Genomic DNA, 133,087 nt, shown 5'->3' on the forward strand with positions numbered 1-133,087 from the left:
TCTATTTCTCAAACTAGAGACTCTGATGTACTTATCCTCTTGTTTAGTTGTACATCTGGCCTTCCACATCTCTTTCTGTCCTTGTTAGAGCCAGTTGTCCTTTGTCTTTGAAGACTGTAGTGTACACCTTTGTATGAAATCTTCAGTTTTATGGCATTTTCAAGCATTGTATAGCCTTCATTCCTCAAAACAATGATTGACTGATGAGTTTCTAGAGAAAGCTGACCTTAAGACATGCCAGTCTATTGCATACTGTGGTAGAGTGGTGGTGGTGTAGTGGGCTAAAGCACCTAACTGGTAATCAGATGGTTGCTGGTTCAATCCCCACAGCCACCACCAGTGTGTCCTTGAGCCAGGCACTTAACTCCAGGTTGCTCTGGGGGTATTGTCCCTATAATAAGTGCACTGTAAGTTACTTTGGATAAAAGCATCTGCCAAAATGCATAAAGAAAATGTTAAACTTCATTTAACAAACCAAATAGCTTTCAACTGTGTCTGATATAATGGCAAGTGATTTTCTAGTAGCAAATTAGCAATTTAGCATGATTATTCAAGGATAAGGTGTTGGAGTGATGGCTGCTGTCTAGATTTGATCAAAAATGACTTTTTTCAAATAGTGATGGTGCTGTTTTTTTACTTCAGTAATGTCCTGACTATACTTTGTGATCAGCTGAATGCCACTTTGGTGAATTAAATTACCAATTTCCTTCCAAAACAGCAAAATCTGTACATTATTCCAAACTTTTGGCCACCAGTGTATGTGTAGTATATATATATATATGGGTGTGTGTGTGTGTGTGTGTATAACGGCCTTTTTAGTATATAGGAAGGAGGAAGCAGGAGTCGGCTTCATTAAACCATGTGAGTTTATTTACACTGAATGTAATAACAAAAATTGCACTTTCCAGCATCTTATGAAACTGCTGCTTTTCAGCTTAGCACACACACACTGCACTCTATGTGCCTCCTCTCCTCTGGCATCTTGCTCCTTCTTATACCCCTGAGGCTCTCACTGCAAAATAGGAAACAGCTGTTAGACATAATTCACCCCATCCGTCTGTCCATCCGTCCGTCTGTCTGTCTGTATACAGAAAGGCAATTTTAAAATGTCTATTTTTTCAGTACATTTATAGTTAATTATTTAAAATACCAATTACAAATATAAATTTCAATATAAAATCAAAATCGTGTGCTAAATATTAATAAATTTACTGCATTAAAAATATCTTTCCTATTTATTTTATAGTATATTCAGAATTGGTGTCATAAAGCTTACATTTTAGAAGTATTTCCACCAATGGCCTGTAGATGGAACTCTGTTTATATGAAGTGTGGACTGTAAGATTAAAGTCATTCAAATGTATTACTTAAATTAGTTTTTAAGGCATATGATTCATCATCAGTTTACCTTTCTGCACCTTTCTCACCATTATAAAGCAACACCAAAGAATATTCTGACACTTTATGACTCACAAGCAATAAATCTGTCTTTGGCATTATATTTTTAACCTCAAAAGGAAGGCAGCAGTAGGAGGAAAACTTTAACGGTTCATGACACATCATGCACTTTCATAGAAGCACAGGGACTGAACGCTTGAAGAATATATATCCACAAAGATGATTTTAAATTGGACAAAGACGCTTATATTTCTCATCTTCTTTGAAAATGTAAAAGGGTGGAATTCTTATTCAGGTCAGATATAACTCAGATTAAATGAACCTTCTTAGATTTATTGGTCATACTTTACAGTATTCATGTTACACTGTAATCATTTTGTGGAGCTGCTTGTAAGCACACGTTGTTGGTATTATCACTATTGTAATTGGGTAGTTGAAGCATAACATGTCCATTATGTTTTTTTTTTTATACATCAACATCAAGGGATTTAGATTAAAGGACATCTTTTTTTTTCTTCTTCTTCAAGATTTCTCATAATTTTTAATCAACTTTTTGCCTTCACAAGTTAATTTGGATTTCAAATGGTCTTAAGGTGTGACAAATGAAGTTTTAAAAGTTGGCCTACAAATATTCATGTAATTAATTACAAAATGAATATGTAATTTGTAAAACATGGAGACTGTAATGTACATTATAGTGCTACTAATTAGTTTTCTCTCCCAAGAGGATTTTAACTTTGAATTTCACATGTAAATTATTTACCATAGATAACGCCACTGTGGTGAGCATTATTAAACTTCAGGCGTTGGACATGTGGAGACTAGAGATAGTGTGGAGTATGAATCAGAGTGGAATACAGAGAAATCAGATGTATGAAATACAAGTTGGACGCACCAAAAACATGGATATTATCGACAAAGTGAGTGCAACATATTTTCTAAGCTCCAAATGCATTATGACTATGAATATTGTGTTTATACTAATTGTTTTCTGTCTTTCAACAGATAAATGTAAGCAGGGTTTCACTGGAAGCCGAGTTTTCAGTTCACACATTGGTTTGGACATCACAACTACCGCTGAACTGTGTAGATCATTTGGTTAGAATAAGACACATCTCTAATCCTTTATTATACAGCTCTTGGAGTTCATGGAAAACCAACTATGGTAGGACATTTAAAGTTAATTTAATCTGTGAATGATCAAGCAAATCTTAAATGCATAAAAAAGTTTGCCATGGTTTCAATAACTGATATATGCTGAAAATAACATACAGTGTGCTAAAAAATCTGGTTTCAGTTTTTTTTAATGAAATTTAAAATGAAGAAATGTTTTGATGTAAAATTGATAAGAAATATTTAACATTCTGTGTAACTCCTTTGTACAAAATAACATGGATCATCAGGTTTTGCACAAACTTGTGAAGTCCATGCCAGCCCGAGTGCATGCTGTCATTAAAGCAAAAAGGGGACATACTAAGAGATTCAGAAGTTTGTTTGTTTTTTCACTTAAATTATGCTCATAATGTACACTCAAAAAACTGTTTTAGATTATTTTTAAGATTTATGCATTTAATATAATACAATTCCATCAAACTGAACTGAGTAATCTTTAACAAAATTAAATTAATAAATATTTAAGTTTTTATTAATCTTATATTTAACACTTTAAGCTCTGAATGTGTTTTTAAAGATGTCCTGTTTCAGTGGCATAAAGGCTTATAACTTGACAAAAAACTTGACCAAAAAAAACAAAGAGGGTCAAGTGTTTGGTATCACTGTAAAAAACTTTTCAGATTTTTTAATGATATAGATCATGATAAATTCTGAGACTCAAAAAAAAAAATCACACAAAAAAATGTACTACCAAAAATTTACTTTTTTCTTATTTTTCTGATTTGACATTATATATCTCTGGGTGTAAATGAAGTGGCTCTGAAAAACTGCTTTTCTTTTGTTTCCAATCATGTCAACTGTTTCTGAGAAAAAGCAATCAAAAGTTATAGCATTACAAATATAATTTATCCTAGTGTCTAAAAGTTTCTCCAAACAAATAAAACATAATATTTGTACATAAGAACTAATTGCACATGCAAACACAACAACTAAAGGTTTGCATAGCATGCAGACATGATTTTAGATAGATTTTACATTTCACAGAATGAGTTTCATTCTGTGCCATTTGAGTCATTATTGAGTCTGTGTAATTTACTTGGCGCCATCTCCTGGTGGCGGTATGTAACATTGTGCTTCATGTGGATTATCTAATGATCTATGAATCTGATTACCCTGTTTGTGGGCACATTTGAAAGATAATCGCCTCCTCTAAGTAATGGTATGTGATATTTTATGTTCTGTATTTTTGATGAAGTTATAAGCGAGTAATGAACTGCCTGTTCATTTTTTTATTCCATCTATATTTTTATTCCACACACTTTATAAAACGGTCATTTATTTGTATACATTTTCTAGTGTATATTTTCAGTAGTATTACTATCATGTAGTATTACTATCACTTTTAATTTTGATGCCTCAAACTGCATTATGACATGAACTTCCTCTTTTTACCCCTAACTTTGAACATCCCTGCTGTGCACCTCCCAACTGTCACTAATGAGTTTGCACTTTATCTGAGAGCGTGTTGGTCAACTAACAAGCCTCGCCAGCTGTCCAACACCAGACCAGCACTAAAGTAAATAGTGGTCTAAGCTAGGGTTGCCACCCACCCAGGATTTTCTAGGATCGTCCTGGTTTTTGTCCGTCTGTCCTGGAAAAATGTAATTCCATATTATTTTCCAGACACGTTTACCCATATTAGCACTTGTTTATATGCACACTATACAAGGAGAAGAATCTGATCAGACACACTCTCCTAAACCGCTCTTTCATACGTATCATTAGAAAGTCAGATTCATTTGAGTGAATTGGTTCATTTGCACGATTCATGTATATTTTGTTCTCCTAAACTGTCCTCTCTCTGTCTTATATGAATCATTTGGAAGTCTATTCATTTAGTGAAATGGTTTGTTTGGTTGATTCATGTAAATGAATTTTAAAGGACGATTCATTCATTTTCAGAAAAAAAGGTACTGTTTAAAAGGTGCAGCATGTAAGATTCAGAAACCCTTGTTATTAATGACATCTGTGGCCGTTAAGTGAACTGCAGCCAGCTACCTTTTGCTCGTGCTGGCGCTCGTGCACACACTCTATAGGAACGCGAGCGAGCGAGCATCGACCAAAACAATGGCGTAATGTACAAAGAGACTGAACGTGATCCACCGACATCATGCTGACAGATGAGGTAGCATGATTAAAATTACACAGTTATGATTGTTTTACTACAAACTTTAAGACTAAACTAAAACTACTAGCATTTTGGTAAAACTGACTCAGAACCTCTTTATTGTATCGCAACCCTGCTTGACCCAAGATATAAAGATCACTACTTTGATACGGACAAAAAGCAGGGAGCTCGCATGATGCTGCAAGCACAGCTGGATGTGAGCGAAGAAAGTGGTGAAAAAGATGCGGTGCGCCACCCAGAGAACAATCTGCTAGCCAAAAGGGCACGCAAGGAAAATGACCAGGCATCCAATCTGTTTGATATGTTCGACAAAGTTCTGGAGGAAAATATATCACATGAACTTAGGGTTACCCCCACCATGTAACAAATTGATGCATACCTCGTAGAAATCCCAATTGAAAGAAACGGGAATCCTCTTGAATACTGGCTTGTCAATCAAGGTCGCTTTCCTGCTCTCACACAAACATAAGGCAAGTATTTGTGTGCACCATGCACGAGCACCGACAGCGACCGATTATTGACCGATTGGACAATAAAAGAAACAGAATGCAGTGTGAAAATGCAGACAAGCTTCTTTTTCTGAAGTAGCAAACTTTATACTTGATTATGACGAGGAGGAGGGCGTGGCCGGGCCGTGAGGATGCACGCCCGGCGCTGAGTTACCTAATCAGTGGGAGGGAGATAAGGGAAGAGCCATAGATGCCAGAGAGAGAGAGAGAGAGACACACGGCTGCTCTGTGTGTGTGTGTGTGTGTGTGTGTGTGTGTGTGTGTGTGTGTGTGTGTGTGTTGCTGTGTTTTCAGTTTGATGTTCTGTTTGATTAAAGTTTTGTTGTTTACTTCTCTGGTTCCTGCATCCTCCTTTCCCAAACGGTTAAATTGATATATAAAGCAACTGAACTGGAAGTATTTGTTAATGAGTTAATAAAATAAATGTGTAATGTTCTATCATAATAAGTCAAATATGAGTTCTATTGTTTATAAGAAATATTTGATTGAAAAATAACCTCTGAAGGATGTCATGTTGTCATATTTGTATTTAGTTTTTTATCTTTCATTGTGCCTCTCTTATAATGTTGGCCTGTTCAATGAAAATGATTTGATGATGCAACAATAAACTAGCTAATGTACCTTTTTGCATATTTGAACTTTGCTAATTTAAAGGATGAGTTCAAAGCAAAACAGTGATCTAATGACAAAAGTTAAAATAAATGAGCAAGTGGCAAATATCGGTATTGGCCAATAGTTGTTTTTATCGGCCCAAAAAATCATATCTGTGCATCCCTAGCTGCTAAGTAATATTTATGAGATACTAAGACATAATTTTAAGATAAAGAGTCATTATTATAAGAAAAAGTCAACATTTTGAGAAAAAAAGTCATCTCATAATTATGATTTAGTAACTCAAATTTGATTTAGTATCTCAAAATTCTGACTTTGTATCTCATAATTTTGATTTGCCAAAGCACTTCTTTTTTTTTTATGTGGCAGAAATGGGCTTTCTTAATATGAAGACGATGTGCACAGAAGCTGACTGGTCGTGTGTCTAGAAAAACTACGGATAAAACACGCGGATAGTTCACGCGAACTGTACTGACGAAATTTTCATCACGCACACTGGCCGTGAGACATAGCGGCATGCAGAAAAGCATAGTATTTTTGGCCTTAAGTATAAAACTTCAGAGCGACTTTTTCCACACAGTTAGTGCTACAGACATGAATGATACCTCAAATCATGCAGCTTGTTCATGAGAGGTTTGCTAACTTTCTTAAACAATCTAACTTGGAATCTGAATTTTTGCGTGGCGGATAATAAAATAGGCGAAAGAAATCCCATAGACTTTGATTGAAGGAGGGACTCGAGCCATATCTAGGGACCAGAATATAATAGAGACTTGCTGTTTGGTACTTTTGACTTGGACCAGTAAGAAAGCAACCACCTAGTAAAAATTCAAACACCTTTGCAATCACATAGCAACATCCTGGCAACCACCCACAACACTAGCATCGTGGTTGTAAGTTTTGCAGGAGCAAGCATTACTTTAGAAAATGTAAAAATCTACTCCCTTGTCCCTAAAATGAATTTGTAGAGTGGCTGGATAGTTTTCCCTTCTATTTATTCATTTGTTTTTTCTTGTAGGGGATGTGAACTTGGCTCACGATAAAATCAAGATGTACCCAAATAACCAGGTGCTAAAAGAGGGCTCTACAGTGTTCTTCTGCTGTGTTTATTCCAAAGACGTCCATGTCACCTCGATGTTCTTTGGCAACACAGCTTACAAAGTCATCAACATAAGCCCGCAAGTCAAAGCCATTCGAGTGGAAAACATCAAAGCCACAAAATTGCCTGGTGTAAATTTCTACTGTGATGAGAACAGTGACGTTGCTTTAAACTTTGTCACCTGTGAGTTCTAGAGTAATTCTAACCCCACCTGCTTGTCTCTGTAAATATTTGACATGAAAGTAATATGAAATGACAATTGAAGTGCATTCCTTTACTATATTCAGTTGCCCTAAAATGCAACATTGGCTTAAATTGGTTTGTTTGTCCAGTGCAAGATGGAATCAATTATAAATAGAAATGTTTTCTTCTAAGCAGTTTAAATGATGCAAAATGTTCTGCTAAACCTTACTCAGTCCCTCCAGAAAAACCCCAGGACTTTAGATGTGAGACCAAAGACATGAGATACGTCTCTTGCTCCTGGAAATCAGGCAGAGCTTCTAACTTAGTTGGCAGACATGAAAGGAAGTACACATTACTCATCAGGTTAGTCTCATTTCATCACAACTAAAGAACACAGATTTGCAGAAACTCCAGGTTATCTGGTGGTTTTCAGCAGAACTTAACAAATGGCGTAAGATTTCAAAGCATATTTGATATACTTTGAAAAGTACCAGGTCACACAAGTAATTTTTTTTTTTTTTTTTTTTTTTGTATACTTCAGGGTTTGGGCATATTTTTAAAGGGATAGTTCACCCAAAAATGAAAATTCTCTCATCATTTACTCACCCTCATGCCATCCCAGATGTATATGACTTTCTTTCTTCTGCTGAATACAAGTGAATATTTCAGCTCTGTAGGTTCATTCAATGCAAGTGAATGGTGGCCAGAACTTTGAAGGTCAAAAAAGCAGCATAAAAGTAATCAATTTGACTCCAGTGGTTAAATCCATGTCTTCAGAAGCTATATGATAGGTGTGGGTGAGAAATAGATCAATATTTAAGTCCTTTTTTAATATAAATCTCCACTTTTTACTTTCATTTCCACATTCTTCTTTTGTTTTTAATGATTCACATTCTTCGTGCATATCGCCACCTACTGGGCAGGGAGGAGAATTTAATATTTAAATATTTATCTTTTTCTCACCCACACCTATCGTATCACTTCTGAAGATATTAACCACTGGAGTCTTATGGATTACTTTTATGCTGCCTTTATATACTTTTTGGACCTTCAAAGTTCTGGTCACCATTCACTTGCATTGTATGGAACTATAGATCTGAAATATTCTTCTAAAAATCTTCATTTGGGTTAAGAAGAAGAAAGAAAGTAACACATCTGGGATGGCATGTGGGTGATTAAATAATAAGAGAATTTTCATTTTTAAATGAACTATCTCTTTAAGATAAAAGACATAAAGAAAGGGGAGCTGACAATTCACAGTCATGAATTTGATTGCTACAATGATTGTTGTTATTATACTTATTTTAGAATTTACTTGACAGTTGATTTGTTTATAACTCACTTTGACTTCGTTTTCTTCTGTTGATCAGGGACTCCGAGTCTGTCAGTTGTAGTCTGGATAGAAAAACCTGTGGTTTTCGAGTTAACCCAGAGCAGACCAATTACAACATCACCTTGTGTGTGACCAATAGTTTGGGGGAAGCGAAAGAGAGCTACATATTCAATATCATAGACAGAGGTGAATGTGTACCACTAAAAGTTGAAAAAGTCAAAGTTTGTTCTAAAGTTGTTTGAATAATATTATAAGACCATCATGGACTAGTATACATCTTTAGGATAAAATACAGATTGGCTTAATGTTATGTGAATAAAAACAGAGTTTACAGCATTGGTGTGTTTAAGATCTGGGCTATTAACCAAAAGGTTGTAGATTCAAACAATGAATATACCGTTGTGACCATGTGTAAGACACTCAAGGCTCATTTACACCAACAGCAAATGAAAAAGCAAAACAAATCGCCAACGAAAGGTCTATGTACATCAAGAGCACTCCAGCCATTTACGTGCATTAATGCAAAATATTCCTTTAGGTTACTGTCCTAGTAATGAGAGTACTTTAAGATAATTTGTCATTATGCCTATATTAAATGACTTAGTTCAGTATTTGGAGGCAGCATGGTGTCAGCATCTTGCAATGTACCACTTTTGTTGTATGCCTTTATACTCTGCAGGCCTGAAGTGTGTTATTTTTTACCCATCCCAGTTTTCCCAGTTTCGGAGCATATTGAAGTGACTGCCGGTGTGCTGGAAGCTGTGGTGGTTCTACAGTTGAATGGGAGTTTCACAGGACTTCCATTAATTTGTCAGACTGAACTGGATCCGGGAGGAACAATACAGGTTTTACATATATATTTATATTGGGTGCATATTAGCTCAGTTGAGCTGCTTTGCTGTTGACTGCCTACATAGGTAGCTGCCTTCTAAGGGGCCATTCACACTGCATTTTTTGTCAGTCTGTGCCCTTTTTCCATTATTTTTCTATGTAAACGTGTCTTTGACCATTGCGTGGCATCCAGCTGTTTTTTCTGCATTTCGCATAGGAGCGCCCTGTTTTTAGATGCCATGTCAGGTACAAAAAAAGAATGTCAACTTTAAAAAGCTTGTCTCAAGACACCTGCTTTCTGTACATAACTTTGTAGATGATAGGGAGGGAATATATTTTCTGAATTATTTTAGCATTCCCTCACAAATGTTTGGAGTCCCCTCACAATAAATCAACAATGGTTTTACAGTAACCCTAGTTTAACTATGGTATTTGTAGTAAATCTATATTAAACACAAAATCTATCATGGCTTTACTATAGTAACTATAGTTCAACTTTAATATTTGTGGTAAAACCATAACCACAAAATTACTAAAGTTTTACTACATTGACCATATTTTAACCATGATTTTCATAATGAAACAATAGTAAAAATACAGGAAAACTATGGTAATAAAAATAATAATATTGTGGGTACTAAGGTATAGTTAAACTATGGTTATTGTAGTAAAACCATGGTTAATTGTATCCAAATTATGGTTTTCCACCAAAACATGGTTTTCACCAAAAAACAAAACAAAACTTAATTCCTACAGTCATGGTTACAACTATCATTTTTTATGCATTTTCTTTTCTTTTATCATACAATTTATTATTTGTATTCTTTTAATTATAATTTATTCTCTTTTTTTATTTTGAAGGCAAGGTAAGGCAAGTTTATTTATATAGCACATTTCATACACAATGACAATTCAAAGTGCTTTACATAAAAGGATAAAGAAAATACAAGATACAGTTCATTTTAAAACCAATTAAGAACTAAATAATAAGAAAAAAAAGTAATAAAATAAATTTATAAAGTACAAATTATTAAAATGAATAATAATTAAAAAAAAAATAATAATACAGAAATAAAATGATGCAGTGCAATCAGTTAGTGCTGCACAGTGCTCAGTGAATAAATGCACAGCTAAACAGATGTGTTTTCAGTCTACACTTTAGTATGTGACTACTGTAGGAGTACACCTGACCTCTTCTGGAAGCTGGTTCCAGCTGCGGGTGGCATAATAGCTAAACGCTGTCTCACCTTGTTTGGAGTAAACCTTCTGTATGTCTAACTGACTTGATCCTAATGATCTGAGAGGTCTGTTAGGTTTATATTCAACAAGCATATGTGAAATGTATTTAAGTCCTAGGCCATTGAGTGATTTATAAAAGAGTACTTTAAAATAAATTCTAAATGTAACTGTAAGCCAGTGTAGATACATGTGGACTGGAGTAATATGCTCTCTGGTGAGAATCCTGGCAGCAGCATTCTGAATGAGCTGCAGGTGTCTAATGTTTTTTTTTTTGGAAAGACCAGTGTGGAGTCCATTGCAGTAGTCCACCCTAATGCTGACAAATGCATGAACCAGTTTCTCTAAGTCTTGACTGGATACAAAACATCTAATTCTTGCTATATTTTTTAGATGATAGTAGGCTGATTTAGTTATTGCTTTGATGTGACTACTGAAACTAAGGTCTGACTCCAAAATGACACCAAGATTCCTTACTTTATTTTTAGTCTTTAGGCCCTTGGAGTCAAGGTATGTGTTCACCTTGGGAATTTCACCTTTGTTGCCAAATACAATTACTTCTGTCTTGTTGTTGTTTAACTGAAGGAAGTTTTGGCACATCCAACAGTTAATTTCATCAATGCACTGGCACAGAGAGTCTATGGGGCTGTAGACATTTGGCGACAGGGCTAGGTAAATCTGGATGTCGTCTGCATAGCTATGGTACGCAATTTGGTTCTTTTTCATAATTTGGCTGAGTGGGAGCATATACAGGTTGAACAGGAGCGGTGCAAGAGTTGAGCCTTGTGGGACTCCACACGTCATGGATGTCCACTCAGATTCATAGTTGCCTATTTTCACATAGTAACCCCTCCCTTCAAGATATGACCTGAACCAGCTGAGGACCAACCCAGACAGCCCTACACAGTTTTCCAATCTGTCTAGGAGAATGTTGTGGTCAACAGTGTCAAATTTTTTAATTCTAGAATTTCTAAATTCTATTTTTTTTATGTTTTTTTAAAATAGAATTTAGTTGTATTTTATTGTATGTCTGTGAATGTAACAGGTTCGTAAATTGAGCAATGGTGGAGTCATGAGGCAGCAAACTGTCAACATAAGTATTTTATTACTCTTCAGCGTCACTCAAAAAACAAACAGAAAGGGCTCTCAGTAGCTACGTAAACACACAAATGTGTCATACTACTACAGATGCAGGAACAGTCTCTCTTTTCTCTCTCTCTCTCTCTCTGCCTACTGCCACGTCCGTAGGCTTTTTAGGTCTTCCTCTGCCATCACTATAACAAGACACAGGTGTTAGAGATAATGACAGCCTAGGTGACGAGCCTTACAGCTCTCCCTCTCCTGCAGACAGATACACATCCATGCCTCCATTCCCACAGTGAACATCTATAAAGAAGTTTTAAAAGCTGCTATATAAATAAAGCTTTACTTACTTACTAAAAAAAAATAAAAATAAAAAAAAAAACAACATTGTTACTACAATGATGGTTACTACAATGTTATTATAGAAAAACCATGGCTAACTGTATCCAAACCATGTTTTCCACCAAAACAACAACATGTGTACAATATTACTATAGTAAAACCATGGTTAATTTAAAAATTGTGAGGGATTGCACAATTTTGCTAGGGGACACAAAACATGTTGCATACTCTACATACTACATAGCCCCTTCGAGGACAGGTAGGACATTTATTTTCTTAAATAGTTTTATTTTCCTTCACAATAGTTTTAAGTTTCCTCACAAAAAGTTTTGGTTTCCCTCGCAATACCTTAATCCATCCATTATGAAAATTAACCATAGTTTTACTACAGCAAACATAGTTTAACTATTTATAGTAGAATCACAAGAACCACAAAACTGACCATGTTTTTACTATAGTAACCATATTTTAACTATGATATTCTTAGAAATTAAGAAAAACTAAACCTACAGGAAAAAAAAAATCATAAGCATTCTCTCAGAGAACTCGATAATATGGAATAACATGGGTTAGTTATAGATTAGTTTCCCTTGGTGTAAGCCCCATCCTACGGTTCAGCATCAGGATACTTGCTCGAACCATCAGATCCTGCCGGAAGGCGATGACGGCAGGGGAGAGGAGCTTACACCAAAAAGGAAATTAGACCTAATTTAGATTTATAATCCCCAAAAGAAATTAGAACCTAATTAAAACTTATATCCCCCCCAATGGAGAACTACTAATAGTTCAATTTAGAATGATTAATTCTCAATGTGAATGAACCTGAAAGAAGCAGAATATTTGTAAATTGCATTAATATAACTGTATATGACACAAAAATGAAACCCTTACAAAGTGCGTGAATAGTGCCATACCCTGCCAAAAGATGACTAGCTTTGTGAAATAGCATTGCTTGCGATATGTCTGTGCGGACAGACTGGTCATGAATTCGTTGCGATGTGTCTGTGCGAACTGACTGGTCGTGAATTCGTTGCAATGTGTCTGTGCGGACAGACTGGTCGTGAATTGGTTGCGATGCGTCTGTGCGGACAGACTGGTCGTGAATTTGTTGCGATGCGTCTGTGCGGACAGACTGGTCGTGAATTGGTTGCGATGCGTCTGTGCGGACAGACTGGTCGTGAATTGGTTGCGATGTGTCTGTGCGAACTGACTGGCCGTGAATTGGTTGCGATGCGTCTGTGCGGACAGACTTGTCGTGAATTGGTTGCGATGCGTCTGTGGAACTGACTGGCCGTGAATTGGTTGCGATGCGTCTGTGCGGACAGACTGGTCGTGAATTCGTTGCGATGTGTCTGTGCGGACAGACTGGTCGTGAATTCGTTGCGATGCGTCTGTGGAACTGACTGGCCGTGAATTGGTTGCGATGTGTCTGTGCGGACAGACTTGTCGTGAATTGGTTGCGATGCGTCTGTGCGGACAGACTGGTCGTGAATTGGTTGCGATGCGTCTGTGCGAACTGACTGGTCGTGAATTGGTTGCGATGTGTCTGTGCGGACAGACTGGTCGTGAATTGGTTGCGATGTGTCTGTGCGGACAGACTTGTCGTGAATTGGTTGCGATGCGTCTGTGCGGACAGACTGGTCGTGAATTGGTTGCGATGCGTCTGTGCGGACAGACTGGTCGTGAATTGGTTGCGATGTGTCTGTGCGGACAGACTGGTCGTGAATTGGTTGCGATGCGTCTGTGCGAACTGACTGGTCGTGAATTGGTTGCGATGTGTCTGTGCGGACAGACTGGTCGTGAATTGGTTGCGATGTGTCTGTGCGGACAGACTTGTCGTGAATTGGTTGCGATGCGTCTGTGCGGACAGACTGGTCGTGAATTGGTTGCGATGCGTCTGTGCGGACAGACTGGTCGTGAATTGGTTGCGATGCGTCTGTGCGGACAGACTGGTCGTGAATTGGTTGCGATGCATCTGTGCGAACTGACTGGTCGTGAATTTGTTGCGATGCGTCTGTGCGGACAGACTGGCCGTGAATTGGTCGATGAACAGTGAGGCACAATTTTGAGAGGGTTTAAAGGCAGAAATTTGAAGCTTATAATTTTATAAAAGCACTTACATTAATTTCTGTTTAAAATTGTTTATTATTTGAGCTGTTAAGTTGATTAAATTGTCATTTTTACAGTTGTTTTAGTGTTTCGGTGTTTACAGTGTAAATTGGATAATACTTTACACAGAAAAGGTTATAAAGCATTTTTATCACACTAAAATCATGTTAACTTGCATAATGTTTACGTCCTGTGGCTATACTTTTGTAAATGTTTATGAATTGGCCCCATTCACTTCCATAAGTGCCTTACTGGAACCCAGATTTTTTCCTTTTTTTTTTTTTTTAAAGAAAAGGAGGAACAAGTCTAAACTAATTTTTGTCATATTCACAATTATGCCACAGTTGCTTTTGATTGAGCTTAACTTGTACTGAACCGGGAATATTCCTTTAAGGCAGAACCTCAGAGCCCTTTTGTGATTTCTGCGAATCATGTGAAAGCATCAAAATTATGACAGGAGGGAGTTTCGTTTCATTACCGTGTAAAAACTTTACAGAGCTGTTTGCACCTTTCGTTTTTGTACATTTGTAACAATGCTGAGACACTTCCTGTTTGAGGTCCCATACTGTGCTCTTGTTACAGGAGTTACAAAAGAAGGGTGCTGACTCAGTGCAACATTACACATTCAAACTGCAGCAACTGCAGCCCAGCACACAATACTCCATTAGGGGGCGCTGTGCTGTTCAAGGAAATGACTGGGGCCGATGGACACTACTAAGGCCATTTGTTACAGGTAAGCTAGGGGTCAGAGAAACATTGTTACCACCATAATGTGTACTGTATGTTCTCTATGACACATGCATTCTGAATGAAGCTGTAGAGAAAAGAGATTCCAAGTTGTCTGTTTTTTATTTATTTTTCTCTGCAGAGCCTTTGGTGACACTGGATCTGTGGAGACGAATCAGTGAATCAGTGCATCCCAATCGCACTGTCACACTTCTGTGGAACACTGTAAGCTTCCCTTTGCAACATTTTGTCCAAGGAATAGTTCACCCAAAAATGAAAATTCTGTCATTATTTAATCACCCTTGTGTTGTTCAAAACCTGTATTCTTTTATTTTATCTGTAGAGCACAAAAGGAGAATTTCTGAACAAGTTTTCTTTTCATAACATCTGTCAAAAAAAAAGAAAAAAAAAGAAGAAAAATAAAAAGGGCAAAAATACAATAAAAGCATCATAAAAGAAGTTCAAATGACTTGTGCATATCCCAAGTCTTCTGAAGAATTTTTTTTTTGAAGATCTCTGCTGCAGCGCTCAAATCAAATATAGTGCTGTTAGACACACTGAGACAAGTTTGATGTCAATCATATTTGGACTCTTGAGACATGCAAGAACACATGAGGCGCCATATTTAATTTGAAAGCTACGGAGGATTATTACAAAGTAATTAAAGGGATAGTTCACCCAAAAATGAAAATTCTCTCATCATGTACTCACCCTCATGCCATCCCAGATGTGTATGACTTTCTTTCTTCTGCTGAACACAAACAAAGATTTTTAGAAAATATCTCGGCTCTGTAGGACCATACAATGCAAGGGAATGATGACCAGAATTTTGATGCTCCAAGCAGAGTGCTAGATGGCACTAGGAAGTGTAATCGAGCTTGAATTCATCAAGGACACTACAAATGTCAAGATTTATAGTGACATTTTTTTTTTATATTTTCATCAGTTCAAACCCAAAACTGACCGGATTGCTGCAGAAGACATGGATTTAATCACTGAAGTCATATAGATTACTTTTATGCTGCCTTTATGTGATTTTTGGAGCTTCAAAGTTTTGGTCACCATTCACCTGCATTATATGGATTATAAGTAAATGATGAGAGAAATTTCATTTTTGGGTGAACTATTCTTTTAATGACTAGAATTGTTAGCGTTCACATACTTGCGTAGAGCATGTTTACATTAAAAATTGTTCCAATTCATGACCAGATTTCAGATTTTGTCTGTGCATTGTATCGTTAAGTACAGAATCGTAATAAAACTGAATTATGGACAGAGCAAAAATGTATACTGCTACCACTAATACATCTAAAATTTTTACATAATCTGCACATTGATTGGTTTGTTAAATCAACAGGACTGAAGATGACAACACAGTTCAACTCTATTTTATTTCCTTCTTTTTTAGGTCAACACTGATTCAGAGTCAAATATCGAAGTCTATGAGGTGTGTATGAGCCACAGAGATCCACCGAAGAGTGTGTGCACGAACTTCACACATTCACCGGTGGATTTAACCATTGATGTCCATATGTGTGACATCACCGTGAAGGCTGTCACTCAAATGGGCTTATCTGTACCATCGCACATCACTATACCGTCAGCATATACAGGTAAAAGAGGTTTATCTCGTGCAACCAAACTTGTCTTTTACCGTCTTATTTACAAACCACCCGCAATCCAGTCTAACCAGGCACTTAATGTGCAGGTTTAGTGCTGCTGTGTCATTAATAGTCAAATTAGGTCAATGTCATTCTTTACAGAGCAAACACGCCTCCATTCTATGTAAATTAGGCTTACTGCACGGTATTCACAAAACTCAGAACTATATGCCTGGCGCAATTAACATCACGTTAATACTGGAATTTTGTTTAAAAAATGACACTTATTCGTTCGTAAAAGTTTGATCAAATGTGTCGGCAGTCGAGCACACTTTCAGCACTTTATTGCAGTGATTAAGTGATTTTGTACATTCCCAAATAGGGATGGAAATGTAAGGAATTAATTGATTATGGTTCCTTAACAGTTCCATTATTTATTATTTTAGTACTTTTGTTGAAGAAATATTTGGAAATAAAAAATGCATTTCTTATTGGATTTACTGCCTTTACCAGCCTGTTACCAAATGATCCGGGGCAGTATTCGCAAAACATTTTATCTTACCACTAAGAGTTCTCCTAAATAGCAGTAAAAGTTCTTAGGTAAGAGTTTCCTCTATTTGTTGGTGAAGTGACTGCATCCCTGACTAGCTCTACTACACTCATAATACCCTCGCGATTAAGGCGATACCTTTTTAAAAGCTCATTATCGTGAAAAGTTTCTAAAATGTTTACGTTCCGAGGCGGATTGCCGGCAACAGCCATTTTAAGATTGTTTGTGATTTGGTCTTAGTGACTTAGGAGTCCTCTTGACTACCCCTAACTTTTCACAGATTTAGGAGCTGGTTTTAGCACTAAAACACTTTGTGAAATACTCTTAGAGCAAAAATTTAGGAGTCCTAAAATTAGGACTGACACGGCCAATATTTTTAAGAGTTTCTCCTAAATCGGCAAGTTAGGAGCTACTTTTAGCCTTAAGATGTTTTGTGAATACGGCCCCAGATCATTTCATATTTTCATATCATTACTGTATTTATTACGCTGCTGATTTAGTAGTGATGTTGCTGTGCCGCTGAATGGCAGGGCAGGAAACACTGTATATTTTAGCACGCTGTCCTGTCAGCATCGGTAAAATAATGCACGTTCAAGAACCAATAACGGAATAAAAAGTCATGAAAATCATTTGCTTCTGATATTTTTTTAAATAATAGAATGGTTTCTCAGTTTTCAACCTTAATCCCAGACACGACGTCTGATCACAAAATGATCAGAATAACTGTGTCACTAAATAACTTTAGTCCGTTAACAAAACATGACAAGTAGGCCTAACGTCACGCAGCATACGTGTACGACTGAGATGGTGAAAATGTGAGATAAATGTTATCTCTGTGAGTTAACAGGCTCTTTTACTGCTGCAGGGGGCATGATGAAGGAGAAGAGGATTATGGGTAATGCAAAGGAATTCCAGCTTTTGTGGTCAGAGGACTCTGCCACCACGTGCGACTACATTATTGAATGGTGCATGTTGGGTAGTGCGCTCCCCTGCACCTTAAAGTGGAAAAGTGTCCCTGCTAATCAGACATCCTTATCCCTCAAAGCAGGTTATAAATCTATCTATTTCCCTTTTCTTTCTTGGTTTTTTCCCTTATTTTTTTTATCTTTATTTTCTTGCTTTCTTTCCTTTTCCTTTCCTCTTTCTTTCATTTTTTTCCTCTTTTTCTTTCTTTCCTTTTTTCTTTCTTTTTCCTGTTACTTTTTCTTTCCTTTCTTTCTTTCTTTCTTTTTCCTTTTTTCTTTTCTTTTTTCTTTTTTCTTTTTCTTTCCTTTTCTTCTTTTTCTTTTTCCTTTTTCTTTCCTTTCTTTTTTCTTTTCTTCTTTCTCTTTCCTTTTCTTCTTTCTTTCTTTCTTTCTTTCTTTCCTTATTTCTTTTATTTTTCCCTCTTTCTTTTCTTTCCTTTCTTTTTCCTTTTTCTTTCCTTTTCTTCTTTCTTTCTTTCCTTATTTCTTTTATTTTTCCCTCTTTCTTTTCTTTCCTTTCTTTCTTTTTTCTTTCCTTTTCTTCTTTCTTTCTTTCTTTCTTTCTTTCTTTCTTTCTTTCTTTCCTTATTTCTTTTATTTTTCCCTCTTTCTTTTCTTTCCTTTCTTTCTTTTTTCTTTCCTTTTCTTCTTTCTTTCTTTCTTTCTTTCTTTCCTTATTTCTTTTATTTTTCCCCTCTTTCTTTTCTTTTCTTTCCTTTCTTTTTCCTTTTTCTTTCCTTTTCTTCTTTCTTTCTTTCTTTCTTTCTTTCCTTATTTCTTTTATTTTTCCCTCTTTCTTTTCTTTCCTTTCTTTTTCCTTTTTCTTTCCTTTTCTTCTTTCTTTCTTTCCTTATTTCTTTTATTTTTCCCTCTTTCTTTTCTTTCCTTTCTTTCTTTTTTCTTTCCTTTTCTTCTTTCTTTCTTTCTTTCTTTCTTTCTTTCTTTCCTTCCTTATTTCTTTTATTTTTCCCCTCTTTCTTTTCTTTTCTTTCCTTTCTTTTTCCTTTTTCTTTCCTTTTCTTCTTTCTTTCTTTCTTTCTTTCTTTCCTTATTTCTTTTATTTTTCCCCTCTTTCTTTTCTTTTCTTTCCTTTCTTTTTCCTTTTTCTTTCCTTTTCTTCTTTCTTTCTTTCTTTCTTTCTTTCTTTCTTTCTTTCCTTATTTCTTTTATTTTTCCCTCTTTCTTTTCTTTCCTTTCTTTTTCCTTTTTCTTTCCTTTTCTTCTTTCTTTCTTTCCTTATTTCTTTTATTTTTCCCTCTTTCTTTTCTTTTCTTTCTTTTTCCTTTTTCTTTCTTTTTCCTGTTTCTTTTTCTTTCCTTTCTTTTTCCTTTTTCTTTCCTTTCTTTTTCCTTTTTCTTTCCTTTTCTTCTTTCTTTTTCCTTTTTCTTTCTTTCTTTTTCCTGTTCCTTTTTCTTTTTCTTTCTTTTTCCTGTTCCTTTTTCTTTCATTTTCTTCTTCCTTTTCCTCTTTTTCTTTCTTACTTTCTTTCCTTTTTTCGTTCTTTTTCTTTCTTTTTTCTTTCTTTCTTTCCTTCTTTCTTTTCTTCTTCCTTTCTTCTTTTTTCATTTTTCTTTCTTTTTCCATCCTTTTTCCTTACTTCTTTTCTTTATCCTTTCTTATCAGTAAAATTAGATTAAACACTGGTTTTTGCAGGAGATTTCAAAACGGGTGTTAGATACACTTTCATTATCTACGGATGTACCATTGAGGGACACAGACCTCATGAGAAACAGATTGGATATTTGGAAGAACAAAGTGAGAGAACACACAATCTTTCTTAAAACTTTCAATTCAAACGAATCACATTGGCATTAAAGTATTAATTCACATTTGTCCACATATGAACAAGATTTGTCTGTCTGTACTCTAAAGAACCCACCCAGTTGCCTACACTGGACCTTAATCCAAGTGTAACTTGTTCTTCTATAAACCTGAAATGGAGTTTCAATGAAGATGACCTGAATAACACTGGATTCATCACAGGATATATGATTACGGTACAGAGAGATTCAGACAGCGTCTCCGCTCTTAGTAAGTGTTACATTGCTCTAAATTAGAATTAACATCTCTTCAGTTTCTCTAACAGAATTGAGATAAAAAATGCACATTTCTAATATAGGTTCTTTAATATGTATATAGAAATCTGTGTTGAGGAGAAACTATTTAAAGTAGAACGTTTTTCAGTAGCTTGATAGTAACTAAATAGTAAACTAAAGTTTATGTAATTTGTCTAGTTAACAGTTACTTTTGCCAAGAATTACTGTAGCATTGTAGTGTGACAAAATGCTTCATCGTTGTTTTTTATGTCACGGTATGTGCACATAGCCTTACAACCAAGCAAGCTGATACAATAATTAAATGCACTTTTCTAACATGTCTTTCAGTCTATCTCAAATCTGGTTCACACTGGCCTGTATCATGTACCATTTAAAAGATTTTGCACCCTCCTTTATATTACTTTACATAACTAAACATAAATAGTTGGATACTTTTTTATTTAAAGCTTGTAGTATAGCTAACTAAACTAATGAAAATGTTAGCTCAAATGTATTTTAAACACAACAGTTTAGCCACTAATCTTTAGTAGCTTGATGTTTGGACAATTTCAATATTATATGCCATTTCTTAACTCCCTTTGATATGCACCACTTAGTATCTGAGCTGTTTTATACTTATATCATGTTTACCTTCCCGTCTGTTATTGCAGGTTCCTATAGACAGTCAATAGACGACCCTCATATCAAGTCTTTTACATTCAGTGATCTACAGGAGGACCAGCCATATACATTTCGCCTGGCAGTTTGTACATCTGTGGGCTGTGGACTGGAGACCATCGGAACCTTCAGAACCGGAAAAAACTGTGAGCTCGGATCTCATAGGTCCTGATTAATATATAGTGCTAAAATCAGATTTACTATTAAGAAATAGTTTAAGGTTAAAACATGGTATTTCTATGTGGATATCAAGGTTTTGAGTAGTATTTTATTATGGAAGGCCTATTCACACTAAATGCAAAAAGCAAAACAAATCGCAGATAAATTGTGTATTCACACTGAGTGTGAAACAAATATTCACTGGGGTAATAGAAAAAGCAGATGAACTCCAGTACGAGAGGTTGCACTGATTTGCTCTTTTACATGCTGGCCTGCTTATCACAGAGGAGAAAACGATGTACGCCGAAGAGCTCATGATTTGGATTTTTGCAAACTTATAATACACCCTCAAACTTCATTCTGTCGACTGATATTTTTTTTATCCCAAGATGTGAATATCTCCATAGGAATGCATTGTTTCCATTTAAAATCTTGTTCACACTGAATGTATTTGGTGAATATGCACGTTTGGTATGAATAGGCCTTTATCCATTTCATAAAGTGGAATTATAATGGCAAATGGAAACATTTTCTCCACAGCTTATCTGCTAATGGCCAGGATTTTCATTCCCCTCATGGTATTGGTCGGTTGTTGCTTTTGTCTGTGTGCTTATAGAAAAATGTAAGTTGCTAATCTTATTAAAGAATATAATTTGCTGTCAGGTGATAGAATACAGTTCTTACCTGTTGCAAGAGTGACAACTCTTTCTTCTTCTTCATTTTGACTCATTTCCAGCATCATTCCTGAGGAAGCAATCGGTTTTCTGCACATAAAAGCGCTGGACCTGGATGAGGATCTTTATGAAGTAATTTATTATAATTTATTATATCTACTTACTGTTAGGGCTGTCAATCCCTAATGTTTTTAATCAAATTAGTTAGAGGACGTTTTTTTTTGTTTTTTTGTTTTTTGGACAGATAAAATGAAAAGTTGTCTTCCCTTAACAGATTTTAAAGGAATACTCTATGTTCAATACAAGTTAGGCTGAATCAACAACAGCATTTGGGGCATAATATTGATTATCACAAAAATGTATTTTGACTTGCCCCTCCTTTAAACAAATCTGTGTTACAGTGAGGCACTTACAATGGAAGTCAATGGGGCCAACCTGTAAATGTTACAATTCTCACTAAAGTATAGCCACAAGACCTAAACAATATGCGTGTTAACATGATTTAAGTGTGATAAAATCACATACTAACCTTTTCTGTGTAAAGTGTACTTAGTTGCCATGACGATGTTATGTCAACAAACCCTAAAATTACTGTTAAAATGACGATATAAACAACTTTACAGCTCAAATAATGCACAAGTTTTAACAGAGGAATTAATGCAAAATCTTTTATAAAATTATAAGCTTTAGATTTCTGCCTTTAAACCCTCCAAAAATTGGCCATTTGGCCACATACACATTTGAGTGATTTTGAGAACAAAGAGTTCAGTTTACCCAAATTGTAAATTAAAAAATAACTAATTCTCTCCACAAATGTCATTTCAACAATATTCAACCCCCAAAGTCAATCATATGTGGAGCATCCTTTATCTTTAATAACAGCAAATACATATTTCAGTTAAGTGTTCTCAGGCGTCGGACACTTCCTTGAAATCCCAACAAAGGTTTGCAATGGGATTTTAATGATGGACTGAAAGGGCCATTTAAGGACATTCCACGACCTATCCCTGAACCAGATTTTGGACAACTTGGATGTATCCTTGGTGTTATTGTCTTGCTGGAAAGTCCAGTGATCACCGAGCTTCAATTTACACACTGAAGGCATCACATTTTTCATGCCAAAATGGCCTGATACCTGAAAGAATCCACGGTGTCAGTCACATAGTCAGGATAGCCGTTTCCTGCAGCCGCAAAACACCCCATAACAGGACTGACCCACCTCCGTGCTTGACTGTGGGGATGGTGTCGTTCTTGTCATCACCTTGTCATCTTACTCCAGATGTACTGCTGACCCATGGGTCTAAAACTCATTTTCAGTTTAGTGTCATACGTCTATAAAACCTTCTTCCAGGACTCCACAGGTCTTTACTAATTACTTCTTGAATATTCAAGTCAACATTTCCCTTGGTGAAGTTTTGCTTTCTTACACACCCCAAGAAGGTTGCTGTTGTACCATATTTAAAAAATGTATGAATGGTGCTGCCAACTTTGTCTATTGGAGATTGAAGTGCCTTGGTAATGCACTTTTAGTCATGACCTTTCTTGTGTAATGAAATAATCTCCTCTATTAGCTTTTGAGACATCTTATTTTGAATTGCATTTTTTGCATAGAAATACATTTTTCTTACAACGCTAAACTTAAATTTTCAAACTTAAATAAGTGCCATTGCAGATTGATGAATTAATTTTGTTTTAAAATAATTACTTGTGTAGCCTTACATATTTAAGAAACAGCTACATGCAGTAGGGGTTGAATGATTATGACATGGCTGTATTTTAAAAAAATCCTGCTATTTAGAAATATTAGGTTAAATATTCACACTATGACTTTGAATGTGTCACTCAACTGATATAGAAAGTTAAAAAATTCTGGGTCATCAGAAAAGCTTACCTTTGTAAATCCTTACTGTCTTGGGGGGGTTGAATAATTTCGATTTCAACTGTATGTGGGATTAATGTCAAATAATCTTTTACTGTTTTAAAAATTGTCATTCTTCATGACCAGTTGAAAAGCTCCAATAAATATTTCACATAATTAATTGGATAACTTGATCTATACATCAAACTTCAGCGCTGGATCGCTACTCATTCTAACACACAAACGAAATGGAAACTCCTGCAGTAAGTGTCTAATGCAGAAGAAACTGGAGATGTTTCTTCTGCATTAGACACTTACCTGACGAAAGCTATATCAAAAAATTGGCAAATGCAAAAAGCGGAAGGGACATGTCCCACCCGTCCCACACATAAATGACGTCTCTGCTCCCTATAACCTTGATTTTTGCTTCTTCTTTTTTTAAGAAAAGGAGGGACAGGTCAAATCATTTTTTGTTGTAATTATGCCACAAATGCAGTCAATTGAGCTTAACTTGTATTGAACCCAGAACATTCCTTTAACATTCTAAAGCCCTTACAGAATAAATCTGTGTAGGTCAAGATGGTCAACTTTTGGATGTTACACTTTTATAATTAATAACAAAATTATCAGAAATTTGTCAACAAATTATTAATAAATATAATAATTCAGATTTAAAGATATTGCATAATTGTGGCAGACGAGTAAAGCATTGATTAGACAATATGAAAAGTAATACAAAAAGTGGCTTTAGGAGTCAATATGTTTGTTTTATTCCCATATCATTTAACATAAGCCTACAGTCAACAGCAATCCATTTTGCAATCGTGTCAGTCTATCCTGTTCTCGCAGGAGGACTCGCTCTTGCGTTCTGTCCGCGCTATTTTTAATTGTTGTTTATGTGGTCAGACGGACACTTTTGTAGCATCTTACTGGTTTTTATCATCATAAATGCCACATTTTTAGGATGCTATGTTTAGTTAAAAGCAGTTGAAACGTTGAAAAACCTGTCTTGAGATCCCTGCATGCCGTGCTGCTTGTGAGGTTTGAACTGCTTCAGCTCAGCTATATTCTTAGGATGTCTGGTGTGAACAGGTTCCAGTAATTTTTTCAAGTATTTAGCTGTCACTATAGTGTTATTTTTTTAATCTCATTAAGCGCTCTGCAGTGTGCCCTTTGAGTCATCTTGGCTGGATGGCCACTTCTAGGGAGAGTAGCCACAGTACTACATAATGTCCATTTATAGACAATTTGTCTTTAGGCGGTTTTACATGGGATGCGGTGGGCGGCAGACTTAGCTTGCAATCTTGCCGTGTAAAGCACGCCAGCGCAAGCACACTGATGCCCCCTACTGTTTCACTTCAGACAATGCTAGCGAGCGCTAAGATGCTGTGTCTTTGAGGAGATTACTGTAAATATTGTATTCCGTGTCTCAGGGGAGTTCTACATTTACTTTAACAAGTGGTTAAAAAAATAGACTTATAAAACCTCTTTGTAGTCTTTTATAAAATTGTTATAACTGACTCCGCCTTGGGAGTAGCATACACCCCCCTAGAGCGGCAGATACTCTGGAAGTGGTGATTGCTGCTTTTGGGAAGGGTCATGAGGCATCAGTGTGTTACTCCCCGTTAATTCAGAGTCTGGGGGATGGAGCTTTAAATTCTCTCAAAAGATTATGGGAGGAAGATTTAAATTTGTTATTGGAGGAGGGAGTGTGGGCAAGGATTCTTCGTTCTGCCCCAGACTCTGTATTTTGGGAGATAGGGAGGTCATGGATTTGGAGGATAAGTACATGAAGGACTGGGTTTTGACCAGTGTGATGATTGGTAGGCAGGTTATTTTGAGGAGTTGGAAGTCGGATGGAGCACCCTCGTTCCCGGAGTGGTGCGCAGAGATGGGGAGGGTGGCTGCCTTCGAGGAGGGGTCGAGCATAAGGATGGGGGTTAGGGAATCTTACAATAAGAAATGGGGAAATTATTTAGCATTTTTGAGGGAATCTTGTGGAGGGGCGGTGGAGGGAGTAATTTAGAGTTTAGTTTTTTTTTTATTATACTTGATTATTGTATGTTATTTTATGTTGTTGTTTTAGTTTTGTGGGTTTTTTTCTGTGTGTGTGTCTATATTGTATTGACCACAGGAGTGTTCGCTGGGGGGGTCAGAGTGGGTTGAGAGTTTGGTAGGGGGAGGGGATATAGTGGGGGTTTAATGTTTAAAGTGTTTGATTCATTATATATATGTTGTTGTATTTTTTGTGTTAATTTATGAATCAATAAAAATGTTAATAACAAAAAAATAAATAACTGACTCCACCTTACTTTTTGGATGATGTTACGATTCCCTCTTAATATTTAACCTCTTTCCTCCAACCACCTTCCTCCATTCTGGTATGGTATTTTAAATAATATAATCAAGTCCCACCCTACATTCTATTTCCTGCAGAAAGATTACACATGTCAATTGGATTGCAAATGTGAACAGCACTTCATGTGTACTTGGATACTCAGTTTCATTCTTTTGTTTTTCTATTCAAGGCAAGTGAAAAAATCCACACACTGAGGATAGAGGAGTGTAACTGGTGTGATGTCGAGATTTCAGACATGCGGACCACCATGGCAGGGAAAACCTGGCTGACGAGTGTAGAGGATCCAAGTTGTTCATTCATTAGCCCTAAAGTCACAATTCCCTCATCCCTGATGGTACCCTACCAGCTTACCGCAAACATGTGGGATGGGCAGGTGTATGGGACAGCCACAAGTCTCACCAACTTCACTTACGTGTCCGCTGTGCAACAGGATTTGCCTGCTGAAATGTTTAAGACCCCCGATAAAGAGGGAACAAAGAAAGTGCCAGAAAACCCTAGGTGTATGAGTGACTATGACCTCAGTAGTCATCTGAGTGCTCAAAACTCAATTTTGCCTCAGTAAACACACTCAGAGCAGTGTTGAAAATCAAGTGGTGTGATCTTATTGCAAAGATGTTCAGTGAGATCACAACATCCTCATGTCACTTAAAGGCACAGCATGTTTCTAAGGGGCCCCATGCTTTCCGGCCACTCTCTTCCTTCTGCAAAGCAGGCTTTAAAGACAAGAAGTGTTGCAAAATGTGATATTGCGATATTTGAGACGTGAGATTTTGCCATTTCTGTCAGATTCTATATCTTTGTTTTTTCCATTGTTTTTATAAGCTAGACCTGTCTGGTCACTAAAAAAGTTCTCTCTTTGTAGGTAAAAAAACCCCCTATCAACATTCTGGTCTATATTATAAGATTTCTGTATTCTGATTTTCTTCTCGTTTTATAACTTAAGAAAAAAGTTATATTTTGTATCCCTGAAAAGACATCTTAAAGTAATGTTCCAGGTTCAATCGACAGCATTTGTAGTAAAATGCTGATTACCACAGAAAATATTTCCAACTCGTCCTTTATTTATTAAAAAAAAAAGAAGAAGCAAATACATGGTTACAGTAATGCATTTACAATGGAAGTGAATGGGGCCAATCCAAAAACATTAAACTACACACTGTTTCAAAAGTATAACCACAAGACATAAACATTATTCCTGTAACATGTTTTTAGTGTAATACAAATTTCAGTTCTACATGATCTTAGTGTGATAAAATTGCTTAATTAACTAGTGTTGTGTCATCATGGCAAAAAAGTTATAATATTTACATTACATTTATGCATTTGGCAGACGCTTTTATCCAAAGTGACTTACAGTGCACTTATTACAGGGACAATCCCCCTGGCGCAACCTGGAGTTAAGTGCCTTGCTCAAGGACACAATGGTGGTGGCTGTGAGGATTAAACCAACAACCTTCTGCTTACCAGTTCAGTGCTTTAGTCCACTACGCCACCACCACTCCAATATCAGATGTAACTACACAGATAAGGTTAGTAAGTGATTGTATCACATTAAAATCATGTTAACATGTAATGTTCACATCTTGTTGCTATGCTATAACAGTGTGTATTTTAATGTTTACGGATTGGCCCCATTCACTTCCTTTGTAAGCGCCTTGCTGTAACCACAATTTGTTCTTTTTTTTGTTTTGTTTTGTTTTTTTGTTTTTTTTATGAACGACTGACAAATTGAATAGGGAAAAAATGTGATCTCAGTGATTTCGATGTGGCATGATTGTTGGTGCCAGATGGGCTGGTTTGAGTATTTCTGTAACTGCTGATCTCCTGGGACCTACACAATATTAGGCAGGTGGTTTTAATGTTGTGGCTGATCGGTGTATATACAGCATATATACACACACACACACACACACACACACACACACACACACACACACACACACACACACACACACACACACTGGCAGCCAAAATTTGGAATAATGTACAGATTTTGCTCTTATGGAAAGAAATTGGTACTTTTATTCACCAAAGTGGCATTAAGCTGATCACAATGTATAGTCAGGACATTAATAACATGAAAAATTACTATTACAGTTTGAAAAAAATTTTCAGAACTTCTTAAACTACTTCAAAGAGTTCTCATCAAAAAATCATCCACGTGCAGCAATGACAGCTTTGCAGATCCTTGGCATTCTAGCTGTCAGTTTGTCCAGATACTCAGGTGACATTTCACCCCACACTTCCTGTAGCACTTGCCATAGATGTGGCTGTCTTGTCGGGCACCTCTCACGCACCTTACAGTCTAGCTGATCCCACAAAAGCTCAATGGGGTTAAGATCCATAACACTCTTTTCCAATTATCTGTTGTCCAATGTCTGTGTTTCTTTGCCCACTCTAACCTTTTCTTTTTGTTTTTCTGTTTCAAAAGTGGCTTTTTCTTTGCAATTCTTCCCATAAGGCCTGCACCCCTGAGTCTTCTCTTTACTGTTGTACATGAAACTGGTGTTGAGCGGGTAGAATTCAATGAAGCTGTCAGCTGAGGACATGTGAGGCGTCTATTTCTCAAACTAGAGACTCTGATGTACTTATCCTCTTGTTTAGTTGTACATCTGGCCTTCCACATCTCTTTCTGTCCTTGTGAGAGTCAGTTGTCTTTTGTCTTTGAAGACTGTAGTGTACACCTTTGTATGAAATCTTCAGTTTTTTGGCAATTTCAAGCATTGTATAGCCTTCATTCCTCAAAACAACGATTGACTGATGAGTTTCTAGAGAAATCTGTTTCTTTTTTTGCCATTTTTGACCTAATATTGACCTTAAGACATGCCAGTCTATTGCATACTGTGGCAACTCAAAAACAAACACAAAGACAATGTTAAGCTTCATTTAATAAACCAAATAGCTTTCAGCTGTGTTTGATATAATGGCAAGTGATTTTCTAGTACCAAATGATCAATTTAGCATGATTACTCAAGGATAAGATGTTGGAGTGATGGCTGCTGTCTAGATTTGATCAAAAATGACTTTTTTTCAAATAGTGATGGTGCTGTATTTTACATCAGTAATGTCCTGACTATACTTTGTGATCAGTTGAATGCCACTTTGGTGAATTAAAGTACCAATTTCCTTCTGAAACAGCAAAATCTGTACATTATTCCAAACCATAATGTACATAATGGTCGCCAGTGTATATATATATATATATATATATATATATATATTGTAATCAATACTATGCCAGAAATGCTGTCGATTGAGCTTACCTTGTATTGACCCCAGAGCATTCCTTTAAAAATGTTCTTACCTTTTTTTCTGAAACTATCAATGTTTATAGCTAAACATCATCTTACCAACTTCTTATAATATTTATCTTAAGAATTTTGTAAGATTTTGTGAATTCAGCCTCTTTTCTGTATTATTATAAACTATATGGTTCATGTCAATACACATTTGAGTATACAGTGTCAAAAAGAGTTTATTTCACATTTGAAATAAATGAATGTTTCTATAAAGTCCTCAAGACATTCTAAAAAATGTCTTTCTGAACAAAATGTAAGTGGTGGTGCTTATCCATGCAAAAGTCGCTGCCATGATGTCAGTTGTCTGAGTGGTTTTTAGCATGTCACTATCTGGTTGCTAGGGTGTTACTAGGTGGTAACTCACTGGTCCAAGTCAAAAAGCACACCTGCAAGATTTTTTAGACCCTACACTTTAGGTACCGCTGAGCCATTGAATTAGCCACGCCCCCTCATTCCAAAACCCAGCACTCCAAAGATACCAAATTATCTTTAGTGAGACCGACATCAAGAATAACGGTTGTCAAAAACAAGAGCAGAAAAATAGCGCCCTCAACTGACAACTGTTATGAACAGCATGGCATAAAAATGGCATTAAGCTTCAATAATTTGCTGCAACTACAATACTATGAGAACACGCAAAATGATTGACAGGCAGAAAGCGTGAGAGACCACGGTCCGCAGACACATTTTTGTTTGTTGTTTAGACAGGTGAGAAATCTCACGACACATTTCATTAATAGGGTACAACGGGGCTAAAGTCTCCTTTGATTTGATTTTCTCCCAAAACACTAAATAACAACAAAAACTACCACAACACTTTCCTAAACACCTGTTTGTCTCTATGTACCGCAAAATTTTCTGATACATGAGATCATTGCGTGTGGTGTCTAAAGGTTCATTTTGAGGCAATTTGATCACATTTTTTATATTTCTTTAAATTGTGCAAATTTACTCAGCTAATGAAAATCCCTAATGAGACAAAATACTTATCATTTTCAGTTTTGTTCAAGGTCATTAAATCAAAAGTTTTTTAATAACTGTCCAGTAAGTGAAAGGATGGTATTTGGGGTAAAAAGCCCCCCTGTTGCAGGGACTAAACACATTGTTATTTTTAAAGTGGGGGTAATAGATTTATTATGAAAAATGTTCAAAGTGGGCTAGCATTGACTGACCCATTCACAATGGATATTAATTTGTTTATAGAATACTTACGATGTTAAAAAAATGCCAAATGTGACTGAAATGAACAGGAAATCTTGCACCCTTTTGAGTAAGCATATCTTAATTTGTCACTCAAAAAAAGTCTTGCTATCTCAAAATTGTTTGCATTAGTTGACCAATTTTGAATTATAACTATTGTCCCTATATCTACACATCCATAAGGTGTGTTTTAAGCCCCGTTGTACCCTTTCTTTCATGGATTATGACATTTGTTTTGCATACCTTTCCATGAAAAAAATTGCAGTACAAAGCCCTCACTCCATGGTACCCTTAAAGAGACAAAAATATGTGTCTTTAAAGGTACACAATAGGTCCTTAGGGTACAATTATGTACGCAAAACGAGTAATACATTTTAACTAGAGGTACAAAAAGGTCCCCTTGAAGGTACCACCCCAGTGACGGTCCTTGTACCTTTAATGGTACAAGTCTGCAAGCCTATGGAATTTTTTTACATTTTATCGTCCTCCAGGCGAAACTCTTAAATCTAATCGCTTTTAGTAATAGCTCTCCTCAACAAGCCCCCACCCTCTGGGACGTCCCATAATTTGGCCAAGATAAAAACGTCCAGACTGTCTCATATTTAAGCGGCTAACACAAATTAACATTTAATTTCATGATAACTACTGTATAGCTAAAAAAGAAGAAGCGAAGCACCAAATATTCATATGGTCTTTTATATCACACAGAAAAAGATGCAATTGCACGCCATGAGTTCTTATCTTTAATTATATATCCCTTTGATAAGACTAAGATTTTTAAAACACAGTGTGCACACTTTGCAAGGGAAACAAAAACTCAGGCAAAACAAGAACACTAAATTACATTGTCTCATCATCTTTTAGGAAAAATATAAATATATATGTTTTTCTTTTCCCGTCTCACGCCACTATGGCACAGATCCATAGCATAGACAATACTTAAAAGCCATGGCACTCTCTTCAGCCAATCAAATCGCAGTCAGTTCAAGGCAGTAGCAGCAGCACTGAGACATAAACAGTTCTGTTGATACACACATATTAACAAAAGGTCTTGCAGTAAATAAATAAGCAACTGGATTTGAGTGTCACTTCAGCATGCAATCTAATAAACATCATTTTAGGAGAATATGACCATAGGAAACATTAACCGGATCAGTGCTTTGTGTGAACATATGGAACACTTCGAGAACAGCAATAAACAAGATGGAGGCAAAAATCATGGCTTACTACAAAATTGATAATACATCAATATTAAGATGCCCGTTTAGATATGTTACACCTCTCTGCCAGTGTTTCAACATATGTAAAACAATTCAGTGCAGGTTTCAGTTGTTCAGAGTTTGAAGTGATAAACCAGGTACACATTCAAAGTAACACACCAAACTACACTGGGATTAAAATCATGTAAAAGAAAGCACCAATAAAGACAACAGGTGAAGCAAACATTGGTTTAAAGCTACCTAAATCAGTGCTTTGGCAGCTTAAAGGAATTTTCCAGGTTCAATACAATTTAAACATGCTGTTAGTTAAAACAAATTCCTTTTGGCTTGTACTTAAATTGTAAAAAAAAAAAAAAAAAAAGGTAAAATATTTGGGTGGACCTCAAGCAAAAACCTTTAGGCAAACTTGAATTAAATATAAGGAATTATATTTTGCATAAAGAAATGGAAGCTTATTTTAGGACGATTACAATTTTGAGCATTGTGACATTTTTGTGACAATTATGTAGTTTGGCTGCTTTTTGAGTTTTTTTTATTTCCATTTATTCTCATTATTGTAATATAGTAATATTTTGTACTGCATTATTTTATTTCATTTCATTTAAATAAGCATAAAGACAATGCAACAAACACTACCATTAGGTATATATACTTATAAAATTATATATTTTTTTCTGCATTACAGCAATAAGAATGAGATTCTTGATGGTCATGTTCTTGATGGTTTTTGAGAGATTCACCCGTGTACAGCAATGCATTTACAACTGAATTCAATGGGTCAACCTTTGTATGTTTACTTGCCCCACATACTTCCATAGTAAGTACCAAAGCTCAACACAATTTTTGTTTGCTTTTACAAATTAAAGTACAGGTCAAAATTACTTTCTTTGTTAATCAACAGCATTCCACACATGTTGTCTACACACCTTTACTTGTATATTCCATTAAGGGTACTTGGATCACTTTTATTACAAAAACAAAATGATACTATGCAAGAGAATGCTTATCCTGTTTCTTTTCCTGTCAGTCAGAACTGAAACTAACCACCACTGTATCTCTGATCAGGACCATCATATTGAAGTATCATGATCAAGCCACAGCACAGAACGAGTACTTTTATGGGAGACTTAAGGTTGCAAACATAGTTTTAAAGCATACTCTATCTCAGCTTACTAACCACAGTTCATCCAATCCAACTGAAACTAGTTATCTGACTGCCAATAGTGTGGACAATGGTCAAATAACTAGTTTCAAATAACTAGTTTCACTGTGCACATGCATACTCCTAAAATCTCCATTAGGTCTGGGAATGTGTGTATTGTTACTTTGGTTGTTTTGCTGTCTATGTGTTTTGCCTTTGTGCTGCTTATAAATGGATGATGAATCCTACAAAACTGCTGAAGAACATTTCATATTTCACCCTAAAAACCAAAAGAAATATAATGTATTGTTTTGCATTGTAAATTTTTTTTTTTCTTCATGAAAATTAAGATACTCCCCACCACCACCATTTACAATTATTTCAATGGTTAAGTATTTATACATCATATAATTTTTTTTTTTTTTGTACCGGCTTTAATTCATGCTAATGTAAATAATAATAATAATAAAAAAAACGTAATGAGAATCACATCTGAACACATTACGGCAATCACATTTTGGGATAAAGTGGCATAAAAATGTCACAATGCAAAAACTCTTCATGGTAAAAAAAAAAAACAAACATTATGCAATATACAGTATATATATATATACACACCGATCAGCCACAACATTTAAACCACCTGCCTAATATTGTGTAGGTCCCCCTCGTGCCACAAAAACAACGCCAACCCGCATCTCAGAATAACATTCTGAGATTCTATTCTTCTCAACACAGTTGTACAGAGTGGTTATCTGAGTTACCGTAGACTTTGTCAGTTTGAACCAGTCTGGCCATTCTCTGTTGACCTCTCTCATCAAATCAGGTGGTTTTAATGTTATGGCTGATCGGTGTATATATTTCCTTTTCATTCTGGGTGAAAGAAATGTTTTTGTGAGATTTACAATATGTTTCATAAGACAAATTTCCTGTGAGAATTATAAACCAATGACCGATTTCCAACAAAAGATATGTGACGATAAGAGTTTGAATGTTCCACACTAATTGTTTGATTGTCTGGAGGTCATAAAAATCCATACACACATACAAATAAAGAAAAGAATAAATAGTATAAATGCAATCGATGTTTGCCCAGTTTTTTTGATGGAAGTCCTAAATTCATAGTTACCGCTCAGTCATTTCTGCCGATTCCAAAGCAGTCCACTGATTTTTTTTTGTTTTTGTTGTTGTAGTGTTTACGTGACAATATAATCTGAAACATCAAGATGTGGTATATGTACACACACCAGATCATAGAATCTTTTATCTCATCTACACATCCGGTGCATTTAAAGTGTAAACAACATTTACATTTTTTTTCCACTAAAGTCACCCTAATATTTGTAATTGCAAAACACTCTGGTGTAGTTGTCAGTCTAAAGCATTCTGGTTTGTCTCGCTGTCTGTAGACACAATTTGGTAAACTGCTCACCATTCCCCAAACATAGTCTCAAGCCCAGGAGCATGTTAAGTTCCTCACTATTTCTATTCCAGTAAGTGCCTCTTTTACAGTAAAGCAGAGTGATTTTCTCCCTTGCTTTCTGTCCTCCAATCTGCCAAATCCACTCCAGGTTCTCTTGCTTTCTCTGTCCTCCATTTTCAATTTCTCCATGTGTATGGGAGAATGGAAGGTGAGATGGAGGGATGATAGTTAACAGTGATGAGGTGTTTAGGAAGTTGACGTAGGTATCAAGACTCTGTTGTCTCCACTGGAACAGGTTTTGGTGGCTTAGCCAACACAGCTTCAGCTTCATCATAGAGCTGGAGACACACAGTTAAGACAGAAACACAATAAACACTGTCAGAGAAATACAAAATAAACACCATAAGAAGGAAAACAGAATAAACAAAGAAAAACACAAACAGCATCAGAGAGAAACACACACACCATCAGCGAGAAACAAACACAGTCAAAAAGAAACACAAACACTGAAAGAAACACAATTAACTCTGTGAGAGAGAAGCACAAACAGTGTCAGAGAGAAACAAACACAGTCAGAGAAACACAATAAACCCCGTCAGAGAGAAACACACACACACACCATCAGAGAGAAACAAACAGTCAAAAAGAAACATTCACTGTCAAAGAGAAACACAAACACTGAGAGAAACACAAACTCTGCCAGAAAGAAACAAACACTGACAGAGAAAAACAAATTCTGTCAGAGAGAAGCATAAACACCATCAGAAGGAAAACAATAAACACCAGAGAAAAACAAACAGTTAGAGAGAAACAAAGACTGACAGAAAAAAAAACTGTCAGAGAGAAGCACAAATACCATAACAAACACCATAAGAAAGAAACAAACACCTTCAGAGAGAAACAAACACCATCAGAGAGAAACACAATAGACACAGTCAGAGAGAAACAAAATAAACACCATCAGAGAGAAACACAAACTGTCAGAGAGTAACAAACACCATCAGAGAGAAACAAACACTATCAGAGAGAAACACAATAAACACTGACAGAGAAACACTGTCAGACAGAAACACAAATCTGTCAGAGAGAAACAAACACAGTCAGAGAGAAACAAACACCATCAGAGAGAAACAAACACCATCAGAGAGAAACACAATAGACACTGTCAAAGAAAAAAACACTGTAAGAAAGAAACAAACACCTTCAGAGAGAAACACAAACACTGACAGATACAAACACAACAGACACAGTCAGAGAGAAGCAAAATTAACTGTCAGAGAGAAACAAACATTGTCAGAGAGAAAAACAAATACTGTAAGAGAAAAACAAATACTGTAAGAGAAAAACACAAACACTGTCAGAGAAAAACACAAACACTGTCAGAGAAAAACACCGTCACTGAAACAAACACTGTCAGAGAAACACAAAAACTGTCAGAGAGAAACACACACACACTGTCAGAGAAAAATAAACACTGTCAGAAAGAAATAAACACTGTCAGAGAGAAAAACAAACTCCATCAGAGAGAAACACAGTAGAACAGTGGTTCTCAACCCTGTTCCTGAAGGCCCCCCAACACAGCGTATTTTGTTTATCTCCCTTTTCTGACACACCCAATTCAGGCCTTGGAGTCTCCAGTAACAAGCTGATGAGTTGAATCAGGTGTGTTTGATTTGGGATCCATCCAAAATGTGTAGTGTTGGGGGGTATCCAGGAACAGGGTTGAGAACCACTGCAGTAGACACAGTCAGAGAGAAACAAAATAAACACTGTTAGAAAGCACAAACACTGTCTGAGAGTAAGACATGAAACACTGTCAGAGAGACAAACAAGAAACACCATCAGGAAGAAACACAATAAACACAGAAAGAATCACAATAAACAGTCAGAGAGAAACGCAGCAAACACCATCAGAGAAGACACAATAAACACAGTCAGAGAGAAACAATAAACACTGTTAAAGAGAAGCACAAAACACTTTCAGAAGGAATCAGAGAGAAACACAAGCAGTTGAGCAACAATTAGACAGAAACAAACACCATAAAAATAAATAAACTTATACCATCAGACATTACAAATACTACATATTCATTTGTGTTTTTCCAGTTCTCATCCAAACAACTGTGGCAGGTATGAGAGAACTCAGAATACTGTTATTCAGATACTATAAGATGTGTTTAGGAGAGAATCTGTACCGGAATGAACTGCACATCCTGGAAGAGCTCTTGAATAAAGCGACGTGAAGCCAAACGAAACATGCAGTTTGCCAGCAGGAAGGAGACTTCAGAGTACAGGCAGATGTCATCAAATGCATATGGAAACTTCTCCTTTATCCTGCAGATGGCAGCAGGGTGTTATAGAGGTATGGAATGAGCTACTTGAACATTCACAAAAACAAACCAAAGACACACATTTACACAGTATTTCTCAAGCTCAATCTTACGTAAGCAGTCCCGTTTCGTGTCCTTTGGTCCCGACTGATGAGCTGAGATTGATGACCAGTCGCAAAACCTCTTTCCTTAACAGAACTCTACAGGCAGGTCCATCCTCAGATATCGCCTTACCACCTACATACACCCACAAACAGACAATTATTTTCCTATTTAGTCCCTATAATGATGGTAAACCCATTGTTTACTCTGTTTCTAAATGGGGATGCAGGATGTATTCATCTGCGTTTGTAATATTAGTATTTGTTTGCATGTTTTGATATTGGAAACAGATGGTAAGATGGCCTTTTTATTTTTTATTTAAACTGTTTACACGTTACCCAGACCAGATTTCAATAGAAACCTTAACCAGAGTAGACGGCATATTCAATTTGACATTACAGCCTGTTTTCAGACGTTACCTTAAGGCTGTATGATACACTGAAGTATACTGAAGACAGTAGTTTGTCAAATGGTTTCTGTTTATCAGCATGAGGTTTGTGCAAGGTCTGAAATTATCAATGCGTGTTAGCTTTTAAAAGTAACGTAACACGTTCCAGTTTTGTTCTAAGGATAGTAGTTTCCAGTTCGATGACCTCAGCTGTAAATCTCGAAGCATGAAGACGACAATATCCAGGACCATTCACGCCATCGGGAAGAATGGAAGAGCACTCTCAGATTTCGAGTAATTCTCTGGTAATGACTGCATTAAAACAATGGGACTGAATGATTTTCAAGACATCTGTTTTCGTTAACGGTTCCTGAAAGTGCATTGCGGCGATGGGCACTGCAAACCGTACTAAAGTAGCCTACTCTGACAGTGTTTCCTGCACTACAATTCAGCAGTGCTGTAACCTCATTACTGAATCTACAGCACAACAAGTGCAGTCCGATTCCCAAGTAAATGACTCTTTGAGCCAGTTCTTTTTAGTGAATCAACAACAGCCTGAACAGTTTTGTCCAGTTCCCGAAAGAATGACTCTTTTGTAAGAAATCTGACTGGGTGGTTAGTATTGGACTCTGGGTTTGTAATTTCAGAAGAAGTAGAGTTGTGTGCATTCATGGAATCTGGTTTCATTCTCACCCAGTATGAGCTCTGTGCTGGGAGTGCTGCTGGCTGAGTCTTGACTCACAGTCGCATCGCTGCACCCAGAGATCCCAGAAAACTTCGACTGGGCGACCACCTCCAGGTGATTATGAGACGGCTGGCTGTGCCACTGAGAGAACCCATCCGACAGATCTGCCATAGAGAGAGTATGATAATAAAAAAAAACTCTAATTTCCTAATAATTCTGCAGATAATTTGATCCAAAGGTTCCAACATTTGGACACTGCAGGACAAGTGTGACGTGTTGAATGAAATTTAGTATCTAGCCCTGAAATTGATTCACAATAATGTCATATTAATTACTAATTTATAATTTTAGATAGCTACAACCTTTGAGCTGTCTAAATGAACAGCCTAGAAGCTAGGCTCATCCCTGTGCTTGGTTTAAGTTGATGGGTTTTGACCATTTCTGATGGATTAGTACTATATGGTGGATGTGTTGTTAAGGTATGTGTGTGTTCTCACCTGTACGATTGTGTGTGTTGTTCAGGTGGCTGTGTGTGTGCGAGCCGAGGGCAGTGAGTGCGCTGCAGTAGAGGCAGTTCTCCTCTGTGTGCTCCTGTAAACCTGTAGTTTCATCTGCCCCCAGAAGGTGGTGCTGTTCTGAACGACTGCTGTTTAACAGCTCCGTTATGCTAACCTGCGGCTTCAACAGAGGCCCGCGACATGAGTCTAAAAAACCTAAATGTGCAAACACACCAACACACAAACGTTCAGAAGCAGCAATGTTAATGGTTCACCAAGCAATTTTTGCTGTTGCTTCTTTTCGTTTGGATTAGCACAATCACAGTATAACGTAAAAGCAAATGTTTTAGTTAGCAATAACATTGTAAAAATAGTGTATCTGCAAGTTTATTTGTCACCCATGCTTATGCCACAATCGAAAATTTCCAATAATAGGGACGTTAATTAATTATAATCACAACATGTATGCATTTGTGCTGTCAGTCAATTAAAATATTTAATTGCGATTAATGGTATGATTTTTCATAGTAAATCGCAGATTTTGAAAGTACTGATATTTGACTATGTAAATACTTTCCTGACAAAATGCATTAAGTTCCTTTTTAGAAAAGAAAGCAAAATAATATGTAACAATGATGTTTTATGAGCATTTTCCAAAAGCATTTCCATAGTATAAAGACAGAAATGCACTAAAATAGCACCAATTCAAGTAACATTCAATGTTTCCTTAATTGAAAGAACTTGTCCCTGTAGGTTGAATATTCATTGCAATGGGCATTAAATCTCCACAATATTAATCGTGGCTATTCACTTTGCTACAGCAATTATTAAACTCCAAATGCTTGTTTTGCTTTTAGCACTAGAACTTTCCAAGTAATGAAACTTCATCCAAATTGTTTGGTTAGACGGAAGCACAACGCAACACCGGGAATATGCTGATGCTTTACTCCAGCGAGTTATGTGAATGCAGCTTGTCACGTCTCTTCTTGGGTTGTTTTGTACGCCCTATTCCAACCAGTATTTAGAACTCACACGGAGCTGAATAAAATGTCAGAATTGAAATGCGTAAATCGCGTTAAAATTTTTAAATGAATCGCATGCAGTAACGCAGTAATTTCAGCCGCTCTAGTATGTATACATTTTAAACATTTTTCAAAAGTACTTTTCTGTTAGGTGTAAAACTTAAGAAAAATAAGATAACACATCTTTGAAGTTAATTTTTATAACACTACATAAATATTGAGGGTGATGTTGCAAGCATGATGTTGTTAAGCTTTACCATCTGAATCTCCAAAAATAAATTTGGATGATTTTTCTCCAGCAGGGGGGCTTGTTCTCTTCTGGAAATAGGAAGTTTCTTTAATCTGAAAAAAAAAAAAAAAAACAGATAATATATTAGGTTAACTTGCATTATAACTCGACTTAAATCAAATAACACTTGTAGTTTGTTTATTTTAATAAAAATCTCATGAGCCACAATGATATACACAATTGTAATTAAAAGTGCTCTACACAGAGATAAGACGACAAGTGTCCATTTTAAAATCATTTAGATTTTTTTAAAAATGAGAAACAAAAGAACAAAGAGCATCAAAAAAGTAACATTAACTCAAGTTTTAAAATTAAAAGATTAAAATTAATAAACGGGAAGAAAAATATGCAATAAAAAAAAATAGACAATATGTGAACAGCAATAACATTATTCAGTGCAATCAGTCAATGAATTACTTGATAAACATGAGAGAAGCATATATGTACTGTAAGTGTAGACACTAAAATTGACCTGGAACATGTTGTTGATGTCCATGGGCAGTGCCAGGCCGATATAGTCCTCGCTGCAGCCAAAGGTGGCGCTAGAGACCATGGAGCGCAGTGACGAGGATCGTTGTAGTGTGGAGTGATTTATCGGACTCAGCAAGTCCTCCTTATCAAGAGATGCAAAACTCAGAGCTTTCAGAAACCTGAGTACAGAGCAAAAATAAACACACAAAGCATTAGCCGTTCTATCCCATTATCTCTTCTGGTAAACTTTACCTTTATTAAAAATGGTTTTGGAATATTCAACAGTTTTATAGAGCTAAAAAAGCTAAAACTTGTCCAGTAAATGACTTCACAAGCAGCATTTTGCATATGAAGGCACCTCGTAAGGACGTTGGTTTCAGACTGGCTTCCAAGTGATTGTCAGATCATGTCTAATGATTAGAGGTAGACCGATATATCAGGTTTACAGACTAATCTGTGCCGATAGTTGCTGATAGTTGTTTTTTATTCCACTGTGGACAGTGCTGGAGGATTCTACAGTATAACAGCGGCCTCTAGAGGTGAAATAAAAACATCCACTGACAAAATTCAGCCATATTTTTTTCCTCACTTCAATGCAAATGTCCTTAATCTGGTGAATATATAGGCTATAAAAAGCTTAATTTGGTAAGTAGTTAAATATAGAGTATTATAACGGAGCCATGTCGCCATCATTTCAAAATAAGAGTCCCGAAATAAGTGTATTTCATAGACCTGCGTTATGCTCCAAATCTTTTTTCAGGTTATTACTGGGATTTTTGTGTCACAATAAGTAAGGAAACGCTAAGAAAGTTTTTTTTTTTTTTTTAAACTTTCTATAAATCAATAAAAAAAAATTACAAAACTAATCGACCACCTGGGTAGCTCAGTGGTAAAATACGCTGGCTACCACCCCTGGAGTTCGCTAGTTCGCTAGTTTGAATCCCAGGGCATGCTGAGTGACTCCAGCCAGGTCTCCTAAGCAAACAAAATTGGCCCAGTTGCTAGGGAGGGTAGAGTCACATGGGGTAACCTCCTCGTGGTCGCTATAATGTGGTTTGTTCTCGGTGGGGCGCGTGGTGAATTGAGCGCGGATGCCGCGGTGGATGGCGTGAAGCCTCCACACGCGCTATGTCTCCGTGGCAACGCGCTCAACAAGCCACGTGATAAGATGCGCGGGTTGACTGTCTCAGACACGGAGGCAACTGGGATTCGTCCTCCGCCACCCGGATTGAGGCGAATCACTATGCGACCACGAGGACTTAGAGCGCATTGGGAATTGGGCATTCCAAATTGGGAGAAAAAGGGGAAAAATCCCAAAAAAACAAAAAACTAATCGACCGATTAATAGGTTATCGGTCCTTTCACCACCATACTTATCTGTAACGGCAAAATCCACTATCAATATCGATTATTGCAACGATTAATCATTAGCTCTTAACCAACTTATTCAGTTTGTGCCTCGACTTAAAAGGTTGTGTTAAACATGCTTACTAACAATAAAGAGAACAAAATCATCTTTTAAAAATACCTCTCAATGACATTTATTGAGTTACAAGGAACAAAAATACTTGATTTGTTTCAAGTTTAATTCATTAAAACATTCACTGCAAAAAAATCGTATTATCATCAAGTGTTTTTGATCTAAAAATCTAAATGATCTAAAAATCCTTAAAACAAGATACATTTACTTGAGAAGCAACATATAAGATATTTAGATTTCAGAGAGTGTATCGAATATAAGTGTATTTTGTATGTGTGTATTGTTTCACTTGTTCATACTTCTGTCAGTGCAGTAAAGAAAAATATACTCATACACAAGATCTATTCTCTAAAAGCAAGTCTAAATATCTTATATGTTGCTTCTCAGGTACATGTATCTTGTTTTAAGGATTTTTCGAAATTTTAAAATATTCAAATATATAAAATATTATATTCAACATTTTCCGATAACAATTTCTTCTTCTGCAGTATAGCTCCTAAAGTAAATATACGTAGGGAGTTTTGACACACCATGACACATATTTTATGAATCACTAGGTCGTGAGCCATCACGTTATAATCTAGCTGTAGGAAACGCAAGGGTCTCCACGCCAGAGTGTGCATCAGCCGGGAGAAATTTGAAACGACATCACTTTTTAGGCTGTTTGGAAAGTTTGGAGTGCGTCTGGACTGTGAGCTGTGTTTTTTTCCTCTCTTCAACCAGGTGCAAGCTGCAGTGCTGCTCTCATACAACATCATATAGAGTTTTATATGATCTCATGTTACATGAGATCTAACGACAATTCGACAACAGAAATTTTTGTTGTCAATTTTTTGTAACGTTGACTAATCGTTTCAGCCCTACTATCAGTCGACCTCTACTAATAATGTAAAACAAACTGACGTGAGCGTTAGACACAGCTAAGAAAATATTTTGTTTAAGTACTATGCGGACTGCTCGGTAGAAATGTAGTAATAAGATGAAGAATTATTTTATTTTTTTTGACATTTTTTAACTAATTACTACTTTCTACCCACTCTACTTTCTAATTGCTATTTTCTTCTTTCAATAAACCTGCAAACACATTTGTGGTACATAGAGGTAGTACCACTATATCGGTTTTATGATTAATCGGTGCTGATAGTTGGTTTTTGGAACTCGCTGGACTCGTAGGATCATTTGGATAGTTTTTTTTTTTTTTTTATGACCATGTGGGGATTTGCTGTATCAAAATAATTCATCATTTAAAATATTCATTCATATTTGTATGCATACATACATTCATAAGTGCTACTGTGTTTTTCAAATTAATTTACCTTAATTTGGAAAATGTAACTGAGCCTAGTCTACATCATTTCAAAATAAAACTGAGCTTCTTTACAGTTAAAAGTCCCACATTCTGCACCAAATATCATTTTTTTTTCTGGTAATTATTGGGATTTTGGCTGAACAATAAACTGCATCTGGGAATTTATTCATTTCGGACTCTTGCAGCCTCTGTGTCTGTGTTCGTCACATTTTACATTCTATGAATCGATTTTAAAAATCTATCGGCTGTTTAATAGATTTTGGACCTTTTACACCACCTAAGTTAGTGGTTTCAGCAACATCCACTACTGGTCAACCTCTAGTGGTACATTGGTGACATAGAAGGACATATCAATGCTTTCACAAATTTACCAGATAAAGGCATCTCAGTATAAAGGATGCGATGCAAACATTGGATTTGGACAGGCCTCGAGGCCCTTCTACCTCCGTATACAGCACGTGAAGCAGGTTTTGTTTAGCTTTAGTACAGGTATGTTAGAGACTGGAACTAAACTTTGCAGGAATGTGGATCTACTAAAGTACTATTGTTTTACATGTTACTAGGTTGCAGTTTTCAAAAGAACTGTTTCAACAAGGATGTGACAGAGTCTTTGAGGTGTATTAGTATCCGGTCACTCAACTCTTCATATAAAGTGAAGGGTGAGAGAAAAATGTACAGATTTGGGGACTAAGAACCTCATTTCCAAAGGACAGGTTGTTGCCTTGAACTCTACACTGTTCTACAATGGAAAATCTACATTGGGTCTAAGCTAATGAGGACTGTTCTCTATAGTTGCCCTACCCACCATGGCTTGACAGTTCTGGACACTCTGCGATGGGAGTTGAATGGTCCAGAATACCTGAACCTTTTATGAGAACAATTGAGGACCAGCAAAAAATACCCTGAACTTGAAAGACAGATTAATGTAACCAACCAATTTTTATTATTTTATATATGGATGAATCTCATGAAACCTGTCAAGAACATGTTCAGGTTATATTGCAACTTAGGATAAAAAATAAATATATACAGTATATGTCACAAAATGAAGCCTGTTTTTAGAACCATAAAGATTTCTACACAATCTTCACAGCTATTTTCCCAAAAAAGGTAACACAAGTAATTGTTTTAAAACAAAATTAAGTCATCAATCTGCAATGGCACTTAGTTAAGTTTTAAAATTTAAGTTTAGTGTTGTAAGCAAAAGTTTATTTCTATGCAAAAATTAAAAATAAGATGTCTCAAAAGCTAATAGAGGAGATTATTTCATTACACAAGAAAGGTCATGACTAAAAGTACATTTCCAAGGCACTTCAATTTCCAATAGACAAAGTTGGCAGCACCATTCATACATTTTTTAAATATGGTACAACAGCAACCTTCTTGGGGTGTGGAAGAAAGCAAAACTTCACCAAGGGAAATGTTGACTTGAATATTCAAGAAGTAATTAGGAAAGACCTGTGGAGTCCTGGAAGAAGGTTTTATAGACATATGACACTAAACTGAAAATGAGTTTCAGACCCATGGGTCAGCAGTACGTCTGGAGTAAGATGACAAAGTGATGACAAGAACGACACCATCCCCACAGTCAAGCACGGAGGTGGGTCAGTCCTGTTATGGGGGTGTTTTGCGGCTGCACGAAACTGCTATCCTGACTGACACCATGGATTCTTTCAGGTATCAGGCCATTTTGGCATGGCATTTTGGTAGTGTGGTACTGGAATAAGCAACAAGGTGATATCATACTGTTTTATATTTTTAGGTATTGCAATATTACCGTGCAACCCTAACCTGGACATGTTCTTGACACCTTTCATGAGATTCACCCACATATCAAACAGCTCAATATAAAGGTGCAATGAGTTCAGAGAGAGAAAAAAGTACAATATAGTAGAAGAGGGTAGAAATGAAGAGTGCAAGGGTACCTGCGTGGGGTGAGCCGCGATTCGAGGCTGTGCGTTTTCATGGTGATTGTGTCGGTAAACAGCACATCTTTAGCAGGAGAAGCCAATGCTTCACTGTGGGACAATGAAGGGTGTATCCTTTGCTGCTGTAGTCGTTTTAACGTTGCGTAGCCCAGTGCGTCACGAGGGCTCGTGTAGATATAGCTACAGTCCACTAAACTTTTGATGGTAGCCACGGAGGGCGATTTCAGTGACTGCGCCCTGCGTGGAAGTGTATGCGCCGAGCCGGGAGGAACCAGCGAGGTGGAATTGGACTTGGACAAGGGGATGTGGTTGTGGTGGGCTTGTGGGCGGAGAGAGTCTTGCATTTTTACCGTTTTGGCACTGACCACTGTGTTGAGGCTGGCGCAGTCCGTATCCATAACGACGGTGGAGGCCGGCTCTCGGGAGGGGGAGGAGCTCATTGAACTGATGCCGCTGGTGGTGGTGTCCGTGTTAAAGCTTTGACTGCGACTCTTAAATGTACAGCCTCCCGGCAATACAGAGGTGCCGTCACATGTCAAACGTTCCCTGCTGCTTCGCTCCCGCGGGCCGTGGCCAGGGATCACAGCCTTATGGTGAACTTTTATCTCCGAATCAGAGCTTCCGTCAGTCAAGTATGGCTCTGCTAGTGCTTTTATGCCCACAAATGATGTCTCCAGGCTTACCGTCGGGCTGCGGGGCATGCGACTACCGTTAAAGAAAACTTCACACTGCCCCGAGTGGCCAGGAGAGTAGTTTGAGGGTTCCGTTATAGTACGGTTCCGCCGCACGAGCCAGAGTTCCTCTGGCAATTTTACGGCATTGCTCGTGCCTTTAGAGTCACTTATGCTCCGCCCTTTCTTACTAGGGAGAGAGAGGGAGTTCAGAAAGCGATTTCTGAGGTGTGAAGGGGTCAGAATGTTGAAGGGGCTTCTGTCCTTTGAGGGCTTCATGTGTGAGCAGAAGGAAGAGTCCTCGTACATGTCCAACCTCTCACGATCATCTTCCATAAAATACAAACCTGAGAGCACACACATTCAGTATTACAATGGTCGTAATAAGCAACAGCAGCTTGTACTGCATACATTTAGAGATGAACCGATATGAACATTTTTGGCCGATAACCGATTTTAACAAAAACTATAGGCTGAAACCGATATTTTCCCGATATCTCTTATTTTGTCATCAGATCACCATTTTACTTCAGAACGCTTAAAAAAAATTATAAAGAGGTGCAAAAGCTTTTTTACTGTTCTAACAATAAATAATTTCCAATATATTTAATTTCTAGTATATATAATTTCTGATATCTCCGATGTCAAAGTCTGCAGGTTTCAAAGTGTTTTTATTTTTTGGATTTTTTCCCCTTTTTCACCCAATTTGGAATGCCCAATTCCCAGTGTGCTACTAAGTCCTCGTGGTCGCGTAGTGATTTGCCTCAACCCAGGTGGCGGAGGACAAATCCCAGTTGCCTCCGCGTCTGAGACCATCAACCCGCGCATCTTATCACATGGCTTGTTGAGCGCGTTGCCACGGAGACATAACGCGTGTGGAGGCTTCACACCATCTACCGCGGCATCTGCGCTCAACTCACCACGCGCCCCACCGAGAACAAACAACATTATAGCGACCACGAGGAGGTTACCCCATGTGACTCTACCCTCCCTAACAACCGGGCCAATTTGGTTGGTTAGGAGACCTGGCTGGAGTCACTCAGCACGCCCTGGGATTCGAACTAGCGAACTCCAGGGGTGGTAGCCCCTGAGCTACCCAGGCCGCCCGTTTCAAAGTGTTTTTGATAGTCTATAGGTAAGTCTGCTTTCACAACTGTCACGTCCGTTTATCCCGTTGTATCCACATTTCATTCGCAACGTGAGAACAAAAAAAGAATAAAAATTAAATATTACATGTTCATAGGAGTGCCAACCCTTCTACATTTTGTGGCTATTACTATTTCTGGATTCTGAGTTTTTACAAAGTGTTACTAATTTTGTCGGTTTTTCATATCAGTGTTTTCATGCTTATTACCGATAGTTTTCATTTGGTCAATAATTTGTCGATAAATATCAGCAGCCGATACATCGGTGCATCCCTATATACATTTATGCATACATTCTTTTTCGTACATGCATGAACTGATAAAGTCAACATGAAACAGCATTTGCAACCCATTTTACTTCTTTGACGTGACGTTTTTCAGAGTGAAACAGGACGTAAGAAAAAATGTGTAGGGCGGGACTAGATTTTATCCATCAGAATTGACTGAATCGTGAAAAGTGTCCGTTACATACTAGAATGGAGACGAAGGGATTGAAAGTTGTTTCAGATGTGGATGAAGTTATTAAATTTGAATGATATTACAAAGACAAACAAATGTTTTTAATTGGAATAATGTGCACCGATAAATTGTGCACAATAAGACCAGGAATCTGCATTAAGAAAGTACATATACAGTGAAAAAATAAAAATTCTAAATCAGTGATTTTCTTTTGTTTTCCAGAAAAATATCTAGGTAAACATCATTAAAACAAGCTAAATTTGCTTGCAAAGCAAAATTGTGTTGATAATGGTATACAAACTAAATTAAGTTTATTTTTCTTATTCAATTGGAAAACTTGTTTTCGTACTTGTACTCTTAGAAAAAATCTTAGCAAAATTTTTTATTTAGATGCCAAAGAAGAAAAAAGTGCAAAAAAGTGAAAGTTGTCAAAATATTTTCGGGGCAATAAATGTTTTGTTTCTTCTTGTTTTAAGCATTAAAACATGAATATGAACACACACACACACACACACACACACATATATATATATATATATATATATATATATATATATATATATATATATATATATGTATTTTTTATTTCTTTTTTTATTAAATCATATGTTGGCACAATTATATTTTTGTCTACAAAACTTATTTCAAACATTTAAGCATACACACTCAGATCAAAAGATTTTTAAGATCATGAGAAACATTTCAGTCAAGTGACCCCATACTTTTGAAGGGCAGTGTATATATTTGCCAATGGGGTAAGAAAACTAAATTTAATTTTAGTCTTATTCAGTTTTGCTTCTCAGGTAAATTCATCTTGTTTAGGGATGCTTAGATATACTACAGGAAACAAGACTGATAAAGAAAGTACATTTTTGCAGTGTAGGATTAATTTTAAATTGATGTTGACTTTAGTTTAACCATGTGTATCGACTCACTGGGTTGACTTTCGCTCTCGCTGTTGTGCCGTGAGCTGGTGGACTCCGAGTTGAGGCTGAGCGTGCTGGGCACAGATGAGAGTTCGCTGGGCAGCGGAGCGTCCACCTCATCGGGAACGACGGGCCACTGCTGCCTACGGCTGTGACGTACAGAGTCCCATCCTAAAGACTTCAGCACGTCACTGCCCTGCCGTGTACGGCTGATTACGCCCAGCACATACACACATGTACTGCACACAAAAAGCTGTCTGTTACTTCCTGAGAAGTTGCATTTCACACAGTTTTGATTTGGCACATTTTTTTCTTGTCCAGAGCTAAGCTGCTAAGGATTTGGAAATACAAATGCATGCACCACACGGAAACTGAAACTGTCCATAAAGTGCAAAACAAAAAAAACAAAAAACTGTTCAGAAGAGCTAAAATGAGCTAAAATGTAATATGTAAAGTAAATTATGGTCAGTGGATTAAAGAAATATTCCAAATACAACTTAAATGATGTGCCGCATGTTGCAGGTTCCTACAGAAAATATTTTCATCTCGTTTCTCTGTTTGTAAAAACTGATGTAAAACACCTGTACAGAAATGCACTTACAATAGAAGTTTATGGGGCATCATACAGATGGGTTTCAAAACAAATGTAAAGCTTGCATTTTTGTTAAAGCATTTACATGACTTTTTCAGCAAAAAGTTTGCTATTTGAGCTGTTAAGTTGTTTAAATCATTCTTTTAAGGTGGGAGTGTATTTCTAGGTGGTTATACATTACAGATGTGATTCAGATGTAATACATTATACGAATTGTCACGTCATGTCCCTTCCTGGTATCCTTGAGCAAATTCCAAGCAAAAATATTCGTGTTTACTTTTTTTTTTTGCTGGACGTCAAAGAATGGTCACCTTAATTGGTGCACAGACAAGCAATTTGATCGCACCAGTCTCATGCTAACATGTTATCTTGCCACGTATGTTTTCTATTGCAAATCACTGAGATTATTTCTATCAAACGGTGATATGAGGCAGTCTTACCCACGTATGGACAGAACCTCACAGTGCTGAGCCAGAGATATTATATCTGGAATCACATTCTCTTCCTGGAGCAGGTTCAGACCCCAGTTTGAGCTTCCAATGTTGCCCTGAAAATGGTAAATGTATTTAAAAAAAATAAAAGGTATACACCACCCCAAAACCATTTACTTCCCTAATGTTGCTGCCGTATGACTTCTCTTCAGTGAAACAAAAAAAAGGAGATGTTAGGCAGAATGTAAGCCTCAGTCACTATTCACTTACACTGCACTGCATTTTTTCCACACAATGAAAGTGAATGGTAACCGAGGCTAACATTCTACCTAACATCTCCTTTCGTGTTCCACTAAAGACAGAAAGTCACACAGGTTTGGAACAACATCAGGGTAAATCATGACAGAACCACAAAAATTGAATGCAATCATTAAATACTGGCGAGAAAATGCACAGCGCAAGAATCAAAACCATAACTGACCAGAGCCCATAGCGCTGCCTTTAGCTGTTTAATGCCTTCCCATTTATCCAGAACTGGAGAACGAACAGTGTAGCTGAGATCCGGGATAACACCCTAACAAACACACAGGGTTACAACCACTACAAATACACAAATGCCAGAAACATGCTGTACAACAACTAGCAAGCATCTTGTACCTGAGCTTCCAATAAGAGGCAGCCCGTCTTATCATGGACCAACTGCCCATACAAATGAACAGGGAGAAAAACATTTGGCCTCTGTAACCTACAACATGAGAGAGAGAGAGAAATAGTTTGAAACAATGCACTTCAATATTTTTGAAAACTGTCAACATTTACACACCCTCATGTTGTTCCAAACCTATGTGACTTTCATTCTTCCAGTGTGAAATGTTCACCTACCATCTACTTTTGTGTTCAATGGAAGACAGAAATATGGTTTTGGAACAACATGAGGATCAGTAAGTGATGACCGAATGTTTATTTTTGCGTGAACTATCCCTAAACCTTTGGTTGCTGCGCCGAACATAGTTGTCTCCGTCAACAGGTTTGCGATATGTTGTCAGAGCTTCATTCAACTGCTCTTCAATCATGTCCACATACTTCAGATTATACTCCTGCAAAGACAGAAACGGCTCAATATACCATCTTCATTAAAGAGGAACAAGATCAAGATGGATGTAAAAGAGCCAATGGATTGATCAGCTTACCTTCTGCCATTTTTCTAGTTGTTTGTTGACGTAGCCTCTTTCGTTGAGGTAAGAGAACCCCTTTGGAATGGACAGGAACCTACAGAGGAGAATGTAGAATATATTTACAGCAGAGCTGTCAGTCGATTAAAATGTTAAAATTGCGATTAATCGCAAAACATTTTTTAGTTAATCGCGATTAATCAGATTTTAAAAGTGCCGAAATTTGACACTTCTTGTCAAAATTCATTTAACTCCATCTTAGGAAAGAAAACAAAACAATATGTAGCAATATAATGCTTTATTAACATTTTCCAAACAAAGTCCTCCACAATATAAAGACAATGCACTAAAACATCACCAATTCAAGTAACATTAAACGTTTCCCAAAGTCTAAGTGTGAGTTTGACTAATTGAAAGAACTAGTTCCCCACATAGGATGCATTCATTGCAATGCGCATTAAATCTCTTAAACTCTCATCCTTCACAATATTAATTTGCCGGTAGACTGTAGCTACCCGCATTGTTACAGCAATCGTGAAGCTGCGTTTATGATTTGCGTTACCACACCAGTGTTTATGGAGGACGAGAACTGCTGTTATTAAAAATAAATATATTTGCAAATAAATGCAAAAAATTAAAAAAAGTGTACATATAAATACATAAATCTTAAAATCAAACAAACATAAGCATTTATACTTTTATTTCCTTATTTATGTACAATTGTATTAATTTATTTCCACATTAATTTATTTCCACATTTATTTATTCCCTTAATTATTTATTTCTACATTTATAAAAAATTTTCATATATTTATTTCTACATTTATTTCTTCATGTATATATTTCAATATTTATTATTTCCACATTTATTTATTTCTACATTTCTTTGTCCGCATGGAAATGAGGGGGGCGTGCTTTATCCCTGAGGCATTGCAGTCGAACTCGGAGTGCTCCAGAGTGGAGCTTGGAGGCCACAGCGACATCTTCTGGTTGACAAATTAAATACAATTGAAACAGTCACAGATGGGTGTGGGCGTGCATTAAGAGACTGTAAAATATACCTGGCTGTGAGTTGAGCGAGTTTAATGGGAAATGAATATCTGTATTGAATGAATGACTTAGAGGTCTTATCAAAATCTTATATCACTACTGTTTAACAAAATGTATATCTATGTACAGACTCTTTAAAAAAATCCCTGCAGGGATTTTTAAAATGCCCAGGACTCTGCTGAAAATTTTGGCTGACAATCCGAACAAAAACTGCGACTCCAACAGATCTGATAACAGACACATTTTACATTGTCAAAAGCAGGGTGTGCATGTGAAATGATCCAGTATCATAAAGTAAAGCTGAACTAGGCAACTCAGCAAGGGTGGCAAAAGGGCGGGGGAGAGAGAGTGACACATGGCTATTCATTTGGAATTATCACTGCTAGATCAATATGTTATTATTAACCTATTGTAACCAAACTACTCTCCTTCGGTCTACCTGCCCTCTCCCTCCAATCTATAGTAGGTGTCCACTGGCGTGGAAGAGAAATCCCGCTCAATGCCCATGCACAAAGTTACACCGCTGCGCTACTTTGAGGCGCGTCTGTAACATGTACAGCAAGTGTGTATTGTCTACCACATCGCTTTCCGTATACTACACGGTCAATAAAATCATCATGTATATCCACAATTATGGGAAAAATTGTCAATATATTTAAACGGGAATGACAGGAATGAACGTATCACGTGCTGTTAAGTAGCGCACAGCTGATATTCAACCAGATGTGCAATGCGTCCGCCAAGGACGCACACCGTTAAGGGCATTACGTGGCATACATGGCACAAAGTAACCGAGAGTCCCAATTCATTTTCAATTGGAGAGGCGATAGGAGGCAAAACAATTAAAATGCTTAAAATACAATACGTATTTATATTTGACAATATTCTAAAGGCGATGTGATAGTAAAGTGTTTTTTTTTCTTTTCTTTTTTTTCTCAATGATAAATACTTTCTTCTAGGAATGCACCTATACCATTTCTTTCTCTCCTGATCCAATACTTGAACTCTCAGTATCAGCCGATAACAATCCCGATTCGATACCGGTGTTTCTTAATCAGTTTATAATATCTATACCTCACTGTGTGGAACAGCTTAGGGGCATTCTTTTACATGTAAAGGAACATGTAAACAATAGAGAAAACAAAAAATTATTACATCAAAAATGTGTAAGAATAACATTATTTTTAAATAGTCTACTAGATAATGCAGCAGCAAAATGAACAGTAATTCCAGTGAAAATCTTCCACATTTTTCAACTTGTATCTAGACTTAAAGCTGAAGTTAAAATACTTTCTCCTATCCCGGCTTAATATGCAGAGACAGCCATAAGTTTTCTTGAAAACAGTAAACATTGTGTCTCTGTGGCGATATGAAAATTCCTCTGTTTTGAGCAACCTGTCTCAAGAGAGACAATAACATTTACTCGACCAATGGTGTGAATTGGGAGCAGGACTTTCTGTTTGTTCAATCAATGGCAGAAGGGGGGCGTATTCAGAAAGCTATTTTGAAAACAATGTTTATTTTTGCAATCCTGTTTGGTGGTGCAGATATTACTTACTTTAGCTTTAAATGGATTCAGACCTCTTTTTTTGTTCACTTCAGCTGTAATCCGTCCACTTTTAATCACAGGGTTATTTTGTTTTGGAACCCAGTCAAGTTAAATATTATTGTAATTTAATGTAAAAATATTAATAAATAATAATAAAATAATAATCATTATTATTATTATTATTATTAATAATAATAATAATAATAATAATAATGAATCATATTGTTAATAATAATGTTAGAATTTTACAATACAATAGTAATGTATTTCAGTTGTCAAGTCATTTTTATTTATATCGTGCTTTTTACAACACACATCATTTCAAAGCAGCTTTACAGAAAATTATGCTTTAACAGAAAAATAAGCTGTATTATATGTAATGTCATAATTGTGCGGTTTGATAAATAACGTGATTGTAAATTATGCCCTAACATAAGTAATTAAATAAATAAGTAAATAATATTTGTATTTAGACCCTCCGTGAGCAGGCTAAAGGCAAGTTGTAATTTAACTTTAAAACCTTTTGAGATTTACAAAGCTATCATATTTTCTTTTTTTCTCCCCTTTACTCCCCAATTTGGAATACCCACTTCCCAATGCGCTCCAAGTCCTCGTGGTGGCGTAGTGACTCGTCTCAATTCGGTGGCGGAAAACAAATCTCAGTTGCCTCCGCGTCTGAGACTGTCAATCCGCGCATCTTATCACGTGGCATGTTGAGCACGTTACCACGGAGACATAGCGCATGTGGAGGCCCACGCTATTCTCCGCGGCAACCACGCACAACTCACCACGCACCCCACCGAGAGCGAGAACCACATTATAGTCACTACGAGGAGGTTAACCCAATGTGACTCTACCCACCCTAGCAACCAGACCAATTGGTTGCTTAGGAAGCCTGACTGGAGTCACTCAGCCCGCCCTGGATTCGAACTTGCAACTCCAAGTGTGGTAGTCAGTGTCTTTACTCACTGAGCTACCCAGGCCCCCATGTCTTCGAGACTTTAAATAAAATGCACAAGTCATATGGACTAATTTAATGATGGTTTTATGGTTCTTTTATGTCATTTACGGAGCTTTACGGAAGAAACCAGGACTGACACACAGTATCAGATTTGGATTGGGCGTGTTGGACTGATACCCGATCCGGTTAAAAAACGTCAGTATCTGAGCCGATATCGAACCAGGAATTGAATTGTTGCATCCCTACTTTCTTCTATCCCAGCTTAATATGCAGAGAAATAAGCCATTCGTAGGTTGATTTTCCTGAAAAGTGACGCTATCAAAACATTGCTTGGTTTGTTTCAGGTTGCGACCAGCCTGACAAAGCAACATTGGTGGGACAACACTGACTATCTGTTTGCCCAACTATTGTGCCACTGGCAAGAATCTTGTACTGAGTGCAGTATGATACACTTATGTGGCAAGCATAATGTAACTGAATGCAATGTTTAACTTTAACATAATGTTCTACCTTAACAGCAGCAGAACTCCTTTATCTCCCAGGTGAGACAGAGCTGGTTTCATGTGGATCAGAGTGTGCAGGTTAGCCTAGAGTGATCACAACAAATCAGAGATAAAAACAAAAAAATCAGTGATTTCAGTGGGACCACACATTTAACTGATACAAACAAATCAGCATCCTAGGTGAAACTTTATAACAACTTGCACTGATAACATCATTATGCAGTCTATGTTAATTTTAAGTTAAATCTTAACCCTACAACGCAGTGTGTACCAAATATGATATACAACGTTTGACGGCTCCTGTTTCACTCTCTGTTCAAGCTGACGAGCCAAACAACCTATAGTATTTAAGTTACACAAGTTTATGGCACCATCTAGTGGCTATTTGTGAAAAAAGAAAAGTGGTGTCAATGTTTATATCGATCTATTTAAAATGGCGGCGGACTTGCGTGAAAAGTGACTTATGTTGGGATAAATGACAGCTTATTTTAATAAAGTAAAATTGACAGTAAATATTATATTGTTACTGATATTTTAAAATTAGTATTTGCTGAATATAAGCAACTTGTGCTTGGTTACATTTTTTAATATTATTTTATTGAAAACCTCCCTTTGAAATCTATGTATCAAATATGATCTAACAGGCTTTTGAGGTACATCTCTCAATCACCATTACACTCCATTCATGCCCAAATACAAAACAAAACAAAAAAATTCTGACATATACATTTTGTAAGATATGTTTAAAGTGTGAACTAATATTTCTCTGTATTTTCATAAATGCAGACTGCTCTATCATTCAGGGTTGCTGTAGAGTTTTTAAAATCAAATTTAAGACTTTAAGACCTTTTTCAAGACATGAACAAATAAAATTAATACCGTATCCCCATACCAAAACAAACCCACACAATCTCTAAATTATGCATCACAGACTCTTACTTAAACGGGCCTACCCAACTTTTAAAGTGCCTTTAAAGTTCACTTTGAAATACACCGGGGACTCTTATTTTGAAATGCTTGCGCTTCACTACTTCCAGCTGCTCATTCAAACATAAAAGGGAAATAAAATGTGCACTCCTAAAATAATCTACAATGTATTACAATATAAACAATTAAAAGTAAACATTGTCATATTTCATCAACACTATATCATCATCAACAGTTGATCAGTAGTGATCGCTCGTCATAAATTTCCGATAGAGCTTACCGATTGTGAACTGCTCTGCAACAGCTGAAAACAACAAGCCCTGCATGCTTGAAGAAATACAACAGTGCTGCATTTTCACTCTGAAGGATGCAGCGAATGCACTTATATAATAAATCTTATTCTTTTGAAGTTTGATACTCTCATATTAGGTCATATCAAGATTCCTGTCTTTCCGCCCCCAAATTTAAGACCTCTTTAAATAACAATTAAGACTTTTGTTGTATCATTTAAGACTTTTTATTACCTTAAATTTTGGAAAACTGAATTTAAGACATTTTAAGACTTTTAAGGATCCGCGGGATCTCTGTCATTATAAAGATCTCATTATTTTACATTACAAGCTATTATGATGACATCTTACTATAATTTCCTGAGACCCAGCAAAAAAAGTTTTACAATTTCCCTTCTTTTTTTTTTTAATGTCAATTGATTATTCTTCTCACCACAATTGTACAGAGCGGTTATGAGTTATCGTAGACTTTGTCAGTTCGAACCAGTCTGGCCATTTTCTGTTGACCTCTCTCATCAACAAGGCATTTCCTTCCACAGAACTGCCGCTCACTGGATGTTTTTGGCACCATTCTGAGTAAATTCTAGAGACTGTTGTGTGTGAAAATCCCAGGAGATCAGCAGTTACAGAAATACTCAAACCAGCCCATCTGGCACGAGAATGGTGCCAAAAACAAAAAACATCCAGTGAGGGGCAGTTCTGTGGACAGAAATCCATATTTATTGACCAAGGAGAGTTTCTCTGAAAGGCCCAGGTATCAAATATGCTACATAAAAAAAAAAGAAACGTGCAACATTTTTTACGATTTCTTTTTATAGTTTGTCTAATGGTACTAAAAACAGTTTAAATGTCAAAAAATTTGAATTTTCAAACTTTACAGGGTTAATAGGCAAATCTTAATAGAAATGTCATGACATTTTTAAATCACATATTTATATTGAAGTAAATGAACTAATCTGCATTACAATGTTTGCTAATTACTTATTATTAGCAGGGTTTCAATCCACGTATTTTTAGGAGCATTTTGGGATATCGCAACTAAACTGTATGTGATTTAATACATTTAATAACAGAGCCACATTGGCTTCCCCAGTGGCTACAATTTCCATTTCTGTTTTCCAGACAAATTTCCAGATTTTGTTCTCTACTTTGTGGAAATGTCCCCCCCAAAATGGGATGGAAATGCTGCTTTATTCACAAATTTCTTGCATAAATTAAATTCACAACTTCCTGTAGCTGTGATACTCTCTTGTGATCCTAAAAGCGTGATTACCTTGTCTTCGCAGGCTTCATCCAGGATGTCCAACGCCTCCATGGATATGGTTTTGTTGTGGTCATGGAGCTGTGTGACCAGCAACTCCATCCCCCAGTTACTGAAGAACTCCACATTAGCACGCAGCAGCACACGCAGGTGTTTGGTGGCGTACAGACGACAGTTCTGTAATCGGATAAATAGGGAAATTTTTTGTTTCTTATAATCTTATGTATTTTTCAATGTAGAAATGTAGGAACGCCCTCAGAAACAGAGCAACTGGACTCAGAGAGAAGATCTTACATCAGTAGCCGCTGTGAGGATCTTGGAGAGAATGACTCGAGCAAGACCATCTCTGCTGTAGTCCAGTGTTGAGACCGTTAGCTTCAGCAGATGATCCTGGTTTTTCATTGAACACATGCTCAACAGACTACAAAAAAACAAAAGCATAGTTAAATCACGCTATTCACTTACTACTAGTATGGTCACTAACAAAGAAGTAGTATGGTATTACCATGTTTTTGTACATGGTACCATGGTAATACCATTTGTTGCAAACACTACTCATTTGTGGCACTCATACTGCTAATTTGTGTTTGCCAGATGTTTTTTTTATTTTTTGGACATGGTGATGCTAAGGTAATGAATGTATTTTTTTTCATATTTACTGTACACTACAGTATTCTCTGAACTACAGTACCATGGAGTTCCATGTAAATAATATAGTGTGCATATATATATATATATATATATATTTGTATGATGTAATCATTCAGTACTATGATACATCCAAAGGTGTTGCTTCAACTTCAGGCACTTCATGTCATATTAAAATGAGCAGATTTCAACTTTTTTCTTTTTGTTATATAAAAGTCACATTAAAACTGACTTGGAAACTTTTTACCAGGCCTTCATCATTCCTTTTTGTTACTTTTCAAATGCCTCTTATGTATACATTTTACTGTTTTAGCCTTGTCCCAGACCCAGACTTTCAATATTAAACTATGAAAATCCATTATAAAAATACAAATTATTACATGTTTAAAACTACAATAATCTAAACAGAGTGAAATACACATTAACAACTTTAATATTCATTTATTTTGGGGGCCTGAGTAGCTCAGCGAGTATTGACGCTGACTACCTCCCCTGGAGTCATGAGTTTGAATCCAGGGCGTGCTGAGTGACTCCAGCCAGGTCTCCTAAGCAACCAAATTGGCACGGTTGCTAGGGAGGGTAGAGTCACTTGGGGTAACTTCCTCGTGGTTGCGATTAGAGGTTCTCGCTCTCAGTGGGGCACGTGGTAAGTTGTGCGTGGATCGCGGAGGGTAGCATGAGCCTCCACATGCTGGGAGTCTCTGTGGTGTCATGCACAAGGAGCCACGTGATAAGATGCACGCATTGGTGGTCTCAGAAGCACCACCTCTGCCACCCGGATTGAGGTGAGTAACCACACCACCAGGAGGACGTACTAAGTAGTGGGAATTGGCCATTCCAAATTGGGAGAAAAGGGTATAAAAAAAAAAAAATCATGTAATTGTTTTTAAATTATGGTTGTCCCACAGTTGTGGCTTCATTTCCACCACATAAAAGAAGTTTGCCCCTTAAAACGATAATTTATTTTTTTTCAAAAAGATAGTGTCTTTGTTAAATCGACAAAAGTGTTAGTGAGGAGCATACGAGGAGAAAGGAGACCATTATTTTATTTTCATCACCATCATTTCCACAACTGAATTCTTTTAAACGCAACACAGAATTTTAGATGTGGTTGAAATGACACTGTGGACTTTCAGAAAAAAAGACAATAATTACTTGTGATGCACGTGGTAAGTGTGAACGATGTCTTAAAGAGAAATCCACAGAGCTAAAAGTGCCTCAAGTTGAAAAAATCTATCCAAGTATCATGGTATTATCATCTGATATCACTGTTGTACTATGGTACTGCCACAGTACTTTTTTAAGGGGTATTTTACCTTTTCATCCTTCTATAAACAGCATAATAAAGTATATCAGGACACTACACTAATTAAATTGTAATCTTTTGTATGCGTGCGTGTTCTCACCACTGAAACACGCCACACTTTTCCAGCATTTTCACTCCAGATGGTTGTGAAGACAGAGTTCCCAGTAACAGGAAGTAGTGCTGACTGAGGGTGCTGAGGAGGCCGTTACTATGGAGACTGCGTTCAGGTTTAAGCCCACAGGACAAACTGAGCCACTGGACAATGTCTTTCACCAAATCCTCCAAATACACCTGACCATCCTAAAAACAGACACATGAGAGATAGAAAAAGAGAATTATTAATTGGATAATGTACAGTTAAGGGCTGTTCAGACTGAACATATTCTTGTGTTTAAAAAAAAAAAAAAAAAAAAAAAAAAGGCAAAACACAGCACAATAAATAGAAGAGATCGCAAGTGTCTCAAAATGTATTTCTTTTTTACCTGACACGGCTTCTAAAAAAAAGTGTTAAAAAAAAGAGGCTGAAAAAACTGCAAGACGTCGCATAACGTTCAAAGATGTCCATCTAGTGCATGTTTACAAAGGATACAATTTTAAAAACAGCGCAGACAGACTCAAAAACACATTAGTTGTGAATGCTCCTTGGTCGCTCATTGCAAAAAGGCTCTCTACAATACCTGACTCTGATTGGCAAATCGTGACATTTGGTGGTTAAATATATCTGAATAATGGCAGTTCTCCTTAACTGACAGCTCAGCTGGAAAAAGTATGGTTCTTACACTGCTATGCCTGTGTTCTGTCCCTCTGCGGTCTCTACAAGTAACTCAAATCACTATTTCTTGTTCATTTATTTATTTATTTTAGGGACGCACCGATATGAACATTTTTGGCCGATAACGATTTTAATCATAAAAAAAAACCTATAGGCCGATACTGATTTATTTGCCACTTATCTTATATTGTCATCACATTTTATTTTGGAATTATGCTTTAAAAATGTACAAAAAGGTACAAAAGCTTTTTTACTGTTCTAACAATAGATAATTTCCACTGAACATGGACTGGATCTGTTGAACACATGACAGGCATTTTAAAGAGAGCCACAGTGAAAGATAAATAGAAGAAAAAAAACAACAAAAAAGATACAAAAATAACTAAATATGATAACATGATGACTGATATGAAAAAAGGTTATTTTGTACTTCTAAAGCATTTTTAAACTTTTGTTTTTGCAGTTTAATAGAACAGAACATTACAACCAAAACAGAACATTACAAATTCATACTACGCATATGTTGGCCAATTCCAGGGAAATATCAACCACATCATAGAAAAATAAAAAACATTTTAACCAAAGGAACAAAACCCCATTTTAAATTCTGTATTATAGTGCTATAATACAGTACATAATAGATAATGCTGTGCCCCGGCCCCATCTGTCGGCAGTTCATCCCCGTCTTCCTGGATCTGGGAGGGGATAAGGAGAGGGAAACAACAATAAAAAAATAAAAAAACACGGTACTTACACACTGTGACAGTGATAATACCAACTAAAAACACAATAATAATATTTAAAGAGAGGGAAAGGCCAACGCGGTGCGGCAGCGGCAGAGAGAGAGAGAGAATTTTTTTTTAATAATAATTTACTCGCCGGTTCTCCGATACGCCGTAGCCTGGTCCTCCGCCACTCCTCCACCCTCTAGTGGACGACAGCCGTGCCTCCCTGGAAGGATTGTAGGCAGTCCTCCGGCCCCTGGTGGACGGAACGCCCCGCTGCTTTTTCCGGTGGACAGAAGGGGTCTCCCCCGCCCCTGGCAGCAGTCCTCCCGCTCCAGGAGATCGGCCAGGAGCCCCTCCCCGCTTGCAGTCGGCGGTTCTATGACCACGCCGTGTTTTAGCGGCTGGTAGGTGTCTCCTCCACCCCTGGCAGGCGGTCGGCTAGGAGCTCCTCCTACCCTCGCGGTTGGCGGCTGATCACACTCTCAGGCATTTGGGCTCTGCCGTTCCCGGCCACGGCTGCTCCGTTAGGGTGGATGGTAGTGGCGAGGACTCTACTACGGTGCATCCCTCCTCCTTCCCGGGTTGCGGCACCAGTGTAACACAGTTCAATGGAAAGGAGGCGGCGAGAACCGGTTTAACAATATAAATAATATTTTAATAATAAACTTAAGCAAAAAGACAAACACACACAGGTGTCAGGCAGCTGCCCGTAACTCTCTCTCTCTGTCGCACTGCCGTCTCTGGTCGGCTTTATCCCTCTCGGGCTTAATCAGCCTAATTAGGGGCCGGGTGTGTGGAATCACGGCCCACCCCCGCCCTCCACCCTGCCACACATACCCATGTCTCAAAAGTTTTCTACATATTATGGCTATTATTATTTCTGGATTGTGCATTTGAATTCACAAAGTTTTTACTACATGTGTTAATTAGTTATACACCGATCATCCAGTTAAGGGCAGTTCTGTGGACAGAAACGCCTTGTTGATGAGAGAGGTCAACAGAGAATGGCCAGACTGGTTTGAACTTAAAGTCTACGGTAACTCAGATAACCACTCTGTCCAATTGTGGTGAGAAGAATATCATCATATCAGAATGCTATTCTGAGATGTGGGTTGGCGCTGTTTTGGCATCACGAGGGGGACCTACACAATATTAGGCAGGTGATTTTAATGTTGTGGCTGATCGGTGTATATAAACCATCTGTTTTTCAAATCTGCGTTTTCATGCATATAACAGATATGCCAATGGTTTTATTTTGGTAAATAATTAACCAATAAATATCAGCAGCTGATACATCGGTGCAAACTGTACCTAATTTATTTGATAAGCAGCCCTGTAATAGACAGTTATTATTATGTTGGCTTGACAAAGCCAACATACTGTTACTATTCTACAGACTTGGTTTAGGGTTGTAACTCCTCCCAGAGCTTTCAAGTTACATCCTCCAAGCTCGGCACAGACCTTCAGACTGTTCTGACTCGGGTTCCTATGACTTTTCTAACTGATCGAACTAACGGCTTTCGAACAACGGACGATCAAAATGTAGAAAAATCCCACAGACTTACATTGAGGAATGTTCAAATTGGCCAAGACCTGTCAAAAAACTCAAATGTAAACAAACACACACACAGCCTTTAATCTGCTCTAATTTGCTCTCTCGCATTCTCTCTTGCATTTCAAGCTAGCTAGCTAGTTGGCTGTTTGTTTTAAGATCAGTAAAACCTTTAAACCCCAAGCTCTGAAAACAACCTTTTTCATTTTAGGCCAGGCTTTGTCAAGCCAACATCAGAGCTTGTCTTGACAAACTTTACCTATCTAGTTGCAAAATAAACCCCTTCAGGGTGATATAATCAACATGACCACCCTCTCAGAGTTTATTTAGCAATAATGACCAGCTGACTTTACATTATCCCTTACATAAACAGGTTGATTAGGACCCTGATGTGAAGTAAAGGGCTCTTAGATCACTCTGAATGGGTTTATTTAGAATAACTGACATCTGACTGTACATTTTCATGCTTATTACATAGATACCAAATAAATGGACGAGAAATATGAATTGAAGTTATGTGAAAAAAAAAAAAAGAGATTGCAGAGTGATACATGAGACATGAAACTAGCAATGCTGTATATGTAGGAAACCATTTGCAGGGACACCAGTCGATTATACAGTTTAACAGTCAGAAATAACTGACAGCAGAATTTAACACAGAGTCTTAGAAATGCAACACACACTCTCTCTCTCACCTCATCTGAATCCAGGAGGAACTGGATGAACTGGCATCCTGCTACTGTCAGCTGTCTGGCTTTAGCGTGATCCAACTCCAGAGCAGAGTACAGCTTACTGCTGGGCTTATAGAAATACAGCAATCTCCTAACAAACCTACATACACACACAAAAAAAAACAAACATTAGGGATGTGGTTTGCTACTAGAGCTCAGACGTTAAACAGAACACACATCTGAAATCACGATGCAAATGCGATTATGGGTCACACAGATTGCTGGTCTTACTTGTGCATCTGCTCATCCCTGTTGTATCTGAGGTTCACATTTGGCCACTGGAAAGGAGAAATATCACACAAAGCAGCCAGTTACAAAAACAGTATGTAACACATATCGTATGTATATACGTGTCTAGAAAACCTGGGCTATACAGTATACTATAATACTGTGCTGATGGAAAATTTGCATCACACGCACTGTGCGAGTAATAGCGTAATGCAGAAAACAGCAGTAAACTTTAGCCTTTAAGCTCTTTCTTGACTACTTATTTGATCAGACTGCCAAAATTTTAGATTTTTATCTATTTATTTTTTTTTTAAGCAAAATTGGATTAAAAATGCAAAACAACTGTATTTCTAGAATGATATATGGACGCCACACGCAGAATTAAACATGGAATGTAGTGAGGTCACAGTAAGCATAATACTGTTTAGAACGTTTGCCGTTGCATTCTGCATACTGTGTCTCTGTATCTATTTCAAAATATTGCAGTTTAAAGTACTTGCTATGCAGCATGCTAGTTTTACATTCCGAACATGGTCAATGTGTATGTACAAGAGATAGACCATTATAGGAACTAGAAGGAGAGAGCTAGTCCTTTATCTGGGGGTTTTACCTTCAGTATAGTGATAATAAGAACCCAGTTCCAGACCAGATTTTGTTTGTGGTTGAGGATTTGACTGTCCCTCAAGTTCATCATTAGCGCCTCTTCAGTGTCCTACACAAACACACAAACATAAAACCACTCAGAAACCAAGCGTTTTAAACAAGAATTTTAGCGTATCAATTAAGGCTATACTTTACTGTATTCAATGGGTAAATCTACGAAAACATGTCCAGGTCAAATTCAATTTTAGGACCATTAAGATTTGCTTTGTGAAATTGTTTAATTACAATTAAGCATATTTACCTCTTTCTTTGATTCTTAAAATTACTGTAATACTTACTACAGAAAAAATACTTGTTTCTTTTTTTTCACATAAATCAGGCTAAAGGCCATAAAACAAATACTACCATTATATTTAAATGCTTAATTACTACAAATATATATATATATATATATATATATATATATATATATATATATATATATATATATATATATATATATATTATACACACACACACACAGTTGAAGTCAGAAGTTTACATACACCTTAGCCAAATACATTTAACCAAATACGTTTTTCACAATTCCTGACATTTTATCGTAGAAAACATTCCCTGTCTTAGGTCAGTTAGGATCACTACTTTATTTTAAGAATGTGAAATGTCAGAATAATAGTAGAAAGAATGATTTATTTCAGCTTTTATTTCTTCATCACATTCCCAGTGGGTCAGAAGTTTACATACACTTTGTTAGTATTTGGTAGCATTGCCTTTAAATGGTTTAACTTGGTTCAAACGTTTTGGGTAGCCTTCCACATGCTTCTCACAATAAGTTGCTGGAATTCTGGCCCATTCCTCCAGACAGAACTGGTGTAACTGAGTCAGGTTTGTAGGCCTCCTTGCTCGCACATGCTTTTTCAGTTCTGTCCAAAATTCTGATTGAGGTCAGGGCTTTGTGATGGCCACTCCAATACCTTGACTTTGTTGTCCTTAAGCCATTTTGCCACAACTTTGGAGGCATGTTTGGGGTCAACTTCCTGGCTGATATCTTGAGATGTTGCTTCAATATATCCACACATTTTCCTTCCTCATGATGCCATCTATTTTGTGAAGTGCACCAGTCCCTCCTGCAGCAAAGCACCCCCAAAACATGATGCTGCCACCCCCATGTTTCACTGTTGAGATGGTGTTCTTCAGCTTGCAAGCCTCACCATTTTACCTCCAAACATAACGATGGTCGTTATGGCCAAACAGTTCAATTTTTGTTTCATTAGACCAGGACATTTCTCCAAAAAGTAAGATCTTTGTCCCCATGTGCACTTGCAATCTGTAGTCTGGCTTTTTTATGGCGGTTTTGGAGCAGTGGCTTCTTCCTTGCTGAGCAGCCTTTCAGGTTATATCGATATAGGACTCGTTTTACTGTAGATATAGATACTTTTCTACCTGTTTCCTCCAGCATCTTCACAAGGTCCTTTGCTGTTGTTCTGGGATTGATTTGCACTTTTCACACCAAACTACATTCATCTCTAAGAGACAGAATGTGTCTCCTTCCTGAGCATTATGATGGCTGCGTGGTCCCATGATGTTCATACTTGCACACTATTGTTTGTACAGATGAACGTGGTACCTTCAGGCGTTTGGAAATTGCTCCCAAGGATGAACCAGACTTTTTTCTGAGGTCTTGGCTCATTTCTTTAGATTTTACCATGATATCAAGCAAAGATGCACTAAGTTTGAAGGTAGGCATTAAAATACATCCACATGTACACTTCCATTTCAGTACACCTCCTATCAGAAGCTAATTGGCTAATTGTCTAAAAGCTTGACATCATTTTCTGGAATTTTCCAAGCTGCTTAAAGGCACAGTTAACTTAGTGTATGTAAACTTGTGACCCACTGGAATTGTGATATAGTCAATTAAAAGTGAAACAATCTGTCTGTAAATAATCGTTGGAAAAATTACTCGTGTCATGCACAAAATAGATGTCCTAAACGACTTGCCAAAACTATAGTCTGCTAATATGAAATCTATGGAGTGGTTACAAAATGAATTTCTGACTTCAACCTAACTGTATCTTCGGACTTCAACTGTGTGTGTGTGTATATATATATGCCGATTTAACAAGTTAATTCAGTGCAATAATTATATATAAAATAACATGTTAAAAAAATTAACACTATCATGTCCCCAGACCGTAATAACGAATATTCCTTCCATCTGAGCAATTCAAGCTTGGAGGCAACGTGCAGATTATCCAGAAAACAAACCATACTCGCTGACAGCAGACAGCACAACATACACGTTCTTGCGTTCAAACACAACTTGATGTAGCACAAATCCGAATGCATGGATCTCAAGACGTGTTTTTCTACGTTTCAATCTACGCTTAGCTTGACACAGCAACCTAAAAACGGTATGTTTATGACGCAACCGAAATGCTCCAAAAGCTTCCGTCTGACAAAGATGTACATTGATGCACCTTTATAATAAATCTCAGATTGATTGACAAATTCAATTGCAAAATGGATTGCTGTGAACTGTAGGTCAACGATAGGCTTTTGTTCATTAATACGGAAATAAACAATATATTGCATTCTAAAGCCTCTATAATAAGCATTCTATAATTTATATATTTCAATATATTGAATTATTGTTATTTACATGCGATTAATTTGATTAATTGGCATACTATGCAAATATTCAAATAAAAATATGAATCAATTGACAGCCCTAATATATATATATATATATATATATATATATATATATATATATATATATATATATATATATATGCTTTCGAGAGGGTTTAGGTAACTAGTCTTGATTTACTGATGTATAAAACAGCAATAAGTCATAAGGAACACAGTTCTCAGCTTGTTTGGATGTGTAGCCAAAATAAATAATATGGCATGCAATTGATCCACCCCAAATTATTATTTGAATTTAAATTCTATTAATCAAAATTAATTGCAATACCAAGGGAAATAATCAACAATTTAGATTTTTGTCATAATCGTGCAGCCTTAATATATAATATATACAGTATATATTACTTTTGATTTTGGCTTGAAATATGACCAGACATTTTCTTGACAGGTGAGATTTGTGAGATTCACCCCAATACAAGTCATGCAAGTTGTAGGTGCAGAAATGGTATAGCGTGAGTACCTTCATAATATAGATGTCTTTGTGTGAGCGCTGGTGCTGGTCTATTTTATGTGTGGATGTGGACGTCCTGCAGATGATGTGATCAAGGTAAAGACTGTAAGGTTTGGGGCCACACCGTTTCTTTTCATGGAAACGCTTTAGGTGATTCACAGCTGCACTGGCACGCCTGGAAGAATACCAACAAACAAAGATCAATCGCTCGGCTTGATACCAGAGAATCACTGATTGATTTTTTTTTGTGTGGTTGCTTTGTTGCACTTACAGCCGTTTCTCCTGGGAGATGTCGAAGGAAGCAGCCATGTTGATTAGCGTGGGCAGACAGTGCAGATGATGACTGTGAGAGTGAGGAAGAATCGTATTGGCCTGAAAGAGAGAAATTAATGGGGTCATGAAATGTTTCTTTTTTTAATTTATTTTTTAATGATTTTTATTATCTTCCCAGAGGTGAGGTCCACTGATAATGTTAGTAAAGTTTTTTTGTTAGCATTAAAACAGTCATAATTTAGTAATAAATGATCATTTTTTACCCTGTTTTTGGCCCTCTGTCTGAAATGCTCAGTTTTGGCATAAGCGCCTCAACTTAAACACCCACTGTTCTGATTGTCCAGCCCCTCGAATAGAGCCATTTTTGAAACTCAGTCGGAAGAGAATAAACCAGCTCAACAACATTATAAAACTAAATGTCAGGATTTACACACAACACACATCCAAAAGCAATAGAACCCATTATAATCGCTGGTGCTGAATCACGCATAAACTGTGACGTCAATGCAAATATGAGGTAATAATATAGAATCTGTAAACACATTCATTCCTTTTTTAAATATTTATGTAATGTGCTGATACAACATATTAATAAACCTGGTGTTATGTATTAATGTGCATTATTTAATGTGTATATTACTGCGCCTGTTATATTATCCTGGCATTAAAAATGCAGTGAGAGTCAGCAATTTGTTTGGACTAAGCTCATAGTAAAATACTGCATAAAAAGACTCTTTACATGCAATAATTTACTAAGAGTATAGACAACCAAATTGCCGAACCGCACAGTTATTTTTATTGCAAGGATAATGCAACACAAAGTATTCCTGTAATGGTGCTCTCCTTCTCACCACGCACAAGAAACCCTGAATTCAATACAAATATGCAATAATTAAAGAAAATACCATGAGGCTGTCTCTTCTTTTATATTAGCAAAATATAAATGCATTTGTAGCAAAATGCATGCATAAACATAAAGACATTTGCAAATAATGTAAATATGTAAATATTAATATTCTAAATATGTCTCTCTTTTTGGTTAACCTTACATTTACTGTTGTTTCTGGAACCCCGAATATTATATAATGCAATACTATTATATTTCTGTCCTTAATTCTTCACTTTCATACATACACCTACAAGTCCTTATTTGGCGTGAAGAACTTTGAGATTCTGTGTGTATTTGAAAATATGTTCATTCGTTCATCTCCACAGAAATAAGAGTAAGCGGGCGCCTCATCCTCTACGTCACTTTGTGTATGAACCCACAATGACCAAGAACATTTGCCATTACATCAGAGTTAATTTTGAGTGCTCACACAATGCAATAACACTGGAAAATGAGACACAAAAACGCATAATTCGTAGCATTTCTATATTTGCTTAAAATTAACTTATTAGTACAGCAAAATGTGAATAAACTGTACAATAATCGCGATTACCTTAAATAAATGTGGTTAGATCAAATAATCGTGATCAGGTGGTTATGTAATAATCGTCAGGCCTAGTTTAGGCTATGGTCGAAACACATTTTCTTAATGCAACAGCCATTGGAAGAAAAATTTACATATAGACCCTGTTTACAGGTCTGTTGTAATGCAGTACCACACCATTTGCAGCAGTTCTCCCAGCAGTATTGTGGCTCTGACTGATATCTTTTCATCACTGCTGGTCACCACCTCTACTAGACCCTGTACAAACAAACAAATAATATCACCAGACCCATTCCGTTAATGTTAAAGAAAAAAAATCCATAGAGTGATCTTCTCTTTCCATACCTCCAGTAGTCCACTGTTGATAAAGGCAGACAGTAGCAGTGCCAGGTAATTGTCCATGAGGTCTGGTCTGGAGTGAAAAACAGAAGAGCAATAATACCAGCAAACATTCAAGAAAGAAGTCTATTTTTTAACTTTACTCCCTTACTGCATTCAGGTACAGTTTGGATAATTGTTTTTTTTGTTGCATCAGGTTAAGAATGTCTCTCACCTGGATCGTGCTCTATGAGGCAATATGACTTTGGCCTCTGCAGCTACAAACCCATCAGATAACCTCCAGCTGTCCTGGAATCTGCTGGGGTCTGAGGGGCACAAAAATCGGCAAGTCACGCACACAACCCGGAAAGACAGAACAACATCCTAACCAAAAAACAGAACTAACCACCCAGATAGCAAAGGATGTTACAGCCTGTTTTAAACAGATTGGTGTGTTATTAAAGGTGTTTCTTACCCACACTGTGCAGGGCTTCCTCAAAATCTCCCGTCACTAAGGGAACGGGCAATCTGAAGATCTCATACATTACTTCTAATAAGGCTTTCTGCAGAAATACAGAGGAACCAAAACATTAGATTACAAAATGGATAGAACTGGCTTTAAAAATCCATTTGTCTTTTTTAGTATTGTCTGTCTGATTGAACCAGTTTAACACACTGATTCAACGTTTTATTTGCGTCATCATTCAAATTTCACAGATGCCACTGCGCCAAATTTTACATGTTCTACAATAGATTTTATTAAGTTTCATGCACCATAGTAAAAAGGAAAGTCTGATGATATAATATGATATTATTATGTTTCTACTCTGAACAGCTGCTGAGAGAATCATTTAAGGGTGTTCCTTCAACTTCAAGCAATTTTAGCACTTCTAGAAAGTAAGTTCTTGTTAAAATATTTTCACACTCTTACTAGTTTATTTTAATTTGTCTACTAACAATGTCCAAAAGTGTACGTATATACATGCACCATAGGAGATTTATATCATTTTTGTCATTTTTTTTTCTTTTTCTGAAAGTCATGAAAATTCCCACCATAGTGTCATTTCCAGCACATCTAAAATTCTGCACTATTTAATAGAATTCTGTGCAAGAAATGACGGTGATGGAAAGATTTAAAAAAAAAAATCTTTGTATTACTAAAGCTAATTTCAAAGCTAACATTTTATTTATCCTAAAAACACAATTTTCACACTTTTTGCATAATTTGGCAAAATTACAGCTTGATTGGAAATGATGCCCATAAAAATACTCTGCTCATAAGTTATATTTACCCCAATGTTTTTTATATAGACACTACTTGTCTCATATTTCATCTGAAGCTCTTCACTGACACTTTTGCCGACTTAAAGTGACAGTGAAGTACACCAACTTTAAAAAAAAAAAAAAGTTTTTAAATGTTATTAGGTCCAAAATGGTTTGGAGTGGTGGAAATGACAGCAGAAATGTTGGACAGAAAGCATTTTCACACAATAAATATATTTTTTTTTATATAAGTGGTATATGTTTATTTCACTCTTTGTTTAGATTATCATAGTTTTAAACATGTAATCATTTGTATTTTTAGCATGGATTTTCATAGATAAATATTCAAAGTCTGTATCTGGCTAAAACAATAAATCTACACATAAAAGGCATTTGGAAAGTATCAAAAATAAAAACATCAGTTTAAACTGAGGTGTGCATTTTCAAGAGTATTTAGTAGTTCTCAGTTTGCTGAATAACAGCACAGTTCGAGAGGGAAATAAACTGCAAAAGAATGTAACTAATGAAATAAAGAATATCTGAGCATAGCTGAAGTTACATGAAAGCAGCGGTCTTGTTGAATAAGTAAAACCAAACCATGAGAAAATTGATCTGTTACACCCCTACTTTATAGTAGGGATGGGCGAATATGGCAAAACAATTAAATCTACATTTTTATCAAACTTATGGACGATTCACAATTCTATTATTTTCAACTTTTAAATGTACTCAACATGATTCAAATGGCATGTACTTTATTATAATGCAAAGCAACCTGGTTAGAGAAATCCAACTTCTTTTCATTACAGGAAACAAAGGTGTAAGAAAAATGCACAAAAAAGTGCACCACAGGGGGATGTTGTCAACATAGTGTAAATGTAAATTAAATTAAAATCTAATAATCCCAGATGTTCAAAAATAACAGAATCAAATAAGAAAACTTCAAAATACTTCTTAGCCAGTGTAGGTATTCATTTGATCAAAAACAAATATATCTAGAGTTATCTAGACATCAATATCTATACATTATCAAGTTTATCTATAAAGTACTCATTGTATATCAAACAATTTGTGTGTATATTCATAAACCCCTGCAGATAGAGATGCGCTCTCTAGCGGTTAACGCTGAGCAGCGCAGCAATATGAAATAATTTATCATTACAACTCACAAAATTTGTCAGAATGATCGCTTGCCAATGTTGGCTATAGATGCAGTACACTTGAAGCACGTCACAAAAAAAGCAATAATTAGCGATCTATCTGAATCATCATGGTAAATGGAGCGGTAGATGTTTGATTCTCCCAAATATAGCCTATCCAAATTATTTGATAGTATTTAAAACTTTTTTATGGGTCAAAGAAAGGAGACGTTCATCAACGTGCACGCCGAGGCCAGTTATGGTCTTAAGCCTGTGTATACCTGCATGATGCACGAAGCTGAGCTACAATATTACCGCTGTCTTTTATATCAGTCTCTGTGCTGTTAAACTGTCACATTCATCTGATCAGAGCGGGAGCAGCATTAAGACAAGCATTTGGTGGATTTACAACGTATCTAACACTAGCATTTGCAATGCTGTTATGCAAAATCTCGATTTCTCGATGATTAAAAAAAAAAAAAAAAACGTGTCAAAACGCAAATTCAAATTAATCGAAAAAAATCTGAAAATCCATGCAGCCCTAATTTATAGGCTATATAATGTATGAAATAATTACTGTAAAATTATTTAATTATTACTATAAGAAATGTTTACTATAAAAATGAATTACACACACACACAACAAATATTTTATAATTATAATTATAAAATAAATTCTTAGAAAAACGAAGCGTGTGGCCCTCGAGGCTATAGGGACCCAGCTTTATGGCCCCTGAGCTTTCTGAAGTTGAGTAGCCCCGGTCTAAATAAACACAAGCATTAAAGACTCACCCTGACTTCCATGTTTGGTATACAGAGTAGACCAATCAGAGACTGAACCCCCGAGTTGCCAGCTTTACAAAGGTTTATGATACCTGCAGAAGAAAAAAACAAAACAAAAGCAGAAGAGAAGGATGAGAGGAGGAAGTGCCCTGCACTCCAGTTCCTGTTTTCTACTACAGTATCTGAAGAAAAGTTCAGTGACTCACATACCTGACCAAGAGCGAAACGCTGCCACAATGGCCATTTTACTGGCTAAAAAACGAGCTTCTCTGTCCTCTCTGTGTAACAGAACCAATCAGAAAACAGTTACTCTTGAAAATTCACATATATTAAAATATACTGCAAGCATAAGGAAATAGTACAAGTGATAGTTCACCAAAAAAATTCAATTCTGTCATCATTTACTCGCCCTCATGTTGTTCCGAATCTGTCTGACTTACTTTCTTCTATGGAACAATAAGAGAGATGTTAGGCATAATATTAGCTTCAGTCATGGTTCACTTTTATTGTTGATCTTTTTTCTATACAACTATAGTGAGGCTAACATTCTGCCCATCATCTCTCTTATTGTTCCATAGAAGAAAGAAAGTCATGCAGGTTTGGAACAACATAAGCAAAGGGTAAATGACAGAATTTTCATCTCAGGAGAACAATTCCAAGTCAAAGTCAAATTGAAAAGCACACACTACTCACTTGATTTGTGCCTCTGCTGTTTCAGGGTTGTGTCTGTAGTGAAAGTCTGTGTAAGGTGCAAGGATTTGCTGGAAAAAAACAAAACAAGAACATACGGCTATCAGATAATATATTAATATAGTGTGTACCTGCTAGGGATGTGCAAATTACCTATTGTCCCAAATACACACAATTTTCACACTTTTTGCACAATTTGGCAAAATTAAAGCTTGAATAGAAATGACGCCCACTAAAAATACTCTGCTTAGATGTTATATTTACCCCAATGTTTGTTTTCTTCAAACATCACTTCTCTCATATTTCATCTCAAGCATGCTCTTCACTGACACTTTTGTCCACTTGGTTAACAAATACAATAACTTTAATGGACTATAAGCAGAGCACTTCAATAACGTAACAGACAAATATTCAACAAATAAATAGGCTAGATAACTATAACCTTCTGTTGCACAAAACAATCATAGTCCACACAGAAAACAGATACCTATGAATCATGCATGGTACTGGGAACATTGCTCACAGCAGGCCATTTGAAGCCCAACATATCGGCGCATATCGGTAAAATATACGCCGATACCGATATATCGGTGAAAGGCTAATATCGGCCGATAATATCGTCTGACCGATATATCGGTCGGGCACTAGTGTGTACCTCTAGTTCGACATCAGCACGCATATACTGGCGTGTATGGGGGTGATTGAGCAGGTGCAGTATGGTTGTGACCAGGGCCTCGTTGATGCGGCTCAGCTGACAGTCGATGACATTCTTCAGGATGGTGCTCAGACCCCCCCGCTGCGCCACCACCTCTGGGTTCCTCAACGCTGTAAGACAACAGAGATTCCAACCATAAACACCCTCTTCATTAGAGAGCAGCTCACAGAGTATACTGAGCAAATAAAAATAGAGAAGACCACACATTTTCATGTACACCTCTTTTTTAAAAATCTATTCCTGCATTAAACAGCCAATTAAAGGCTTTTAAGCTCAATTTTAAAAGTAAAACAATTAAAGGTGCTGTAAACAATTTTAGCCATTCTAGAATTTCCCCCAAGCAGAGCCGCTGGATTAGCCACGCCCCCTCTTTCCAAAACCCAGCACTCCAATGATACCAAATAAGCTTTATTGCTTTAGACCGACACAAGCAGTTGTCAAAAACAACAGCAGCAAAATAGCGCCCTCAACTGACAACTGTTATTAGCAACATGGCATAAAAATGGCAGAAAGCCTCAATAATTCACTTCAACTACAATACTATAAGAACGCACAAAGTGATTGACAGGCAGAAAGCGTCATTGTCCGCCGTCACATTTTTGTTTGCTGTTTACAGAGTCTAGAGCAGTCACAGAGACAGGTGAAATATCTCAGGACACTTACTTCATTAATATCTTTCAGGAAGTAGTAAAGTTTTTTGCATACATTTCCATACTTACAGCACCTTTAAGAGGCACAAAATGATTAATGAAAGGAGAAAAGGTAACGAACAAAAACATCAAAACATTCTTTTGGCCAACAAATATTGTAAATGATCAGTAATAACATACCCCGACCTGACCTGGAACATACCTTAGTCATAAGAACATATTTAAACCTTTCAGTATAAATCTATATTTATTGAAGTTGACCCTTGTATTAATGTATGCCAGTGTGGTTTGCTTATGAAGAGCTATAACCAAAATATAATGATAGTGAAAATTTACTTTGGAGGGTAGAATTTAACAAAATATTCTAATTTAAGAGGGTTTTGAATTTGAACTAGGTTTTTGAAACCAACATACAAAATATCTGCAAAAGAAAACACTCATTTGCACAGTTGGACTTTTGACTCCAAATCTTAACATTAGTCCTTGCACAGAATTCAAATCTTAACATTAGCTATATAGAATAGCGGTGACAGAGGTGGCTAATGCAAAGTTTCAACAGTTTTCTTGTAACTATCGTCAGTTATTTTAAGGGTGAACCAGCTTTTGTCTTGCATCAAGAAAAAGTCTCACCAAGTTCACATATGATGGCAATACAGGATCGCACCATACGATCTCTCTCCTGGAGCCCGTCGTTGCCCACTGCGATCAAGGAGTTCGTCAGGGAGCTGGGAAAGAGCTGTGCATTCACCGTTATCATCTGATCAGAAAAACATTGATAACATAAAAAGATCAAAGTTAGTCAACACAGACAAAATATGCAGATTAGGAAATGAAAATGAATGTAAGGTTGGAGGTTGTACCTTCCTGACCAGTCTGAGGGCTTGAGTTCTCTCCACCTCATTACTCTGCTGAATGTCAATACACCTGAACACAAATCATTACAGCATTTAAAGAACAGCACCAAATCACGCATGTGAGATTTCTGCACATCCAAGATATCAGACAACAAACTGTTTATCTTCTGCTTTTTAGTGGAGAATAAAACACCAACACACAAACACACAACAGGGTCCTCCCAATTCAAGGCAACTTTCACAGTTCTCGATTTCATACTAGATACCACAGCAAACTATATTTAATTGAACAAATCTATTTAAAAAGTTCAATTTTTTTTAAAACAAACACATTCAGTTAAAAAAATGGCATGAAGCCTTTTAGTAGTTCTCAGTAATACCATGTCCTAACAAGCTGTGGCAAGTAACAGAACATGATGTCAAAACTTGGTTTCTATTTCTGGGATGTCGCACTTGGTAGCTCTGACCATAGTGAAATCTCATTGGTCATGCAGAAGTTTTGCATTCAGTGTTGACAGAAAAATAGTTTGTCCCTGGAAACTTGTTGTATTGCGCCTGGTTAGGACACACTGTACAGTAAATATTCCTTAAACTCCTTTATTATTCTAAACAGTAAAATGCAGCATTGCTTATTATTATGTAGATTTCAGAAGTATTCACAATTCCTTCTCCGTGTTTACAACAGACTGATGTGTGTAGGAAAGCCTAAGTTTCTTGCTAGAAAAAAAAACAGGCTAATTCTGAAGACTGAAGTACATCTTAATTTAGGCTTGGGAACCAAGAACAGGTTAATGTTCAGAACTGGTTCAATTTAGAAAAAGACAAAAACCGGATGATTTATGACTTTTGGTTCCGTTACTGTCCCTTTTCTCCAATCTGGAATGCCCAATTCCCACTACTTAGTAGGTCCTCGTGGTGGCGCGGTTACTCACCTCAATTCGGGTGGCGGAGGACAAGTTTCAGTTGCGTCCACTTCTGAGACAGTCAATCTGCGCATCTGATCACGTGGCTCGTTGTGCGTGACACCACGGAGACTCACAGCATGTGGAGGCTCATACTACTCTCCGTGATCCACGCACAACTTACCACGCGCCCCACTGAAAGCGAGAACCACTAATCATGACCACAAGGAGCTTACCCCATGTGACTCTAGCAATTGGGCCAATTTGGTTGCTTAGGAGACCTGGCTGGAGTCACTCAGCACACCCTGGATTCGAACTCGTGACTCCAGGGGTGGTATTCAGAGTCAATACTCGCTGAGCTACCCAGGCCCCCCGTTATTGTTCTTGAACGTGCATTCTTCCACCGATGCAGACGAGACACTGTGCTAAAATACTCTGACAGTGTTTTCTGTGCTACCATTCAGCCGCACTGCAACACCACTATTGAATAAGAAGCAGTAGTCTGATTCCCGAATGAATGACTCTCGAGTCATTCTTTTCATTGAATGAAAAACTTACTGAAATGCAATCGAAACAAAATGAATTATGAATTCAGAATAAATTATTGGATGGTTGTTTATATGACAATGTGTAGTAAGATACACATCATGAGTTGTGTAATTCATGGTATTACATAAAAAAATGGATGAATTAATAAAATATCTCAATTAAGAAGTTTGTGTAAACGTATCATTTCCAAGAATCTGTTTTGTTAAAAGATGACATTATCTCATCATCTGGTAACAAGCTGCTAAGGGCAGTAATTCTAATAAGAATTGCATTTCTTCTTTCCAAATATTTCTTACTCAAAACTACTAAGAATTGTTCATGGAATCGTTAAGAGGAATCAGAATCAGAACTGGAATTGTTAAATCCCTAAAGATCCCCATCCCTACTGAAGATGCAAAGTGGGTGTGCAAGCTCACCTGGAGATCAGGTAATCCACCTGAAGTTGAAGAACTTTCTGGAGGATGCTGCAGTCTCGAATCAGATACCGAAGTACTCTCAAACCTGCAGCCCGAACCTCCTTAACCTCATTCAGCAACGCAACACGCAGACTGAGACGACAACAAAAAAAAAAAAATGAGAGGAATGGAATTTACAGTCATGTTATTTTATACAGATTGATAGCAACAAATAACAAAAGTAATGATCTTAAATATAAATTCAATGTATCTTTGTACTTTATAGGACACAAATCTACAGCCAGCATTATTTTTCAGGTAGTGACCCATTGATTCGACATACAGAAAATTTGAATGTTTCCCCAACCATAGCACTTACCAAATGATGATTTCCTCAAATGTAAATCCTAATTTCTCTTCACAGTGACCTACACTGTTCAGGAGCTGAGAGAAAAAAAAGAGAGAGAAAATGATTCATCACATCTTTCTACTGTCTTTACTTATAAACCTACAAATCTCTGGTCAATGCATATAGCAATATGCCACTCAAGGTTATGAGTTACAGTGATTCTACTATGGTAAAGGTGTTGTTAGTCATGATGTGAAAGGGTGCAATAAAATCACTGTTACACAACAGCACTATGATATTATATGCATATATTAGGGCTGTGAATTTGAAGTGTTAATTTAGTGCAATTAACTATATTAAAAATACAGCATTCAAAAGATTTATGTAATCAATCATGCTCTCGACCTGTCCGTCAGTTCCATAAAATAAGTAACGTTCCTGCCATCGGAGCAATTCAAGCTTAACAGCGCTTACGACTACAGACACTGGAAACCAGTGAGACATGACGCAACCAAAGTAAGACGCTCCAAAAGCGTCCACCTGACGCAGGCGTACATACACCAACAATTAAACAAAAGCACAGAGGGAAGTTGGCCAATAATAGAACTGTGTTCGATGATATGGAAATAAAATAATCAAATATTTTGTTTGTCTTAATGTATGTTGCCACAATATATGTATATGATTTAATGTATTTTAATTATCTGAATTATATATAATTATTTTAAATAGTATATCCAATATTAACATTATTTGGGGGCCTAAGTAAATATTAATTTGTGATTAATTTTATCGATTATAATTGAATTTAATAGATTTTATAAAATATTTTAAATCGATTGACAGCCCTAATATATACACAATTAAATAAATTTAAATAAAATAATACTGAACGCAATTCTTGCACCAAGTATTTTAACAATATAGCCACTGTGTATTGTTAGGTAAGACACATTGACTGCAATACCTTCAGCTGTGACTATATTCACAAATTTACTCGAGTGCCGTATAGCTTTTATAAGATGTTTACGACAAAAATATGAGGGACACAAATGTATCATTAATAAATTTAACATTATAAAATTTCCTTTCCATTTGCTAGAAAAAAATACTCCTTGACATATAAACTATGGTTAATATTTGGCCTTTATGGGTGCTGTAGTTAAAGTAGCTGCACAGTTAAATACATATTTTGTAAAAAAATAACCGAGGAAGTATAGCATCACCTGGTAACCATGAGACACATGAACTGAATGAACCCGGAACCAAACTTTCAGACTGGCACGTCCACACAACTGATCAAAGATTAAAATTAGTGCAGTATACCTACCAAACATGTTTGACTGTGTGTTACTGCAGAGCGTAATGACCTTAACAGGCTGTGTATGCATGTGTGTGTTTGTGATGATATCAGAGCTCAGGCAGCTAGAGGAGGCCATGTGACACTCTGAGAGGATTAGATCTCCTCTATATCAGCATCCTTAAAAGGCCACACACACACACACACACACACACACACACACACACACACACACACACACACACACACACACACACACACACACACACACACACACACACACAATTTATGCATGAACATTCACACCATCTATGCACACACACCACTTAAAACGCACAATTAAAGTAGTTCATAAGTTTTGCATGCTATATTCCAAGCCATATCATAGCTTTGTGTGAGAAACAGAGAGAAATAGAAGTTATCCTTCACTCTCAAATTTCAGGTTTTTTTCCTCACATAAAGCTATGAAATGGCTTCAGAAGACTAGGAATATAGCAAACAAGTAGTATGGACTAGTTTTATGACTCTTAGTTTGTTTTGTGCTTTTAGGCACTTAGACATGGACATTATATTTAGTTATATGGATAAGACCGGCATGGAAATTCTTCAAAATATCTCGGTGTTCCAAAATAAAAACAACAGCATAATGGAGTAAACGACTCAAGTAAAACTGCACACTATGATTTACAAATGGTCACAAGTTTTAACCTCAGTTCCACTGAGACAAAACTCTTACACACAAGTGGAACACACACACACAAACTTTCTCAGACTGAAACTGAAAGTGAGAGTAGAGCGCCCACTGAGATAAACAACCCAAGAACACGCACACACTGACATTGCCTGCTGCTGTTTACCATGTTACAGATCTGTTTAGAGGAGACTGTAAAAAACATCATATAATTTCTATAAGATTCTTTTGCATATTTTATGTGAATATGCTTGATGTTGAGTTGCTTAAATGATAATAAATAAATATTTTGGCAAACTTTTGATGTTCTGTGCTGAAAAAGAAATCATCAAATCAATTAATAACTACACCTCCCTTGGCGAACACTAAATGGGTGTCTTTTTAAAGACTTTACAATACAGGGCTTGACAATAAGGACTGCCCGATGGCCCGGAGCCAGTGTGAGAGAGATTCAGGCCAGTTGCTAGAACTGTCACTTGCAGGATCGGGCCAGTGCTGCATTTATAACATTAGTGCAAGCAAACAACAAGCGAAAGAGCACAAAAATTACACGAAGCGAACAAAGTCTTCTAACCGAGGAGCGAGCGCAAGTATATTTATCTCGCAAAGACGCGCAAATGCATAATATACTGGACGCGCCAAGGCACAGTCGCGTGCAGACGCCGAGCGCACTCTCCTAGCACTGTCCTCGCTCTTTTCCAAGTGTCTTAGCAGCAGCTATTACCAATGTGTAGAAAATAGCAGGAAAAAAACCCACTTAATGAATTTCGTAGTGGGATTTAACATCTTGTGCATCACTTTAAGTATCCCCGCACATTCCGTGTTCACAGTGCGCGACATTCCCAAAAATTAGTAATCCACACACTGGAACACAAGAAATCAACAGTTTCTTTCTATAGGACTGAAAATCCATGTCTCTCCGTGCATATGTCTCATCATCATCATCTCTCTCCGTGCAGCGTAGACTGTTTAACATGCATGTGCTCTTGTCAAGGGACAGAGCACTAGTTTTATTCCCACTGTAAAAAAACAAACACATTTTCTCTCATTAATTCGCCTTTAGAGATGAAGCGCCGAATGAGATGTAATAAACTTTGTTAAACCCCAGTTATACACGTGTCTGGAAATCACGAGCTGCTCACTATCCAAAATGTAAGTATACATTTAATTAGGTGATGTTTCAAAACGTAAACATTAATTCGACATGATAATGCCATTTAATATGAAAAGAAGCAAGATCACTATGGCTATTAGGCTATTATTATCAGAGCTGTTCAGCTGCAGGGTGAAGATGAATATTTGAAACAGTCTACTTCATATCATCCTCATGAAACACCTGTTACATGTCTCATTTCTGGACCGTACAGGTATTTTTGTATTTGTGCATCAGTCAGTGTTGGTATTTAGGTTGTCTGATTTCATGTTATATACACATTGTTAATTCACAGATTAGGCCTAATATCTACCTAATGTATATTACACGTCACAACCGATTTGGTAGCAAGTCTCTTCTCAGGGATTCATATGTTTATTACATTAAGACAATAATCACATCTTTAACTCCTGTGTGTGAATACACTACACATGGCCAAAAGTTGCATGACTAAACGGGTGACCGAAAACCCAACATCTGCACAACAGAACTCATGTGTAATTGGCAGGACGGCTGAGGTTAATACGATGTATTTATGAATTTATATCTGTAAAGCGCTTATATGGGATTACATAAGGCATAAATCATATCTTGCAAATTATAAATGTGATTCAATTTGGGGGGACATTGTCTTAAAAACATAATATATGTCAAAAATAATTATCTTCGGACACATTTTTAAAGCCATGACGGTAAAAACAGCTATTTATCATTTTTGTGTTGGGGCCAGTGAAAATTTTGGCAGGGCCAGTAAAAATCTGAAGCACTGGCCCGACCGGGCCAGTAGAAAAAATCCTTAGCGTTGAGCCCTGCAATACATATAGGCAATATAACCAACTCTAACCAGGTGCTTTTTAATTTGCTGACAAATTAGAGGTGTTCCATTCCTATAACTTATTAAATATGATTATTTTCTGTACACAATACTGTCAAACATACGGTCAAATCATAGCGCATATCGGAAAGTTTGCGAATTGAATACAACACATATTAGTCCACTCACATATTAGGTAATATCAAGTAAAAGCTGAGAATTTTTTTTGTGGAGTTTATAAGCTGTAAACATATCTTTTGTCGCGTTTCGCTTGTAACTTTATGAAAAACAAACAGAACATAAAAACAGCAGATGCTCCCGATTGAGACAATTGCTTTAATGGTCCCGAGTCCTAATACAATGTGATATAATGCATAGATAATCTAGTTCAAATGTGATGCTACCTCAGATATCGTTGTTATCATCCTGGGGGCGGTCTCTGGTTACAAAGTGCACCAATCACAGCTGTTGTGGTCTGCATTAATGCGTCACGCAGTTATATTTTTGAAGAGGTGCTCATCATGCTACGCTGTAAATTACACCATAACCACAGTAGCTACGCATAGCCTACGGAGTAGGTTTGACGCAGAAGTATACATGGGCCTTTAACTCTAAGTATGAGCAAAAGTGATTAGGGGTGGGAACCTAGAACATGTTCCATTTTTTTTTTTAAATAGCAGAACTGAAGGATTTTCATGACTTTCAGTTCAGTTAATGGTTCTCGAAGGACAACTCATGCGCCTATAGAGGGGGCATTGCCCACCTAGATTTTCCTTGTGCCCCCCTCAGTCAAGACAGCAAAACGACCAAGGGGGACCCGTCCCGGTCAGACCAAGAGAGAACCTATTGCCCACCCTAAAGGCCAAAATGCCCCCCCCCCAAAGATCACATCCTAGTACCGCCCTGCTAGGCAGACTGAACATTTACCAATAACAGTTACTCGGAATGACTTATTTTTAAGTCATGTTTATTTTCAATTCTATTTGGAACGAGCTTACAGCATAGCTATCACGATTGTTCTCGCTTCAAAGTTCCCTCCAAAAGCATCATTTATGCTGTTTGGAACACAGGGAATCTTTGCCCACAGAACTGGAAAATTCCACATATTCCTGCCCCCTTGATTTTTAGTTTAGTAAGTATTTAGGCCAACTTGCCTATGTTTTCAGCTATAAATGAAAGTACAGTGCTATTTTTTAACACATTTTACGATGTTTAAAGATTTTTCCCCCCTTTCAGTGCAGAAAATGTAAAGTCTGTAGAGTCCATCTGGGCCTAATTCGGAACTTCTCTCATTGATGAAAACGTATGCAAGCATAGTGTAGACCCGTCATTGAAGGGATAATTTAACCCCCCACCCCCACACATGCACCCAACAAAACATATTTTATTTTGCCCCCCATACAATGAAAGTGAATGGTGACTGAGGATGTCATTCTGCTCAACATCTCCTTTTGTGCCCCAGAAAAGAAAGTCATCCGGGTTTGGATCAACAAGAGGGTGAATTTTATTATTTGGGGAAACTATCCCTGAAAGACAAACCAGCATTAATAAAAGTTGTACTACCTTAACAAAGTTGTTCAGATGGCCGAGCTTCCTCATGTTGGAAACCCCCTGAGGTTTGGCAATGTTCTGAAGGATCTCTCGCATGTTATCTGAAGGTTCTGGGTAAAAAAAAAAACACCAACCAAAAAGTTAAAATCCGAGCCAAATGAGATCCAAAACAAGTAGGCAATATCACTAGCACAAAGTTTATCATCTCCAAAGACACCACGAATAATAATTTCCCTTGTGCAGATCAGAAATAAAACCAGAAATCAGAAGATTGTGTCAGAGTACGGTTAGCACATTTGTGATATATACCCTATATTCTGCAATCGCAATTACACTCTTCCCCTACTCAAGCCTGTATTTAGTCCATCACTCAAGAGGCATCTCAAATACAGAGATCAGGTTCTGGAAAGATATTCTGTATCATTAAAGAATCAGATTAGATGAATCAGACAGGCTAAGGCTGTCCAACACCTGCACAATGCTACCCTATAAGGCAGTATCTGGGGGTAGGAAGGTTTCAAGGCTCCTTCAGCTGTCTGTTAAGGCATTGATTGACTAGGGAGCAAGGCCTTAAGCTTTAGACACTAAGCTGCAGGTATTCTGCTGACATGCAGATGTTCACTAGAGAACACAAACTGCTGCTAGCTGTGTCTCAAACCCCAGTCAGCTGCCTAGCTAGGCAACATTTTGGAGGCATCATAGTCCAAAAATGCTGTCTATATAGGAAGCTCAACTGATTTTGAGACACCATCTCCGCCAACATCTCATTCACCCTTGCAGCGGCGTAGCAATCATTACAAAAGTGAGGGGGACAGAACAATTAGCGCAAGGCAACAATAAATATATAAGATATATTTTTAAGGCTCTCAACCGATTAAAATTTGTTATTAAATTAATTACATGATTGACCAGTGAATTTTAACTGTTGTATGTACACATTTAGACATTTGCTGCATGAAAGACAGAGCGTAAACACATTTGCCCTATGAAAAAGTGCAGGGGACGAACTTTGGTTTATTGAAAGTGAGGGCGACACGTCCCCCACATCCCCCGCGTATTCTACGCCCCTGCACCCTTGTTTTCTTCTCTGCAGGCCACAGAGATAGAGACAGAGGAATGGAAATTACGAAAGGCAATGGAAGACTGCCCCTGTCTTCTGAATTTTGGGTGGAATTTGATCTATACTGGAATATTAAAGAAGCAACATTGTAAAAGTGAGCATTATGATGTTTACGGTGACTCACCTCGCGTTAAATCCAGCGGCACATTCTCCTCCCCGCTGTCATTCCGACCTAGCCAACACACAATAAAGGCACCGTAAGCTTTTAACCGAGACTTAGTGAAAAACACACAAGCGAAGGTTTATTAAAAGCGTCGGTGGTGAATGGTGGTGGGCGTGTGGGTGGTGTTAACTTACCTCTCATCCGTACACTCCGGGTCGGACGGCCGCGGATGCTGACCGCCATGTTGGCAGGGACGTTCATCGTCACAACACCGGAACTCTCGTGAACTCTCGCGATGTTTTCGAGATCATTTTCTTTGAGAGGGTCCTTGATCTCCAGTGAAGTTTTACAACAACAGCAACAACAACAAAAGCTCACCTTCTTCTTATTCAATAATATAAAATATAATAATTCTATAGATATCATAATACAATTAAATATAATATTATATGCATTGTATCATATTATATAAATGTCGGAAATTAAACTTAAATATAAAAAAATATAAAATAATCCTATATTAATATACTTATTATTAAAAACTACAACTTTGGGTCTGCATGGTAAAACGTTGCCAAACGTAATAATTTTTGGCTAAATGTATTAATCTCACTTGTGGGATGGATTTAGAGCTGTGTTGCTCAGGACATGGAGTTAATAGTAAGCTTTCATTATTCTTTGGGATATTTGAATATTTTATACTGTTAACATAATATTGATTACCACAAAAATTTATTTAGACTCATCCAAAAATATGGGTTCCAGTGAGACACTTACATTGGAAGCGAATGGGGGACAATTCGTAAATGTTAAAATACTCACTTCAAAAAGTATAGCAACAAGACGTAAACAATATGCGTGATAACATGATTTTAGTGTGATAAAACTGACTAACCTTTTCTGTGTAAAGTTATATACAATTTTACCACTTCGTTGTCATGAGAATGTAATTTCAATAAACCCTAAAACCCAAAAATGTTGATTTAAACAACTTTACAGCTCAAATAATACACAAGTTTTAACAGAAGAATTAATGTAAGTGCATTTATAAAATTATAAGCTTCACATTTCTGTCTTTAAACACTCCAGAAATTGGCCCCATTCACTTCCATTGTAAGTGCATCACTGGAACCAAGATTTTTGCGTTTTTGAAAGAAAAGGAGGGACGAGTCAAAAAAGTGTTTTGTGGTAATCAACAATACACCACAAATGCTGTCCATTGAGCTTAACAAAGGGTTAACCATCATTCATCACATCCAGCCTAGTATCCCATTTTAAAAACAATATGGTCATAACAAAAAATAGCAGGGGTAAAAAGAGTGCCAAGAGATTGTGCCCGCGAGAGTTCACCATTAGTGTTATAATGGTGGCATGCTTCAGGTCACTTCAGTTATATACAAAAACACTTTTCTTCCATTTGAACTAACAAAACTTTAATTTAATAAATTCTGTCTGTTAATTAACTGCTAATGTATTAATTTTATGAAAGCAGGTAGATAAGACAGGACGATAAAAAAGAACTGTGGTGGTGTAAATTTTCTCAGGTAACGACACTCATTGCCACACCATGTTTTCTTGTTTATATACATTTACATTTATGCATTTTGGCAGACACTTTTATCCATAGCGACTTTCAGTGCATTTGTCACTCCCCTGGCCTCAAGAGGTGCACTAGTGACTGACGCTAGAGGCTGTAGCCTTTAGCCTCCATGTTAGCGTGCCGCCTCCCATGCTGGTTCGAATCCCGCTCAGAGTGGGTTGAGCAGGACCGTTTACAGTGGTGCCGTGACCCGGATGGGAGTGAGGTTTGGGGGGTGAGTGTAACGGTAGCCAGCTGGTAGGTAGCTGTGCAGTGTGTAAACCTCACTCCCCTGGCCTCAAGAGGCTAATATTGTTGACAATTAAAGGAATATTTAGTGTTCAATACAAGTTAAGCTCAAGAGGCGAGGGGAGTGAGGTTTACACACTGCACAGCTACCTTCCATCTGGCTACCGTTACACACTCAAGGTATTTTATCAGTTTGTGTGTTCCCTGGGAATCGAACCCATCGACCTACAGGAACATTTATACAGATTTACTAGAGTTATTTCAATATATTGATACCATTTTGTGAGGTAACGTCACTTCAGTTATCAGTTCTGTCTGCTAATTTATTAGGCTAATTGGCATTTTTCTGTGGTAAATAAATTATTGAAGCCACTTCAGGTGATTTGTAACAATGGTGTCATAAAGTGGCATCATTTGACTGATGTTCATGTATTCTCGCACTGTTGGTGTGGTGAAAAAAGCTCAAAGATGAGTTCATCCAAACAGGTGAGGATTTATAAAAATAATAATAATAATAATAATAAATGATGTTTGATTTCCAAGAATCTGTTTTGTTAAAAGATGAAATTATCTCATCATTTGGTAAATGTTCATGTATACTTGCACTGTTGGTGTGGTGAAAAAAGCTAAAAGATGAGTTCATCCAAAAAGGTGAGGATTTATAAAATAATAATAATAATTAAAAAAAGAATGACGTTTGATTTTGTCTCCAACAGTAAAAGAAAAAAATTCCCCCCACTATATGATCACTATGATTGGTGTAGGCCTGTATTTTCTAATTGCAGGCCTAAATAATTTGGTGATTGTTCCCTCACAGGTATTTAATTTTTGATTATTATATATATATATATATATATATATATATATATATATATATATATATATATATATATATATATATATGATATTTTATATTCATTGCAGTCGTATCTTGTGCATCTCAGGAAAAACTAAATCTGACCTTATTTTTCAAAAATAATTAGTGGGAACAACTGAAGTGTCAGAAAGTTCGCTATATATATATATATAGAAAACGTTCCCCTCATTATTCCTTTATAAAGGAGCATGGTTGAATATGTTTAATTTTAAGCATAGGCATTATTTTGGGTCCAACACTCAGAATTTAGCAATTGGAAAGTTAAACGGTGATAATCATTCATGTAATTCACACACATTCTATTTAGGATTGAATTCCATTGTGCCTGCTTTTTATGAGCAGAGGTAAAGCCAGGCGAGCAGCGCCCCTGTTGACAGCAGCGAGTCAGAAGAGTGGACGCAAGAACAACACAGAAGGCCTTCAATGAGCACTCAGTAATTTTTCTCATATTAAAAAGATTAACTCCTATAGAAATTAAGTTTAATTTTGAAACATATGTATAAAATCATGACCACTCACATAAGATGAAGACTCAGGTCATATCAGTAACCTTATAAAAGCTGATTTAATCAACAGAGAATTTACTCATTGGGGCTGCCATATTAGAATCACATGACCAGCCGAATACTTGACGATCTCAGACGTGGAGGCAACTTGGATTCGTCCTCTGCCACCCAAAAAAAAAAAAAAAGAATTTACTTCTAAAGGGGGCCTGGGTAGCTCAGCGAGTATTGACGCTGACTACCACCCCTGGAGTCGCGAGTTCGAATCCAGGGTGTGCTGAGTGACTCCAGCCAGGTCTCCTATGCAAACAAATTGGCCCAGTTGCTAGGGAGGGTAGAGTTACATGGGGTAACCTCCTCGTGGTTGCTATAATGTGGTTCTCGCTCTCAATGGAGCGTGTGGTATGTTGTGCGTGGATCGCAGAGAGTAGCATGAGCCTCCACATGCTGTGAGTCTCTGCGGTGTCATGCACAACGAGCCACATGATAAAATGCACAGATTGACTGTCTCAGAAGCGGAGGCAACCCAGATTGAGGTGAGTAACCGCGCAACCACGAGGACCTGCTAAGTAGTGGGAATTGGGCATTCCAAATTGGGAGAAAAGGGGATAAAAAAAAAAACATATGTTTCATAAAAAAAAAATCTTGGAATAACTCTGTTTAATATGTTTCAATTAAATTATATAGACAAAATGTAAAGATAAAAACTAAATAAAATAATAATAAAAATGGTAAAAGTGTTTGCCTAAATTAAGCTGTCAGAAAGGGATTGCTAGTTTTGGACCAAATGTTGATTTTGTAGTTATTGAAAAACGAATATTTAATAATAATAAAAAAAGTTATTGAAATATCTTGAGTAACAGGGTTGCACATACCCGTCTTCCCGCTTCTACAGAAACGGTGTTTCTTCTTGTGTGTCGCAATTTTAAAGAATGTAACAAATTTTGTCAAAGGGGAAAAATTATGCAATAACAGGGTTGGGTGCCAAAAAATGTGGGACATGTTGAATTATGTATTTGGTTATTAAAATCAGTTAATAGTCAAATAATTTTTACTACAATTTATTGAATATCAGTACTATCGCATTATACACTATGTTGACTTTTTTTGTAGGATACAGTCGAGAGGGTCAAGACCTCTGCGGTGGTAAAGGTCACAGCTCCAATTGATGTTTTAAAAACTGGCTTCTTTTCATGCTAGGTTAATTGTATGTTTGACTGTAGTTTCTCACTACAAAAACATGGTATTTGTGCCTCTATTGTTTAAAAAAAAAAATTCATGGGACACCAGAATGTATCGTATTTGTGAAATGTGCCATGCAATAATGCATTTGCACAGCATTAGTGCGTAATATATTATTTATATCTCACATTTGCCTTTGCTGTTTTGGCTGATGAGTTTGTCACAAACTGGACAAGCTATTACATCTATGATCTCTATTACCAAACTTCTTTATAGACAGTGATGGTAGAATTGTACTTTGATAGAGCATTCTGATCTCTCCATTATACTGCAAGGAAAGAGAATGAAGGTTAGAATATGCAGCCATCTCACTGACCACTCTTAGTCACTCTAATAGTATGCGTCTTGAGAGAACTTACTTTAAACATCTTCCTAAACTCTTTCTCCTCAAACATTTTCTTTGTCTTCGGGTCCATCTCCTCCATCTTGCCTGTTGAGCTGAACTTTCGAATGCATAGGAGAACAAGAGACAGAAGAAGGGAATAAGTGAATTTTACATTTACCGAAGAAAATGTGAGTGGTGCTTGTCCATGCAAAACTCGCTGCCATAATGTTGAAGTTGGAAGTTTACAGTTTTCCAACAGCTTCCCAGTATTTTCTAAGGGTTTTGGGTGGATGCTAGGGCTTTGCTAGGTGGTTGCTAGCTTGCTTTGGGTGATTGCTAGGACATTTCTGGAAGTTTACGTATAGAGATAGGTCCTCTAGATATGTTTTGCCCCTTTTCATCACCTACCAGGCAAAAATCATAAGTCTTGTTGCTTAGAACAATAATACACACCTTTCCTCGATAAGCCAATCGCTGATTTGAGGTACCATTCATGTTCGTAGCATAACTAATAACATAAATTTCAGTCTTTCTGACACAAAAGAAACTTGGAATATAGCCCATGAGTCGTATGGTCCCCTTTTATGATATATTTTCATCCTTTTTTGATGTGTGAAAGCTTCAGTTCCGATGCATTGTAATTGCATGGAAAAGTTAGACCAGCACATTTTTTTTTAAATCGAGAAATCAAGATTTTGAAAAAATATTGCAAATGCTATAGTTAGATACGTTGTAAATCCACCAAAGGCTGAATAAGGAAGAGAAAAAGAATTCATAGCACTTGTCTTAATGCTGCACCCGACAGGGACGGATTAACCACCAGGCCGATTGGGCCGTTGCCCAGGGGCCTCTAAACCCAAAGGGCCCTGAGCTCTAAATAAATAATTTCTTTTGAGATATCTATTATAAATTCATGTAAATTACATCCTTATGTGAAATACCATTTGTTCGGCCAAATGCGTGCTGGACTACAGGGAATCTGCGTCTCACAGGTGCAGCTTTCAAACACAAAGATAAGGTGCAGTTTACGCTGACTGTGTACAAAGATGATGGTTTAAATTGATATAAGCAACAGAATTCATGCAACAGTATGGAGGACTTTAAAATGTTTAAGTCGTGCATGCATTTCATGTTTAATGATAAAGAGAAAGATGCTTTAATACCCTAAATATGTGCACGGTAACCTTTTGCAATATTTGGTTAACCGCGAGAGTTCACGAACGATTATTCTGTTATTTGTTGGAACTCGAGAATAAAGAACGTTTATTGCCATGGATGCACCAAACACAATCTCAGATTAGCAGGGAATAAAGTGCACAGTGAGCTATGTGCCTAAATAGCACAATACATAGATCTTCAAAAGATAAAACCACATTAAAGTCGAACAAAAATAATCTCTGTCACTGCCTGCAATGTAGTAGTCCTTTCTTAATCACTGGAAAATGTGTAATTCTGCGAACGCTATGGTTTATAAACCTCTTCGGGATGCTTTGGTTTTAAATGATTCAGCATTTAACTTGTGTAATTAATGCACACCAGAGCAAAAGTGGGAAATAAACAGTGGCTCACCATTTATCAAGCGCTAAATTTTTGCCAGGTGAAAAACAATCTGGAATCATCTGTAACAGTCACATTAAGTCCTCTTTGCAAAACCTTATCAGAATGTCGATTTGTGACACCAGCACTGAAAAAGCTTGATGCAGTGCAACAAACGATGAAACAGAACACAGGTGTCTCTAGATGCGTATATAATTATTGGAGTTCTTTTTAAGATAACAGTGTCTAAAAAATGAGACAATCCTGCACAACGAATTGTAAACAGGTGTCTTGAAATGCGTTTATAAATATTAAAGTTCTTTTAAACTTTACACAGTGTCTAAAAAATGCGACTGTCCTGCATGGTATGCTGAAAAAAGTAAGTTGTGGCCAACACACTCTCACGGCGAAATCGTCAGGATTCGTACTACTTTTCTAAATTTGGCTAATTCGTATGATATCGTGCGACTGCACTCGTTTGAATTCCTACGACTTTCACTACAGCCAATGACGTCGCTGACATCGTTTCCATCTAATACGTGACAATTACTTGCTTCTGTCACACACAACAGCTTCCTATCATGTTTACACACTCTACTGATTGGTTAAGTTTAGATAAGGTGTTTGGGTAAGGGCATAATATTAATAAGTATGTCCTTAACACCTCGTGCGCGGAACTCACGCTTATTTCCGCATTAGACATCCGGGAATTTGCACGTGATGAAGTCGTACGAGTTTATGCGAACAACATCGTTCGAGACCTTATGAGATAGCCAACTAGTAAATGATTTACAAATTTTCATGAGATCGGGTTGGTTGTGGCACAACAATCAAAGACGTCCGTCCAGTGCATGTTTACATGGCCTCGAAAAATAATGGAAAAACAGAGCAGACGCACATGTGAACAGCCCCCGAACTTGGTCCAAAACCTGTAGGTTTGTCAGGTACCATCGATCTCAGATCGTGTTGAAGAACTCTAAACACATGCAGAATAACCGAATAGTGATTTTGGTATTTGAATACCGTGCATATCCCTATTAATAACGCATGATTTTGGAACGGTTCATAATTATGAATAACTATGAGTTGTTCATAAAAACTCACAAATTACAGGACTCCTACCCCCAGCCCTGTGGTGGACCAACAACTGGCTGATGACCTGAATGTGTTCTACTGTAGATTTGAAAGGTCCAATCTCACACCCCACACCCACTCTGACCTTCACTTCACACAAACACCAACACCTCCTGCAACCCCCCTCCTGCTACTCAACCTGCACTTAAGATCTGTGAAGATGATGTGAGCCGCGTCTTTCGGAAACAAAAGACAAGGAAAACTTTAGGCCAAGATGGCATCTCACCAGCGTGTCTTTGATCCTGTGCTAACCAGCTGGCCCCCATCTTCACACAGATCTTCAATAGATCACTGGAGCAGTGTGAAGTCCCATGATGCTTCAAATGCTCAATCATTATTCCTGTCCCAAAGAAACCAAAAATCACAGGACTTTATGACTACAGACCTGTCGCCCTGACGTCTGTGGTCATGAAATAATTTGAGAGACTGGTGTTGGCCCACCTGAAGAACATCACTGGATCCTTTCTGGATCCCCTTCAATTTGCTTATCGAGCAAACAGGTCTGTGGATGATGCAGTCAACATGGGATTGCATCATATCTTGCAACATCTGGACAGACCAGGGACATATGCAAGATCCTTTTTGTGGACTTCAGTTCGACTTTCAACACCATCATCCCAGCTATTCTCCGCACTAAATTACACCAACTCTCTGTTCCCATGTCTATCTGTCAGTGGATTACCAGCTTTCTGACAGACAGGCAGCAGCTTGTGAGACAGGGGAAACTCACTTCCAGCACCTGTACAATCAGCACTGGTGCCCCCCAGGGATGTGTGCTCTCCCCACTACTCCTCTCCCTCTACACCAATGACTGCATCGACAAGGACCCCTCTGTCAAGCTCCTGAAGTTTGCAGACGACACCACTGTCATCGGCCTCATCCGAGATGACGATGAGTCTGCATACAGAAGGGAGGTTAAACAGCTGGCTGTCTGGTGCAGTCAAAACAACCTTGAGCTGAACACGCTCAAAACGGTGGAGATGATTGTGGACTTTAGGAGGAACACCCCAACACTGACCCCCCTCACCATTCTAAACAGCACTGTGGCAGCAGTGGAGTCATTCAGGTTCCTGGGCACTACCATCTCACAGGACCTGAAGTGGGAGACCCACATTGACTCCAGTGTGAAAAAGGCCCAGCAGAGGTTGTACTTCCTTCGCCAGTTGAGGAAGTTCAGCTTGCCACAGGCTCTGCTGATACAGTTCTATTCAGCAGTCATTGAGTCTGTCCTCTGCACTTCAATAACTGTCTGGTTTGGTTCAGCTACGAAATCAGACATCAGAAGACTACAAAGGACAGTTCGGACTGCTGAGAGGATTATTGGTAGCCCCCTGCCCACCCTTCAATAATTATACACTTCCAGAGTGAGGAAAAAGGCTGGAAAAATCACTCTGGACCCCACTCACCCTGCCCATTACCTTTTTGAACTGTTGCCTTCTGGCCGACGCTTCAGAGCTCTGAGCACCAGAACCGTCAGGCACAGGAACAGTCTTTTCCCTCAGGCTATCCATCTCATGAACAGTTAAATTGCCCCATTGAGCAGTAACTATGTGCAGTACACAGTTTAGTCTTTTTTTTATATTTATCCAACACATCCAACCTCTTCTGCCATTTCATTCCTCTGAAAAAAATAATATATATATATATAAAATATTTGCTTTGTACATAACAAATTTGTATTTGCACTGTACATAACAGATTTGTATTAGACTGCACTACGTATGTGTATGTGTGTATGTATGTATATGTGTGTCTGTGTGTGTATGTACGTATGTGAATAACTATTTTTTATTTTTTATTATTATCTATGTCTTGCTGCTGTTTTTGTATTGTTGTACACTGGAAGCTCCTGTCACCAAGACAAATTCCTTGTATGTGAAAGCATACTTGGCAATAAAGCCGATTCTGATTCTGATTCTAATCATTAAAAAGAAGGCTACATATAATTGGCCATGTCAGACACTGCTCCAGACTTTTCTTCTGTCAAATTGAAAAATCCAACCAAATCTGCCAAGTGACTTGTAGTGCATAAAGGTGAACCTAGTCACATCATGGGGGCATCCATGGTGTACCGGCCCATGGGCCTCTCAGTTCTTAATCCATCCTTGGCTCCCGATCTGATCAGCTGCATGTGTGTGGTGCTCCAAATGAACATGACAATTTAACAACACGGAGACTAATATAAAAGACAGCGGTAATATTCCCAATACGATTGTACACAATGTGATTGTAGCTCAGCTTCGTCCATCAAGCAGGTATACACCGGCTTAAGACCATAACTGGCCTCGGCGTGCGCATGTTGATGAACGGTCTCCTGTCTTTACACCCATAAAAAAGCCTTAGTTACATGACCGTTATGGGCACTTCATTTCAAATCATGAAGAGGCTACATGGGAGAATCAAACATCCGTCATTCCTTTTACCATGATGATTCAGATAGATCGCTATTTATTGCTTTGTTCTGTGACGTGTTTCAAGTGTACTGCATCTATAGCCAACATTGGCAAGCGATCATTCTGACAAACTTTGCTAGTTGAATTGTAATGATAAATTATTTCATATTGCTGCACTGCTCAGCGTTAACCGCTAGAGGGTGCGTCTCTATCTGCAGGGGTTTATGAATATACACACAAATTGTTTGATATACAATGAGTACTTTATAGATAAACTTGATAACCATTAAACCAAAAACATGAAGCAATTTTTATTTTTTTAAAAGCTTTCATGTGCCACACCACTCTTCAAATTATTCTTATGCCCCTTCTTATATTTAATCAGTATTTTACTATTACAAAGTTGCTGTACAGTAGTTTTACTCACCTCCACCATTAGATTCAAGCTGAGCTGGAGGAGGTGGATGGGGGAAGCTGCAAAATTATGGTAAAGTTACAGTAGATGGTAGTAAATTCCTTCAACTATGTATGCTGCACACGGGTTAAAAGATAGTTCACCCAAAATTTTAAATTCTTCCATCATTAACTCACCCTCATGTTATTTCAAACCTGTATTCATTTCTTTCATCTGTGGAACCCAAAAATAGATGTAACGCAATATTTAAATCACTGTGACCTTTCGCTTTCGTTGCATCTTTTTTTTTTCCATACTATGACAATCAATGGTGACTGGGGCTGTCATTGTGCCTAACATCTCAGAGAAAAAGTAAGTCATACAGGTTTGGAACAACATGAGGGTGAGTACAGAAAATAATGACACAAATTTAATTTTTGGGTGAACTATCCCTTTAAAGGTGGACTAAGTAATTTTGTTGCTGACTGATACAGCAGCTTTTAGTAGACCACTGTAAAAAGTATGTCAACCCCAAGGCTAATAACGTCAACAAAAGCTAATTAGAATCAGGAGTTGGCAAACCTGGCATCCAATTTACGAAACGAGATTGGAGGTGTGGGTTAGAGCTACTTTGACTTATGAAGAGCACTCAAACATTCTGAGTTTGCTTTTCACAAGAAGCATCTGCTGACGTAGACCATGCCTCGAAAAAAGAGATCTCAGAAAACCTACGATCAAGAATTGTTGCTTTGCATAAAGCTGGAAAGGGTTACAAAGTTATCTTGAAGAGCTTAGATATTCATGTGTCCACAGTTAGACAAATTGTCTATAAATGGAGACAATTTAGTACTGTGGATACTCTCCCTAGAAGTGGCTGCCCAGCCAAGATGACTCAAAGGGCACACCACAGAATGCTCAATGAGGTAAAAAAGAGCCCTTGAGTGACAGCTAAAGACTTGAAGGAATCATTGGAACTGGTTAACATCTCTGTTCACGAGTCTACTATACAGAAAACATTTAACAGGCATGGTGTTCATGGCAGGACACCATGAAGGAAGCCACTGATGTCCAACAAAAACATTGCTGCACGCCTGAAATTTGCCAAAGACCATCTAGACACTCCACAGCGCTACTGGGAAAATGTTTTGTGTACTAATGAAACTAAGGTTGAATTGTTTAGGAAGAACATGCAGCACTATGTATGACGTAAAAAGGGACAAGGATATCATCATATTTGGGGGTCCTTGGCGTCAAAAATTTGAAAACCCCTGACTTAGTGCATGTAACAGTATAAAGATGGGCAAGAAGGCGGCGGGAACCGGCTGAACAGTCAACATAAAATTTTAATGCAAAACTCAACATAAAACAAACATAAACCATAACAAAACAGACAGACATACAACTTGGCCGCATGCGTCTCTCTCTCTCCGGCGTCTCCGGCCGCCCCTTTATCTCGCTCTCTCGCTGATCAGCTGATTCAGCGCCGGCCGTGCTCCATCACGGCCCGGCCACGCCCTCCTCCTCGTCACAGTGCACCTTAAATACGGTATTTAAATTTCATATTTAATAATTAAGATAATATTTAAACTGAAATCACTTGGTGAATCTTCTGGATAGTCATACTGTAAATATCAGCATTGCTTTCCGTAGCTGTCACAAATAAAAAATATGAAAATAGTCAGAAAAAAAAAATGCTTTTGCTACTTTCAGATGATACACTGTAAAGTAATGGAATATCATTCTCATTCCCGTAATGTGAATAATAATACTCATGTATATTTATTAAATGTATAATGCTGGAAGACTGAAAGAAAGAGATGTTTTTCATTGAAAATATCAAAGGATCATTTAAAAATTAAATGGATAGTTCACACAAAAATTAAAAAAAATAATTAGTTTTTTGTTCAAAACCCGTATGACTTTCTGTCCTCCATTGAATGCTAAAGAATATAGGTAGACTGTTAGGGAGTGAACTGAGACTATCATTCTGCCTAAGATTTCTAACTCCTTTTATGCAAGAAATTAAGTCATATAGGTTTGGAACGACATGAGGGTGAGTAAATTCATGTCATTTTTGGATGAACTATCCCTTTAACAATCTAAATAAGTGTCTTAACCATCATACTTGATGTCTTTATCATCTGCCCCGACATCATCATACCTGTCCTGTACATCCTGTGTGTGTATCACGCCACCACACTCAACAACTACTGTGTCATGCGTCACAAAACCATTTATATGAAATTAAATTTAGCATAAAGAAGTAAAGGCCTACATATAGGACCATTAAGAATTTTGCTCTGATTATTTTCAGGACACTTAGCACATTTTACTACCCAATTCTTTTTACTGTAACACATCTAAACGTTTTACTTTTACTATTCCCCTGGTTTTCAATTATGATTTTCATTACCATAACATATACATTTTTTTAATGTATTACAGCAACAAAGATGCTGTTGTACAATATTTTATTAAAAGTCTGCGAAAATAAATGGAAATAGAGTAATACTATGATGTATTAACAGATCATTTAAATAATATAATGTATCATAAATAATAATATAAAATTGTATTATGTCACAATGCAAAATATCTTAATGGCCCTAAAATAGGCTTAATTTTCTATATGCTAAATATAATTTAATTTTTGTTTCTTTGTGTTTTTGGAGTGAAATAGGACCAGGACATTTTTTAAATGCAGTATTGGTAATATTTTGTAAGTGCTGTGACATTGCGTATAACATTAATAACTTACAGTGGCAAGAAAAAGTATGTCAAACCTTTGAAATTAGCTGGTTTTAAAATGTGATCTCATCTTCATCAAAGTTACACGTATAGACAAACACAATGTGCCAACAACACACAAATAATAATCTTTAATGTCTTCATTAAACACATCCAATTAAACATTCATAGTGCTGTGGAAAAAGTAAGTAAACCCTTGGATTTAATAAATGGTCGATCCACCATTGGCAGCAATAACTTCAACCAAGCGTTTCCAAGCTGCGGATTAGACCTGCACAAAGTTCAGAAGGAATTTTGGACCATTCTTCCTAACAGAAGTGCTTTAGGGGGGCTTGGGTAGCTCAGCGAGCAATGACACAGGCTACCACCCCTGGAGTCACGAGTTTGAATCCAGGGTGTGCCGAGTGACTCCAGCCAGGCCTTCCAAGCAACTAAATCGACCTGGTTTCTAGAGAGGATAGAGTCACATGGCTTACCCTCCTTGTGGTCATGATATAGTGGTTCTTGCTCTCAATGGGGCTCTTGGTAAGGTGTGCGTGGAGATTGCGGGAAATAGCATGATTGCCTCCACACTCGCTAAGTCTCCGCAGTAACGTGGCCCGCAAGCCACTTGATAAGATGCATAGGCTAACCTCCGCCACCCGGATTGAGGTGAGCAACTGCACCACCACGAGTATCTAGTGAGCATTGGGCATGCCAATTGGGGAGAAAAGGGAGTTATTCATATTCTTAGGATATCTGGTGTGAACGGCTCTCTTGAGGTCATTCCACAGCATCTCTATTGGGTTAAGGTCTAGGTTCTGACTGGGCCACTCCAAAAGGTGGATTTTCTTTTTTGGAAGGCAATCTGTAGTGGATTTACTTCAATGTTTAGGGTAATTGTCCTGCTACATCACTCAACTTCTACTGAGCTTCAGCTGGTGCACAGCCACCCTGACATAATCCTGTAGGATATCTTGATAAACTTGGGAATTCATTTTCCCTCGATGGTGGCAAGTGGTCCAGGCCCCGAAGCAAAAAAGCAGCCCCAAATCACGATGCTCCCTCCACCGTTGGGATGATGTTTTCATGTTGGTATGTAGTGCCCACAAAACATTTTCCCAGTAGCATTGTGGAGTGTCAAGAGAGAAAAAAAAAAGCTACACTACACCGTTAACTTTATTGCTCAGCAGCTAATTGCAACAAACCCCTTAAGATAAGAAAACCGTACACTATAGTGTTCGGTTGAGCATCACAAAAAGGTCAGTCTTCTAATTTAGAAACAGAAGCGTTTCACAAATATCAGTGTTAAAGCAAGCAATTTATACTTAGCATAATGATATGTGCTGGAACAACTATCACAAAGTTATTTGCCGCTTTGTGGATTTGATTCCCACGAGTGGCACCAAAAGTACAGGGAGAACTGATGACTAAAACTCTGGCCACAGCCTTTTTTCTTCCTCTTAAAAGGCTTTAACTTTTGACCAGTAACACCAAGTTAAAGTAATGAGTGAGAAACATTTATTTTTGGTGCAAACAGAAATTCAATAATTTAATAAGTACATTCAATTAACACCAGATATCAAGTTTTATAATTAAAACACTTAAAATGGCACTCAACGGTGATAATGTAGAAGACAGACATATCTCCGTTTGGATGAAAGGACTGACATCATTGACGTCGTGTTCAGTGTGTCATAACTGAACTCGACGTATATGTTTGAATATGCGTGACGATAGAAAGATTTGAGAGCTGCAGTGGAGAGCAGGATGTTCAGTGAATAACGACCTTTGGTCTTTATTTCAACAAAGCTATCAAATGACATCAGAAGACTTGGAATACAGTGCAGGAGTCATATGGATTTCTTTTATGGCTCCTGTTTGAAGCTTGACAGCTGTGGTCACTATGAATTCCACAGTATGGAAAAGAGCTGCATGAAGATTCTACTAAAGTTCTTTCGTGTTCCATGGAAAAAATAACAGCATATGGGTTTGGAATGACATGAGGGTGAGTAAATAATGACAGAATCATCATTCTTAAGTATTCCTTTAATTAGACGCACATGAAAGCAAGGCTGTGAGGAATAAAAATTATAGTCCATTCAATCAGTTTTTTTTAATTTATTATTATTTTGTACTTTTGCATTGATAAAATATGACTTTCTGAAAAAGTTACAAGTATTTATTAATTTGATAAATTAGTAATATATTTTTTTCATTCATGTCAAATTAAATATGTCATCTGACTACGTTCCATATTTAAAAAAAAATAAAAAAAATAAAAATAAAAAAAAATTTGTATCAAATAATAAACCTGTTTGTTTTCAGTATATGCACATGGGTCTCCATTAAGACAGTCTATGGTCTCTCTGATAGAAGTGTGTTTATGTCCTGTATGGCTTTAGATGTCTTCTGAAGAGCCTCAGAAATACAGTTATCAGTGAGTGGGTGATGAGAGTGATCAGAAGAATGCTCACAGCTCAAAGATTTTCCTGTGGAACGCAGGACAGGGCTGTTCTCCAACAAAACTGGTTTGTTTGTATTAAAGAAAAAACACACACATAGGCATTATATTCTCAATGCACATATACACTACCAGTCAAAAGATTGGACACAATTGCCTGAAGTATTTTAGGAACGCATGTTCTTATTTATCTAAAGGTTTATGCTTAAAAGTTTGAAATCAGTTTTGCCGCCAAGTACATGTTTATGCACAAATGTATTTACAAAACTAAAACTATAATCAATTAAAACATTTCTTTAAATGGATTAGTTCGCTACTTTAAAAAAGCATTAATTTGGTCACTACATTCTTCTTATACTTCCACTGGTAACACTTTACAATAAGGTTCCATTCGTTAACATGATCTAACAATGAACAATACTTTTATAGCATTTATTAATCTTGTTTATTGTTAATTTCAATGTAAACTTATACATTTTTTAAATTTAAAGCTGTATACAACTGATAAGCCAAAACATTATGACCACTCACAGGTGAAGTGAATAACATTGATCATCTACTAACAAGGTCACATGTCAAGTTCTGGGTAGATTAGATGGTAAGCAGACAATCAGTTCTTTTAGTCAGCATGTTGAATGCAGGAGAAATGGGCAGGAGTAAAGACCTGAGCAACTTTGACAAGGGCCAAATTGTTATGGCCAGACAGGGTCAGAGCATCTCTGAAACGACAAGGCTTGTGGGGTGCTCCCGGTCAGCAGTGGCGAGTACCTACCGACAGTGGTCCGAGGAGGGACAAACCACAAACCGGTGACAGGGTGTTGGGCACCCAAGGCTCATTAATGCACGAGGGTAATGAAGGCTATCCTGTCTGGTCTAAACTGACAGAAGGTCTACTGTGGCACGAGTCAAATTTTAATGATGGTTACGGGAGGAATGTGTCACAACACACGGTGCATCGCACCCTGCTGTGTATGGGGCTGTGTAGCCGCAGACCGGTCAGAGTACCCATGAAGGTCGCCTGGTCCGATGAGTCCTGTTTTCTTTTACATCACGTGGACGGCCATGTACGTGTGCGTTGTTTAACTGGGGAAGTGATGGCATCAGGATGCACTATGGGAAGGGAGTGTGATGCTCTAGGCAATGTTCTGCTGGGAATGTCAATGTGGATGTCAATTTGACACGTGCCACCTACCTAAACATCGTTGCAGACCAGGTACACCCCTTCATGGCAATGGTATTTCCTGATGGCAGTGGCCTCTTTCAGCAGGATAATGTGCCAACACTGCAACACTGCACACATTGTTCGGGAATAGTTTGAGGAACATGATGAAGAGTTCAAGGTGTTGCCCTGGCCTCCAAATTCTCCAGATCTCAATCTGATAACCAACAAGTCCGATCCACAGCGGATCCACCTCGCAACTTACAGGACTTGAAGGAGCTGCTGCAAATGTCTTGGTGCCAGATACCACAGGACACCTTCAGGGATCAAGTAAAGTCCATGCCTTGGCGGATCGGCGCTGTTTTGTCAGCACGTGGAGGTCCAACAGCATATTAGGCAGCTTGTCAATGTTTTGGCTCATCGGTGTATGTTAACATTGTTAGTTCATAATGCATTAATCAACAATTACATTTTACTAACTAACATTAACAAATATTCATAAATGCTGTAAAAAAAATTGTTCATGATACCTAATGCATTAACTAATGTTAACAAATGGAACCTTATTGTAAAGTGTTACCCTTCAATTTGTGCAATTTCAGTTGAGGGCTTTACTATTATTCTAAAACGTTGAAAATAGTACATTTAATCTCCCATGAAAAGGATACAGTTAAACCTTTTGATCTTTTCCAGCTCTGAAACAACAGATCTGTTGAGGCGAAAGTAATCAGAACATGTAAGAATGAGTGATATGCTTTCTCTTACTCTTCTTATCAAGACAAAAGCCAAATATATGATTTGATAAAAAATGATGCAGGGAATAGGAGTTCCATAAAACCTGCAGGTTATTGGCTGATGCATGTTAGAATGGGCAGAGTTTGAGAGAACCACACCCTCTGCGCTTGTGCTTTGTTCTGTCTGCTTTATCCAATCACACCACTCCACTACTGCCGACACATACCTGAGTGAGAGACAGAGAAAACAGCTGAATAAAACAACTCTCCTCTAAACCTACAATCACTGTAATATAGCTCAACTTGATTATAGTTAGAACAATTTAATTATTATGGTTTGATTTCTAACTGAAAATACATCAATAAGCATATTTCAGTGTTCTAACCAGACATAAAAAAAACCATCTCTTCCATGTCAATCATTTCCTAACCAATGAGCAACAGGACATTTTGTCGGTTGCTTGGTTTCTATTTTTGTGGCATCACGCTGGAAAGCTCCACCCACAGTGAAATCTTTTTGTTCCAAAATCCTGCATAGTCCACATAACTGTATATTAACCTATTAAACTGGGATGGGCCAGTGAGAGAATTTTATTTCCTCCAAATATTAACAACTAGTCTTGACCAACACAAAATAGTTATCGTTTGAAAACTTAGAAGCTCTACTTCCCAATGCATGCAGGCATTGACCAAAACTGAACAAGTGCTTTGAAATTTGCAGACAAATCAGAAGTGTTCAAAAAAAAACTGCACTGTACATATTTTTGCAATCAGTAAAAAAAAAATCAAACTCGTCAAATAGCCATGTGTCGTATGTTGTTGGAATACTCTCTAAGAGTAGAATACAACCAGCCTATTTGTTTTACTCACAGACAAAAATATAGCGAGTAATAGCTAAGTATATATCTTGGACAATTGTGTTGGTGTTGCTTATATGCCAGGTTTTTGCTTATAACTTCACAAAATATAAATGGAACATGAAATATCACATACCAAGACTTAGAGGAGGTGATTATCTTTCAAATGTGCCCACACACAAGGTAATCAGATGCATAGATCATTAGATAATCCACATGAAGCACAATGTGACATATGGCCACCAGAAGACGGCGCTATGTAAATGACACGAACTCGATCCAAAATGGCCCTTGTTCTGTGAAATCTCATTACTAAAATCATGTCTGCATGCTATGAAAACCTTTAGTCATTGTTGTGTTTGCATTGTTGTTGTACTATAATTAAGTTTTATTTGTTTGAAGAGGCTTTTGGACACATAGATTTGTTTTTGGACACTATGATCAATTATTTTTGTAATGCTATAACTTTTGATTGCTTTGTCTTATCAACACAACATTTTTCTCAGATACAGTTGACATGATTGGGAACAAAATAAAAGCCACCTTATTTACACCCAGAGATATATAATGTCAAATTAGAAAGAAATAAGTAAAAACGTTTTTTTTTTTTTTGTTATTGTTGTTATTTTTCAGCAGTTTCTTAGGCTGAGAGTCTCAGAATGAATCATAATCTATATCATTGAAAAATCTGAGAAGTTCTTTAAAATCCTACCAAACTCTTGACACTTGTTTTTTTTTTTTTTTTCGAGTTATAAGCCTTTAATTTTGGGTATGCCACAGAAACAGGAAATCTTTAAAAGGGTTAAATATCAAATATATTCTGAGATATCAAGTATATTATTCTGTGTGGCGTCATGCAGCATTTTTGCTTTCAGTGTGGACAGAAAAATTACTTGTTGCTGGATTTTAGTTAATATAACCGATTATTAAATTCCACAATCAATGCATTTAATTTTCATTGTCAAATTGATGCATCACAATGCACTGCATTTACAACCCTACTCTTGTTTTATCTTTACCTTTGATAAGTTTTGTCTGTCTCCACTTGAACAAGAGTCTGGTGTCCATCAGGCAAATTGAGCTGGCACCATCTTTGAGATGGCCTGGCTTCTGCCATGTGTCTCTGCTCCATTATGCAGTGATAGCTCTGTCATCACAGATAATTAGAAAAAGAATAAATTCATTCATCTATCCACAACCTTTAAAAAAAATACAGGATTCTAAGCAATTAGACCTGCTGACAGGATTAAAGTTGTTTAATGAATATTCCGGGTTTAACACAAGTTAAACTCAATCGACAGCATTTGTGGCATTATGTTGATAATGACAAACATTTATTTCGACCTGTCCCTACCTTTCTTTAAAAAAAGCAAAAATTGAGGTTACAGTGAAGCTCTTATAATGGAAGTGAATGGGGCCAGTTTTTGGAGGGTTTAAAAGGCAGAAATGTGAACCTTATATTTTTACGAGTATTTTTTATGAGTGATTATTTTAACGTTTACAGATTGTCCCCATTCACTTCTATTGTAAGTGCCTCACTGTTACACTGATTTTAAGTAAGGTAGGGACAAGTCAAAATACATTTTTGTGGTAATAAATATTGTTGAATATTGATTATTCCTTTAATGTAGCTCACTCATCTTGGCAGGGCATGGTGCTAGCAACGCCAAGGCCATAGGCTTGCTTCCCAAAGAAAACACCGATAAACATGCTGATAGAACGTTTTGGATAAAATTTCTGTTCTATTAACAGCTTCTGTGGCATGCTGACTGAGTACCACAGAAAATAATACTAACCCATTTCTTAGCTTGTAGATACAAACAGCAAATAAAATGGATTGACAGAAATCCACTTACAATAGAAGTGTATTGGATTTTTGTCAACACATTTCCACTAATTAATTCCTTTAATCAATAAACAGTTTAGTAATGCACCCCTGTGTTGAAGTGTACAGTTGTACATTTAATGAAATACATACGTGCTGTACCTGTACAGGTGTACACATGTTAGATTTCCATGTCATTTGCGCCCTCACTCCATCCAGAAACAAGACCTCAGCAGTCCCGTCTGAGAGAGCTTTAAAATATCCTGTGCCTGCCACTGTCACCTCCTGAACTACACTCACACTTTCACACACTGCAGCCTGCTGGAGACACAACAGTAAAACTTCAATACAAGAAGCTGTTTTAATAATACACACCCATACAATGCACACTGGACACACTCACCTCTTTCCAACAGTAAAAAGAGACAGGAGCTCTCAGAGACGTTTTGGCCTGGATGTAGCATTTCAGAATCCTAATGAAACAAACAAAAATGTATATAATGTTTCAACTGAACAATGCATTTTTATCTTAAAGGATTAGTTCACCCAAAAATGAAAATGTAGTCACTGTTTACTCACCCCTGTGTTATAACCCTATATGACTATCTTTCTTTTTTTTCCTTATACAAAGTGAGAAATTGTGAAAAAATTGAGCACAGTGATGTCATTCAATGGCAGTTTATGGTGACTACCTCTTCAAAGCTTCAAAACAATGCAAAAGTATAATTCAAAAGTCTAATAAATTACTCCATGAGACTCATGATTGTTATTAAAGCATACAATAAGGTTTAGTGAGAAACAAACCAAAATCTAATGTATTATTTAGTGAAAATGTTCACTGACTGTTGATCTCCTGTGTGCGTGCGTTCATGATAGGGCACGAGAGCAACAGTTCATGCAGCCCCCTCGCGACATTGGCGCGTTCAAGCGAAAACTTGTGTTGTTTATCTAAAAACAGGTCCGGCACAGCGACAGCGACAGCGACAAAAGAACGCAACACAGCTGCACATAAAACCAGGGAACAGAACTTACTAAACATATCTGAGGAGTTTGTAGTTGAATTGATGCATTTCTATGCCCAGCCTTATTTTTTTTCTTGGAGTTCTCGGAAATCAAACAGAAACATAAATGAGGCAACAGGCAGCCACAGTCACACTGTGTCCTAAACTGACGGCAAACGACACACAATAAAAGGTATATTTTCTATGGTAATCAGAGTTTTTGTCCTAACCAGCTGTGACGAGTGACGGTACTTTCTGTCGATCACTTGTTTTCTATTTTCGGCATCACGAGGGTAACTAAGTACACTGTGAACTGGCACTGGTCCAAAAACTTTAAAAAAAATAAGGCTGGGCATAGAAATGCATAACTTCTTCGACTACAAACTCTTCAGGCATGTTTAGTAAGTTCTGTTCTCTGTTTTGTGTGCAGCTGTGTTGTGTTCTGTATTCACAATCGCTGTGAAGGACCTGTTTTTAGATAAACAAAATAAGTTTTCACTTGAACACCCAAATTTTGTGAGGGGGCTGCATCAACCATTGTTCTCATGCCCCATCATGAACGTGCACAGGAGATCAACGGTCAGTGAACATTTTTACTAAATAATACATTAGATTTTGGTTTGTTTCTCACTAAACCTTATTGTATGCTTTAATAACAATCATGAGTCTCATGGGATAATTTATTAGACTTTTGAATTATACTTGTGTTCTTTTGAAGCTTGAAGCAGTAGTAACCAAAAACTGCCATTTTATAACATAACTGAGCACAATTTGTTTTCACAATATCTCCCTTTGGGTTAAGAAAAAGAAAGATAGTCATATAGGTTTATAACAACACAGGGGTGAGTAAACAATGACTGAATTTTTAATTTTATCCCTTTAACCCTTCCTTGGTGTTGCGGGACATTTTTGACCTGTTTTTAGAATGGTTCTAAATGGGTCTAAAAGTTCCACAAGGCCAAGGAAGGGTTAATTAGTAAGAAATTAGTCATACCTTTGTCGAGCTTGTATAATTAATGAAATCTATGTTGCTTTGGAAAATAGTAACTAATTAATGTCAAGTAACTTCTAAATAAAGTAACTAGATAATCACGGTTCCCAAGAAATTGTGGGCATCCTTCAATGCCTGTTTATGGGCTTTTTAAAGTCTAAAGCCTCTTGTCTCACCTACTGGCTCGAGTGATGACTGATCTGACAGAATACATCTGCCCTGATATGTCAGGTGGAAGCCCACATAGATAATACACACACTCCACCGCCTGAAAACATACAACAAAACATACATTATGTATATAAACATTCATGTAATGGACTCATGAAAATCATGTGTATCAGTACATGTGCCTTTAATCCACTGGACATGAAAGTGAATCAAGTCCACTTGATTGTGAGTAAGCTTTAAAGTGTATTCTTACATCTCTCTGAGCAGCTCCAGCTTTGTAATGTGTGAAGTAATTGGCTAAGACACCACTGGATCGGATGACAGAACCATCACCAGGAGAAATCTCTACTACTGCTATCACACCATCAATTATCCTGAAGAAGAGACAACATAAGAAAGCATCCTCTTCATTTTTTATATCAAAAAGACGCTCTTTTGAGTCCATAGAGAGAGAACTAACAACCCTAGTCATAAAAATCTTAAGAGTACAAATGTGTACAGAGCTCTGATGGGAATTTCTATCATATTTTGGCAGCAATTCTACAAGAAGTGATGGTATCTGGTAATGTTGGTGATGTATCAATAATCACCGGTATATGATGCCTTTGCACCAGACCACTTTCACCAGCTCTGCTGTGACTCTCTCCATCTGCTCCAGCAGATCAGGATTCACATCATCATATCTCCATCTGAACAACATATCAACCACTGTTATGAGTGTGAACTACACACTGAAAGCATTCAAATCAGAAATTACTGTGTATTAAGTAGCACAAGCAAAACAAATGGCTTTTTGCACTGTGATTTTTTTTACATGGCAATCACGTACCCCCCAATTCATACTGTATTACCACGTTAGATATCATTAGTTTACACATAGATTAGATTACACTAATGATAATTGGGGGAAATGTCCTGAAAAAAAAGTGTCACAATACAGAAAACGTTAATGGTCCTGAATATAAGCTTCATTTTCTTTAAGATAATATATTTATAATATATATCTTGACAGGTTTATTGAGATTCACCTAGATAGAAAGAAAAAAATCAAGCTTATTGTAACTGCAGTACATGGAATGTACCAGTACACTGGTTGTATGTTGTGTTTGTTCACACCTGTGCTGATGAGGTGAGGGACATTTTAGAGGCAAAGGATCAGGAAGCTTGTGAGATTTTTTGTCTTCTCCGTCTATATTCCTTATTTTGTTTTGTCCAGTGACAGCATTTATTTGAATTTTGTGTGATTCCCAATACCTGACAGCTAATGACAGAGGATAGTGCCAAGTTTGTGGGTAAAGTGCTCGTGAATACTGCTGGATCACTCTGGTGTACTGGTGCAACTTTCTGGACACTGTACTGGTTGATTCCACTGTGTCTGGGGATTTTACATCTGTTCCAAGAAGGTCTACCTGAGCACCTGCTGATGCTTTAGAGAAGTTTATATCCTTAGCCAGGGAGGATTTTGATGATGGGCTACTCAGTAAACGTGTGTTTTTTTGTTGGTTTCCTTGAGGCTGCAGATATTGTGAGACTGCTTGACTTTGGCTGGACCTACAGATAAACTCTATAGTGAACTCCTCCCCAGAAGAAGACAGAATGAGTTTAGCATGTCCATCTACAGAGCAAACGGTGATCTCGCCGTGCGGCCCACATGTGACACTACAAGAGTCTGACGCAGGCCACTTCACCTCTGTGACAGCATCAGTGAAAGCCTGAAAATGAGAATTTGATGAAGCAAATAAGCTGAATTACCATATATTAGTAGTGAAAACACAATTTATCTACAATTTTAATAAAAGGCTAACCTTTGTGAATTCCACGGTTATGAGCTCTTCTGGCAAATATGGATGAGTTGCATACTTGTTTCTGAACTCCAAGGCATTAAATACCAATACCTAAGAGGAAACAAAATATATAATTCATATATATATATATATATATATATATATCATACAGCAGTCTTTAAACATACAGGAAGACAGATTTTATATGGAAAGATAGACAGACAGTTAGTTAGGAAGATAGACAGTTAATTAGACAAAGTCAGACAGGCAGCTAGTTAAATGGACAGAAAGTTAATTAGACAGAAAGACAAACAGATTGTTAGACAGACGGATAGAAAACAGGCAGATCAGATGGTTAGAAAGACAGACAGACACTTAGTTAAACAGAAAATGGACAACTAGTTACTGTAGAGAGACAGTTATTTAGACAGAGAGACACTGTTAGATAGATAGAAAAAACAATAGTTAGAAGGACGGACAGACAGACAGACAGACAGACAGAAAAACAGAAAATGGAAAGGTAGTTAGACAGGCAGACAGACATTTAGTTATACAGACAGACAGTAAGTCACAGACATACAGTTAACTGGACAAACAGACAGGCAGTTAAGAAAGACAGTTAGACAGGCAGCTAGTTAAATGGACAGACAGTTAAGAAAGACAGACAGTTAATTAGACAGACAAAAAAGGGGCAGCAAGAGAGATGGACAGACAATAGAAAAACAGATAGCTGGAAAGACAGACAGACAAACAAACGAATAGTTGGACAGACAGACAGAAAATGGACAGCTAGTTAGACAGACAGAGAGTTAGAAAGACAGACAGTTAATTAGACAGACAGAAAACAGGCAGCTTGTTAGACAGACAGAAAACAGGCTGCTAGATAGACAGAGAACATGAAGCTTGTTAGACAGACAGACATCTAGAAAGACAGACAGAAAACAGGCAGCTAGTTAGACAGACAGACATTTAGAAAGGCAGACAGAAAACAGGCAGCTAGTTAGACAGACAGACATTTAGAAAGGCAGACAGAAAACAGGCAGCTTGTTAGACAGACAGACATCTAGAAAGACAGACAGAAAACAGGCAGCTTGTTAAACAGACTGACATCTAGAAAGACAGACAGAAAACAGGCAGCTAGTTAGACAGACATCTAGAAAGACAGACAGAAAACAGGCAGTTTGTTAGACAGACAGAGATCTAGAAAGACAGACAGAAAACAGGCAGCTTGTTAGACAGACAGAGATCTAGAAAGACAGACAGAAAACAGGCAGCTTGTTAGACAGACAGACATCTAGAAAGACAGACAGACATTTAGAAAGACAGAAAACAGGCAGCTTGTTAAACAGACAGACATCTAGAAAGACAGACAGAAAACAGGCAGCTTGTTAAACAGACAGACATTTAGAAAGACAGACAGAAAACAGGCAGCTTGTTAAACAGACAGACAGAAAGTAAGTGATACAGACAGGCAGACGGTTAGAAAGACAGTTAGACAGACGAACAGAAAACGGACAGCTAATGAGACAGAGAGTTAGACATGCAGGTTTATAAATTAGGGAGAGAAAAAAGATGTCCCACAGTTCAACAGCAGTCAGACACAATCTACACAGCACACAGTATACACACAGACATTTATTTGACTTCACAGACACATTTTAGTAACATACTGTTATGCATGATACATCTGTTACCTTATACTCACTGATGGCGAATCTGGTCCTCTGTCTGACTCTCTCTCGGGCCTGCAGCGGGTGTGCGGTGGGTGAAATGTGTTTCTCTATGATGAATTCAGAGCCGCACGGTGAGAGCTGCAGTCTGCGTCCGTCTGTATAATACACATCCACAGAATCATCCACATACATCACTATAAACCTGACTGCACACATCACTGACGTTTTAACATGTCACAGAAAACTCTTCAGTTATTATTCAAACCATCTGCTTATAGATTTGACAGTGATAATTAAATGTAAACCCTAAAATGTCACAAAAACAATCCTAAACAATTGCTGTTGCTGTGGTGTAAATTTTCGCGGCTGATGATGAGAATGACGCTGATTGGATGAATCTCTTCCTCTACAGAAATCATCTGTGTGTGCACGTGTACTGCCCCCTACAGGCATGGATGACCCCGTCACTACTAGAAATATATGGGAAAACTGAAAAAAATAAACTACAAAAATAACAACCTTCTTCTAATGAGTAAAATAAAAGATTCTTGGACTTAATAATTATATTTATTTATCACACATTTGCACATATACAGTGAAATTCTTTTTTTCACATATCCCAGCTAAGCTGGGGTCAGAGTGCAGGGTCAGCCATGATACAGCGCCCATGGAGCAGATAGGGTCAAGGGCCTTGCTCAAGGGCCCAACAGTGGCAACTTGGCAGTGCTGGGGCTTGAACCCCCGACCTTCTGATCAGTAACCCAGAGCCTTAGCCGCTGAGCCACCACTGCTCCAAAAAGACTTGTTGTTTTATTCTGAACAATAATGAAAAACCGGTTTACCTCAATCAATCGGCTAAATCAGGGGCGTAGATTCCGGGGGGATGGGGGGGATTAACCCCTTCTCCCCAATGTTCAAGTCAAATCTATGTTCTTGAGCTAAAGAGTTTTATGGAATATTCCAGATGATTATTAAGGGTCAGAAAATGACATTTCTAATCTTTTGACACTTTGCTTTAAACTATGCTCTTCTAATTTACTCAGAAAAGGGTTAATATAAACAGAGATCAAGGTCTATTATTTTTGGGTGAATCTCACAAAAATATAGATTGGTATTGGTAACACTTTACAGTAAGGTTTCATTCGTTAACATGAGTTAATGCATTAGGTATAATGAGCTAATAATAAACAATATTTTTTTTTACAGCATTCATCTTTGTTAATGTTAGTTTACAAAAATAAAGTTGTTCATTGTTAGTTCATAGAGCATTAACTAATAATGATACATACAATTTTTGATTTAAATGTTAACATTAACATCAATCAAGATTAATAAATACTGTAAAAGTATTTTTCATTGTAAATATATATATATATATATTTACAATTGTGGCATTATTTTCATAATTTAGCAACAAACAAAAAAAATATTGTTCATTGAATCAAGACATTATGATTTTCATCTCAAATTATGTGATTTTTCTTTTTGTGTTACTATAATAAGATTGTGGGGGAAAATGTGCTTGATTGAAAATAACGTCACGATACAAAAAAAAAAAAGTCTTTATGTAGAATATACTTTCTTGTTTATTTCTTTTGATTTTGAGGTGAACTATGACCTGGATATTTCTTAATGAGTCACCCTTTAATTGCATAATTAAAGTTATTGAAGTGTTAAGGCTGTGGTACCACTGATAAAATTAATAATCTGGTATTTTTAAGAATACCACACAAAAATACACATTTCATTTTGTCTATCAGAGAGTGTATTTAGTCTACAATTGTGGCCACTTTCACAAAAGCAACAGAATTCAGGATAATTTTTTATTTGGTAGTATAATACATAATGTGTATAAGAGGTTACCTCATATAACTAAATTGCCTTAAATCAAACAGTCCACAAATGGTGACGGCATGCATAAAAGGATTAATCGATTGCAGAACAAGTTGGATAGCGACTCATCTAAAAGTTCATCTAACACCTTCACAAAATAAAGCCTTCTGTAAAACAAACTGGAAAAATAAAAACAGTTCTGCATCACAGTAGCTGTAATTACAGTCTTTGCATTTTAGCACAAACATAATGATCTAATTCAAACGGACACTGTTTTTATAAAGATTTATTGCAGGCAAACAATGCAGTAAATAATATTTACAACTATACTGATATACATATTCGTTTCTATGGGATCCGTTAGATGTTGGTCATCAGAACAGTTCTGAAAATCTCAGTAGAAATGAATCCGTGAACTCCCAAAACCGTGCAAAGATTTTCCTCGCCTTTTTGACACACTTCTCATATCTGGAAACCCTCCAAGTAACAAACCGACTAAAAAGTGGCAGATCCTTTTTTCCTCTACCATGTGCATAAAAAGAAAACTCTAAAAGGGTTCGTGGAGAATCTGAGAAAGGAAGAACACTTAAAACAATACATTTCTAAACTTTACTGTCTTTCTCCCTGTGTTATGTCAAGAAACGGCAAAGCCTTGAGAAGTGAGAATGCCACCTGATATTGTGTTTCTCCTACAATTACTTTGATACTGAGCGGTTAGTTTGCAAACAAATCACACACATACACTTAATGCACCTCTTCGGCTCATCTTAAAATCTCACTGCAAACCTTTTCTTTTTTTTGGATGTTTGACAAATCAGAACACGCATAAAATGATGAACCTCACAACCCAAATGTCAAACCCATGGCTACTGACGACTCAAAGGCCTGACGGACTCGCCAATTGTCATGTGTTACAATTAAACAGAGATCCCATCCATACAATCCAGTGACACTAGCCAGGAAGTGCTTTTTAAGAAATGAAACAAAAATCAAGCAAAATATTTGGTTCCGCCCACTTTGAAACATTCCAGCGGTCTGGTGTGCCGTTCACAGTCCACAGCGCTTATTACTTCCCTCTCAACTCTGCTTCCAAACAAAACTTCTCAAACGCTTCCTCGATCTCTGGATCCATCTCGTCGTCCTCGTCACAAAAACTGCCACATAGGGAAAAGTGTTAATTTTCACAGTTTTTTTATTTGTCATCATTTTATTCTTTTGATGAAAATGTCCTTAAAATTTAGACAATATTTCACATCATTGTCATTCATTTTAGTCAATTTTTACTTTTAAAATTTTAACCACATATTCAAATATTTTCAAAAATATAAAACTACTATAAATATGTATCAAACATATTAAAGATGAATTTATTTAACCCTTTAAGCTCAGATGGGCCCCCTGAGAAAAACAATTATTGTCAAAAAATATTAATAGCTAGTTTTGACCAACACAAAATTGGTATCGTTTGAAAACTTAGAAGCTCTACTTTCCAATGCATGCAGACATTATGACCAAAACTGAACAAGTACTTTGAATTTTGACAAATTAGAAGTGTTCCATTTTGATCATTTATTTAAAAAACTGTACATATTTTTGCAATCAGTAAAAAAATCAAACTCATCAAATAGCCATGTGTCATATGTTGTTGAAAAGCTCTCTAAGAGTAGAATACAACCAGCCTATTTGTTTTACTCACAGACAAAAATATAGCGAGTAATAGCTAAGTATACGTCTTTGACAATTATGTTGGTGTTCCTTATATGCTGCGTTTTCGCTTAAAACGTCACGAAAAATGAACAAAACATAAAATATCACATAACATTACTTAGAGGTGATTATCTTTCAAACGAGCCCACACACAAGGTAATCGGATGCAAAGATCATTAGATAATCTGTGAAGCACTATGTTACATACGGCCACCAGGAGATGGCGCTATGTAAATGACACAGACTAAATGATGACTCAAATAGCACAGAATGAAACTCATTCTGCAAAGTCTTATTACTAAAATCATGTCTGCATGCTATGCAAACCTTTATGTGATTGTTGTGTTTGCATGTGTAATTAATTCTTATGTACAATTATTATGTTTTATTTGTTTGAAGAGGCTTTTGGACACATGGAGATGTTTTTGGACACCATGATAAATTATTTTTGTAATGCTATAACTTTTGATTGTTTTGTCTTATCAACACAAAAATTTCCTCAGATACAGTTGACATGACTGGGAACAAAATAAAAGCAGTTTTTCGGAGCCACCTTATGTATGCCCAGACATATATAATGTCAAATCAGAAAAATAAGAAAAACGTACATTTTTGGCTCCAATATTTTGTGTGATTTTTTTAGCAGTTTCTTAAACTGACAGTCTCAGAATGTATCATAATGTCGATCGTTATTTTTTTTTTTTTTAAGTTTTCTTTACAATGATACCAAACACTTAACCTAATTTTTTGTGTGTGTGTCAAGTTATAAGCCTTTAATTTTGTGAATGCCACTGAAACAAAAACTCTTTAAAAACCCCTTCAGAGATTAAAGGGTTAATATTTAAGATTAAACAACATGAGAAAACTGTCCTGAAAACCTGAGCTCCTGAAATAATAGCATATAATGAATATACTGAAGTATTAGCTACTATTTATATCACGTTTAGACAGTTCACAAAGCAAGTTATGCATTCTGACTAGCACGTAACATTCAAGTTCACCTGTTCATTCGCTTCATTGTCTCTGCAGATGTAAGTTGTAAGATTACGTTTATGTTGTGGATAAAGTGATTCACTGAGTGAGGTAATGAACCCTTTAGTTATGTATATTATCGGAAATTTCTCTTTAAATTTTTTTTATAAAAAACAGTGTTATTGTTATATCTTGCAGTATTATTTTTTTTCTCTCCAACCCATTTAATTGTCGCCATTATGCGTCTTTATCCTCTTGTCTTTATCGTTGACAAAATAAAAAAGGACAGCAATTTCATTGACGAGATTAACACCGTATAAGAGACCATACATAAACATATTATGAATATTAAATGCATATTAAATCCACAATAAGGCGGGTTTCTGAAGGGTTACAATACCACTCACAATGAATTCAGTAACATTTCAGGTTCAATAAAAGTTAAGTTCTATCGACTGCTTTTGTGGCATAATGTTGATTACATGACGTGAATTAAAATAAGTTGACAATTTCATGTTTAAAGCCAAATTGTTATTTTTGCAGTGGGACTGCTGTTCTCGGTGGATTAATTTCTTATGCGTTGCCAACAAAACTCCTGTGTTTGGATTTTTCTCCACATAATAAGTCTCCTGCATTATGCAAAGCCTCCTGCTTTATGTGTTTATTTAAAGTAGTTGCCATTTACTTCCATTGCTTTTTTTTTCTAAAAACTGAGGGACAAGGCGAATTTGTATTTTTTTTGTAATCGACATTATGCCACAATACTGTCAACACAGCTTAAGTTGTACTGAACCCAAAACATTCCTTAAAAACGGATTAATTACAGGCTCCCCCTGTTTGCTGTTCTCTTCGACAGACCCTAAAAACACATGGACGTTTGTTCATATCAAATTCAATGGGCTGAAGACTATGCTGAATAAGACTGCAGGTCTCGCTAAGCCCTCCTCTCTCCCTGGACTGCTGACTCCACTAAAATGTAACCTTTGACTCTGCCCACTCTCATTGTGAGGAGGACAATTCCTAGAGTTTGAGCAGAGGGGATCCCCATACTAACTGGTGCTGCTGGACTCGCTGTGCAGGACATCCTCTCTGCCACAAGGGCTTTAGCTAAAATTACTAAGTAGAGAACCAAGGAAGTGAGACTTAAAGGGGCAGTTTATCCAAAAAAAAATTACTTACTATTTACTCACCCTCATGTTGTTCCATACCTGTATGACTTTCTTCCATGGAACTCGACAGATGATGTTAGGCTGTATGTTAATCTCAGTCACCATTCACTTCCATTGCATTTTTTTTTTTCCATACAATGAAAGAGAATTATGACTGAGGCTGTCAGTCCTTAACATTCTGCCTAACAACATCTTTTGTGATCCACGGAAGAAAGAAAGTCATCCGGGTTCGGAACAACATGAGGGTGAGTAAATGAGGACATTTCCATTTTTGGGTGAACTGTCCCTTAAACCTGGGACAACTCGATCTTCTGCACTTGTAGAAATCTCACAGGATCAAAAACTATAAAATACTCACGATTCATTTCCATTCTCTTCATATACATCAGGGAAATAATCTTCTCTGTCTAGAATCTCCTGATATTTCTCGGAGTACTCTGTTGTGAAATAAACACATGACCATATTGAAACAAACAATGGCCCCAAAAAAGTATCACTAAATGTCAATAACAATAACAATAATAACAAATATACAAGGATATACTAAAAATATATATATATATATATATATATATATATATATATATATATATATATATATATATATATATACACTCTGATATACAACAAAATTCAGGATTTCTACCTATATATTCAGATTTAAAACTACATATTCAGAATTACAACTATATATTCGAAATGTATACAAATATATTCAGAAAATTATTATTATTTCCTTTTTGGCCCCCATAATATACATTTATACAGTGGCAAGAAAAAGTATGTGAACCCTTTAGAATTAGCTGGTTTTCCGCATCAACTGGTCATAAAATGTGATCTCATCTTCATCAAAGTCAAAAGTATAGACAAACACAATGTGTTTAGGCTAAAAACACTCAAACAATTACAATCTTTCATGTCTTTATTGAACACATCCCATTAAAAATCCAAACGTTTTTGCTGGAAAGCAGCGGCTTTCTTCATGGTGTCCTGCCATGGACAATATGCCTGTTTAATGTTTTCCGTATAGTAGACTCATGAACAGAGATGTTAACCAGTTCCAGTGATTCCTTAAAGTCTTTAGCTATCACTCAAGGGTTCTTTTTTTTACCTCATTGAGCATTCTGTGGTGTGCCCTTTGACTCATCTTGGCTGGACGGCCACTTCTAGGGAGAGTAGCCACAGTACTAAAAATTATCTCCATTTATAGACAGTTTGTCTAATTGTGGACAGATTAATATCTAAGCTCTTCAAGATAACCCTTTCCAGCTTTATGCAAAGCAACGATTCTTGATCGTAGGTCTTCTGAAATATTGTAATTTTTTTTGGTCCATGTCAAGAGATGCTTCTTGTGAATAGCAAACTCAAAATGTTTAAGTCGAAGTAGCTTAAGTCGAAGTAGCTTTAACCCATACCTCCAATCTCGTTTCATTAACTGGATGCCAGGTTTGCCAGCTCCTGACTCTCATTAGCCTATGGGTTCACATACTTTTTCCAACCAACACTGTGAATGTTTGAATGATGTATTCAATATGTATAAAAAAAAAATACAATAATTTGTGCGTTATTAGTTAAAACAGATTGTGTTTTTCTTCATTACTGTAACTTAGACGAAGATCAAACAAGATTTTTAGACAAATTTATCCAGAAATGCAGGTAATTCCACCTTTTTCTTGCCACTGTATTATATATATTTATACCATGTTCTACTTAAATACTCAATTCGGATTCGCTGTAAAACCATTTAATTCACAGGTAGTTCCAGTCAGTTTTAATCATCGTTCTATTTTAAAGGTGCTGTAAGCGGTTAGCCAAATTTTTGTATGCTGTTTATAAGGTCTAGTGCTGTCACAGAGACTGGTGAGATATCTCAAGACACTTATTTCAGTGATATTTTTCAGGGGATGGGAATTTTTTTTACATAACATTCCATAAAAAAAACAAACAAAAAAAACAAATCTTACAGCACCTTTGATGCATCTACTCTGCAGTCCCCCTTAATGGGAAATCATGAGAATTTTATGCCTCTGTTCAAACTACCTCTGGACGTGAATATATTGTTGCAAGTCTGATGAGTCTCAGAGCCAGGATTACCATCACATAACAAAACACAACATCAAGTCATGCAATGCGGTCTTTAAATCAACAGTGAAGCGCTTTTCCCCTCATCATGTATCACTTTTACAACCATCACATCCACAAAGCTGGTTTTTCATCATTAATTTGAAAATTAAACAAAGAATATAAATGAAATATTACATGTTCTTAGGAGTGCCAACCAGCATATGAAATTAACTTGCCCACCAGCCACAGTGGCGGGTGAATGCCCAATTTTACCAGACACTTTGATATTATATTGTGACGAGGAGGAGGGCGTGGCCGGGCCGTGAGGACGCATGCCCGGCGCTGAATCGTCCTAATCAACCAGGAGGGGGATAAGGACGAGCCGGAGACGGCAGAGAGAGAGAGATGCATGAAGCTGTGCGTGCGTGTCTTTGTTTGATCTGGCACCAACAACCATGCCACAGTCCAAATCATTGAAAGTAATCAATGCTGGCAAGTGACCATGATATAGGTGGGATAATCCAAAGCTGGGTGTGCGCTTTTTTTAATGATTTTAATGCACTTCGTGTCGGGTAGCTCTTTGACTCCACGTTTTGCATTAAAATCATTTAACGCTAGGCGGGGCCTGGGTAGTTCAGCGAGCATTGACGCTGACTACCACCCCTAGAGTCACGAGTTTGAATCCAGGCCATGCTGAGTGACTCCAGCCAGGTCTCCTAAGCAACCAAATTGGCCCGGTTGCTAGGGAGGGTACAGTCACATGGGGTAACCTCCTCGTGGTCGTCATTAGTGGTTCTCGCTCTCAATGGGGCGCATGGTAAGTTGTGTGTGTGGATCGCGGAGAGTAGCATGATTCTCCACATGCTGTGAGTCTCCGCGGTGTCATGCACAGCGAGCCACATGACAAGATGGGCGGATTGATGGTCTCAGAAGTGGAGCAACTGAGACTTGTCCTCTGCCACCTGGATTGAGGTGAGTAACCGCACCACCATGAGGACCTACTAAGTAGTGGGAATTGGGCATACCAAATTGGGAGAAAAGTGGATAAAATTATAATTTGTTAAAAATCTTTTAATGCTCACCTTGCCATATACAGTATACTTTTTGGAACCATTGTACCGTATTTTCTGGAAATTAAGTTGCACCTGACTGTAAGTCGCATCGGGTCAAAATCGCATTGTTGAGAGGAAAAAGACGCATATACAGTAAGTCGCATCTCAGTATAAGTTGCACTGACCTTTCAGATGATAAAAAAAATACGTAACTTATATTCCGGAAAACACGGTACACACGACGTACAAGTAGTGCAGATGTAGAGTACTCACCAGGATCTGCTGCTGTGAAAGGTGTACCATCTGCTGTGTAGAATGTTGGTTCATTCTGAAAATCAAATGCAAACACTGTAATAATGCCAAAACTACATTACAGATGCTTAAATGGGGAACATTGACATCAAGCATTTAAAATGGGTACTGCAGTCCAAATTCGAAATACTGGAGAGAGTTGTCTCCCCAGCCCCCTCCTCCCCAGACTCGTAGCTCACGTGGGTTGCCAGGTTGAGGACACGCAACAGGAACGAGCAAACTGACAATGGCAAGCGACGAGCCTTACACTGCAAGTTGATCAGCTAATGTAAACATTTGCAATGTTTTTATTGTTTGCAAATTATAAACCAGCTCATGTGAATTTTTTATAACTCTGTCAATGTTAGCTAGATGTATTACTGGCTTCCATGGCTGCAGTGCGCTGTGTTTGCCCGCTAACTTGTTTCAAATCTGGCAACCCCGGGTGTCGAAATATTATTGGGAAATGGGCAGTGGGTGGGATCACACAGACCAAAACACAAACAGAATTTCCAGCCCGGAACGGACATTTCAAAGTAGAATATACTGGCTGTAGCATTGTTTTCAGAGAAGCCAGTATTTCAACTTAGCATGTTTCCCAAATCTCTGATAACATATTATGATAATTGTATTGTTTTAGTACAGTAAATATATTACATATTGCACCTTTAATGTAATTAAATATTAATGTTGTCAAGCCAAACTTTTTCACTTTAAAAATTCTGTTGAAAAATGTGCATTCATCAAACTATTTAACTTCACTGCATGTATTTAAATGACACTTTTCCTGAATATACGCACCATGAAGTAGTTTGGGTCAGTGTCAGGTGTAGCGTCACTGGACACGGCGGCTGTGTAAACTCGCCCCCAGTTACTCGACTGTAACTCCACCAGTTTCGACAACATCTGTCTGACATCTCTACAAACACATAAACACACATAGAACTCCCCTGATCTCAACAATATTTGACTTAGAACTCAATGCAGACATGGCAGAGTACAGGAAATGCCAATCTACAGTAGCCCAATTCACTCACTGGCTGCATCTGGTATCCAACAAAATATCTTTAATCTTCTTGATTATCTCGCCCATGTCTGACTTTCCTTTCTCCTTCCATGCGTCCTCCAAAATCGAACCGCTCAGCTTGTCAAATCAAGTACAGTAAAGAAAAGTCAACAGTACAGCCAACTTATATAACTTTAGTATTACACTACTACACTAATCTTGCTTCAGTATTGTATTATACTGAATGAAAAGTGCTCACTTATTATTCTATGACAGTGTCATGCTTTGAGAAAGTTGTCTGGTAGTTTTAAAGTGTTTGTTTAATCTGGAGTACTACCACTACTGATCTTAAGCAAAGCCCAATTCGATAACCCCTAAAATTCCCTTTAGTGTATTACAGGAATAGTTTGCCCAAAAATGAAAATTCTCTCATCATTTACTCACCCTCATGCCATCCCAGATGTGTACGACTTTCTTTCTTCTGCAGAACACAAATGAAGATTTTTAGAAGAATATGTCAGCTCTATAGGTCCATACAATGCAAGTCAACAGAAAACAAAACGTTGAAGCACCAAAAAGCACATAAAGGCAGAATAAAAGTAATCCATATGACTCCAGTGATTAAAACCATATCTTTAGAAGGACTATGATAGCTGTGGGTGAGAAACAGTTCAATATTTAAGTCCTTTTTTACTGTAATCTCCACTTTCACATTCTTCTCTGTTTTTGGCGATTTGCATTCTTTGTGCATATTGCCATCTACTGGGCAGGAAGGAGAATTTACAGTAAAAAAAAAAGGACTTATTGGTCTGTTTCTGATTACTTTCATGCTGCCTTCATGTGCTTTTTTGAGCTTCGAAATTTTGGACCCTGTTGATTTGCATTGTGTGGACCTACAGAGCTGAGATATTCTTCTAAAAATATTTGTTTGTGTTCTGCAGAAGAAAAAAAGTCACACATCAGGATGGCATGAGGGTGAGTAAATGATAAGAGACTTAATTTTTGGGTCAACTATCCCTTTAAACAAAGTATTAATTCCTTTTGAAACTGAGCTCTTATTTACTTACAGTTATTATCACAAGAGTACAGTAAGTGCAATTTAATAACGCTTTGTCATGTAAATCAGTCTTTAGTTGCTGTAAATAACAAACAGATTCCCTAACATAAATATCACTATAACTGTATAAGAAGAGGAATATAAAACCTTAAGTAATTTGACAGCACAGATTAGGTTTGGGCTGTCGGGGTGCGAGAACAGTGCGTTCAAAAGATCCTTTAGACCACCCAGTAAGACGTCAGCTCGTCCTGGTTTGCCTTTGCCACTTTTGACCTGAAAGACATTAAAGACTTTTCATCTCAAAGAATTGAAATCTCAGACTGGAGTTGTTCATATTCTTGGAAACTGAAATAAACACACACTTACAAAGTGAAACAAAGGGCTAAAAACATTGAGACTTCTGGACTATACTGTAACTTTAATATCTAATTTACAAAAACTGCCATTTGAAAACAATCAGATGTGGCGAGGTTTGTATTTTAGGTTACACAAAGGAATAACATACAAGGTTTTAATTGGTTTAGGCTTTAGTCTTACATAATTTTCTCAAGCGCATCAGGTCAAGTTCTGAGCAGGGGTTTATTCTGCGATAATGACCAGCAGACCGTACATAACTTGTTTATTACATTTCAAATGCTGAAATGGTAATAATCAAGTTTATCATGTTTTGAGGTAATGACTGAAATGAGCATGTGTTGTGAACTGACCTCTAGGTTAAGGTAAAGTTCCCCTAGAAACAACACATATGCATGAAACTTTTTCCGGGTCGCCTCATCTCCTTTCACAGCTTGATCTCTCTGCTCATACTCTGTACGACACCTACATAGACCAGAATGGAATGTAAAGATAAATTAAACTAATGAAATTAAATGAAACTGAAAGAAAAGACAAAGTTTACCTAGGTGGGAAACATACTGAATGAGATTATTAAATGGAGCAAGGGGTCACTGAATGCTTCCAAACCCAGGAAATTCTTTCTTAGGCCTTCATATTGCTTAACCTGAAAGCTATCTGAGAGGAGGACTGATAGCAGTGGAGTTTTACCTCTGCAGCAGAAGCTGACGGAAGTTCCCACTGGATGGACTTAGATTGATGTGTTGGGACAGATGGTTACAGAGCCGTGCCCCCGTGTAGGAGAAGTTAGGAACAGATGTCGACTGCAGAAAGGAAATAAATAATTGTGATTACTGCTAATTCTGATTCAGTATTTTTGACAATGCTACTTAAAGGAATAGTTCAACCCATTATGTACACACCCTCATGTTGTTACAAACTCTTATGCTATTATTTTTTCTGTGGAACTCAAAAATGAGTAGCTCTGTTTCATAGTGACCACCACCAATTGGTTCTGTTCCACACACAAAGCTATCATTTGGTTTCAGAAAACTTGAAATATAGCACGCAAGTCATACAGACTATCTTTATGATACTTTTATGTTTGTTTGTTTTTTTAGCCTGATGGACATGATCACTATTGTGCTGCGTAGGGGTGGGCGATATACCTCTATCACGGTAATCCAAAATTGCCACACGAGAAATGTGTACAGCACATAACACGCACGCTTTACACACTCTTTCAGATAAATGGAGGAAGGCGAAGGGACTGCTCGTTCCTCGAATTTATTTGAATGAGAAGATGAGGAGATTATGAATGTTAAAGTGTGTCCTCCGTGGTGTGGAATTGGTTTGGCTTTAGAAAACGTCAGACGTAAGTTTGCTTGATCATGATATAATTGGTGTCCTTGTTCTTGGCATGAACCACGGAATCTATCAAGACCAGTCTCATGACAGTAGGCAAAAGGAGTCAATAGCTATTAGCATTTTTAGAAGTAGCATTATAATTTTTGACCACAAGGTGGCACTGTCCCGAAACTTTTTGAGTCCCTTCAGAGCATGGTGCCAAAGACGCATACCGAGTTTCGTAACGATACGCCAAGATGTTCGTAAAATACAGCATTTTATGATTAAATTCAAAATGGCCGACGTCCAAAATGGCCGACATAGGAATTTTTCATATTGTTGGACTCGCTATACCCCACTGAATCTAATGAGACCAATTTGATGATTTTATGACAAACTGTTCAGAAGTTATAAGCAAAAATGTGCTTTTTTCATATCTCGTGACCACTAGGTGGCACTGTTCCAAAACTGAGCAGGCACCTGAGTCATGGTGCTTATGACAAATAATAAGCTTGGTATGAATACGCTAAAGCGTTACGGAGATATACCCTCATGTCCATTTTGCCATGCTCTTTGTCTAATTCATTGAAGCGCCATTCGAAAACAGTACGGTTTATCAAAATCTGTGAATAGCTTTTTGTTGTGAATGCCTCTAGATGATGCAGGCCAATTTTCGCGCAAATTGGACAAAAGGCCTAGGACGAGTTAGAAAAAGTAGGTTTTTCAGAAAATTCAAAATGGTGGAAAAATGTTCATGACGGAAAATGACTAGAAAGTCTAGGACTCACGGTTCAAAAGTTATTAACATAAATGTGAGTGCAAATTTGGGCAGTTGGTGGCGCTAGAGGGTTTGAGGTAGAGACGCCAAATTTGCTGTGGTAACAGATCAGACTGTCCTCTATCTGTGTGCCGCAAGCGGTTCTATGGGCTGCCATAGACTCAAGAGTGGAAGAAGAATAATAATAAGAAAACTAACGAAAACAATAGGGGGGTTTGACCCCAAAAAATAAAAATAAAAAGAAGAAAATTGGTGCACATCATCAGACTGAAATGTGGCATTTATTTATTTATTTTTTACTTAGACTATGTTTGTCAAGTTCAAAATAAACAAAGTTAAATAAGGTGAAGTTGTTTTCATTTATAAAGCATTTAATTCACTAACTGGATTACTCAAAATTACACATTGCGACATGGCTTAATATATAATAACATTTTATTGATTTTTCAGAAAAACAACTATATTGTGATATATATCGTTATAGTGATATAAAATTACTCATACCGTGATATAGGATTTTGGTCATTTCGCCCACCCCTAGTGCTGCGTGAAGATTCTTTAAAAATTCTCCTTTTGCGTTCCACTGAATAAAAAACAGCATTTGGGTTTGGAAAGTCATGGGGTAGAGTTTTAGTTTTTGGATGAGCTTTTCTTTAAATAGGATGTACACTTTGCATTTTGAAAGTTTGTCATAACTCCCTATGTCGTGAATCAGTATATCTCGAAAACGAATTTGGGCACTGGCAAGGGTGTTCATCCACGTAATATGACTCAATCTTATGACTCAATCACCTGCGACACGATGACGAGCTTGTGCATATAAACGCAGCTGTTATTAATCAGCAACATCGCTTTATAAATGACACTGTCATGCATTTTGTGGTAGATAATCATATAGTTATTATGAAAGGTAAATGACAAAGAAAAAAATATATACAGTATATAAAAGGAGTGTATTTGAACCTTTTTCTAACAACTTTCATGGTCATTATGGATATAAGACCTGGTGAGAAAAAAAATGTATTATACAAATATTAATAACTAATGTCTTAACCAACACAAAATAGGTATCGTTTTAAAGCTTAGAAGCTCTACTTAATGCATTTAGGCATTATGACCAAAACTAAACAAGTGATTTGAAATTTGTAGAAAAATCAGAAAGGTTCTGTTTTGATAATTAGGAATAATTCTGCACATATTATTGTAATTGGTAAAAACATCAAACTGATCAAATAGCCATGTGTCATATGTCGTTGGAAAGCTCTCAAAGAGTAGAATACAACCAGCCTATTTGTTTTACTCACAGTCAAATATATAGCGAGTAATAGCATAGTACATGTCTTTGACATACATGTTACATGTAAACAGGTGTTGCTTATAAGCCGTGTTTTCTAACTTCACGAAAAATAAACGAAACCTAAAATTTCACATACAATAATTTAGAGGATGCAGTTATCTTTAAAACGAGCCAACACACAAAGTAATCGTATGCATAGATCATTATCTAATCCACACACAGCACATAATGTGCTATCTGGCTAAAAACACGCTAGCTTTCCTGGATCAGATGACTTCATCGGAAATTATGTATTATGTTGTCCAGCGAAGGATAAACCAATTGTATTAGGATTCAGATCGCTGCAACCAGAGGTGGAAGTCATCCAAATATGGGCAGAGAGGATCGTTCATTCCAATTACATATGGCCACAAGGAGATGCTGCCAGGTACATGACACAAACTCAATGATGGCTCAAATGACACAGAATGGAACTGAATGAGATCTCGCTACTCATGCCTGCATGCTTTGGAGGGAGAGCATACCTTCAGTCATTGTTGTATTTTCATGTGTAATTAGTTCTTATGTACAATTATTATGTTTTATTTGTTTGGAGTTGGTGTTTGGACACTAGGATAAATTATTTCTGTAATGCTATAACTTTTGATTGCTTTGTCGTATCAACACAAAATTTTACTCAGTTACAGGTGACTGGATTGGGTAGAGAACAAAAGCAGCTATTTACACCCTGAGATATACAGTATAATGTCAAATCAGAAAATAAGAAAAAAAAGTTGGCTGAAGTTTTTTTTTTTTTTTTGTGATTTTTCAGCAGTTTCTTAGGCGGAGAGTATCATAATTTATCATAATCTATATCATTAAAATAATTGAAAAGTTTTCTTTAAAATGATGCCAAACACTTGTACCTAAAGAGTTATAAGCTTTTAATTTTGGGTAAATCTTTAAAAAACACTTTCAGAGTTTAAAGGGTTAAAGAGAAAATAAGGCTTTGACTTCATAGTTTTAAACTTGTGCTCATCTTCTAACGACTTGAAAGACTTCAGAAGACATGATGACATCTCCGGTAAGGTGTTTATGGTGCATTGTGGAAGTATTTGGAGAGTGAACGTTTCAGTGCACTGGAACGATTTTGCGATTGAGAAAGCCCCAGAAATGGCTGACTCCCTGATCAATGCCCTGATTACTGAACTAAGGTGCTGACTGAGATGCACCCATAGTTGAAAAATAAACTTGTCTAGATCAGTAATCCAAGAAGCAATGCAAGTGCACCTGTACGTAGATGAGCTCTACTAGTTCCTGAAGTGTCTCCTCTGTGGTGACATAGCTGTTCAGCGTATCTGTAATGTAATCGATTTCTACCTCAAAGGACCCTGGAGATGAGGTCAAATAGCTTACAAAATCCTGAACCATATCAGCCAATGAGGGCTCAGTGTAGTATCCCTCAGATCCATCAAAATACACATCATCCTGAAAGAGAGGACACAGTTAAATGATTACGAATGTGTTATGACCCCAGTTTAATCAGTATGACAAGGCATAGAAAGTCAATCACACTTTACGTTGGTCACTTCATTTCTAACAAACATTACATTTATGGGTGGTTTATGTGAATAATACCATGATAAGTGCAGAATTATACCCATTATGATTTCAGAATGACCTCAAAGATCAACTAACCTGGCATGATGCAAAAGAGCTCGGGACAAACTCAGGTGCGGCTGCAGAAAGTTTCGAGTTTTTCACCAGCGAATCTGCCGTTTTTAAAACAGTTGAACTGCTGTTATTGTACCCTGAATTGAAAGTTGTTGGGAATCCTCTGGTTTCTGCAAAATGAAGCAATGAAGATACAAAACAGTGCAAAAAGTAAATGAGTAAAAGTAAATTAAGTACATTTATTTTTGGAGTCATTTGAACGATGTAGATGCACAAGCAACCTCATTTAGTAACTCCATCAGGAGGACTTGACTTCACTCATGTCATATGACAGATTTGACTAGACAAGTCCAGATTAACCATCTCACCCACTAAAGCACACTTAAACATCTTGAATTCATGTTTGTTTATTAGTGTTACATTTATGCAACTTACGGCCACAATAACCTTGAATCTTGATCACAAAATGTCATGCATCTGTTTTTCCATTTGTTTCACTTTTAAAAAGAGAATGAGATGAACTGAAGATCATATCACAAACAAACTATTGATAATTTACATCTAACAGTCAGATGTGGTGAAAAATATTGTTACTATGGTGAATTTATTTCTTTGCACTGCATTTCACCCTAAAATTACATTTGTGGTTTTTGCTTTTTTGTCCATAGGTGTTCAATAAGCATCATATCCTGGTAACCTCTTTCTGTCTGTCTCTCTCTCTATCTATCTGTATAACTGTCTATACTGTATATCTGTCTGTCTACCTATCTATCTATCTTTCTGTCTGTCAATCTTTCAATCCATCTCTGTATCTATCTTTCTGTCTGTCTATCTATCTGTCTGTATAACTGTTTGTCTATTAATTTGTGTATCAATCTATTCGTCTGACTGTATGTCTGTCTGTCTGTCTGCCTGTATAACTGTCTATATATCTGTCTATCTATCCATTTGTCTGTCTGTCTGTCTGTCTATCTCTCTTTGTCTGACTGTCTACCTATCTATTAATTTGTGTATCAATCTATTCGTCTGTCTGTACGTATGTATGTCTGTCTATCTATCTATCCATTTGTCTGACTGCCTGTATAAACGTGTCTGTATAACTGTCTATATATCTGTCTATATGATTTTGCTCTTATGGATAGAAATTGGTACTTTTATTCACCAAAGTGGCATTCAGCTGATCACAATGTATAGTCAGGACATTAATAACATGAAAAATTACTATTACATTTTGAAAAAAAAAAAATCATAACTTCTTAAACTACTTCAAAGAGTTCTCATCAAAATGTGCAGCAATGACAGCTTTGCAGATCCTTGACATTCTAGCTGTCAGTTTGTCCAGATACTCAGGTGGCATTTCACCCCACACTTCCTGTAGCACTTGCTATAGATGTGGCTGTCTTGTCGGGCACTTCTCACGCACCTTACAGTCTAGCTGATCCCACAAAAGCTCAATGGGGTTAAGATCCATAACACTCTTTTCCAATTATCTGTTGTCCAATGTCTGTGTTTCTTTGCCCACTCTAACCTTTTATTTTAGATTTTCTGTTTCAAAAGTGGCTTTTTCTTTGCAATTCTTCCCATAAGGCCTGCACCCCTGAGTCTTCTCTTTACTGTTGTACATGAAACTGGTGTTGAGCGGGTAGAATTCAATGAAGCTGTCAGCTGAGGACATGTGAGGCGTCTATTTCTCAAACTAGAGACTCTGATGTACTTATCCTCTTGATTAGTTGTACATCTGGCCTTCCACATCTCTTTCTGTCCTTGTTAGAGTCAGTTGTCCTTTGTCTTTGAAGGCTGTAGTGTACACCTTTGTATGAAATCTTCAGTTTTTTGGCAATTTCAAGCATTGTATAGCCTTCATTCCTCAAAACAATGATTGACTGATGAGTTTCTAGAGAAATCTGTTTCTTTTTTGCCATTTTTGACCTAATATTGACCTTAAGACATGCCAGTCTATTGCATACTGTGGCAACTCAAAAACAAACACAAAGACGATGTTAAGCTTCATTTAACGAACCAAATAGCTTTCAACTGTTTGATATAATGGCAAGTACCAAATTAGCAATTTAGCATGATTACTCAAGGATAAGGTGTTGGAGTGGGGCCTGTCTAGATTTGATCAAAAATGACTGTTTTCAAATATTTTTTTTGCATCAGTAATGTCCTGACTATACATTGTGATCAGTGGAATGCCACTTTTGTGTATTAAAGTACTAATTTCCTTCTGAAACAGCAAAATCTGTACATTATTCCAAACTTTTGGCCGCCACTGTGTGTGTATAAATATCAGTCTGTCTGTATATCACGAGTCAAATAATGATGGTTCATAACTGAACAGCCATTGCTACAACATAAACTGTCAGCAACTATTTAACTCTTTCACGGGCTAATTAATTCACATTTCTGTCAGATTATACCCAAAACCCTCTGAAAATGACAACTAAACAATAAAAACAAACATCTGAGCATATAATCCACCTCAAAAAGCCCCTCACACAATTAGTCAACATACAGACTCTGACATAATCTTGTTGTCAGTGACTTCACCTGTGCTGCTTTCTGCGACCGGAGGAGACGTCCGCGGCTGTCTCAGCGGTTCACCCGGGTTAAACACCGAACTTCTCACCGTATCTCCACCCTCGGACGAGGAGGATGGTGTGCTGTTATTGTTGTTGTTCATGATCGTCTTTTCGCAGATCCCAATCCGATCCAAACTCTGTCATCAAACACTAATAAACACAGTGATCTTATCTGATCTGTGGAGGCCGCTGAACACTAAATAGACAGCTTGTATCTTAATCTTGACTTCTCACTTTCATGTTTACTATTTCTATTTCTATTTCTGGCATCCGACCTTCTGTAATGACTGACAAACTAATCACTTCCTATGTCATTCTCCATATTTACCAGCTGACCAGAGGAGCACTGCCATCTATCGGAAATAAAAGTCAAGCGTCACTGTTGCTATAAGTGTGGCCTGTTTTGAATCAGAACTGGCGATTTCCGATTCGCGAATGAATCACTCTTTTGACTCGGTTCATTTCAATCCATTATTCAGACGTGTTGGCATAACTGTCTGAATCGGTTCGCGATTCACTCAGAATCGTTCAGACGGCTGAATCATTTGGAGCGGTTTCTCACACAGTAGAACAGTCGTATACCCCTTTTGTGGTAAATAAAACGTCATCATATACATAGTTCGTTAGAAAAGACCTGCTCTTTTACTTTTTGTTGTTTTTAAACATCTTAGTACTTCATAAATACTATTCATAACCAGTGTTGGGTGTAATGCATTACTAAGTAATTAAATACTGTAATTAAATTACTTTTTTCATTGGAAAAAGTAAAGTAAGGGATTACTCTGAATTTTTTAGTAATTTAATTACAGTTACGTCTGATGTAATTGTGTTAAATACTGTATAGACTATAGAACAATTATATATAAAACATATACACAATATAGTGAATTTAAAATCTAAATTTAACGTCTAATGTTAAAATGTATGTTTTCTAATTTAACGCTACCCCCTTAAATTCTTTGGCCAGTTCATGAATAATTTATTTGATTTTATATGATTTATTTGAATGAATTAAAAGAACAGATTCATGTTTATCCTTGTATTTTTCATCTGGTTGAACTTGATCAGGGTTTTAGAAATAAGTAATGCAATTACTTTTCAGACTGAGTAATTAGTACTGTAATCTAATTACACTGTAGAAGATGTAATTAGTCGTTAGTAATTAATTACTTTGTTTTTTTTTTTTTTTTTAGAGTAATTACCCAACACTGTTCATAACACCTTACCAACTGCAAATCAACCCTAGCATTGTGGTACCAGGTTTTGCTCTTATTTTATTACAATAAAACTGTGGTAAGCTAGATATAAGCCACCACTGTCATCAAAAATAAAATAAATGATAAGGTAAAATAAAAGGCTAAATGTTTCTCTAACAACAACTGTAGGAACTATTGTGCTGAGCTGCGGAAAATCAAGCTTATGCTGGTAACTATACAGTGCTTTTGTAGTGTACTGGTAGTGTTTTAGAACATGGCAGCTGGTTTCTAACTGGTCCAAGACAATCTGGTCATACCAGCTCAAGCTAGAAACCAGCTACCATGTTCCAATGTCTCCATAAACAGCTACCATCTTAAAGGGATAGTTCACCCAAAAATGTAATTTCTCTCATCATTTACACACCTTCATGCCATCCCAGATGTATATGACTTTATTCTTCTGCTGAACACAATGTAAGTGAATGGTGGCCAGAAATCTGAAGCTACAAAAAGCACATAAAGGCAGCATAGAAGTAATCCATATGACTCCCGTGGTTAAATAGTTGGATTTTCCTGCAGGGCTATGTATGAGATGAATGGTAATTTGTAGGCTAAAATCTTAATTAGCTTAATTCAAGGGCCCAGGACATTATTTTTGGTTTCTCTGGTACCATCTTACATCTGATTCACTGGTAATTGTAGTTTCTCATCATGTCAGCCACCCACCATTGTATAAAATGCCTTGATGTAGTACTTAAACCCACAATCGTGTATTATCTTCAGAATTTTTACCATGAAATCTGTAAAATAATACTCGCACATTCCCAGACAGATCCAATCAATCATAAATAAGTGTAATGAGAGGTGTTAGTTTTCAGTTCAAAACCAAATATCTGTTTCAAATGACATTATGTAAATGTAGTTAATTTTTTGAGCTCTTTAAAATGAATATTGCAGGTTCATTGCAAGTTTAAGGGACAGTTCACCAAAAGAGAAAATTCTCTCATCATTTACTCACCCTCATGCCATCCCAGATGTGTATGACTTTCTTTCTTCTGCTGAACACAAAGATTTCTTGAATAACTCAGCTCTGTAGATCCATACAATGCAAGTGAATAGTGATCAGAACTCCAAAAAGGAGATAAAGTCAGCATAAAAGTAATCCACAACACTCCAGTGGTTTAATCCATGTCTTCTAATGCGATCCAGTTGGTTTTGGGTGAAAACAGATCAAAATATATCTCCTTTTTCACTGTACATCTTGACAGCAGTCTCCTTGGTGATCATGATTTCAAGCTCGATTAAGGAACTCTGCATATGCATCAAGCACTAGGAATCGAGCTTGAAATCATGACCGTGCCTATAGAGACAGCAATGGCAAGATGTATAGTGGAAAACAAGATTGTAACCACATATTCAGGATTGGGGGGGACCAAATGCAGTAATTTAATAATCAACCATGGTAAAACCCCATATTAGTAGACCACTATTATGAATATTGGGGGGGGGGGGGTGTCTATTGTGATTACGGAGAGCCCTGGTGAAAAATTAGTTATATTTTGGTCTCACCCAAAACCAACTGGATCACTTCAGAAGACGTTGATTAGACCACATATCTGGGGTGTCATGAGAATAACCAAATGATGAGAGAATTTTTTATTTTGTACGAACTATACCTTTAACCCTTGTGAGTCAATTAAAAAAAAAAAAAAAAAGTTACTCAGAGGTCCTTCGAGGACAAAAACATCCACATCAAAAAACTGCCGTAATATTATATATTAATATTATTTTCTACTTTCAATGAGACAATTTTTTAACTAGCATTTTCCTGATCATAACTATCATTAACTATTCATTCATTTTCAGGATTTTAACCCCTTAAATGCCAGTTTGTTTATATAATGCCACTGTTTTTTTTATTAAAAGAAACAAAAAAAATATATTTCCCATATACTAAATGCCAAGCGGAATTGTTTTGGGGTGGGGGGGGGAGAGATTATCACAGTCTGGGATATGTCAATGTTTAGCAACAACACTGATTTTGATGCATTATTATTTTTTCTGCAGTGCCAGATAAAAAAATAAAATAAAAACAAAAAACACTCAGGACCTTAGAAGACAAAAATGTCAGAATCAAAAAAACTGCCATAAATATATAATCATATTATTTTCCACTTTCACTGACTTTCCGGATTTTAACCCTTTAATTGCCAGTTTGTTTACATAATGTCACTGTTGGTTTTTTGTTTTTTTGTTACACACAAATTTCTCAATACACACATACGAAACACACTCTGACATCCAAACCAACACACCCACACAATTTTATCTGCATCATTTATTTAATTGGCCTGCAGTGCTCTATAATACAGCAAACAGAAAATAGGAAAAAAGCATGTATTTGCTCCATAGGCTAAACATGAGAAAAATGGCACCATCTGGTGAAAAATATAAAAATTTTAAATTTTGAAGCCAGGGCTCCGGAAAGCATAATTTCATAGAATTCATTATTTTATGCTTTAATGGCACAAATATTACAGTTTTAATGGGTTTCAATGGGGACATTTTTGTCCTGAAGGTCCTGAGTGTAACTATTTTGTGTACACAGTGTATTATAGATGTATTAAAGGAACTGAGGTTGAAATATCAAAATTCCCCCAAAAATAAACACCTTTGGCAAAATTTATGCCATTGGTATTGACAAATGAAAATGTATGCCATTGGCATTAAGACAAATGATCAAAAAAACAAAAACGAAAAAGACAAAAATGTCCCGAAGGTCGCACAAAATGTCACGAAGGTGACATTTCTGGTTTTTGATCATTTTGGCTGTGTTAATGCCAACGGCATAAATCGACAGCATTTTTGCCATAATGTTGATTACCTCAAAAAAATATTTTTTTAAATAAATCTGGGTTACAGTGAGGCACTTATAATGGAAGTGAATGAGGCCAATCTGTAAATGTTAAAATACTCACTGTTTCAAAAGTATAGCCACAAGATGTAAACAATAAGCATGATCACATGATGTCAGTGAGATAAAATCACTTACTAACCTTTACTGTGTAAAGTTATAGCCAATTTTACAACTTCGTTGCCATGACGATGTAAAAACAACAGTGAAAATGACCATTTAAACAACTTTGCAGCTCAAATAATAACCAAGTTTTAACAGAAGAATTAATGTGTTTTTATAAAATTATGAGCTCCACATTTCTGGCATTAAACCCTCCAAAACTGGTCCTATTCACTTCCATTGCAAGTGCCTCACTGTAACTTTGATTTTTGCTTTTTTTTTTAAGAAAAGGCGTTCGAGTAAACAAATTATTTTGTAATCAGTGTTATGCCAGAAATGTTCTGCACTGAGCTTAACTTGTACTGAACCCGGAATATTCCTTTAAATCCCTCAATATCTACAATGTCAAACTAACTGTAATTAGAACATGCAAAAACAACAAAAAGCCTTTTAGTTATTCATGTATTACTTTTACAAAAACCATATCATGCGAGACATCACAAACAATCCAAAAGGCAAATAATACAGATATATGAAATAATAACAGTCCTGTTTATCATATTGTCCATTTATTTTCCATCACTCGCCTGCTGTACTCCCTTCTTTTTTCTATACTTGTTTTGTGGCTGTTGTGTTTTGGCTTTCTTTACGGGCGGCTGAGCTTGTGTCTCTTCTCCTCCTTGATGTTTCCTTTTCTTGTTCTTCCCTTTCCTTTTCTTCTTGCCCTGCTCTCCTGATGCTCCTTCAGGAGTTTCTCTGGAGGTCAGCATCTCTTTACCCTCCAGAACCGCTGGCTTCTTACGGTTTTTGCGTTTCTTTGTCTCAGGGAGAAACCCCTTTTTCTTTGTGGTCTCTGCTTTCTGCTCTGTCTCATCAATTTTCTTCACCTTTTCTATCTTGGGTTTCCTAAACAGAGCAAAACACAGAGATGCTGACATTGACAATGCAGTCTGGGAATTTATAGGGAGCAAATGTTT

General features: G+C 37.0%; 5 protein-coding genes across 8 annotated transcripts in view; 1 reads left to right on the forward strand and 4 right to left on the reverse strand.

Annotated features, from left to right (window-relative positions):
- The first annotated feature begins 1,292 nt into the window (after positions 1-1,292).
- LOC127430181 (leukemia inhibitory factor receptor-like) lies at positions 1,293-26,518 on the forward strand. The gene is made up of 17 exons (XM_051679757.1): positions 1,293-1,693; positions 2,167-2,318; positions 2,404-2,563; positions 6,839-7,102; positions 7,336-7,465; positions 8,473-8,621; positions 9,147-9,280; positions 14,619-14,769; positions 14,905-14,987; positions 16,171-16,375; positions 17,779-17,961; positions 19,532-19,633; positions 19,751-19,909; positions 20,586-20,738; positions 21,292-21,373; positions 21,488-21,557; positions 25,812-26,518. Exons 1-17 carry the CDS (start codon positions 1,618-1,620, stop codon positions 26,202-26,204), a joined length of 2,646 nt encoding a protein of 881 aa, XP_051535717.1. The 5' UTR covers positions 1,293-1,617; the 3' UTR covers positions 26,205-26,518.
- A 4,303-nt stretch (positions 26,519-30,821) lies between these two features.
- On the reverse strand, positions 30,822-83,393 carry rictora (RPTOR independent companion of MTOR, complex 2 a). The gene is made up of 38 exons (XM_051679545.1): positions 83,334-83,393; positions 83,161-83,208; positions 81,929-82,026; positions 76,438-76,502; positions 76,080-76,211; positions 74,219-74,282; positions 73,989-74,115; positions 72,649-72,818; positions 71,997-72,064; positions 71,514-71,581; positions 71,313-71,395; positions 68,594-68,681; positions 68,354-68,444; positions 68,146-68,212; positions 67,978-68,058; positions 66,366-66,466; positions 66,104-66,269; positions 62,939-63,040; positions 62,332-62,378; positions 62,065-62,200; positions 58,418-58,617; positions 56,658-56,784; positions 56,376-56,540; positions 53,893-53,969; positions 49,841-49,919; positions 49,638-49,747; positions 49,308-49,395; positions 49,132-49,224; positions 48,660-48,766; positions 47,637-47,866; positions 44,424-45,444; positions 39,711-39,888; positions 39,207-39,291; positions 37,928-38,143; positions 37,439-37,594; positions 36,369-36,492; positions 36,121-36,259; positions 30,822-34,263 (listed from the first exon to the last, which is right to left on the reverse strand). The coding sequence occupies exons 1-38, from the start codon at positions 83,380-83,382 to the stop codon at positions 34,192-34,194; spliced, it is 5,118 nt and encodes a 1,705-aa protein (XP_051535505.1). The 5' UTR covers positions 83,383-83,393; the 3' UTR covers positions 30,822-34,191.
- A 14,623-nt stretch (positions 83,394-98,016) lies between these two features.
- c3h5orf34 (chromosome 3 C5orf34 homolog) lies at positions 98,017-109,131 on the reverse strand. 4 transcript variants are annotated; one of them, XM_051679903.1, is made up of 12 exons: positions 108,779-109,131; positions 107,106-107,195; positions 106,417-107,012; positions 105,891-105,989; positions 105,554-105,674; positions 105,306-105,397; positions 103,541-103,610; positions 103,291-103,455; positions 102,332-102,459; positions 100,560-100,682; positions 100,390-100,430; positions 98,017-98,626 (listed from the first exon to the last, which is right to left on the reverse strand). In XM_051679903.1, the coding sequence occupies exons 1-12, from the start codon at positions 108,971-108,973 to the stop codon at positions 98,457-98,459; spliced, it is 1,890 nt and encodes a 629-aa protein (XP_051535863.1). In that variant the 5' UTR covers positions 108,974-109,131; the 3' UTR covers positions 98,017-98,456. The 4 variants fall into 4 exon arrangements, with proteins under 4 accessions (XP_051535863.1, XP_051535883.1, XP_051535855.1 ...); XM_051679895.1 differs by having other exon boundaries at positions 98,021-98,626; positions 103,291-103,458; XM_051679914.1 differs by having other exon boundaries at positions 98,026-98,626; positions 103,300-103,458.
- A 1,435-nt stretch (positions 109,132-110,566) lies between these two features.
- On the reverse strand, positions 110,567-128,228 carry LOC127430438 (polyadenylate-binding protein-interacting protein 1-like). Its single transcript, XM_051680204.1, has 11 exons — positions 127,867-128,228; positions 125,341-125,486; positions 124,933-125,130; positions 120,953-121,065; positions 120,616-120,727; positions 120,056-120,181; positions 118,883-118,989; positions 118,647-118,764; positions 117,828-117,882; positions 114,797-114,875; positions 110,567-111,744 (listed from the first exon to the last, which is right to left on the reverse strand). Exons 1-11 carry the CDS (start codon positions 127,997-127,999, stop codon positions 111,657-111,659), a joined length of 1,275 nt encoding a protein of 424 aa, XP_051536164.1. The 5' UTR covers positions 128,000-128,228; the 3' UTR covers positions 110,567-111,656.
- A 1,302-nt stretch (positions 128,229-129,530) lies between these two features.
- The window catches only part of mybbp1a (MYB binding protein (P160) 1a), a 31,902-nt gene continuing 28,345 nt past the window's right edge, over positions 129,531-133,087 (reverse strand). The window contains exon 27 of the mRNA XM_051679631.1: positions 129,531-133,016. Coding sequence (XP_051535591.1) covers positions 132,680-133,016 — 337 coding nt within the window. The 3' untranslated portion in view covers positions 129,531-132,679. The remainder of the gene's footprint in view (positions 133,017-133,087) is intronic.

Source organism: Myxocyprinus asiaticus, chromosome 3 (assembly GCF_019703515.2).
Source record: "Myxocyprinus asiaticus isolate MX2 ecotype Aquarium Trade chromosome 3, UBuf_Myxa_2, whole genome shotgun sequence".
Lineage (NCBI taxonomy): Eukaryota > Metazoa > Chordata > Actinopteri > Cypriniformes > Catostomidae > Myxocyprinus > Myxocyprinus asiaticus.

Coding starts and splice junctions, on each gene's coding strand:
- LOC127430181 (XM_051679757.1), top strand. CDS start 1,618: ATGATTTTAAATTGGACAAAGACGCTTATATTTCTCATCTTCTTTGAA. Junction 1,694..2,166: donor AGGGTGGAATTCTTATTCAG/GTCAGATATAAC, acceptor TATTTACCATAG/ATAACGCCACTGTGGTGAGC. Junction 21,558..25,811: donor TGGATGAGGATCTTTATGAA/GTAATTTATTAT, acceptor TTTCTATTCAAG/GCAAGTGAAAAAATCCACAC.
- rictora (XM_051679545.1), bottom strand. CDS start 83,382: ATGGCGGTCAGCATCCGCGGCCGTCCGACCCGGAGTGTACGGATGAGA. Junction 71,582..71,996: donor ACAGCAGAGGCACAAATCAA/GTGAGTAGTGTG, acceptor TCTGTTACACAG/AGAGGACAGAGAAGCTCGTT. Junction 45,445..47,636: donor CGAGAGCGAAAGTCAACCCA/GTGAGTCGATAC, acceptor GTGTGCTCTCAG/GTTTGTATTTTATGGAAGAT.
- LOC127430438 (XM_051680204.1), bottom strand. CDS start 127,999: ATGAACAACAACAATAACAGCACACCATCCTCCTCGTCCGAGGGTGGA. Junction 121,066..124,932: donor TAGAGCTCATCTACGTACAG/GTGCACTTGCAT, acceptor TCCTTTCTGCAG/TCGACATCTGTTCCTAACTT. Junction 117,883..118,646: donor CTGACCCAAACTACTTCATG/GTGCGTATATTC, acceptor TTTGATTTTCAG/AATGAACCAACATTCTACAC.
- c3h5orf34 (XM_051679895.1), bottom strand. CDS start 108,973: ATGTGTGCAGTCAGGTTTATAGTGATGTATGTGGATGATTCTGTGGAT. Junction 105,398..105,553: donor CTGGAGCTGCTCAGAGAGAT/GTAAGAATACAC, acceptor GTATGTTTTCAG/GCGGTGGAGTGTGTGTATTA. Junction 100,683..102,331: donor ACAGACAAAACTTATCAAAG/GTAAAGATAAAA, acceptor TCTCTCACTCAG/GTATGTGTCGGCAGTAGTGG.